Source organism: Crinia signifera, chromosome 19 (genome assembly GCF_055691185.1).
Source record: "Crinia signifera chromosome 19, ASM5569118v1, whole genome shotgun sequence".
Classification (NCBI taxonomy): domain Eukaryota; kingdom Metazoa; phylum Chordata; class Amphibia; order Anura; family Myobatrachidae; genus Crinia; species Crinia signifera.
Genome location: NC_139226.1, coordinates 4,559,837 through 4,688,781, shown reverse-complemented (window position 1 = coordinate 4,688,781; position 128,945 = coordinate 4,559,837). Strand labels below are relative to the sequence as shown.

Sequence of the window (128,945 nt, the reverse complement as noted above, 5' to 3'; positions counted from 1 at the left end):
CAGTTCTAAGCGAAGACTTCTCGTAGCTTCCCTCTCTCCGTGTGGGGTTCGTCCCTCTTTGTTTCTGTCCAGATCTATTTTGTTCCCTATACATTTCTGTAGGAACAATCTCTCAGGGCCGGTTATTTCATTTAACACAGTCACTCGATGAATGATTATATAATAGGCTTGTCAGCTGGCTATCGCCGCCGCAGTGGTCTCTCTCGCCGTATGCTGCACTCAGGTCTCATCGTGGCATTACCGCCATTCAGTGCGGATTACGGCGTGTTTGGCATTGTGGGCCCAGCTGGTTCCCCACGTTTGTACAGCGCTGTGGAACATGAATAAAGGGGGGGTACCGATGTGGCACACCTCTGACGGCTCCTGTGCGCACCTATGTTTCAGATAGTTTATTATTTTACGTAAAATGCACTTACAATATGTGGCCAAACAAAATGGTGTCCACAGCACTGAGAAGGTCCATGGACCTAGTAGTTCCATACTACAGACTATGGGCCAGATATACTAAGCTTTGAAAAGTGATAAAACGGAGAGTGATAAACCACCGACCAACCAGTTAGGAGCTGGTTGTTTATCGTTTTTCAGGCTCAGTACATCTGTTTCTATCATTTTCAACACAAAAATGGTTGACGGGTTTTTTCTTGTCCGTTTCTACATCTGAGCACATAGACCCCCAGGTAGTGTACAAATTCACTCTCCATGCCTCACGCCCGGTGCTACGCTGCACTCTGCAGACTTTACGGTTCCCAAACCTAATCCACGTGGGTGCGAAAGTATGAAAAAGTTGGATACATTTGGAAAACTCATGTCAAACCTTTTCATTACCATGTTGTCCGTACCAACCTAGTGTACGTCGGCTCCTAGTAGCAGTTCCTCTGTTTACTATATATATTTTTGTCCTCGTGGTTGATTGGTTTACTTTATGTTAAGAAATGTTTGTATCAGCGCTGAGGAACCCTCTCACCCCTCAGGTGATAACAAGCGCACTGGCAGCCAGGTCTCTGCGTCACCTCGCCCCGGGGCCTGAAGCTCATGGAGAGGATCCTCGCAGTGGATGAGGTAACTCAGGTATGTAAGAGTAATGAGCGAGGGGGACTTTTCCCGCCACCTGGTCGCCATAAGCTGAGGTAACACCTGCTCCCGACAGCACCACAGAAAGTCTGCGTGTTCCGCAGTGACATCACCCCCCACAGTCGCATCTGCAATCTTATTATATACCACGTACTACAGAGGGAAGAAATGCATTCTGGGTTATTTTTGGGTTGCTTTTTTATCTCTTGCGGCTTTGCATAACGTTTTTTTCTTTAGAGCGTTTGCATTGGAGTTTAGTTTATTCCGGGAGACCGTCCTGTAACCGCCGACATGCTGATAGATTAGAGGTCACTTGGATCCCATCCGTACATTACACATGTTGGCATTACCGCCATTCAGTGCGGATTGCGGCGTGTTTGGCAGTGTGGGCCCTGCTGGTTCCCCACGTTTGTACAGCGCTGTGGAACATGAATAAAGGGTATTCTGAATGAAGTGTTTGCCTAGATTTGGCGGCTCCCCCAGCTGGAGCTCTGAGCTGTCTCATTACTGTACCTGGTTCTGCGTTACCTGTGTGTGCTCTAGAGGGGGCGGAGCCTGTCAGACCACCTGCACCTACCTGCAGGACCTGACTTGTCTCCTCACATTCCCGGCAGGCGCGTGTTACCGGGGAGCATTCCCTTCACCTTTCCTCAAGTTCATTGTAGTAAAGCGTGCTCATGTTGTGCCTGGGTACTAATGAGGCTGCTCTCACTTCTGAGACATGTGCTTCATGATGACCTGGCCACTGGATGGCGCTGTGTAGTGGAGTCTGTGGCTGAACAATGGCTGCGCTGCCATCGGCAATCAATGTTTTGAATAATCTGATAGAAACCATCGATAATTGAGCCAGCACTGGAATTTTAGGGTTTAGCATTTCAGTATGTGCCCCCCCCCCCCCCCCCCCGGGGGTAAGTGCCCTCCGGAGAGCGTCCGGGTCAGTATATGGGGCCCCCCAGGAGTAAGTGCCCTCCGGAGAGCGTCCGGGTCAGTATATAGGGGCCCCCCAGGGGTATAGTGTCTCACCCTGCAGAGGGTGGTCAGTGGGTAATGAGGTGCCAGGATAGTGTGTGTCACCCTGCAGAGGGCGGTCAGTGGGTAATAAGGTGCCAGGATAGTGTGCGTCACCCTGCAGAGGGCGGTCAGTGGGTGATGAGGTGCCAGGATAGTGTGCGTCACCCTGCAGAGGGCGGTCAGTGGGTAATGAGGTGCCAGGATAGTGTGCGTCACCCTGCAGAGGGCGGTCAGTGGGTAATGAGGTGCCAGGATAGTGTGCGTCACCCTGCAGAGGGCGGTCAGTGGGTGATGAGGTGCCAGGATAGTGTGCGTCACCCTGCAGAGGGCGGTCAGTGGGTAATGAGGTGCCAGGATAGTGTGGCTCACCCTGCAGAGGGCGGTCAGTGGTAATGAGGTGCCAGGATAGTGCGCGTCACCCTGCATAGGGCGGTCAGTGAGGTGCCAGGATAGTGTGCGTCACCCTGCAGAGGGCGGTCAGTGGGTAATGAGGTGCCAGGATAGTGTGCGTCACCCTGCAGAGGGCGGTCAGTGGGTAATGAGGTGCCAGGATAGAGTGCGTCACCCTGCAGAGGGCGGTCAGTGGGTAATGAGGTGCCAGGATAGTGTGCGTCACCCTGCAGAGGGCGGTCAGTGGATAATGAGGTGCCAGGATAGTGTGCGTCACCCTGCAGAGGGCGGTCAGTGGGTAATGAGGTGCCAGGATAGTGTGCGTCACCCTGCAGAGGGCGGTCAGTGGGTAATGAGGTGCCAGGATAGTGTGCGTCACCCTGCAGGGGGCGGTCAGTGGGTAATGAGGTGCCAGGATAGTGTGCGTCACCCTGCAGAGGGCGGTCAGTGGGTAATGAGGTGCCAGGATAGTGTGCGTCACCCTGCAGAGGGCGGTCAGTGGGTAATGAGGTGCCAGGATAGTGTGCGTCACCCTGCAGAGGGCGGTCAGTGGGTAATGAGGTGCCAGGATAGTGTGCGTCACCTTGCAGAGGGCGGTCAGTGGGTATTGAGGTGCCAGGATAGTGTGCGTCACCCTGCAGAGGGCGGTCAGTGGGTAATGAGGTGCCAGGATAGTGTGCGTCACCCTGCAGAGGGCGGTCAGTGGGTAATGAGGTGCCAGGATAGTGTGCGTCACCCTGCAGAGGGCGGTCAGTGGGTAATGAGGTGCCAGGATAGTGTGCCTCACCCTGCAGAGGGCGGTCAGTGGGTAATGAGGTGCCAGGATAGTGTGCGTCACCCTGCAGAGGGCGGTCAATGGGTAATGAGGTGCCAGGATAGTGTGCGTCACCCTGCAGGGGGCGGTCAGTGGGTAATGAGGTGCCAGGATAGTGTGCGTCACCCTGCAGAGGGCGGTCAGTGGGTGATGAGGTGCCAGGATAGTGTGCGTCACCCTGCAGAGGGCGGTCAGTGGGTGATGAGGTGCCAGGATAGTGTGCGTCACCCTGCAGAGGGCGGTCAGTGGGTAATGAGGTGCCAGGATAGTGTGCCTCACCCTGCAGAGGGCGGTCAGTGGGTAATGAGGTGCCAGGATAGTGTGCGTCACCCTGCAGAGGGCGGTCAGTGGGTAATGAGGTGCCAGGATAGTGTGCGTCACCCTGCAGGGGGCGGTCAGTGGGTAATGAGGTGCCAGTATAGTGTGCGTCACCCTGCAGAGGGCGGTCAGTGGGTGATGAGGTGCCAGGATAGTGTGCGTCACCCTGCAGAGGGCGGTCAGTGGGTGATGAGGTGCCAGGATAGTGTGCGTCACCCTGCAGAGGGCGGTCAGTGGGTGATGAGGTGCCAGGATAGTGTGCGTCACCCTGCAGAGGGCGGTCAGTGGGTGATGAGGTGCCAGGATAGTGTGCGTCACCCTGCAGAGGGCGGTCAGTGGGTAATGAGGTGCCAGGATAGTGTGCGTCACCCTGCAGAGGGCGGTCAGTGGGTGATGAGGTGCCAGGATAGTGTGCGTCACCCTGCAGAGGGCGGTCAGTGGGTGATGAGGTGCCAGGATAGTGTGCGTCACCCTGCAGAGGGCGGTCAGTGGGTGATGAGGTGCCAGGATAGTGTGCGTCACCCTGCAGAGGGCGGTCAGTGGTAATGAGGTGCCAGGATAGTGTGCGTCACCCTGCAGAGGGCGGTCAGTGGGTAATGAGGTGCCAGGATAGTGTGCGTCACCCTGCAGAGGGCGGTCAGTGGGTAATGAGGTGCCAGGATAGTGTGCGTCACCTTGCAGAGGGCGGTCAGTGGGTATTGAGGTGCCAGGATAGTGTGCGTCACCCTGCAGAGGGCGGTCAGTGGGTAATGAGGTGCCAGGATAGTGTGCGTCACCCTGCAGAGGGCGGTCAGTGGGTAATGAGGTGCCAGGATAGTGTGCGTCACCCTGCAGAGGGCGGTCAGTGGGTAATGAGGTGCCAGGATAGTGTGCCTCACCCTGCAGAGGGCGGTCAGTGGGTAATGAGGTGCCAGGATAGTGTGCGTCACCCTGCAGAGGGCGGTCAGTGGGTAATGAGGTGCCAGGATAGTGTGCGTCACCCTGCAGGGGGCGGTCAGTGGGTAATGAGGTGCCAGTATAGTGTGCGTCACCCTGCAGAGGGCGGTCAGTGGGTGATGAGGTGCCAGGATAGTGTGCGTCACCCTGCAGAGGGCGGTCAGTGGGTGATGAGGTGCCAGGATAGTGTGCGTCACCCTGCAGAGGGCGGTCAGTGGGTGATGAGGTGCCAGGATAGTGTGCGTCACCCTGCAGAGGGCGGTCAGTGGGTGATGAGGTGCCAGGATAGTGTGCGTCACCCTGCAGAGGGCGGTCAGTGGGTAATGAGGTGCCAGGATAGTGTGCGTCACCCTGCAGAGGGCGGTCAGTGGGTAATGAGGTGCCAGGATAGTGTGCGTCACCCTGCAGAGGGCGGTCAGTGGGTAATGAGGTGCCAGGATAGTGTGCGTCACCCTGTAGAGCCATTCCCATAGTAGAGAAATGAGAACCTTGTGGTGAGAGGAGATGGATTATAGACATGTGACATGGAGACTATTACATACTATAGCTCCACGCACTGCGTTCTCCTTCTAGCTGCCAAACATGGTCGGTGACTTCCCATCTAATGCGTCAGTAAGTACAGGGACTTCCCATCTAATGCGTCAGTAAGTACAGGGACTTCCCATCTAATGCGTCAGTAAGTACAGGGACTTCCCATCTAATGCATCAGTAAGTACAGTGACTTCCCATCTAATGCGTCAGTAAGTGCAGGGACTTCCCATCTAATGCGTCAGTAAGTGCAGGGACTTCCCATCTAATGCGTCAGTAAGTACACTCCCTTCCAAGGTAAGGCGTCAGTAAGTACAGTGGAGGACTTCCCATGGAAGGTGTAAGTACAGTGGAGGACTTCCCATGTAAGGTGTCAGTAAGTACAGTGGAGGACTTCCCAGTTAAGGTGTCAGTAAGTACAGTGGAAGACTTCCCATGTAAGGCGTCAGTAAGTACAGTGGAGGACTTCCCATGTAAGGCGTCAGTAAGTACAGTGGAGGACTTCTCATGTAAGGTGTAAGTACAGTGGAGGACTTCCCAGTTAAGGTGTCAGTAAGTACAGTGGAAGACTTCCCATGAAAGGCGTCAGTAAGTACAGTGGAGGACTTCCCATGTAAGTCGTCAGTAAGTACAGTGGAGGACTTCCCATGAAAGGCGTCAGTAAGTACAGTGGAGGACTTCCCATGAAAGGCGTCAGTAAGTACAGTGGAGGACTTCCCATGGAAGGCGTCAGTAAGTACAGTGGAGGACTTCCCATGGAAGGCGTCAGTAAGTACAGTGGAGGACTTCCCATGAAAGGCGTCAGTAAGTACAGTGGAGGACTTCCCATGAAAGGCGTCAGTAAGTACAGTGGAGGACTTCCCATGGAAGGCGTCAGTAAGTACAGTGGAGGACTTCCCATGAAAGGCGCCAGTAAGTACAGTGGAGGACTTCCCATGAAAGGCGTCAGTAAGTACAGTGGAGGACTTCCCATGAAAGGCGTCAGTAAGTACAGTGGAGGACTTCCCATGAAAGACGTCAGTAAGTACAGTGGAGGACTTCTCATGTAAGGTGTCAGTAAGTACAGTGGAGGACTTCCCATGTAAGGCGTCAGTAAGTACAGTGGAGGACTTCCCATGAAAGGCGTCAGTAAGTACAGTGGAGGACTTCCCATGTAAGGCGTCAGTAAGTACAGTGGAGGACTTCCCATGTAAGTCGTCAGTAAGTACAGTGGAGGACTTCCCATGTAAGGCGTCAGTAAGTACAGTGGAGGATTTCCCATGAAAGGCGTCAGTAAGTACAGTGGAGGATTTCCCATGAAAGGCGTCAGTAAGTACAGTGGAGGACTTCTCATGTAAGGCGTCAGTAAGTACAGTGGAGGACTTCTCATGTAAGGTGTCAGTAAGTACAGTGGAGGACTTCCCATGTAAGGCGTCAGTAAGTACAGTGGAGGACTTCTCATGTAAGGCGTCAGCAAGTACAGTGGAGGACTTCCCATGGAAGGCGTCAGTAAGTATAGTGGAGGACTTCCTATGTAAGGCGTCAGTAAGTACAGTGGAGGACTTCCCATGTAAGGCGTCAGTAAGTACAGTGGAGGACTTCTCATGTAAGGTGTAAGTACAGTGGAGGACTTCCCAGTTAAGGTGTCAGTAAGTACAGTGGAAGACTTCCCATGAAAGGCGTCAGTAAGTACAGTGGAGGACTTCCCATGTAAGTCGTCAGTAAGTACAGTGGAGGACTTCCCATGAAAGGCGTCAGTAAGTACAGTGGAGGACTTCCCATGAAAGGCGTCAGTAAGTACAGTGGAGGACTTCCCATGGAAGGCGTCAGTAAGTACAGTGGAGGACTTCCCATGGAAGGCGTCAGTAAGTACAGTGGAGGACTTCCCATGAAAGGCGTCAGTAAGTACAGTGGAGGACTTCCCATGAAAGGCGTCAGTAAGTACAGTGGAGGACTTCCCATGGAAGGCGTCAGTAAGTACAGTGGAGGACTTCCCATGAAAGGCGCCAGTAAGTACAGTGGAGGACTTCCCATGAAAGGCGTCAGTAAGTACAGTGGAGGACTTCCCATGAAAGGCGTCAGTAAGTACAGTGGAGGACTTCCCATGAAAGACGTCAGTAAGTACAGTGGAGGACTTCTCATGTAAGGTGTCAGTAAGTACAGTGGAGGACTTCCCATGTAAGGCGTCAGTAAGTACAGTGGAGGACTTCCCATGAAAGGCGTCAGTAAGTACAGTGGAGGACTTCCCATGTAAGGCGTCAGTAAGTACAGTGGAGGACTTCCCATGTAAGTCGTCAGTAAGTACAGTGGAGGACTTCCCATGAAAGGCGTCAGTAAGTACAGTGGAGGACTTCCCATGTAAGGCGTCAGTAAGTACAGTGGAGGATTTCCCATGAAAGGCGTCAGTAAGTACAGTGGAGGATTTCCCATGAAAGGCGTCAGTAAGTACAGTGGAGGACTTCTCATGTAAGGCGTCAGTAAGTACAGTGGAGGACTTCTCATGTAAGGTGTCAGTAAGTACAGTGGAGGACTTCCCATGTAAGGCGTCAGTAAGTACAGTGGAGGACTTCTCATGTAAGGCGTCAGCAAGTACAGTGGAGGACTTCCCATGGAAGGCGTCAGTAAGTATAGTGGAGGACTTCCTATGTAAGGCGTCAGTAAGTACAGTGGAGGACTTCTCATGTAAGGTGTCAGTAAGTACAGTGGAGGATTTCCCATGTAAGGCGTCAGTAAGTACAGTGGCATCTTATGTTAGGCGTCAGTACAATGTGACGCTTCATTATTTATAATGTAGTGTGTAAGTATAATGTAACACGTCAGTAAGTATAATGTGACACGTCAGTAATACAATGTAATGCGTCAGTACAATGTGACGTGTCAGTAAGTATAATGTAACACATCAGTAAGTCGAATGTAGTGTGTCAGTAAGTATATTGTAACGTGTCAGTAAGTATAACGTAGCATGTCAGTAAGTAGAATGTAACGTGTCAGTAAGTGTAACATGTTAGTAAGTAGAATGTAACATGTCAGTAAGTAGAATGTAGCCTGTTAACAAGTGTAATGTGGTGTGTCAGTAAGTAGAATGTAACGTGTTAGTAAGTAGAATGTAACGTGTCAGTAAGTAGAATGTAGCATGTTAGTAAGTGTAATGTGGTGTTTCAGTAAGTAGAATATAGCGTGTCAGTAAGTATAATGTAGCGTGTCAGTAAGTATAATGTACTGTGTCAGTAAGTATAATGTAGCATGTCAGTAAGTAGAAAGTATATCACACTGTATAACACATGGCATATAACTGGCTTATCCCCAGGGACAGTACATTGGGGGCAGAGGGGGGAGATCCAGGTCCCTCTGGGGGGTAATAGTGAGTGTGTATTCTCAGTCCTGTCGCATAGAATGAAGGGTTAAGTCCTCAGAGTGCAGCTGTGAGTGTAAGCGAAGACGGCTTCTCTAGGACCCAGCGGAGCTGCTTAGACTGGATGTAGGGATCTGTCCCCCTGTGAGAGCCTCAGACACAGGACAGCGAAAGACTGCAAGACACATCCAGAGAGACAGCCAGGAGCCCGCATATCACCCCTGTGTACTGCATACTGGTGAGTGAGCACTCAGCTTATACCCCACACACACAGAGTGCACTCAGCCACCCCGCATCACACACACACTGTACTGACTCAGCCCCCCCCACAGCGGGAACTCCGCTTATCCCCCTAACACTGCACTCAGGTTATCCCCCCCCCCCCATCCTGGCTGCACTCAGCACTGTGAACTCTGTCCCCCCCTCAGCTTCTCCCACACACACTGCACTCAGCCCCCCCAAAGACTTCATTCAGCCCCTCATCCCTCACAGAGTGCATTCAGCCCCCCTCCCCACAAACACTGCACTCAGCTCCCCACACGCTGCACTCAGCTCCCTACATGCTGCATTCAGCCCCCCTCCCCACACACACTGCACTCAGCTTCTTCCACACACGCTGCACTCAGCCCCCAAACGCTGCACTCAGCTCCCCAAAGACTTTGTTCAGCCCCCCTCCCCACACACACTGCACTCAGCTCCCCACACGCTGCACTCAGCCCCCCAAACGCTGCACTCAGCTCCCGAAAGACTTCGTTCAGCCCCCCTCCCCACACACACTGCACTCAGCTCCCCACACGCTGCACTCAGCTCCCTACATGCTGCATTCAGCCCCCCTCCCCACACACACTGCACTCAGCTCCCCACACGCTGCACTCAGCTCCCTACATGCTGCATTCAGCCCCCCTCCCCACACACACTGCACTCAGCTTCTTCCACACACGCTACACTCAGCCCCCCAAACGCTGCACTCAGCTCCCCAAAGACTTCGTTCAGCCCCCCTCCCCACACACACTGCACTCGGCCCCACAAAAAACATTCAGCACCTCTCCACAGTGCACTCAGCTTAATACCCCCCCCCCCTCCACACACACACACCCCATATAGAATGCACTCAGTCCCCCAAAGACTACACTCATTCCCCATACATCCCCGCCATATAGTGCAGGGTGTCCTGAGATGGGGGCAGTGTGAGCTCTCTCCTAGTACAGCATGAGCTGAGGTGAGTACAGAGAGGGGAGGTAGGTGCACAGTCAGCTAACGTTACATAGACCCCAGACACTGACCCCATACACAGCATCTCCCCGATCACTCATCCTCACCCGGGACAGTGTTCTCAACACAAAATACTATTGTGTGTGTATGCGTGTGTGTGTGTGTGTGTGTATGTATGTATGTATGTATGTATGTGTATATATATATATATGTGTATATATATATATATATATATATATAGTGTATGTATATATATATATATATATATATATATATATATATATATATATTGCAAATGGTGCGGCACTCATAGCCAAAATCAAACGTCAGTAGTCAAATGCTGGTATCAACGTTTCATTCTTTATAGAATTCCGTCAGGATATCCAGCCTTTGACTACTGAGGTGAGGGCACCGGGTGACGCTATTCCAGCAGTTTGGATGCCAGACCACAGAGTCAAGTCTATCCATCTAGAGAGAGAGAGAGAGTCAGATATATACTGTGCACACATAATTATATATACACAGAGATATATAGTGTAGGCACAATGACTATATACTGGATGATGGGGGTGATTCTATAGTGATTGGATGGGTCTGAATTGGGCCCCGTTCATGTGTGTATTTGCGCATGTGCCTGTGTGAGGCGGGCCGATGCCTGCTGGGGGCGGGTGGGACATCAGTGCCCGCCCCGTCGTTGGCGGACAGTTTATACTGACTTTTATTTCCGAAGGAGAGCGACATAATTTGATGTTCGGCGACCACCGAATGATTTCTGTCCGCGAGGGGATGTGTTCTCGTGGGGAGGAGGAGGGGGGGGGGGGTGGAAGAGGCCCTAGGTGCGTATATTGGGGAGAACTCGGTTGCTGCAGAATCTGCACAGGAGCCATCTCACGTTACAGCAGCGCGAACACACACAAATGATCACTGTAACAGGCGTCAGGGGGCTGTTACGCCCTTCACCCGGAACTGAAATCCCCCATAGATATAGCTGGGGTACCAGTCACCCCCATTGGGCATCTTGTTGCATTTGCACTCTCTGTAATTAGCACCTCGGGGGCGGGGTTGTGTGTGTGTGTGGGGGGGGGGCAGTGTGACAGGCGGCAGACATGGGGGCCCTGTGCTCTGGTGGCAGATAGCGGGTATTAGGATATTGTACATTATATGATGTAAAGTTTCTTCTGCACTCTTGGTGCACCACGTTTCCGTTGTGGCCCCTAAGCTGTGAGTATTACGGTCCCCAGCTGTAGTGCCAGGCTTTGTGTCTGTACAGCCGACCACAGGCTGGGAAAGCCGACCTGGCGGAGGTAGGCACAGACAGGGGAGAGGTGGGATGGGGGGGGGGGGTAATATCGCCCCCCACCCTAGAGCTCCTTAGTACCAAGTACATTGTAATTAGAGTGTTTGATTTTTGGCTGCTGACCAGGACAAGTCTCACAGATGGAATTGTATAAAAGGGGATTCAGGGGGAGGACGGGAGTGGTCCCTTGGGGGGGCTGTCCTGTTTTTGGATGGTTGTGGAGGAATGGGTTAGAGGGGGGATGCTGATGAATCCCAGATGTTTCCATACTGTATGCACATTGCAGACTGAGCAGAACAAAGGCATTCCTTATTTCACGAGAGTGCGGCTGGGGCTGATTGCTGTCACAGCTGTGCATCACCTTCATCCTGGGAAACCGGGTGACAAACGGCCCAAGCAGCTGAGTGGAGTCCCAGCACCTTCTTATTTACCCCCCATGCAGCTCTCCCCTAATGCCATGCCCAGCTGTCAGTCACTGCAGTGGCATTGTACACTCCGGGGGGGCTTCCTGGTGTTTGGTCCATGCTGGTAATACCTATAAGCCATGTAATGGAGTAATCACACAATGAGGGCATCTGGGGATGGTGAAGATACCCAGTCACCCTGCAGTGCCTGGGCACCGTCATCTTGTTGCATGTTGTTACTTTTGTGTTACGTTACATTTACAGACTTACTACAAAATCCCGTAACATCTCCGTACCTGCCGTACAGGGGTCTGTTCCTCAATTCCGTGGAGCGGTTGTACAGCCTTAGTCATGTTCCTATCACCCCTTACACAGTGAGGGCCCTGCGACGTGTCTATAATGGCTGCTGTTTGTGCTGGAAGCCAATCTGTTACAAATAGTGGGGAGCGTGCAGATTGCGGGGGTGCGACGGTTGTATCCCCAGGAATGAGGCTGGGGTCTTCCCCACCTGGGCGCCAACGTTTACATGAGGCAGACCCTGCATTACTGCGTCACGCCTGCGGCGGTGATGTAATATGGATATACACTGGGTATACGGATGGATATACACTGGGAATACGAATAGGCCCCTGAGGCAGGAACATTTGTGTCCGCAGTAACTGATCCCAGGTGTAACGCTTGTCCCTCAGTCCTGGGGCTGCGTCTGGTATAGCACAGTATGTACTAAGCTGGTCTAAGGGCCTCTGAGGCTGATGTAACGGGATCTCGCTGTATCCACGCCGTGTGTGGGGGGGCTCTCTTTGGCCAACTTCTGGGGGCTGCAGACCAGGATTGGCCGCTCTCCAACTCCCTCCTAGTAACCCAAACTGCTGCATTCCTGTCTCATGATTATGTTATGTCTACTGACGGCAGACATGTGACTGGTACCCTATCGTCAGACTGCTAGATTGTAAGCTCTGCTGCAGCACAGTCACTGTGTATCAGTACAGGTCAGTATATGGCAGCACGGTCACTGTGTATCAGTACAGGTCAGTGTATGGGAGCACAGTCACTGTGTATCAGTACAGGTCAGTATATGGCAGCACGGTCACTGTGTATCAGTACAGGTCAGTATATGGCAGCACGGTCACTGTGTATCAGTACAGGTCAGTGTATGGGAGCACAGTCACTGTGTATCAGTACAGGTCAGTATATGGCAGCACGGTCACTGTATCAGTACAGGTCAGTATATGGCAGCACGGTCACTGTGTATCAGTACAGGTCAGTATATGGGAGCACAGTCACTGTGTATCAGTACAGGTCAGTATATGGCAGCACGGTCACTGTGTATCAGTACAGGTCAGTGTATGGGAGCACAGTCACTGTGTATCAGTACAGGTCAGTATATGGCAGCACGGTCACTGTATCAGTACAGGTCAGTATATGGCAGCACGGTCACTGTGTATCAGTACAGGTCAGTGTATGGGAGCACAGTCACTGTGTATCAGTACAGGTCAGTATATGGCAGCACGGTCACTGTGTATCAGTACAGGTCAGTATATGGCAGCACGGTCACTGTGTATCAGTACAGGTCAGTGTATGGGAGCACAGTCACTGTATCAGTACAGGTCAGTATAGGGCAGCACAGTCACTGTGTATCAGTACAGGTCAGTATATGGCAGCACAGTCACTGTGTATCAGTATAGGTCAGTATATGGCTGCACACTATATATACCGGTATGGGTCAGTATACAGCAGCACAGACACTATATAAACCAGTATGGGTAAATATATGGCAGCACAGACACTATATAAACCAGTATGGGTCAGTAAATGGCAGCACAGACACTATATAAACCAGTATGGGTCAGTATATGGCAGCACAGACACTTTATATACCAGTATGGGTAAGTATATGGCAGCACAGACACTATATATACCAGTATGGGTAAGTATATGGCAGCACAGACACTATATAAACCAGTATGGGTCAGTATATGGCAGCACAGTCACTATATACAGTACCAGTATGGGTCAGTATATGGCAGCTCAGACACTATATACAGTACCAGTATGGGTCAGTATATGGCAGCTCAGACACTATATATACCAGAATGGGTCAATATATGGTAGCCAGTATATGTCAGTATACAACAGCACATCTGTCCCACAGCGCTCTGTCTGTCCGTGTGGTGGTCGCTGCGGGCGACCGGGGAGGCAGCCATGCGCACTGACTTGCCCCCACTGCCCTTGGGCAACTTTCCAGGTTCTCCACACTTCAAAGAGAATTTCCCTTGAAATTAGGGAACATTTTAAGGACAAACGAGGGGGATTACAGTGTGTAAGACGATGGGGGGCATTTGTGTAGCAGGAGGAACAGAAGCCGCACCGTCATAGACGTGATGTGTGACTGTGGCCTACCTAGGGCCAACTCATGTTACACCTGATCAGCACCGGGTATGTTACACCGGATCAGCACCGGGTATGTTACACCAGGTATAGAGGGCTCTGTGTAACCAGACGTGCCACGGGGCTCTGTGTAACCGGACGTGCCGCGGGGCTCTGTGTAACCGGACGTGCCGCGGGGCTCTGTGTAACTATACATACTATAGTGCTTGGTGAAATGAGATGTACTATAGGGAATAGGTGACGTCCATAGAATTATACAAAGGATATGTGAGGATAAGGCTGCTGGTGATGGTCGGTAATTATTGTGATGTTTGTGTATTGCAGGAACGGCCGGGACGGCACTAGCCATGCACTCTGTGTGTTTCCTCATCTTCTGTGCCCATGGTAAGTCCAGTATCACAGATCCCATTCCACCACACTGTCCTCACTGCATTATACACAAGGTTCGCTGAGTCATTCCCCTCACTGCATCATACACAAGGTCCTCCCTCACATCACTGCATTATACACAAGGTTCTCCCTCCCCTCACTGCATTATACACAAGGTTCTCCTTCCCCTTACTGCATTATACACAAGGTTCTCCTTACCCTCACTGCATTATACAAAAGGTTCTCCCTCCCCTCACTGCATTATACACAAGGTTCTCCTTACCCTCACTGCATTATACAAAAGGTTCTCCCTCCCCTCACTGCATTATACACAAGGTTCTCCTTCCCCTCACTGCATTATACACAAGGTTCTCCCTCCCCTCACTGCATTATACACAAGGTTCTCCTTACCCTCACTGCATTATACAAAAGGTTCTCCCTGCCCTCACTGCATTATACACAAGGTTCTCCTTACCCAGACTGCATTATGCACAAGGTTCTCCTTCCCCTCACTGCAGTATACACAAGGTTCTCCTTCCCCTCACTGCAGTATACACAAGGTTCTCCTTACCCTCACTGCATTATACACAAGGTTTTCCTTCCCCTCACTGCATTATACACAAGGTTCTCCTTACCCTCACTGTATTATACACAAGGTTCTCCTTACCCTCACTGCATTATACACAAGGTTCTCCTTCCCCTCACTGCATCATACACAAGGTTCTCCTTCCCCTCACTGCAGTATACACAAGGTTCTCCTTACCCTCACTGCATTATACACAAGGTTCTCCTTCCCCTCACTGCATCATACACAAGGTTCTCCGTCACCTCACTGCAGTATAGACAAGGTTCTCCTTCCCCTCACTGCATTATGCACAAGGTTCTCCTTCCCCTCACTGCATTATACACAAGGTTCTCCTTACACTCACTGCATTACACACAAGGTTCTCCTTACACTCACTGCATTATACACAAGGTTCTCCTTCCCCTCACTGCATCATACACAAGGTTCTCCTTCCCCTCACTGCAGTATACACAAGGTTCTCCTTACCCTCACTGCATTATACACAAGGTTCTCCTTCCCCTCACTGCATCATACACAAGGTTCTCCGTCACCTCACTGCAGTATAGACAAGGTTCTCCTTCCCCTCACTGCATTATGCACAAGGTTCTCCTTCCCCTCACTGCATTATACACAAGGTTCTCCTTCCCCTCACTGCATCATACACAAGGTTCTCCGTCACCTCACTGCAGTATAGACAAGGTTCTCCTTCCCCTCACTGCATCATACACAATGTTCTCCTTACCCTCACTGCATTATACACAAGGTTCGCTGAGTCCTTCCCCTCAATGCAGTATACACAAGGTTCTCCTTACCCTCACTGCATTATACACAAGATTCTCCCTCCCCTCACTGCATTATACACAAGGTTCTCCTTACCCTCACTGCATTATACAAAAGGTTCTCCCTCCCCTCACTGCATTATACACAAGGTTCTCCTTACCCACACTGCATTATACACAAGGTTCTCCTTACCCACACTGCATTATGCACAAGGTTCTCTTTCCCCTCACTGCAGTATACACAAGGTTCTCCTTCCACTCACTGCAGTATACACAAGGTTCTCCTTCCCCTCACTGCAGTATACACAAGGTTCTCCTTACCCTCACTGCATTATACACAAGGTTCTCCTTCCCCTCACTGCATTATACACAAGGTTCTCCTTCCCCTCACTGCAGTATACACAAGGTTCTCCTTACCCTCACTGCATTATACACAAGGTTCTCCTTCCCCTCACTGCATCATACACAAGGTTCTCCGTCACCTCACTGCAGTATACACAAGGTTCTCCTTCCCCTCACTGCATCATACACAAGGTTCTCCATCACCTCACTGCAGTATACACAAGGTTCTCCTTACCCTCACTGCATTATACACAAGGTTCTTCTTCCCCTTACTGCATTATACACAAGGTTCTCCTTCCCCTCACTGCATTATACACATGGTTCTCCTTACCCTCACTGCATTATACATATGGTTCTCCTTCCCCTCACTGCAGTATACACAAGGTTCTCCGTCACCTCACTGCAGTATACACAAGGTTCTCCTTCCCACCAATGGCATCTTATGAACTCCACCCTCTCCCTGACCGCTCCTTCTTCCAGGGACCCCAACCTCTCTCTGACTGCTCCTCCCTCCTGGAACCCCATCCTCTATGTCCGCTCCTCCCTCCTGGAACCCCATCCTCTCTGACCGCTCCTCCCATATGGAGCCCCATCTTCTCTCTGACCGCTCCTCCCTTCTGGAGCCTCATCCTCTCCCTGACCTCTCCTCCTTCCTGGGACCCCATCCTCTAGTATCTGTTATTGTTGCCCCATGACGTTGCATACTGGAGAAAGTTTTGTCTTTGTATTGTAGGGCTCTTGGCCCAGCAGCAGCCGTACGACCCAGCGTATGACGCCCCCACAGGTGAGATTACAGTGTGTCACAGACCTCTGACAATGAAGGAACCTCTATGTCCGCATAAGAGAACATGATCCTCTGCAGATATGAGGGTTCCTATTCTTACACTGTGGTTTCCCTTTGTCTTACAGATGCTCCATATTACTACGACTATGACGGTAAGGACAGGTGCCCACCGGACTCTGCCAGCTTACACCCTGTGCCCTGTGATTTGTACTAAGTGGTAGGATTGTCACAGGCCTTAGAGATAGTAGCAAAGTGGAGTATAGGTATAGATGTAAGACCTTACTTGGAGACACACGTCTGGTAGGGTACTGGGTTGGTGGTGCACCCAAAAGAGTTCAGCAATATAACTGAATATTGGGGTGTGTCTAAGAAAGACAAAGGGAGAACACAAGGGTTTTTGGGGCACACTTTGTATAAATTAATAAGAAATTAACTTTTATTACACACTTTAAAATACGTCAAAATGTATTCATAAATAAGTGAATTTCATACACAATAAACAATCAATACAGAAAAACATTCTCTGTGTCACCGTGTCCTATACACGAAAATGATTATGGGAAATTTTAACAGAGACAAGTTTAGATACACATTTTTGATTTTTTTTTTTAAATCAATCAAGGTATTTAACAGTATATCATACTTTGTTGAGTTATTTTGTGCATCCCTTGTGCATGGACCACATTAAGATCAAAGTGCGTCTGAGGTGATTTAGGATTGAAAAGAATGGAAACAAATGTCCCACAATAGTATAGATGATAGTAGAGCACCTGGTGCTTCTGCTGTCTGGATGTAAATACAGCACCGGATATTCCCTTGCGGTCACCCAAAAAGGTACTGATCTGGCCAATCACTGCTTAGCTGCTGAGTTCGACGGGATCAGGCGGCACAGTGATGTATGGCAGTATAAATTGGCAGATGAGAGGGCCCCAGAGTGATACGAGGAGCCAGGCACCACTTCTGCTGTTCCTCGGGTGCTCTACGAGAAGTATTCTACTATCATCTATAGTATAGATTCTATACTAACTATATACTATTAATATACTATTCTATACTAACATTTGTTTCCATCCTTTTCAATCCTAAATCACCTCAGGCGAACTTTGAACTTAATGTGGTCCGTGCACAAGGGATGCACAAAATAACTCAACAAAGTATGATATACTGTTAAATACCTTGATTGATTTAAAAAAAATTCAAAAAAATGTTCATTTCTTGTGTGTATCTAAACTTCTCTGTTAAAATTCCCCGTAATCGGTTTGGCCCTATACACAGTGACACAGAGAATGTTTTTCTGTATTTATTGTTTGTGTATGAAATTCACTTATTTATGAATAAATTGACGTATTTTAAACTGTGTAATAAAAGTTAGATCTTAATCTCACTCACTCTTTCATCGTTTTTTTTATTTCTTATTAATTTATCCAAAGTGTGCCCCAAAAACCCTTGTGTTCTCCCTTTGTCTTTCCTAGACACAGCCCAATACCCTGTGCCCTGTGCCAATAACAGACACTCCCAGTAGGACCCTATAGTGCATTATTTCGTGTCCTCATTTCCCCAATAACCTGTAAGTGTCCACAGATATCCCAGTAGGTGCATGGGCTTCTTCTGGGATGTGCGTGAGGGAAAATAGAGCGTAAGCTCTGCTGTCCTTGGATTAATAGATATCCTGCCTTGCACTGTAGACTGGGTTGGACTATACAGATAAAAGGCAATAACCAATTATTCTATTCAGGGTAATTGTAACCTAGATCTTCAGCCATGCTGGTTTGTGTGACACGCATGTGTCATGCATGTGTGCCCACTGGTCATGTGCTGTACAAGGGGCCACAAGCGTGTGCTGTGAAAACCCTTTTGTGAATGCTGACAGTCTAGATGCCGACACCGTTCTATTTTAGCTTAACCCTAAATAGCACAAACGTTTCTATATTTTTGGTGTCAACAGTATCAATATTCTGACCATGTCCACATTCTGACAGGATACTGTTAGGGCTGTTTCACACAGTACGGTTCCTGCCGCACGGTGAAATCCCGTACGGCCAGGGAGCCGTGCCGCACTCAGCAGTTGTGAATGGACACTATTGTGTCCATTCACACGGGACGGCCACGGCCCGGCCGCACGGCTGCAGCCGGATCCCCCCACTGGAAGGGACGGCTGCCGGGCTGTGGCCATCCCTGCCATTATAAAATTCTGAGTGCGGCGCGGCTCCCTGACCGTACGGGATTTCACCGTGCGGCAGGAACCGTACTGTGTGAAATAGCCCTTAGTGAGCCTTATATCTGTGTCCCTGGGCCTCCCGAATACGTCTGTATGTGACTGTAGTGTGCTGTATCTAACATACTTGTATGTACTGGGATGTACTAGGACTGGGGTAGCCAACCGTGGTCCTCGAGAGCTACCAACAGTGCATGTTTTGCAGGTCTCCTCACAGAATCACAAGTGAGCTAATTAGCTCCATCTGTGGATCTTTTAAAATGTGTCAGTGATTAATGAGTGCAGCTGTGCAGCAGCTAGGTTGTCTGGAAAATGTGAACTGTTGGTAGCTCTCGAGGGCTAGGGTTGGCTACCACTGTACTAGGATGTATACTGGGATGTAGACTGAATACTCGGATGTAGACAGACTACTGGGATGTACTAGGATCTATACTGGGATGTAGACAGAATACTGGGATGTACTAGGATGTATACTGGGATGTAGACAGAATACTGGGATGTACTAAAATGTATACTGGGATGTACTAGGATGTATACTGGGATGTAGACAGAATACTGGGATGTACTAGGATTTTATACTGGGATGTACTAAGATTATATACTGGGATGTATATAGAATACTGGGATGTACTAGGATGTATACAGAACACTGGGATGTCCTAGGATGTATACTGGGATGCAGACAATACTGGGATGTACTAGGATGTATACAGACTACTGGGATGTACTGAAATTATATACTGGGATGTAGACAGAATACCCATTGGTATACAGACTACTGGGATGTACTAGGATTTATACTGGGATGTAGACAGAATACGGGGATGTAGACAGAATACTGGGATGTACTAGGATGTATACTGGGATGTAGACAGAATACTGGGATGTACTAGGATGTATACTGGGATGTAGACAGAATACTGGGATGTACTAGAATGTATACTGGGATGTAGACAGAATACTGGGATGTACTAGGATGTAGACAGAATACTGGGATGTACTAGGATTATATACTGGGATGTATACAGAATACTGGGATGTACTAGGATTATATACTGGGATGTATACAGAATACTGGGCTGTACTAGGATGTATACAGAATACTGGGATGTACTAGAATGTATACTGGGATGTAGACAATACTGGGATGTACTAGGATGTATACAGACTACTGGGATGTACTAAAATTATATACTGGGATGTAGACAAAATACTGGGATGTACTAGGATTATATACTGGGATGTATACAGAATACTGGGCTGTACTAGGATGTATACAGAATACTGGGATGTACTAGGATGTATACTGGGATGTAGACAATACTGGGATGTACTAGGATGTATACAGACTACTGGGATGTACTAAAATTATATACTGGGATGTAGACAAAATACTGGGATGTACTAGGACATATACAGAATACTGGGATGTAGACAGAATACTGGGATGTACTAGGATGTATACTGGGATGTAGACAATACTGGGATGTACTATGATGTATACAGACTAATGGGATGTAGACCCAATACTGGGATGTACTAGGATGTATTCAGAATACTGGGATGTAATAGGATGTAGAGAGAATACTGGGAAATACTGGGATGCAGACAGAATACTGGGATGTACTAGGATATAATACAGAATACTGGGATGTACTAGGATTATATACTGGGATGTAAACAGAATACTGGGATGTACTAGGATGTATACTGGGATGTAGACAATACTGGGATGTACTATGATGTATACAGACTAAATGGGATGTAGACCCAATACTGGGATGTACTAGGATGTATTCAGAATACTGGGATGTAATAGGATGTAGAGAGAATACTGGGAAATACTGGGATGCAGACAGAATACTGGGATGTACTAGGATATAATACAGAATACTGGGATGTACTAGGATTATATACTGGGATGTAAACAGAATACTGGGATGTACTAGGATGTATACTGGGATGCAGACAATACTGTTGTGTACTAGGATGTATACAGACTACTGGGATGTACTAAAATGATATACTGGGATGTAGACAGAATACTCGGATGTATACAGACTACTGGGATGTACTAGGATTTATACTGGGATGTAGACAGAATACTGGGATGTACTAGGATGTATACTGGGATGTAGACAGAATACTGGGATGTACTAGGATGTAGACAGAATACTGGGATGTACTAAAATGTATACTGGGATGTACTCGGATGTATACTGGGATGTAGACAGAATACTGGGATGTACTAGGATTATATAGTGGGATTTAGACAGAATACTGGGATGTACTAGGATGTATACTGGGATGTACTAGCACGTATACAGAATACTGGGATGTACTAGGATGTATACTGGGATGTAGACAGAATACTGGGATGTACTAGGATGTAGACAATACTGGGATGTACTATGATGTATAGAGACTAACGGAATGTTCTGGGATGTAGACCCAATACTGGGATGTACTAGGATGTATTCAGAATACTGGGATGTAATAGGATGTAGAGAGAATACTGGGATGCAGACAGAATACTGGGATGTACTAGAATATAATACAGAATACTAGGATGTATACAGAATACTGGGATGTACTAGGATGTATATACAGAATACTGGGATGTACTAGGATGTAGACAATACAGGGATGTAATAGGATGTAGAGAGAATACTGGGATATACTGGGATGCAGACAGAATACTGGGATGTATACTGAATGCTGGGATGTACTAGGATGTACTAGGATATATTCAGAATACTGGGATGTACTAGGACTGGGGTAGCCAACCCTAGTCCTCGAGAGCTACCAACAGTGCATGTTTTGCAGGTCTCCTCACAGAATCATATCTTTTAAAATGTGTCAGTGATTAATGAGTGCAGCTGTGCAGCAGCTAGGTTGTCTGGAAAATGTGAACTGTTGGTAGCTCTCGGGGGCTAGGGTTGGCTACCACTGTACTAGGATGTATACAGAATGCTGGTATGTACTAGGATGTATACTGAATGCTGGGATGTAATAGGATGTATACTGGGATGTACTGGAATGTATACTGAATACTGGGAAGTACTAGGATGTATACCGGGAAGTACTAGGATGTATACAGAATACTGGTATGTACTAGGATGTATACAGAATACTGGGATGTAATAGGATGTATACTGAATGCTGGGATGTACTAGGATGTATACTGGGATGTAGACAGAATACTGGGATGTACTAGGATGTATACTGGGATGTATACAGAATACTGGGATGTACTAAAATGTATACTGGGATGTACTAGGATGTATACTGGGATGTAGACAGAATACTGGGATGTACTAGGATTATATACTGGGATGTAGACAATACTGGGATGTACTAGGATGTATACAGACTACTGGGATCTACTAAAATTATATACTGGGATGAAGACAGAAGACTCGGATATACTAGGACGTATACAGAATACTGGGATGTACTAGGATGTATACTGGGATGTAGACAGAATTACTGGGATGTACTAGGATGTATACTGGGATGTAGACAATACTGGGATGTAATATGATGTATACAGACTAATGGGATGTACTAGGATTATATACTGGGATGTATTCAGAATACTGGGATGAACTAGGATGTATTCAGAATACTGGGATGTAATAGGATGTAGAGAGAATACTGGGAAATACTGGGATGCAGACAGAATACTGGGATGTACTAGGATATAATACAGAATACTAGGATGTAAACAGAATACTAGGATGTATACAGAATACTGGGATGTACTAGGATGTAGACAATACTGGGATGTAATAGGATATATTCAGAATGCTAGTATGTACTAGGATGTATACTGGGATGTACTGGAATGTATACTGAATACTGGGAAGTACTAGGATGTATACCGGGAAGTATTAGGATGTATCCAGAATACTGGTATGTACTAGGATGTATACAGAATACTGGGATGTACTAGGATGTATACTGAATGCTGGGATGTACTCTGATATATTCACAATACTGAGATGTATACAGACTACTGGGATGTATTAGGATGTATACAGAATACTGGGATGGGTACTTGTGAGTTATCCGGACGGCCGATTTCAAAATCGGGTCGGATCGGGCACATCGCATCGCATCGCATGCGACCATCGGATGCGATGCGATGCGATGCCCCGATTTTTCCATAGGAATCAATGTTAAAATGGACTGAGTCCATTTTAACATGGAATTCAATGGGAAAAAGGGGTCCTTTTCATACCCCTACTATCCAAGTGGGCATGGAGTTGGATATAAACCTGTGGCGAGCGTAGCGAGCCACCGAGCCCGAAGCGTGGCGAGCGTAGCGAGCCCCGCGAGGGGACACGGAATACCGTCCCCTCGCGGGGCTCGCTTCGCTCGCCACGCTTCGGGCTCGGTGGCTCGCTACGCTCGCCACAGGTTTATATCCAACTCCATGCCCACTTGGATAGTAGGGGTATGAAAAGGACCCCTTTTTCCATAGGAATCATTTTAACATTGATTCCTATGGAAAAATCGGGTCATCGCATCCGATGGTCGCATGCGATGCGATGCGATGCGATATCGCATTGCATCGTATCTGATTGTATGCCTTAACTTAAGGCATACAATCAAAAAATCGGGCGTCCAGATAACTCACAAGTACCCTGGGATGTACTAAAATTATATACTGGGATGTATACAGAATACTGGGATGTACTAGGATGTATACTGGGATGTAGACAATACTGGGATGTACTATGATGTATACAGACTAATGGGATGTACTAGGATTATATACTGGGATGTAGTAGGATGTATTCAGAATACCGGGATGTAATAGGATGTAGAGAGAATACTGGGAAATACTGTGATGCAGACAGAATACTGGGATGTACTAGGATGTAATACAGAATACTGGGATGCAGACAGAATACTGGTATCTACTAGGATGTATACTGAATGCTGGGATGTAGACAATACTGGGAATGTAATTAGATGTAGACAAAATACTGGATATACTGGGATGCAGACAGAATACTGGGATGTACTAGGATGTATACTGAATGCTGGGATGTACTAGGATGTATACTGAATGCTGGGATGTACTAGGATATATTCACAATACTGGGATGTACTAGGATGTATACTGAATGCTGGAATGTATACAGAATGCTGGGATGTACTAAGATGTATACTGGTATGTACTGGAATGTATACTGAATGCTGGAATGTATACAGAATGCTGGGATGTACTAGGATGTATAATGAATGCTGGGATGTACTAAGATGTATACTGGTATGTACTGGAATGTATACTGAATGCTGGGATGTACTAAGATGTATACTGGGAAGTACTGGAATGTATACTGAATACTGGGGTGCTTTGCAGAGCAATCTCTGCTGCCTGGGCAGCCGAATCAGCAGATCCAGACGGGGTTCCATGTCCTGACCCAGCCGGACGTCCACCAGTCATTGGATCAGTTCCCGTACGTCCCCCAGCAGCAGCAGCAGAACCAGCAGGAGATTATCCCAGTCCCGACCTTTGGTGAGACTCCTGTTAACTTCTATTACTGACGCTTTTCATGTCCTGTAGCTGAATGTGAGCTTGTCCATACGAGAATATCACCAGTAATATGATGTTCTGTGTCTGTAGTGTGCTTGTAGTCACTAGGCCCATAATATACAGCGTATTATCTATATGCTTGTAACCGCTCCGGAACATTCCACAGTATACAGCTGTAACCGATCTGGAACATTCCACAGTATATGACTGTAACCGCTCCGGAACATTCAGCAATATATAGCTGTAACCGCTCTGGAACATTCCACAATATACAGCTGTAACCGCTTTGGAACATTCCGCAGTATATGACTGTAACCGCTCCGGAACATTCAGCAATATATAGCTGTAACCGCTCTGGAACATTCCACAATATACAGCTGCAACCGCTTTGGAACGTTCCGCAGTATACAGCTGTAACCGCTCTGGAACGTTCCGCAGTATACAGCTGCAACCGCTCTGGAACGTTCCGCAGTATACAGCTGCAACCGCTCTGGAACGTTCCGCAGTATACAGCTGCAACCGCTCTGGAACGTTCCGCAGTATACAGCTGCAACCGCTCTGGAACGTTCCGCAGTATACAACTGCAACCGCTCTGGAACGTTCCGCAGTATACAGCTGCAACCGCTCTGGAACGTTCCGCAGTATACAGCTGCAACCGCTCTGGAACGTTCCGCAGTATACAGCTGTAACCGCTCTGGAACGTTCCACAGTATACAGCTGTAACCGCTCTGGAACGTTCCGCAGTATACAGCTGTAACCGCTCTGGAACGTTCCGCAGTATACAGCTGTAACCGCTCTGGAACGTTCCGCAGTATACAGCTGTAACCGCTCTGGAACGTTCCGCAGTATACAGCTGTAACCTCTCTGGAACATTCCGCAGTATACAGCTGTAACCGCTCTGGAACATTCCGCAGTATACAGCTGTAACCGCTCTGGAACATTCCGCAGTATATAGCTGTAACCGCTCTGGAACATTCCGCAGTATATAGCTGTAACCGCTCTGGAACATTCCGCAGTATACAGCTGTAACCGCTCTGGAACGTTCTAATAACCCTGTGTTTTCCTTTTTCAGATACTTATCAAACTGAGCCCACAGAGCCGGGGCCCCTGGGTAAGAACAGCTGCCAGTAACTATCTATAGGGTGGATATAGTATATATTATCTGTACAGGGCTGAGCATACCTGTGTTCCCATACAGATTGCCGTGAGGAGCAGTACCCCTGCACCCGCCTATACTCCGTACACAAACCCTGCAAGCAGTGCCTGCAGGGGATCTGCCTGTACAGGTAGGTGGCGCTCTTCCCCTTTACCAACTGATTCTGCTATGTCTGGTGTCACCTCAAACTCTGAGCCATGTCCTTGTCTTCCAGCCTGCGACGCATGTATGTGATCAACAAAGAGATCTGTATGCGTATTGTATGTGCACACGAGGAGCTCCTGAGAGGTAAGAACCTGTAATACGTTCTCTATTACCTGTGATACACGTGTCCTATTATCCACGTAACATGCTCTGAAACGTGTCTCGTTATCCGTGTAACATACTTGCTGTAATTTGTGCAATACCCTCTAGAACACGTGTCCTGTTGTCCACGTGACATTTGCACTATGATCTTGTTGTTACGCTCATTCTATAATCTATGTCACCCGTGTCCTTTAATCTGTATGATACTGAAAAATGCTGCGTGTATCCTACACCTGTTCTGTGTCCTGGACAACACGTATGTGTTTAGCCACACGTCACTCGTATATGTCCTCTGATCTGTAGAACACCCACACGTTACATATGTCATTGTATGTTTACTAGCATGCTCTACACAAACATGACTTGGCCTGCACTCAGAACACGTGTGACACACGGGCAGAGAACCCGCAGAGCCCTGGTGCTGTTATCCCACCGTTCATGTAATCTGCTCCTTCTCTCCCCAGCGGACCTCTGCAGGGACAAGTACCCACGCTGCGGGGTGGTGGCATCCACTGGCATGTGCCATTCAGTGGGTGCTCAGTGCAGCAAGAGCTGCGGAGGCTGCTAGACGATCCCTGTGCCACCAGCGAGGAGACCCCGCCACCTGCAGCGCCCTCACTCGCAGTCAGTGTGATTACTGATTAGTATAACTTTCCCTGTATCTTACTGTTTGTACTGTATGCGCCACACTGATGGTAGCCAGCCCAGCACACTGCACTGCTCCGCCATATCCTCCTCCAAACTCTGCCTGGGACTGGTTTCCCTGGCGGCTGAGGGTTCTGGGGCTCCGGTTATGTCGCGGCCAGTCGCCCGCCGTGGCAATCCGCAGGAGGTCATTGTGTATGAATTTTGGTGATAAAGACCCCGTGCGATCGCGGCTGCTTTCAGGAACCTAGCCTGGGGGCCCATTCATCATGTACTGTATCCCTGCCCGGCCTCCCACCTACTCCTCCTTTCTGTCTGCTCTGCCTCCACCGTCGCCACCTGTCTGCTCTGCCTCCACCTTTCCTCTGTCTCACCGCCCTCCACCGCTCATGACGTCTTCTGACCTCACGTTAAAGCTTTCCTGAACCATCACCCACCTCACATTAAGGGGTGGTGTTGTGTTGTTTTTTTTTATTTGACTGTTACCTTTTTGTAATTTGTTTTGTATAAAAGATGAATAAAGTGCAGAATTTTACCTTGTGCTGTAGAGGGCGCCAGAGTGTCATTCTCAGCTGCCTGGCCTGAAAGTGGGGTACAGAGCAGGGGGTGAGGAAGTTTGCTGGGTTCTCATTTGTACCGTTACTGACTAGACGAGTATTTTATAAGGAATCAGACATATAGCAGATAGAAGTAGCTTGTTCTTCATGTGACATGAAATACATGAAGCTTTGCCATGAGAAGGCTGATGACATCATCCACCACCGCGTGACATCACATATCCAGTGGAAGAGGCTAAGGAAAGAGGTATGCGGTTACTATTATTCAGTTCTATGTATGTTCCTTTATATTAAACATTTAGGGGTTTATTCACTAAGATGGGAGTTCTACTGAAGATGAGCTGTTGGCCATAGCAACCAATCAGTTACTTATCTTCTAAAAAGATATAAAAAGAAGTATCTGATTGGTTGCCCATAGCAACATCGCATCTTCAAATAAACCCCTAAATGTAAAAAAAAATCTTAAGCATTTTCTATGTTTTTTGGTCCTAAAAATTTGAAAAACATTTTTTTTTTAATGGGAAAATATAACTATTAGATCTCCAAATATCTCTATAGCATCTGATTATTACACACAAACCCCATGCCTTTAGGGTATAAGGCAGTGGTTCCCAAACACCGTGAGATGGCACCCTGGGCTACCGTGGAGCTCTTACAGGGGTGCCCTGGGCTGGTGGTCCATGGTCAATGTAATCAGTAAGAGCAGTGTTTGTGGCCGCCAGTCATATGTGTAACAGAGGTGAATCCTGTCCCTCACCACAGGACTCAGCCTATAGGTGACATATTACCAAGATTTATTTCATGTGAGAACTCCATAGGAAGCTTCTGGGCTATGGGTGCTACAGAAACAATTCTGATACTCTAGGGCGCTGGTGTGAGGGATTCATCATTCCCTCTAATCTCAGCCGCATTATCACACATTCACCTCTAATCTCTGCCGGGCTCTTTACTTGGCATAGTCGGCAGGGTGGCATGAGCATGAGAAGATGATGGGCAGGGGCTGGTACATAAGTGAAGTAGGAGGGCAGGGGGCATACAAAATGAGAAGCTGAACATGTGTGGGAGGAGCTGGTGGGAATCAGGCATGTGTAGGAAGTGCTTGTGGGAAGAGCTGGAGGGCATGTGTGAGAAGGGTGTGTGTGGGAGGAGCTGGAAGAAGGGTGTGTGTGTGTGGGAGGAGCTGGGGGAAGGGTGTGTGGGGGCGGAGCTGGGGAAGGGTGTGTGGGGAAGGAGCTGGGGGGGGGAAGGGTGTGTGGGAGGAGCTGGGGGAAGGGTGTGTGGGAGGGGCTGGGGAAAGGGTGTGTGTGGGAGGAACTGGGGTGGATGGGTGTGTGTGGGATGAACTGGGGGGAATGGGTGTGTGTGGGATAAACTGGGGGGGGGGATGGGTGTGTGTGGGATAAACTGGGGGGGGGGGGATGGGTGTGTGTGGGATAAACTGGGGGGGGGGGGGGGGGATGGGTGTGTGTGGGATGAACTGGGGGGGATGGGTGTGTGTGGGATGAGCTGGGGGGGGGCGGGGCGTGTGTGGGATCGGATGAACTGGGGGGGATGGGGTAGGACGTAGGATGAGCTGGGGGTGACCAGTCGTGTGTAGGAAGAGCTGGGGGGGAGGGGCGCGTGTGTAGGTTGAGCTAGTGGGAAATCATTGTGGCTATACTGTATGTTATAACATCCGGTAACAGGTCATTGTTGAGCAATGAGACACAACTCCAGCTTTTGCCATTGTATTTTATTAGTGGCACCTTCTAGTCACAGTAAGCGTGGCACATTGCAGAGAGCGGCGGCCATGACACTCTCTCTCCCTGTACGAAGGACACAGGTCGGTTATCATGTAATGATATCAGAGTATAATGTACAGGAGCGGGGGTTGGTGTATACGAGGCTCAGCGTAAGTTGTTACATCATCTTCTCCATTAGTCAGTAATAGCATCTCCCAAACCGCAATGGGGGTCTCGCACAGGTAATCCGCCCCTAGTACCACTAGTGGGCAGCGGACGTCCAGCAAACAGCTTTAGGTCACATACAGTGATGGGCAATAGGTGGCCACAGGCTTTTTCCTTGATAATGGTCCCTGGCTGTGAGCCAGGCCGGGCGCCCCCCGTGGTGCCCGGGGTACAGAGCCGGTCATTTTCCGCACACGATGTGATCCTGCAGAGCGCAGGGAAGTCCTGGGAAGGATTACGGCAGGGTGATATTTAGTAATGAGGGGTGCTTTGGGGCACAAGGGAGGATAAGGCATTTTGGGAAAGGGATTCCAGAGAGAATATTAGGGGTGTTGTATAGTCTTGCTGAATGAAATGGCCAGGCGGGGTTCTATATATGTGACCCTTTTATTGATCACCATAGCGCAGAAGATTTTATTATCTCATAGTAGTAGTTGTGCTTCTGTTCGCTGCCCTCCATTGTTTGAGTACGACCAGGCCAGGATGCGAGTAGTGCGACAGAGAATTGCTTCCTCCAGGCTGCCGAAAATCCGCCCATAAAGGCTGCAGCAGTGACTGATCCTTTGCGGATGAGTGGCTGTTAGATCCATTATACCTGTATCCATCATCATCGTGCGTCACTCCCCGCTGATCAGCAGGGTGACACTGACCAGCAATGAGAGCTTGTACGTGGCTGTGGCTGCATTGTTTCTGAATGGCCTTAGATTCACCCTCCCGCACCAGCTTACTGGGACCAATCACAGTTGTGTTTCTAGGGCCCTCCCAATGCATTGCTCAGGATTCGTTACATTCAGTGCAAACACACGGACGCGGACAGTGCACAAGTGTTCTAAAATAAAAAAGTGTAATATAAAAATACTGTAAATATAAAAGGTCACAGAGCTTCGCGCCCTCGTGTGTCAGTAGCGGTGACTCCACCCTTCGCTCACAGCGGTCAGGGGGAGGTACAATAAAAACAGTGGTATAAAAAGATCAGTCAGAGGTGGCAGAGCACCAGGAATGTGTGACCCGAGGGCATATGCCTCGTACTATTTCCCTGAGAGGAGTGACGTCTGGGTGTAATGGGGCTGGCCCCGGCGCACTTCCTGCTGCAGCTGCTCCTTCAGCGTAGAGATCTGCATAAGACAAAGACACCATGGTCATGTACCAATAGGCAAAGGAGACCATGAGCGTGTTGTACACAGATGGGTGCCCGGCTGAGACGCTGCCAGGACACAGTGCCAACTTCAATCATTCATTATTTGCGGTCACTTCATGGGATATGTTGTACGTCTTTAGGGCACTGGTACCTGGCGTCTGTCCACACTGAGCACTAATGCCCGGTCTCCCATTACTGCCTGTGGGGCCGAAAAGCTCTTGGGGAACCTGAACATAGAAACATCGGCAGTAACCTATATTGTGGCCTGTAAGAGGCGCAAGGTGCAATTTATCAACTGGGAGACACTGGGACAGTGGTGTATAGGGTGACCGGAGATTGGACACTAACCGCTGAGTATCAGTAGCCATATAAACACATTGTATCACAGCTGGGTCAAGATATAAACAAGTGTAATGGACAGGCAGAGACTGGGCCTACCTGCTCCTCCAGCCCTTTAATCCGCTGGCGGTGAGCCCGCTCTCTGGCATCTAGAGTCCGCTCTGCCTGGATCTGAGCATTGCGCAGTCTCTCTATCTCCATCTGAAGCTCCTGTCGGTGGCGAGTCGCTGTCTCCATCAGGCTCTGAGAGTGTGTCTGCTCCATGTCCGCTATCTGCCCCTGGGACAGGGATAGAAAGGAGGACAACACAACTGTAGTGTTATACTAATCTACATGAGCAGTCGGCGGCGGAGACATACAGGGTAACAGCAGGTGCTGGGGAGAGACCTGGGGAGTATGCAACAGACAAGCAGACTGCATTAGGGCAGGAGGAGGCATCTCACACTGCACGGTGTACTGAGGCTGGATGTATGAGGTATATCACGCTGCACGGTGTACTGAGGCTGGATGTATGAGGTATATCACACTGCACGGTGTACTGAGGCTGGATGTATGAGGTATATCACGCTGCACGGTGTACTGAGGCTGGATGTACTGTATGAGGTATATCACGCTGCACGGTGTACTGAGGCTGGATGTATGAGGTATATCACGCTGCACGGTGTACTGAGGCTGGATGTATGAGGTATATCACGCTGCACGGCGTACTGAGGCTGGATGTATGAGGTATATCACGCTGCACGGCGTACTGAGGCTGGATGTATGAGGTATATCACGCTGCACGGCGTACTGAGGCTGGATGTATGAGGTATATCACGCTGCACGGCGTACTGAGGCTGGATGTATGAGGCATCTCACACTGCACGGTGTACTGAGGCTGGATGTATGAGGCATCTCACACTGCACGGTGTACTGAGGCTGGATGTATGAGGTATATCACGCTGCACAGTGTACTGAGGCTGGATGTATGAGGTATATCGCACTGCATGCCGTACTGAGGCTGGATGTATGAGGTATATCGCCCTGCACGGCGTACTGAGGCTGGATGTATGAGGTATATCGCGCTGCACGGCGTACTGAGGCTGGATGTATGAGGTATATCGCGCTGCACGGCGTACTGAGGCTGGATGTATGAGGTATATCACGCTGCATGCCGTACTGAGGCTGGATGTATGAGGTATATCGCACTGCATGCCGTACTGAGGCTGGATGTATGAGGTATATCGCCCTGCACGGCGTACTGAGGCTGGATGTATGAGGTATATCGCGCTGCACGGCGTACTGAGGCTGGATGTATGAGGTATATCGCACTGCATGCCGTACTGAGGCTGGATGTATGAGGTATATCGCCCTGCAAGGCGTACTGAGGCTGGATGTATGAGGTATATCGCGCTGCACGGCGTACTGTGGCTGGATGTATGAGGTAAATCATGCTGCACGGTGTACTGAGGCTGGATGTATGAGGTATATCACGCTGCACGGTGTACTGAGGCTGGATGTATGAGGTATATCACACTGCATGGTGTACTGAGGCTGGATGTATGAGGTATATCACGATGCACGGCGTACTGAGGCTGGATGTATGAGGTATATCAGGCAGCAAGGTGTACTGAGGCTGGATGTATGAGGTATATCACACTGCACGGTGTACTGAAGGTGAATGTATGAGGTATCTCACGCTGCACGGTGTACTGAGGCTGGATGTATGAGGTATATCACGCTGCACGGTGTACTGAGGCTGAATGTATGAGGTATCTCACGCTGCACGGTGTACTGAGGCTGGATGTATGAGGTATATCACGCTGCACGGCGTACTGAGACTGGATGTATGAGGTATATCACGCTGCACGGTGTACTGAGGCTGGGTGTATGAGGTATATCGCACTGCACGCCGTACTGAGGCATGAGGTATATCGCGCTGCACGGCATACTGAGGCTGGATGTATGAGGTATATCGCGCTGAACGGCGTACTGAGGCTGGATGTATGAGGTATATCGCGCTGCACGGCGTACTGTGGCTGGATGTATGAGGTATATCACGCTGCACGGTGTACTGAGGCTGGATGTATGAGGTATATCACGCTGCACGGTGTACTGAGGCTGGATGTATGAGGTATATCACGCTGCATTGTGTACTGAGGCTGGATGTATGAGGTATATCACGCTGCACGGTGTACTGAGGCTGGATGTATGAGGTATATCACGCTGCATGGTGTACTGAGGCTGGATGTATGAGGTATATCACGATGCACGGCGTACTGAGGCTGGATGTATGAGGTATATCAGGCAGCAAGGTGTACTGAGGCTGGATGTATGAGGTATATCACGCTGCACGGTGTACTGAAGCTGAATGTATGAAGTATCTCACGCTGCACGGTGTACTGAGGCTGGATGTATGAGGTATATCACGCTGCACGGTGTACTGAGGCTGAATGTATGAGGTATCTCACGCTGCACGGTGTACTGAGGCTGGATGTATGAGGTATATCACGCTGCACGGCGTACTGAGACTGGATGTATGAGGTATATCACGCTGCACGGCGTACTGAGGCCGGATGTATGAGGTATATCACGCTGCACGGTGTACTGAGGCTGGGTGTATGAGGTATATCACGCTGCACAGCGTACTGAGGCTGGATGTATGAGGTATATCACACTGCACAGCGTACTGAGGCTGGATGTATGAGGTATATCACACTGCACGGTGTACTTAGGCTGGATGTATGAGGTATATCACGCTGCACGGTGCACTGAGGCTGGATGTATGAGATATATCACGCTGCACGGTGCACTGAGGCTGGATGTATGAGGTATATCACGCTGCACGGTGTACTGAGGATGAATGTATGAGGTATATCACGCTGCACGGTGTACTGAGGATGAATGTATGAGGTATATCACGCTGCACGGTGTACTGAGGCTGGATGTATGAGGTATATCAGGCAGCAAGGTGCACTGAGGCTGGATGTATGAGGTATATCACGCTGCATGGTGTACTGAGGCCGGATGTATGAGGTATATCACGCTGCACGGTGTACTGAGGATGAATGTATGAGGTATATCACGCTGCACGGTGTACTGAGGCTGGATGTATGAGGTATATCAGGCAGCAAGGTGCACTGAGGCTGGATGTATGAGGTATCTCACGCTGCACGGTGTACTGAGGCTGGATGTATGAGAATGCATCTATTCAACAGAAAGAGCTCTGGGGTGAGAAGCAGGGAAGGTCATGTCCCTATGTGGAGGTAGGGCAGTATCGGGCACAGCGATATGCAGGTGTGGACAGTAGAGGCCCTGTTGCTATGCGGGATAGGGGAAGTATAGGGCATGTAGCTATGCAGTTGGGGAGTAGAAGATGGCTTGTTGCTATGGTGGAGGGTGGGCATTAGAGGGTGCACCAATGCAGGTGTGGGTAGTAGAGGGCATGTTGCTATGTGGGGGGTTAGTAGAGGGTGCATCGCTATGCAGATGGGGAGCAGAAGATGGCATGTTGCTATGTAGGGGGGGCAGTAGAGGGCATGTTGCTACGTGGGGGGTAGTAGAGGGTGCGTCGTTATGTGGCGGGGGAGCAGAAGATGGCATGTTGCTATGTGGGGGGGGGCAGTATAGGGCATGTTGCTATGTGGGAGGGGGCAGTAGAGGGTGTGCCACTATGCAAGTGGAGAGCAGCAGATGTCATGTTGCTATGTGGGGGGGAGCATAAGATGGCATGTTGCTATGTGGGGGAGCAGTAGAGGGCATGTTGCCATGTCGGGGGGGGGGGGGCAGTAGAGGGCATGTTGCTATGTCGGGGGGCAGTAGAGGGCATGTTGCCATGTCGGGGGGCAGTAGAGGGCATGTTGCTATGTGGGGGAGCAGTAGAGGGCATGTTGCTATGTGGGGGCAGTAGAGGGCATGTTGCCATGTTGGGGGGGCGGGGGGGGCAGTAGAGGGCATGTTGCTATGTCGGGGGCAGTAGAGGGCATGTTGCCATGTCGGGGGGGGGGGGGGGTTAGTAGAGGGTGAGTTGCTATACAGGTGGAGAGAAGAAGATGGCTTGTTGCTATGTAGGGGGGGGAGGTTTAGTAGAGGGTGCGTCGCTATGCAGGCAGGGAGCAGCAGGCGGCATGTTGCTATGGAGACACAGATGAGACGGGAATAATGGACTGTGCCAATAAGCAGGTTTGGGAGACACAGAAGGTCAGGGGGCAGCTGCAGAACACTCCTTATCTCCAGGACGGCAGAGGGGACATACAGAGCCTCACTCACCAGGCTGAACGTGATCTTGCGCCTAACCCTGTATAACTGCACCTTCACAGGACAGCGGGGGTGGGGGAGAAAGAAGGCCATGAACCAATCACAAGGAAGACCGACCCATCCAGCACCCAACCACACAAGCCCATCCCTCTGTCGCCGTGACTGGGACTCTGACCGACTGCTGAGGTCACTATATGGAGGCCTGACGCTACCTCCAGCAGCTGCAATTGTCTATGAGCGTCTGTCAGCTCCTGCTCCACTGTAGTCAGTGAGCGGTCCAGCCTCCCCTTCTCCGCAGACAGACGTAAGGTGTCCTCCGCGGTCTTCAGCTTCTCTCTCTCTACCTGCAGGGGGAGACAGCGGGAACAGTTCATGCTGGTAACCTATATAAACCTATACACACTAGTCACCCCCATTCCCCAATGGGCTCAGTGGGTAGGGGAGAGCTGGTGCTCTTACCTTATCAAGTGTTTTCTTTAGAGCATTTTTGTCCTTCTCCAGACGGAGGGACGATCGCTCGGTCTCTCGCTTCTCCGCCTCTAACTGAACCACGGCGCGCTGCATCCCGGCGAGGCGGTCCTGTAAGAGTTCTCTCTCTTCCTGCAGTTTCTGGTGGTTACGGAGTGAGACGCCCTCACTTTCCTGACGCAGACGCAGGAGCTGATGGGTGAGGGACATTATAAACAGGGTCATTACACAAAGTTCCATAACGGGGTCAAAACACAGGAGAGAGGGTGCGCCCGGGGTCAGCACAGGATTGGGGTCAGCACAGGGCTGGGGGTAGCGGAAGTGGAGGGTGCCCCTGGGGTCAGCAAAGGGCTGGGGGTAGCTGAAGTGGAGGGTGCCCCTGGGGTCAGCATAGGGCTGGGGGTTGCAGAAAGGGAGGGTGTCCCTGGGGTCAGCACAGGGCTGGGGGTAGCTGAAGTGGAGGGTGCCCCTGGGGTCAGCATAGGGCTGGGGGTTGCAGAAAGGGAGGGTGCCCCTGGGGTCAGCACAGGGCTGGGGGTATCGGGAGGTGCGCCTGGGGTCAGCACAGGGCTGGGGGTAGTGGATGGGGAGAGTGCCCCTGGGGTCAGCACAGGGCTGGGGGTATCGGAAGTGGAGGGTGCCCCTGGGGTCAGCACAGGGCTGGGGGTAGCGGAAGTGGAGGGTGCCCCTGGGGTCAGCACAGGGCTGGGGGTAGCGGAAGTGGAGGGTGCCCCTGGGGTCAGCACAGGGCTGGGGGTATCGGAAGGTGCACCTGGGTTCAGCACAGGGCTGGGGGTAGCGGAAGTGGAGGGTGCCCCTGGGGTCAGCACAGGGCTGGGGGTAGCGGAAGTGGAGGGTGCCCCTGGGGTCAGCACAGGGCTGGGGGTATCGGGAGGTGCGCCTGGGGTCAGCACAGGGCTGGGGGTAGTGGATGGGGAGAGTGCCCCTGGGGTCAGCACAGGGCTGGGGGTATCGGAAGTGGAGGGTGCCCCTGGGGTCAGCAAAGGGCTGGGGGTAGCGGAAGTGGAGGGTGCCCCTGGGGTCAGCACAGGGCTGGGGGTATCGGAAGTGGAGGGTGCCCCTGGGGTCAGCACAGGGCTGGGGCAATCGGAAGGTGCGCCTGGGTTCAGCACAGGGCTGGGGGTAGTGGATGGGGAGAGTGCCCCTGGGGTCAGCACAGGACTAATGGTAGTGGGAAGGGAGGAGATCAGCAATAGATGATAACAGACCTCCTGTAGCTGCCGGTTCTGGTCTTCGAGCTCCATGCGCCGTAGCTCTCCCTCTGCCACCACATCCCGTAGCTCCTGATTCTGCTCAATCAGCCCCGAACTCTGCTTCTTGCTCTCCGACACTGCCAGTCGCGCAGCTTCCAGGCGCTCCTGTGTATGGAACAACCGCTGTGACCTCACCTTTCATCACATACAGGGTACAATGCCATTTGGTGCCAGGCTCTGCTGCAGGACTGACCTGGAGGATGCGCCTCTCGTGCTCGCTGCTGGTCAGCATCTTCTGCAGTTGTCCGATCTTCTCGTGGGAGGTGCTGGAACTAGAGGTCGTCTCGGAGAGGGCGCCGGACAGGTTCTGTACTTTCTCCTTCAGGGAAGTCTCATTCTCCTGCACCTTCCCGAGGGTCACATTCAGCCGATCTACGCAGATCTGGAGGGTGCTCACCTTCCCCTCGCTGTCCGACAGCTGGTGGAAAGAAGGACACGATTTATCCGACAATTACTGTAGGCCGCAGTGAGAGATCTGACAGCGCTGAGCTGGTAATGCAGCATCCACTGGGTAACTAAAGGCTGGGAGCAGCGGTACATACCTGTCTCTGCAGTCCTTCTATGCGCTGCTGCATCGCCTGCATCTCGCTCTCCCGGTCATCCAGCACCAGCCGGACCCTCTGCAGCTCCCCCTCCAGCCCTCGGCGAGACAGCTCCAGCTTAGTGTTCCGGTTCTCAGCGGCATCCAGCACTTCCTTCAGACGCCGCTTGTCGCTGTCCAGCTTTGCTTCGTTGGCTTTCATCTTATTGACCTTGTCCTGAGACAACATTGATCAATGGTGATCACAAATGTAGCTACCATGCTGAGGGGTAGATGTATGAAGCAGTAATAAGGGAGAAGTGATAAAGAGCAAGGTACTTTATCACCGGCCAATCAACTGTTAAGTTACAGGCTGGGTTAAAAAGAGACAGTTAGGAGCTGATTGGCCGGTGATAAAGTACCTTGCACTTTATCACTTCTCCTCCCTTATCACTGCTTCATACATCTACCCCTGAGTCACTGGGGACACACTGAGGGTAGCCCAATTGCGATGGCAGACATTGCGTTGTGTCCGCATCAGGTGGCTAGTGCCAGTTGGTGGCCAATGAATCACTTAATAGGTGGTTCTCAGACCCCTCGGACACAGTCAGACAAGCAGCTCTGACCAGGCAACAAGACACACTACAGATGATACATCTATCCTCCTTTCCTGTATGACAGTGTCATGCTATGTCCCGACTCCGTAGCGATGGGAATCTTTTTTTTTGCAAAATGTCTAATTTTCCTAGGGTTATAACCATTACTTGTCGGATAGTGGACTCGGAGAGAAATAGGACGGCCATCTGGATTGCAGGAGACCCAGTTTATGTTGAACTTGATGGACTGGGGCCTACGTTACGTATAAAGTGACTTGTATCGTATGGAGGGTGTATGTGGTCACATCTGTATTCCCATCATATTATAGTGATTGTAATGCAGAATTGTGTCCAGCATCTCCTACAATGGCCGCCTGTATCATCACCTGACGCCATGGATACCTTATACGTGCTGCAAATGTGCTCGGCGGATCTACAGAACACTGCTGTACCAGCTGAATGTATCAGCGACTCCCGAACCTGCGCTGCTGGGGGGAGAACCGGAGCCCCACTACATCGCATTCACATAAAGTGTCAGACTTGCGGTTACCTGGGCCGCTCTGTGCTCATTCTCCGCTGCTTGAAGGCTGCGCTCCAGGCTGGAAGCTTTCTCTAATGCCATCTTGCGCTCCCTCTCGTAGCGACGCAAGGTTTCCTCCTGCAGGATGAGTGTAGTCTGCACATTGCTGAGCTTCCCGTCCGCACTGCGCTTCCCTGAGTGTGAAGAGGACTGCGTGAGGATGATGGCACCTAATGAAGAATGTCACCCTGACTATCGCAGTACCCCCCTCCCCCCCTCCATTACCCACCACCCGGTATATCACCTGCACAAATGTATGTCTAGTCCACATCACCCCCCACTATGCTGCCAGCTGTAGAAGGATACACTGCACGCTCTAGGTCACGGACTGACCCCATACACACCTCACCCATATACATGTGCCTCCTCTCACCCCCTATATTCAGTGCTGTGCCTCCTCTCACCCCCTATATTCAGTGCTGTGCCTCCTCTCACCCCTGTACTCAGTGCTGTGCCTCCTCTCACCCCCTATATTCAGTGCTGTGCCTCCTCTCACCCCCTATATTCAGTGCTGTGCCTCCTCTCACCCCTGTACTCAGTGCTGTGGCTCCTCTCACCCCCTATATTCAGTGCTGTGCCTCCTCTCACCCCCTATATTCAGTGCTGTGCCTCCTCTCACCCCTGTACTCAGTGCTGTGCCTCCTCTCACCCCCTATATTCAGTGCTGTGCCTCCTCTCACCCCCTATATTCAATGCTGTGCCTCCTCTCACCCCCTATATTCAGTGCTGTGCCTCCTCTCACCCCCTATATTCAGTGCTGTGCCTCCTCTCACCCCCTATATTCAGTGCTGTGCCTCCTCTCACCCCTGTACTCAGTGCTGTGCCTCCTCTCACCCCTGTACTCAGTGCTGTGCCTCCTCTCACCTCCTATATTCAGTGCTGTGCCTCCTCTCACCCCCTGTACTCAGTGCTGTGCCTCCTCTCACCCCCTATATTCAGTGCTGTGCCTCCTCTCACCCCCTGTACTCAGTGCTGTGCCTCCTCTCACACTCTGTACTCAGTGCTGTGCCTCCTCACCCCCTGTACTCAGTGCTGTGCCTCCTTTCACCCCCTGTACTCAGTGCTGTGCCTCCTCTCACACTCTGTACTCAGTGCTGTGCCTCCTTTCACCCCCTGTACTCAGTGCTGTGCCTCCTCTCACACTCTGTACTCAGTGCTGTGCCTCCTCTCACCCCCTGTACTCAGTGCTGTGCCTCCTCTCACGCCCTGTACTCAGTGCTGTGCCTCCTCTCCCGCCCTGTACTCAGTGCTGTGCCTCCTCTCACGCCCTGTACTCAGTGCTGTGCCTCTTCTCACGCCCTGTACTCAGTGCTGTGCCTCCTCTCACCCCCTGTACTCAGTGCTGTGCCTCCTCTCACCCCCTGTACTCAGTGCTGTGTCTCCTCTCACCCCCTGTACTCAGTGCTGTGGATCCTCTCACCCCTGTACTCAGTGCTGTGTCTCCTCTCACCCCCTGTACTCAGTGCTGTGTCCCCTCTCACCCCCTGTACTCAGTGCTGTCTCCTCTCACGCCCTGTACTCAGTGCTGTGCCTCCTCTCACGCCCTGTACTCAGTGCTGTGCCTCCTCTCACGCCCTGTACTCAGTGCTGTGCCTCTTCTCACTCCTATACTCAGTGGTGTGCCTCCTCTCACCCCCTGTACTCAGTGCTGTGCCTCCTCTCACCCCCTGTACTCAGTGCTGTGCCTCCTCTCACCCCCTGTACTCAGTGCTGTGCCTCCTCTCACGCCCTGTACTCAGTGCTGTGCCTCCTCTCACGCCCTGTACTCAGTGCTGTGCCTCCTCTCACGCCCTGTACTCAGTGCTGTGCCTCTTCTCACGCTCTGTACTCAGTGCTGTGCCTCCTCTCACCCCCTGTACTCAGTGCTGTGCCTCCTCTCACCCCCTGTACTCAGTGCTGTGCCTCCTCTCACCCCCTGTACTCAGTGCTGTGCCTCCTCTCACCCCCTGTACTCAGTGCTGTGGATCCTCTCACCCCTGTACTCAGTGCTGTGCCTCCTCTCACCCCCTGTACTCAGTGCTGTGCCTCCTCTCACCCCCTGTACTCAGTGCTGTGCCTCCTCTCACCCCTGTACTCAGTGCTGTGCCTCCTCTCACCCCTGTACTCAGTGCTGTGCCTCCTCTCACCCCTGTACTCAGTGCTGTGCCTCCTCTCACCCCTGTACTCAGTGCTGTGCCTCCTCTCACCCCTGTACTCAGTGCTGTGCCTCCTCTCACCCCTGTACTCAGTGCTTTGTCTCCTCTCACCACCTGTACTCAGTGCTGTGTCTCCTCTCACCCCCTGTACTCAGTGCTGTGTCTCCTCTCACCCCCTGTACTCAGTGCTGTCTCCTCTCACCCCCTGTACTCAGTGCTGTGGATCCTCTCACCCCTGTACTCAGTGCTGTGTCTCCTCTCACCCCCTGTACTCAGTGCTGTGTCTCCTCTCACCCCCTGTACTCAGTGCTGTGTCTCCTCTCACCCCCTGTACTCAGTGCTGTGTCTCCTCTCACCCCCTGTACTCAGTGCTGTGCCTCCTCTAACACCCTGTACTCAGTTATGTGCCTCCTCTTACCCCCTATACTCAGTGGTGTGCCTCCTCTCACCCCTATTCTCAGTGCTGTGCCTCCTCTCCCCCCTACCTTCAGCCTGTGTCCCACATCCTCCATACTGCCAATGCCGCTCCCCCTCACCCTCCATATTGCCAATGCCGCTCCCCCTCACCCTCCATATTGCCAATGCCGATCCCCCTTACCCTCCATATTACCAATGCCGCTCCCCCTCACCCTCCATACTGCCAATGCCGCTCCCCTCACCCTCCATATTACTAATGCCGCTCCCCCTCACCCTCCATACTGCCGTTGTCGCTCCCCCTCACCCTCCATACTGCCAATGCCGCTCCCCTCACTCTCCATACTGCCAATGCAGCTCCCCTCACTCTCCATATTACCAATGCCGCTCCCCCTCACCCTCCATACTGCCAATGCCGCTCCCCTCACTCTCCATACTGCCAATGCAGCTCCCCTCACCCTCCATATTACCAATGCCGCTCCCCCTCACGATGTCTATACTGCCAATGCCGCTCCCCTCACCCTCCATACTGCCGATGTCGCTCCCCCTCACCCTCCATACTGCCAATGCCGCTCCCCCTCACTCTCCATACTGCCAATGCCGCTCCCCCTCACTCTCCAGACTGCCAATGCCGCTCCCCCTCACCCTCAATATTGCCAGTGCCGCTCCCCCTCACCCTCCATATTGCCAATGCCGCTCACCCTCTCACACTCCATATTGCCAATGCCGCTCACCCTCTCACACTCCATATTGCCAATGCCGCTCACCCTCACGCTCTATACTGCCAATGCCACTCTCCCTTACCCTCCATATTGCCAATGCCACTCCCCCTCACCATTGCCAATGCCTCCTCCCCTCACCCTCCATATTGCCAATGCCGCTCACCCTCACCCTCAATATTGCCAATGCCACTCCCCCTCAATATTGCCAATGCCCCTCACCCTCCATATTGCCAATGCCACTCCCCCCTTACCCTCCACATTGCCAATGCCACTCCCCCTCAATATTGCCAATGCCTCTCACCCTCCATATTGCCAATGCCGCTCACCCTCTCATATTGCCAATGCCGTTCCCCCTCACCCTCCATATTTCCAATGCCGCTCCCCCTCACCCTATCATATTGCCAATGCCGCTCCCCCTCACCCTCTCACTCTCACCCTCCTCAACCTCTGTGAGCACTTTCTGCAGCTGCTGAATCCTTGTGGCTGCTCCGTCTCGCTCAGCCGCCACCTCCACCAGCTGCCGGGATGCGGTTCCTAACTGGGTGCTCAGATTGTCCTGGTGAAGGAAGGAAGAGCCAGTTATATGGAATAATATGTGCACAGTCAGGACACATCAGCGGGAATGTACGCCAGTCACTGAGGGCCCAGTCACACAGACAGCAGACTCTCTCACAGCTCACCGTACCCGCTCTCAGTCACTGAGGGCCCAGCCATACAGACAGCAGACTCTCTCACAGCTACATGTACCCGCTCTCAGTCACTGAGGGCCCAGTCACCCAGACAGCAGACTCTCTCACAGCTCACCGTACTCGCTCTCAGTCACTGAGGGCCCAGTCACACAGACAGCACTCTCTCACAGCTCCCCGTACCTGCTCTCAGTCACTGAGGGCCCAGCCATACAGACAGCAGACACTCTCACAGCTCCCAGTACCTGCTCTCAGTCACTGAGGGCCCAGCCATACAGACAGCAGACTCTCTTACAGCTACATGTACCCGCTCTCAGTCACTGAGGGCCCAGCCATGCAGACAGCACTCTCTCACAGCTCTCCATACCCGCTCTCAGTCACTGAGGGCCCAGCCATACAGACAGCAGACTCTCTTACAGCTACATGTACCCGCTCTCAGTCACTGAGGGCCCAGCCATGCAGACAGCACTCTCTCACAGCTCTCCATACCCGCTCTCAGTCACTGAGGGCCCAGCCATACAGACAGCAGACTCTCTCACAGCTCTCCGTACCCGCTCTCGCTGGGTGTCTCGCAGTTCCTGGAGGAAGTCACGTAAGGCTGTGCGAATCACCTCAGGGTCTATATCAGCGGATACCTGCTCCCCACGAGTGGGGGAAGCTGTGCGCTCAGGAGTCTTACTGCGCTCCGGACTGCCTGTACGTGGGATGGGGCTGCCGCGGCCATCGGTGGTCGTGGTATAAGTGTTATCAAAGCCTAAGTAAGGTAAAACAACAATCAACCCAAAACAGTAATAAGAAATCCCTGTAAGTCTCTGTGCGCTCTATACTCACCCTTCAGTGGGGAGAAAGACCTCCTGGGTGAGCTGCTGCGCCCTCGCACGGCAGGACTTGGCGTGCGACCAGCCCGACCAATCCCAAGAGTCCTCCGCAGCGCAGAGTACAAGCTGTTGAGTTTAAATTCCATCTCCCTTTTGAGCCCCTCGAGGCGCGCCAGCTCCGCTTCCAGGCCATGCACGCGGCCCTCGCTGGCGCTCAGTCTGAGGCCTAGCTGGGCCGCCTCCTCTTGTGATGCCAGGAGTTTCAGCTCGAGGTTGCGGGCATTGTCCAGCAGCTTCTTCTCATTGCCGCGGGTTTCCTCCAGGTTACCCTGCAGTTCCTTCTCCCGCAGGCTGAAGTCGCTCTCCAGCTCAGACAGTTTCCTCTGTAGCGTGCTCAGCTGTGGGAGACCAGGGGAAGGGACGTCAGTGACCGAATCTCGGGGACAGACACTTATCTGTGCCCACAGGAACTCACCTCTTTCCTGGCAGCCTCTCGCCCGCTCTCACACTCCATTAACTTCTGTTTTAGGGCGAAGCTGTCTCGGCGGGTCTCTTCCTCTCGCTGCTCACTCATGGAGAGACGAGTCTGCACCTCTGACATCTCCCGGCCGTGCTTTACACCCTCATCGTCCAGAGCCTTCAGCTGTGATGGGTCAGAGAAATAAGGAAGTCAGATAAACCCTCCAACTGCATCGGATGGATCACGTAATGTATAACCCTCAGTAACACACATTACCCAGGTACTAAGGGCAATCTCATGCACCATCCAGGGCCCGCAGTATGTGTCTGGTCTCCTACCCAGCAGCTCCAGCTCACCTGTCGGCGCAGATCCTGCAATTCTCTCCGTGCTTCCAGCCGTGACCTTTCCACCTCTCGTAGATTGCTGCGCAGATCAGCTGCCTCCTTCTCTGTGACAGCTCGAGCCTCCTCCATAACAGACAGCCTCTGCTCCTTCTCCTCATTGCTGCGCTTCAGACTACAAGCAGGAGGTAGATGTGGCCGGCGCAGCACAGACACAAGATATATTATAATGTTTAACAAATAACTCGAAAACATTGTTCTCAAAAATGTTATGTGCAGAAAGAAATTTCAACTACAGTAGGGTTGTACACTTATAACATGACATCAATTATACATGAGAATCCCTTCAAATACATATCGCTTTTTCCTTATGGGAAAGGAAAGGGAAGATAATGGATCACAGAGGAAAGGGAAGTGAACATATCACAAAGAGGGAAGGGAATAGATCATAGGAAAGGAAATGGATGGCAGTGGAAAGGGAAGGAAATGGATCATAGTGTAACGGAAATTAATTACAGAGCGGGAAGGAAAAGGATTAGAGAGAGGAAAGGAAAGGGAATAAATCACAGAGAGGGAAGGTAATAGATTGCAGAGTAAAGGGAAGGGAATGGTTCACAGAGGAAAGGGAAGATAATGGATCACAAAGGGAAGGGAATGGATCACAGAGGAAAGGGAAGTGTACATATCAGAGTAAAGAGAAGGAAATGGATCACAGAGAAAAGGTAAGGGAATAAGGGGCAGATTTATTAAGCTTGGAGAAGATATAAACTGGAGATAAAGCAGAGAAAAGGTAAAAGGAGATAAAGCAGCAGCCAATCAACTCCCAACTGTCTTTTTCAAACACAGCTGATTGGCTGGTGCTTTATCTCCTTTTACCTTTTCTCCGCTTTATCTCCAGTTTATCTCTTCTCCAAGCTTAATAAATCTGCCCCCAAATCACATAGAGGGAAGGGAATAGATTGCAGAGGAAAGGGAAGGGAACAGATCAGAGTAAAGGGAAAGGAATGGATCACAGAGAAAAGGGAATAAATCACAGAGGGATGGGAATAGATTGCAGAGTAAAGAGAAGGTAATGGATCACAAAGGGAAGGGAATGGATCACAGAGGAAAGGGAAGTGTACATATCAGAGTAAAGAGAAGGAAATGGATCACAGAGAAAAGGTAAGGGAATAAATCACATAGAGGGAAGGGAATAGATTGCAGAGTAAAGGGAAGGGAATAGATTGCAGAGTAAAGGGAAGGCAACGGATCACAGAGGAAAGGGAAGGGAATTGATCACAGAGTTAAGGGAAGAGAATGGATCACAGAGGATAGGGAAGTGAACATATCACAAAGAGGGAAGGGAATAGATCAGAGTAAAGGAAATGAATGGCAGTGGAAAAGGGAATGAATTACAGAGAGGGAAGGAAAGAGAATCGATAGCCGAGGGAAGGTAAGGGAAAAAATCACAGAAAGGGAAGGGAATAGATTGCAGATTAAAGAGAAGTGAATGGATCACAGAGGAAAGGAATGGATACAGAGAGGAAAGACGAGGGGATCATTAGAAGTGTAAGGGATCTCGAAGAGGAAAGGACAAGAGAGAGAGAGAGAGAGAGAGAGGAATAGTATTAGGAAAATCCAGCTAAATATGACAATTATTCCATCTTTTCTCACTTTGTCAAATGTACAGGGAAATGATGATGGAGTACCTAATGCGCTCACTCTCCGCCCGGCGCACAGCACCGCGCAGCTCCTCATTAGATTTCTGGAATGCTTCCTTTGCTTTAGATTCATCTCCAAGGGATCGGCGTACGTCCAGGATCTCCTTCTTGTGGACCTCCACCGACTCGTTACCATCACGTACGCGCCTGTGCGCCTCTATCAGCTCCCGCCGCAGCGCGTCCCTGGCGTCCTCCACCACACACACCTGCGTCTTCAGTTCCTCCACCTGGGAGGGGACACAAAGGGCTCCGTACATTTACCTCTCCCCTTATACACCATCTCCAAGCAATGTACCAGTAACCGATTATACGTAATAAAGCTCCCACCTCCCGAAGAGCCGCCTCACGCTGCTTCCCGAGGTCTCGGATCTGTTCATGGAGACTCTTCAGCTCTCTCTCATGAGACTCCAGTGATTCCTCAAACTGCGTCCGGAGAATCTTCATCTCTGAGTTCAGAGTGAGGATTGTGCTCTGCGGAGATAGTGAAACACAGTTATTCTGGAATAAGACGGTTCCTGATCACGATGAAAGGGTCGCAGATTTATATGTGCTTCCATAGAGGTGAGCTCAAATATCAGCGTTTCGGTGATGCCGGGGTACCATATATGGCAAATAACAGAGGTCACCCCTTACAGACATTTCTTCTGTCTGTCCAAGTGCTAAACCTATCCATCACCTAAGGGCTGGCAGGTCTGTGGTCACGAGACATCATTGGAAGCTGCTCTGATGTCAGGTTGTTCAGGAAAATGTAGGATAGAGAGATAACCAGTATTCAGACCCAGGTGCTCACCCTGTCCTGCTCCTGTCTGGCCTGGTTCTCCCTCTTGTTACGCTCCATCTCCAGGCTCTGCGCGGACAGCGTGTGCTGCAGGTTGTTCAGTTTCTCGCTGAGAGACGCTTTCTCTGATTCCTTCAGGGACAGGGCCTGCGATATCAGTGTATAAACAGTATCAAGCCCAATTCCTGCTCAGAACAAACATAATGCATATACTCATATTTGGATTAACTAAGTCTAACCTGCTCCTAACAGTGTCGGATGGTGATGGCCAGGAAGTCATATAAGTCTTGGAAAGAAAGTTTCCCCCCTGCAATGTTTTACTGACAGGAAGTCAGGTGTGCCTGGGACAGACCATTTCCACTGTATAGGGTTAATTACAGAAAGTGTCCCCCTAGTGTTACGGAGACCCTGGGACATAAAGTTTCCGGTGTGGCATACTTGCCTACTTTAGAAAACTAGTTTCAGGGAGATTATAGTTGGTAATAGAATTTTGCACAGCGTCCCATTGAGGGGTGTGTCTAGATCCATATATGGAGAGACTGTGAACATGGCGCTTAGAAGCGTGGGTGTGTACTGCTGCATCTGAGAGGGATCTTGTATAATGACATGTAATAATAATAATACATATTTATTGTCATCCAATGCCCACATACAATATGAACAGTTAATGAAATTCAGACGTGAGGATCTGACAGGACGTGTAATAAGTTTGGGACTTCCTCATGAATAACGCTCTAGGTGCGGCTGGTCTAACAGCTAGGGCTGATGGTTGGATCCATGTTAATCCCTGCAGCATTTTGCTGGCTGCTCTCACCTGCTGCTTCTCGCTTGCCGCCTGTAAGAGATTGTCATCTCGCTCCTGCTGCAGAGACGCAATTTCCTCGCTCATCTCTTCACGCTCCATCTCGTACCGTGCCAGCAGTTCCTCACGCTCCTGGGTCAGCTGGTGGACCAGGTCTTCCTTCTCCGACTCCAACTCCAGACGCAAAGCATCCTGCAACGTGTCACATGTCAGTCACAGGTCCTGCCCACACAGGTGTTGTAGGGTGGCAGGAAGGAGGCACATGGGTAGTTACGTACCTTCTCACTGAGCAGACGTTCAACGTCCTCCTCGTGTGCTTCCTGCTCATTCTTTAGGGCAACCTGGGCTTCCTTCTCTGTGTGCATCAGCTGGTGGTTTGCAGCTTCTTTGTCCCGCTCTAGTTTAGCGACCTCAGTCTCCATCTGTCTGCGCACAGAGCTGATCTCCGCTGCAGGGACAGGAGACACTTTGGGTTGTACAGACCAGCCCTGCAGTGCAGTCCCTATCACAGAAGAGCGCCAGGTACTTACCTTGCAGAGACTCCTTTGCCAGCCGCAGCCCCTGGTGCTCTGCCTCCAGCTGCTCCTTGCGGGACGTTGTGTGTGTGAGCTGCTGCTGAACATCAAACAGGGCCGACTCCAGCGCCTCTTTCTCTGACCTGTGGAGAGGGAGAGTGACTGGGATCCATATCCCACAACCTGTGGCCCCTGCACCGGCCCTCCTCTCCCACAGAGCTCCCTTACAGCCTCTGCCATTCCCCGGCCTGACTGCTGTGGCTATACAGAATCAGCGACCTGTGTATTGTCTCCCTGCTGCTTAGTTACATGTGCACCCAGCCCATAGTCAGCAAAGCAGGAGAGGTCTGTGACACTGCCCCCTGCTGGCCAGGAATGTCAGCCCTACCCCAAGACATCACAGGAATAATTTTGTTTCTAAGCAAGAATCCCCTAGGCCAATATAATAATTCCCTACCTGAGTGCTGCGATCTCCTCTGACTGCGCTCGGTTCTCTCGCTCGCTGGCGGTCAGCTGTACCACCAAGCTGCCCTTATCTTTCATCAGGGCCTCCTTCTCCCTGGATGCCCGTAGCAGGCTCTCACTCTGCTGCTCCACCTCCTTGCGGCACTGCACTAGGTCTTCACTCAGGGAGTTTCTCTGTCGCGTTACCTGCCAGACGAGAAATGAGAATGAGCCCCAGCTTCTACACACGGTATTGCTGTATCCCGTCTACCCTGCTCCTGAGCCTCCTCTCCCCTGTATCCTGTCTCCCTGCTCCTGAGCCTCCTCTCCCCTGTGTCCTGTCTCCCCTGCTCCTGAGCCTCCTCTCCCTGTATCCCGTCTCCCCTGCTCCTGAGCCTTCTCTCCCCTGTATCCTGTCTCCTCTGCTCCTGAGCCTCCTCTCCCTGTCTTCCCTGCTCCTGAGCCTCCTCTCTCCTGTATCCCGTCTCCCCTGCTTCTGAGCCTCCTCTCTCCAGTATCCTGTTTCCTCTGCTCCTGAGCCTCCTCTCCCTGTATCCTGTCTCCTCTGCTCCTGAGCCTCCTCTCCCCTGTATACCGTCTCCCCTGCTCCTGAGCCTCCTCTCCCTGTATCCCGTCTCCCCTGCTCCTGAGCCTCCTCTCCCCTGTATACAGTCTCCCCTGCTCCTGAGCCTCCTCTCCCCTGTATACCGTCTTCCCTGCTCCTGAGCCTCCTCTCCCTGTATCCCGTCTCCTCTGCTCCTGAGCCTCCTCTCCCTGTATCCTGTCTCCTCTGCTCCTGAGCCTCCTCTCCCCTGTACCCTGTCTCTCCTGCTCCTCCTCTCCCCTGTATCCTGTCTCCCCTGCTCCTGAGCCTCCTCTCCCTGTATCCTGTCTCCTCTGCTCCTGAGCCTCCTCTCCCCTGTACCCCATCTCTCCTGCTCCTCCTCTCCCCTGTATCCTGTCTCCTCTGCTCCTGAGCCTCCTCTCCCCTGTACCCCGTCTCCCCTGCTCCTGAGCCTCCTCTCCCTGTATCCTGTCTCCTCTGCTCCTGAGCCTCCTCTCCCTGTATCCTGTCTCCTCTGCTCCTGAGCCTCCTCTCCCCTGTACCCCGTCTCTCCTGCTCCTCCTCTCCCCTGTATCCTGTCTCCCCTGCTCCTGAGCCTCCTCTCTCTGTAACCTGTCTCCTCTGCTCCTGAGCCTCCTCTCCCCTGTACCCTGTCTCTCCTGCTCCTCCTCTCCCCTGTATACAGTCTCCCCTGCTCCTGAGCCTCCTCTCCCTGTATCCCGTCTCCCCTGCACCTGAGCCTCCTCTCTCCTGTATCCTGTCTCCCCTGCTCCTGAGCCTCCTCTCCCCTATACCCCGTCTCTCCTGCTCTTCCTCTCCCCTGTATCCCGTCTCTCCTGCTCTTCCTCTCCCCTGTATCCTGTCTCCTCTGCTCCTGAGCCTCCTCTCCCCTGCTCCTGAGCCTCCTCTCCCCTGTATACAGTCTCCCCTGCTCCTGAGCCTCCTCTCCCCTGTATACCGTCTTCCCTGCTCCTGAGCCTCCTCTCCCTGTATCCCGTCTCCTCTGCTCCTGAGCCTCCTCTCCCTGTATCCTGTCTCCTCTGCTCCTGAGCCTCCTCTCCCCTGTACCCTGTCTCTCCTGCTCCTCCTCTCCCCTGTATCCTGTCTCCCCTGCTCCTGAGCCTCCTCTCCCTGTATCCTGTCTCCTCTGCTCCTGAGCCTCCTCTCCCCTGTACCCCGTCTCTCCTGCTCCTCCTCTCCCCTGTATCCTGTCTCCTCTGCTCCTGAGCCTCCTCTCCCCTGTACCCCGTGTCTCCCCTGCTCCTGAGCCTCCTCTCCCTGTATCCTGTCTCCTCTGATCCTGAGCCTCCTCTCCCTGTATCCTGTCTCCTCTGCTCCTGAGTCTCCTCTCCCCTGTACCCCGTCTCTCCTGCTCCTCCTCTCCCCTGTATCCTGTCTCCCCTGCTCCTGAGCCTCCTCTCTCTGTAACCTGTCTCCTCTGCTCCTGAGCCTCCTCTCCCCTGTACCCTGTCTCTCCTGCTCCTCCTCTCCCCTGTATCCCTTCTCACCTGCTCCTGAGCCTCCTCTCCCTGTATACTGTCTCCCCTGCACCCCGTCTCCCCTACTCCTGAGCCTCCTCTCCCCTGTATACCGTCTCCCCTGCTCCTGAGCCTCCTCTCCCTGTATCCCGTCTCCCCTGCTCCTGAGCCTCCTCTCCCTGTATCCCGTCTCCCCTGCTCCTGAGCCTCCTCTCCCTGTATCCTGTCTCCTCTGCTCCTGAGCCTCCTCTCCCCTGTACCCCGTCTCTCCTGCTCCTCCTCTCCCCTGTATCCCTTCTCACCTGCTCCTGAGCCTCCTCTCCCTGTATCCTGTCTCCCCTGCACCTGAGCCTCCTCTCCCCTGTACCCCGTCTCCCCTGCTCCTGAGCCTCCTCTCCCCTGTATACCGTCTCCCCTGCTCCTGTGCCTCCTCTCCCTGTATCCTGTCTCCTCTGCTCCTGAGCCTCCTCTCCCTGTATCCTGTCTCCTCTGCTCCTGAGCCTCCTCTCCCCTGTACCCTGTCTCTCCTGCTCCTCCTCTCCCCTGTATCCTGTCTCCCCTGCTCCTGAGCCTCCTCTCCCTGTATCCTGTCTCCTCTGCTCCTGAGCCTCCTCTCCCCTGTACCCCGTCTCTCCTGCTCCTCCTCTCCCCTGTATCCTGTCTCCTCTGCTCCTGAGCCTCCTCTCCCCTGTACCCCGTGTCTCCCCTGCTCCTGAGCCTCCTCTCCCTGTATCCTGTCTCCTCTGATCCTGAGCCTCCTCTCCCTGTATCCTGTCTCCTCTGCTCCTGAGTCTCCTCTCCCCTGTACCCCGTCTCTCCTGCTCCTCCTCTCCCCTGTATCCTGTCTCCCCTGCTCCTGAGCCTCCTCTCTCTGTAACCTGTCTCCTCTGCTCCTGAGCCTCCTCTCCCCTGTACCCTGTCTCTCCTGCTCCTCCTCTCCCCTGTATCCCTTCTCACCTGCTCCTGAGCCTCCTCTCCCTGTATACTGTCTCCCCTGCACCCCGTCTCCCCTACTCCTGAGCCTCCTCTCCCCTGTATACCGTCTCCCCTGCTCCTGAGCCTCCTCTCCCTGTATCCCGTCTCCCCTGCTCCTGAGCCTCCTCTCCCTGTATCCCGTCTCCCCTGCTCCTGAGCCTCCTCTCCCTGTATCCTGTCTCCTCTGCTCCTGAGCCTCCTCTCCCCTGTACCCCGTCTCTCCTGCTCCTCCTCTCCCCTGTATCCCTTCTCACCTGCTCCTGAGCCTCCTCTCCCTGTATCCTGTCTCCCCTGCACCTGAGCCTCCTCTCCCCTGTACCCCGTCTCCCCTGCTCCTGAGCCTCCTCTCCCCTGTATACCGTCTCCCCTGCTCCTGTGCCTCCTCTCCCTGTATCCTGTCTCCTCTGCTCCTGAGCCTCCTCTCCCTGTATCCTGTCTCCTCTGCTCCTGAGCCTCCTCTCCCCTGTACCCCGTCTCTCCTGCTCCTCCTCTCCCCTGTACCATGTCTCCCCTGCTCCTGAGCCTCCTCTCCCTGTATCCTGTCTCCTCTGCGCCTGAGCTTCCTCTCCCCTGTACCCCGTCTCTCCTGCTCCTCCTCTCCCCTGTATCCTGTATCCCCTGCTCCTGAGCCTCCTCTCCCTGTATCCTGTCTCCTCTGCTCCTGAGCCTCCTCTCCCCTGTACCCCGTCTCTCCTGCTCCTCCTCTCCCCTGTATACCGTCTCCCCTGCTCCTGAGCCTCTTCTCCCTGTATCCTGTCTCCTCTGCTCCTGAGCCTCCTCTCCCTGTATCCTGTCTCCTCTGCTCCTGAGCCTCCTCTCCCCTGTACCCCGTCTCTCCTGCTCCTCCTCTCCCTGTATCCCGTCTCCCCTGCTCCTGAGCCTCCTCTCCCCTGTATCCCTTCTCACCTGCTCCTGAGCCTCCTCTCCCTGTATCCTGTCTCCCCTGCACCTGAGCCTCCTCTCCCCTGTACCCCGTCTCCCCTGCTCCTGAGCCTCCTCTCCCCTGTATACCGTCTCCACTGCTCTTGAGCCTCCTCTCCCTGTATCCTGTCTCCTCTGCTCCTGAGCCGCCTCTCCCTGTATCCTGTCTCCTCTGCTCCTGAGCCTCCTCTCCTCTGTACCCCGTCTCTCCTGCACCCTGTCTCCCCTGCTCCTGAGCCTCCTCTCCCTGTATCCTGTCTCCTCTGCGCCTGAGCCTCCTCTACCCTGTACCCCGTCTCTCCAGCTCCTCCTCTCCCCTGTATCCTGTCTCCCCTGCTCCTGAGCCTCCTCTCCCTGTATCCTGTCTCCTCTGCTCCTGAGCCTCCTCTCCCCTGTACCCTGTCTCTCCTGCTCCTCCTCTCCCCTGTATACCATCTCCCCTGCTCCTGAGCCTCTTCTCCCTGTATCCTGTCTCCTCTGCTCCTGAGCCTCCTCTCCCTGTATCCTGTCTCCTCTGCTCCTGAGCCTCCTCTCCCTGTATCCTGTCTCCTCTGCTCCTGAGCCTCCTCTCCCCTGTACCCCATCTCTCCTGCTCCTCCTCTCCCCTGTATCCTGTCTCCCCTGCTCCTGAGCCTCCTCTCCCTGTAACCTGTCTCCTCTGCTTCTGAGCCTCCTCTCCCCTGTAACCTGTCTCCTCTGCTCCTCCTCTCCCCTGTATCCCTTCTCACCTGCTCCTGAGCCTCCTCTCCCTGTATCCTGTCTCCCCTGCACCTGAGCCTCCTCTCCCCTGTACCCCGTCTCCCCTGCTCCTGAGCCTCCTCTCCCCTGTATACTGTCTCCCCTGCTCCTGAGCCTCCTCTCCCTGTATCCCGTCTCCCCTGCTCCTGAGCCTCCTCTCCCTGTATCCTGTCTCCTCTGCTCCTGAGCCTCCTATCCCCTGTACCCCGTCTCTCCTGCTCCTCCTCTCCCCTGTATCCCTTCTCACCTGCTCCTGAGCCTCCTCTCCCCTGTATCCTGTCTCCCCTGCACCTGAGCCTCCTCTCCCCTGTACCCCGTCTCCCCTGCTCCTGAGCCTCCTCTCCCCTGTATACTGTCTCCCCTGCTCCTGAGCCTCCTCTCCCTGTATCCCGTCTCCCCTGCTCCTGAGCCTCCTCTCCCTGTATCCAGTCTCCTCTGCTCCTGAGCCTCCTATCCCCTGTACCCCGTCTCTGCTGCTCCTCCTCTCCCCTGTATCCCTTCTCACCTGCTCCTGAGCCTCCTCTCCCCTGTATCCTGTCTCCCCTGCACCTGAGCCTCCTCTCCCCTGTACCCCGTCTCCCCTGCTCCTGAGCCTCCTCTCCCCTGTATACTGTCTCCCCTGCTCCTGAGCCTCCTCTCCCTGTACCCCGTCTCCCCTGCTCCTGAGCCTCCTCTCCCTGTATCCAGTCTCCTCTGCTCCTGAGCCTCCTATCCCCTGTACCCCGTCTCCCTGCTCCTCCTCTCCCCTGTATCCCTTCTCACCTGCTCCTGAGCCTCCTCTCCCTGTATCCTGTTTCCCCTGCACCTGAGCCTCCTCTCCCCTGTACCCCATCTCCCCTGCTCCTGAGCCTCCTCTCTCCTGTATACCGTTTCCCCTGCTCCTGAGCCTCCTCTCCCTGTATCCTCTGCTCCTGCTCCTCCTCTCCCCTGTAACCCGTCTCTCCTGCTCCTCCTCTCCCCTGTATCCTCTGCTCCTCCTCTCCCCTGTACCCCGTCTCGCCTGCTCCTCCTCTCCCCTGTATCCCGTCTCCCCTGCACCTGAGCCTCCACTCCCTGTATCCTCTGCTCCTGCTCCTCCTCTCCCCTGTATCCCGTCTCTCCTGCTCCTCCTCTCCCCTGTATCCTGTCTCCTCTGCTCCTCCTCTCCCCTGTACCCCGTCTCTCCTGCTCCTCCTCTTCCCTGTATCCCTTCTCACCTGCTCCTGAGCCTCCTCTCCCCTGTACCCAGTCTATCCTGCTCCTCCTCTCCCCTGTATTCCGTCTCACCTGCTCCTGAGCCTCCTCTCCCCTGTACCCCGTCTCCCCTGCTCCTGAGCCTCCTCTCCCCTGTACCCTGTCTCCCCTGCTCCTGAGCCTCCTCTCCCCTGTATCCTGTCTCCTCTGCTCCTGAGCCTCCTCTCCCCTGTACCCCGTCTCTCCTGCTCCTCCTCTCCCCTGTATCCCTTCTCACCTGCTCCTGAGCCTCCTCTACCTGTATCCTGTCTCCCCTGCTCCTGAGCCTCCTCTCCCCTGTATCCTGTCTCCTCTGCTCCTGAGCCTCCTCTCCCCTGTACCCCGTCTCTCCTGCTCCTCCTCTCCCCTGTATCCCTTCTCACCTGCTCCTGAGCCTCCTCTACCTGTATCCTGTCTCCTCTGCTCCTCCTCTCCCCTGTACCCCGTCTCTCCTGCTCCTCCTCTCCTGCTCCTGAGCCTCCTCTCCCTGTATCCTGTCTCCTCTGCTCCTGAGCCTCCTCTCCCCTGTATACCGTCTCCCCTGCTCCTGAGCCTCCTCTCCCTGTATCCCGTCTCCCCTGCTCCTGAGCCTCCTCTCCCCTGTATACAGTCTCCCCTGCTCCTGAGCCTCCTCTCCCCTGTATACCGTCTTCCCTGCTCCTGAGCCTCCTCTCCCTGTATCCCGTCTCCTCTGCTCCTGAGCCTCCTCTCCCTGTATCCTGTCTCCTCTGCTCCTGAGCCTCCTCTCCCCTGTACCCTGTCTCTCCTGCTCCTCCTCTCCCCTGTATCCTGTCTCCCCTGCTCCTGAGCCTCCTCTCCCTGTATCCTGTCTCCTCTGCTCCTGAGCCTCCTCTCCCCTGTACCCCATCTCTCCTGCTCCTCCTCTCCCCTGTATCCTGTCTCCTCTGCTCCTGAGCCTCCTCTCCCCTGTACCCCGTCTCCCCTGCTCCTGAGCCTCCTCTCCCTGTATCCTGTCTCCTCTGCTCCTGAGCCTCCTCTCCCTGTATCCTGTCTCCTCTGCTCCTGAGCCTCCTCTCCCCTGTACCCCGTCTCTCCTGCTCCTCCTCTCCCCTGTATCCTGTCTCCCCTGCTCCTGAGCCTCCTCTCTCTGTAACCTGTCTCCTCTGCTCCTGAGCCTCCTCTCCCCTGTACCCTGTCTCTCCTGCTCCTCCTCTCCCCTGTATACAGTCTCCCCTGCTCCTGAGCCTCCTCTCCCTGTATCCCGTCTCCCCTGCACCTGAGCCTTCTCTCTCCTGTATCCTGTCTCCCCTGCTCCTGAGCCTCCTCTCCCCTATACCCCGTCTCTCCTGCTCTTCCTCTCCCCTGTATCCCGTCTCTCCTGCTCTTCCTCTCCCCTGTATCCTGTCTCCTCTGCTCCTGAGCCTCCTCTCCCCTGCTCCTGAGCCTCCTCTCCCCTGTATACAGTCTCCCCTGCTCCTGAGCCTCCTCTCCCCTGTATACCGTCTTCCCTGCTCCTGAGCCTCCTCTCCCTGTATCCCGTCTCCTCTGCTCCTGAGCCTCCTCTCCCTGTATCCTGTCTCCTCTGCTCCTGAGCCTCCTCTCCCCTGTACCCTGTCTCTCCTGCTCCTCCTCTCCCCTGTATCCTGTCTCCCCTGCTCCTGAGCCTCCTCTCCCTGTATCCTGTCTCCTCTGCTCCTGAGCCTCCTCTCCCCTGTACCCCGTCTCTCTTGCTCCTCCTCTCCCCTGTATCCTGTCTCCTCTGCTCCTGAGCCTCCTCTCCCCTGTACCCCGTGTCTCCCCTGCTCCTGAGCCTCCTCTCCCTGTATCCTGTCTCCTCTGATCCTGAGCCTCCTCTCCCTGTATCCTGTCTCCTCTGCTCCTGAGTCTCCTCTCCCCTGTACCCCGTCTCTCCTGCTCCTCCTCTCCCCTGTATCCTGTCTCCCCTGCTCCTGAGCCTCCTCTCTCTGTAACCTGTCTCCCCTGCTCCTGAGCCTCCTCTCTCTGTAACCTGTCTCCTCTGCTCCTGAGCCTCCTCTCCCCTGTACCCTGTCTCTCCTGCTCCTCCTCTCCCCTGTATCCCTTCTCACCTGCTCCTGAGCCTCCTCTCCCTGTATACTGTCTCCCCTGCACCTGAGCCTCCTCTCCCCTGTACCCCGTCTCCCCTACTCCTGAGCCTCCTCTCCCCTGTATACCGTCTCCCCTGCTCCTGAGCCTCCTCTCCCTGTATCCCGTCTCCCCTGCTCCTGAGCCTCCTTTCCCTGTATCCCGTCTCCCCTGCTCCTGAGCCTCCTCTCCCTGTATCCTGTCTCCTCTGCTCCTGAGCCTCCTCTCCCCTGTACCCCGTCTCTCCTGCTCCTCCTCTCCCCTGTATCCCTTCTCACCTGCTCCTGAGCCTCCTCTCCCTGTATCCTGTCTCCCCTGCACCTGAGCCTCCTCTCCCCTGTACCCCGTCTCCCCTGCTCCTGAGCCTCCTCTCCTCTGTATACCGTCTCCCCTGCTCCTGTGCCTCCTCTCCCTGTATCCTGTCTCCTCTGCTCCTGAGCCTCCTCTCCCTGTATCCTGTCTCCTCTGCTCCTGAGCCTCCTCTCCCCTGTACCCCGTCTCTCCTGCTCCTCCTCTCCCCTGTACCATGTCTCCCCTGCTCCTGAGCCTCCTCTCCCTGTATCCTGTCTCCTCTGCGCCTGAGCTTCCTCTCCCCTGTACCCCGTCTCTCCTGCTCCTCCTCTCCCCTGTATCCTGTATCCCCTGCTCCTGAGCCTCCTCTCCCTGTATCCTGTCTCCTCTGCTCCTGAGCCTCCTCTCACCTGTACCCCGTCTCTCCTGCTCCTCCTCTCCCCTGTATACCGTCTCCCCTGCTCCTGAGCCTCTTCTCCCTGTATCCTGTCTCCTCTGCTCCTGAGCCTCCTCTCCCTGTATCCTGTCTCCTCTGCTCCTGAGCCTCCTCTCCCCTGTACCCCGTCTCTCCTGCTCCTCCTCTCCCTGTATCCCGTCTCCCCTGCTCCTGAGCCTCCTCTCCCCTGTATCCCTTCTCACCTGCTCCTGAGCCTCCTCTCCCTGTATCCTGTCTCCCCTGCACCTGAGCCTCCTCTCCCCTGTACCCCGTGTCTCCCCTGCTCCTGAGCCTCCTCTCCCCTGTATACCGTCTCCACTGCTCTTGAGCCTCCTCTCCCTGTATCCTGTCTCCTCTGCTCCTGAGCCGCCTCTCCCTGTATCCTGTCTCCTCTGCTCCTGAGCCTCCTCTCCTCTGTACCCCGTCTCTCCTGCACCCTGTCTCCCCTGCTCCTGAGCCTCCTCTCCCTGTATCCTGTCTCCTCTGCGCCTGAGCCTCCTCTACCCTGTACCCCGTCTCTCCAGCTCCTCCTCTCCCCTGTATCCTGTCTCCCCTGCTCCTGAGCCTCCTCTCCCTGTATCCTGTCTCCTCTGCTCCTGAGCCTCCTCTCCCCTGTACCCTGTCTCTCCTGCTCCTCCTCTCCCCTGTATACCATCTCCCCTGCTCCTGAGCCTCTTCTCCCTGTATCCTGTCTCCTCTGCTCCTGAGCCTCCTCTCCCTGTATCCTGTCTCCTCTGCTCCTGAGCCTCCTCTCCCTGTATCCTGTCTCCTCTGCTCCTGAGCCTCCTCTCCCCTGTACCCCATCTCTCCTGCTCCTCCTCTCCCCTGTATCCTGTCTCCCCTGCTCCTGAGCCTCCTCTCCCTGTAACCTGTCTCCTCTGCTTCTGAGCCTCCTCTCCCCTGTAACCTGTCTCCTCTGCTCCTCCTCTCCCCTGTATCCCTTCTCACCTGCTCCTGAGCCTCCTCTCCCTGTATCCTGTCTCCCCTGCACCTGAGCCTCCTCTCCCCTGTACCCCGTCTCCCCTGCTCCTGAGCCTCCTCTCCCCTGTATACTGTCTCCCCTGCTCCTGAGCCTCCTCTCCCTGTATCCCGTCTCCCCTGCTCCTGAGCCTCCTCTCCCTGTATCCTGTCTCCTCTGCTCCTGAGCCTCCTATCCCCTGTACCCCGTCTCTCCTGCTCCTCCTCTCCCCTGTATCCCTTCTCACCTGCTCCTGAGCCTCCTCTCCCCTGTATCCTGTCTCCCCTGCACCTGAGCCTCCTCTCCCCTGTACCCCGTCTCCCCTGCTCCTGAGCCTCCTCTCCCCTGTATACTGTCTCCCCTGCTCCTGAGCCTCCTCTCCCTGTATCCCGTCTCCCCTGCTCCTGAGCCTCCTCTCCCTGTATCCAGTCTCCTCTGCTCCTGAGCCTCCTATCCCCTGTACCCCGTCTCTGCTGCTCCTCCTCTCCCCTGTATCCCTTCTCACCTGCTCCTGAGCCTCCTCTCCCCTGTATCCTGTCTCCCCTGCACCTGAGCCTCCTCTCCCCTGTACCCCGTCTCCCCTGCTCCTGAGCCTCCTCTCCCCTGTATACTGTCTCCCCTGCTCCTGAGCCTCCTCTCCCTGTACCCCGTCTCCCCTGCTCCTGAGCCTCCTCTCCCTGTATCCAGTCTCCTCTGCTCCTGAGCCTCCTATCCCCTGTACCCCGTCTCCCTGCTCCTCCTCTCCCCTGTATCCCTTCTCACCTGCTCCTGAGCCTCCTCTCCCTGTATCCTGTTTCCCCTGCACCTGAGCCTCCTCTCCCCTGTACCCCATCTCCCCTGCTCCTGAGCCTCCTCTCTCCTGTATACCGTTTCCCCTGCTCCTGAGCCTCCTCTCCCTGTATCCTCTGCTCCTGCTCCTCCTCTCCCCTGTAACCCGTCTCTCCTGCTCCTCCTCTCCCCTGTATCCTGTCTCCTCTGCTCCTCCTCTCCCCTGTACCCCGTCTCGCCTGCTCCTCCTCTCCCCTGTATCCCGTCTCCCCTGCACCTGAGCCTCCACTCCCTGTATCCTCTGCTCCTGCTCCTCCTCTCCCCTGTATCCCGTCTCTCCTGCTCCTCCTCTCCCCTGTATCCTGTCTCCTCTGCTCCTCCTCTCCCCTGTACCCCGTCTCTCCTGCTCCTCCTCTTCCCTGTATCCCTTCTCACCTGCTCCTGAGCCTCCTCTCCCCTGTACCCCGTCTATCCTGCTCCTCCTCTCCCCTGTATTCCGTCTCACCTGCTCCTGAGCCTCCTCTCCCCTGTACCCCGTCTCCCCTGCTCCTGAGCCTCCTCTCCCCTGTACCCTGTCTCCCCTGCTCCTGAGCCTCCTCTCCCCTGTATCCTGTCTCCTCTGCTCCTGAGCCTCCTCTCCCCTGTACCCCGTCTCTCCTGCTCCTCCTCTCCCCTGTATCCCTTCTCACCTGCTCCTGAGCCTCCTCTACCTGTATCCTGTCTCCCCTGCTCCTGAGCCTCCTCTCCCCTGTATCCTGTCTCCTCTGCTCCTGAGCCTCCTTTCCCCTGTACCCCGTCTCTCCTGCTCCTCCTCTCCCCTGTATCCCTTCTCACCTGCTCCTGAGCCTCCTCTACCTGTATCCTGTCTCCTCTGCTCCTCCTCTCCCCTGTACCCCGTCTCTCCTGCTCCTCCTCTCCTGCTCCTGAGCCTCCTCTCCCCTGTATCCCATCTCCCGTGCTCCTGACATCACTTCTGGCCAGTTATCTCCCTCACCTGTCCCAGCTGTTCCTGTAGATGTGCCTTTTCCTTGCGCAGAGATTGCAGCTCCTGCAGCAGCTTTTCCCGGCTCTGTTCCATGGCCTGCAGGGAGTTGTCCAGCCCAAAGCGCTCTGTGTCCAGCTCTAGCTTCTCCTGTTCCAGACGAACCAGCTCATCGCGAATTGAGGTCTTCTCTTGTTCCACCTCATGCTTCTGTCCCTGCAAGGCGGCTCTCTCCTCCTCCAACTGCAAGATCACAGGAGTATTACATATAATTGTAGCCTGTGTATCCCCGCAACATCACTGCAGTGCCCTCACTCTTCCCTCTCCTCCTATTACCCCCTGCTTCCTATGGGGAGCTCTCTCCTCCTCCCTACGGGGCCCTCTCTCCTCCTCCCTGCTTCCTACGGGGAGCTCTCTCCTCCTCCCTGCTTCCTACGGGGCCCTCTCTCCTCCTCCCTGCTTCCTACGGGGAGCTCTCTCCTCCTCCCTGCTTCCTACGGGGAGCTCTCTCCTCCTCCCTGCTTCCTATGGGGCCCTCTCTCCTCCTCCCTGCTTCCTACGGGGAGCGCTCTCCTCCTCCCTGCTTCCTACGGGGCCCCTCTCCTCCTCCCTGCTTCCTACGGGGAGCTCTCTCCTCCTCCCTGCTTCCGACGGGGAGCTCTTTCCTCCTCCCTGCTTCCGACGGGGAGCTCTCTCCTCCCTCCTTCCTACGGGGCCCTCTCTCCTCCTCCCTGCTTCCTACGGGGAGCTCTCTCCTCCTCCCTGCTTCCTACGGGGAGCTCTCTCCTCCTTCCTGCTTCCTACGGGGAGCTCTCTCCTCCTCCCTGCTTCCTACGGGGCGCTCTCTCCTCCTCCCTGCTTCCTACGGGGCCCTCTCTCCTCCTCCCTGCTTCCTACGGGGCCCTCTCTCCTCCTCCCTGCTTCCTACAGGGGCTCTATCCTCTCCGTCCTCAGCTCTGCTTCCTAAAGGGAGCTCTCCTTCCTCCTCCTCCCTGCTGGCTCTCTCCTCTCCTTCCTCCTCCTCCCTGCTTCATGGGGGCTCTCTCCTCTCCTTCCACCCTGCTTTCCATGGGGCTTTCTCCTCTCCTTCCTCTGGCCTGCTTCCTGAAGGGCTCTCTCCTCTCCCCCCCCCCCCCCCCACGCTTCCCGCAGGAGTCCAAGGTGCCCTCTTCTTCTCCTCCTCCCTGCTTTCCACAGGGCTCTCTCCTTCATGATTCCCGCAGAACTCTCTTCCTGCTTCCCCCCAGGGCTCTTTCCTCTCCCTCCTCCACCCTGCGGTGCTCTCTACACCCCTCCTCCTCCCTGCAGGGCTCTCTCCTCTCCATCCTCCTCCCTGAGGGGCACTCTCCTCCTCCTCCCTGCTTCCCCCGGGGCTCTCTCCTCCTCCTCCTCCCTGCTTACCGCAGGACTCCCTGCACTCCCACCTCCTCCCTGCTTCCCACAGGGCTCTCTCCATTCCCTCCTCCCTGTGTGGCTCTCTCTAGTCCCACCTCCTCCCTGCTTCCCACAGGGCTCTCTCCACTCCCTCCTCCCTACGGGGCTCTCTCCATTTCCTGCTCCTCCCTGTGGGGCTCTCTCCATTCCCTTCTCCTCCATGCGGGGCTCTCTCCATTTCCTGCTCCTCCCTGTGGGGCTCTCTCCATTCCCTTCTCCTCCCTGCAGGGCTCTCTCCACCCTGCTTCCCACAAATTCACAATTAATACTCTCAATCCTCTGCAACAAGTCCCCTGGGGCTCGCTAATTGCCCTCCATGGTGATAAAGACTCCATAGGGATTTCTCTCTAATCCCAAGTCCCCATAGGGCTCTCTCTGCTCCTCATGGTGTTCTCTATTCACTGCCAGCTCCCAGAGGCCCCGCCTCCACACTGCTGACCTTTCTCTCCTCCACAGCTTCCTACTGGGCTGTCTCCTCTCACCACTGGTCCTAGTGCCAGGTACTGGAGGAACCCCTACACCTGGTACAGGTCACACAGGTACCTGGGCAATGACTCTATGGAGCTCAGTCTTGTCCTGGGCCAGACTCTCGTTCAGTGCACTCATCTTAGATAAAGTGTCTCGCAGCGACGCCTCTTCCGTCCTCTGCCTGTTCTGCACCAGCTCCAGCTCTGCCCGAATGGTTTCCGCCTGGTAGGAGAGATCAGTTTACACTGACCGACCAATGTAACATAACATAGGAGGATACTATATGGCCGCACATAAACCACAGCAATACAGTCATTCCATTACTGCAGGCAAGAGATCTAACCTTGGATAGAGCCTGGGAGACATCCACCTTCTCTGCCTCCAACACCTCCTTATCCAGGGTGCACTGGTGCAGAGACTCCTTTACCATGACCAGCTCCTTCCTGAGGACAGAGAGCTTCCCTTCCAGCTGCTCCTGGGCTTTGTGCCTGAGGATCGGTAGGGTCACAGCATTACAAACCAGCCCAGGAGCCTGCTCTGTGCAATGGCCTTCTCATGCATAGGACAGACCTTCCCCTGACCCACTCCTCGTGCTGAGCAGTCTCTCCCCCTCGGTCTCAGTGTGCTATACCGAGCAGTCTCTCCCCCTCGGTCTCAGTGTGCTATACCGAGCAGTCTCTCCCCCTCGGTCTCAGTGTGCTATACCGAGCAGTCTCTCCCCCTCGGTCTCAGTGTGCTATACCGAGCAGTCTCTCCCCCTCGGTCTCAGTGTGCTATACCGAGCAGTCTCTCCCCCTCGGTCTCAGTGTGCTATACCGAGCAACCCCGCCCCACTGTCTCAGTGTGCTATACTGAGCAACCCCCCACTGTCTCAGTGTGCTATACCGAGCAGCCCCCCCCCCCCCCCCCCCGTCTCAGTGTGCTATACCGAGCAGTCTCTCCCCCTCTGTCTCAGTGTGCTATACCGAGCAGTCTCCCCCCCCCTCTGTCTCAGTGTGCTATACCGAGCAGTCTCCCCCCCTCTGTCTCAGTGTGCTATACCGAGCAGCCCCCCGTCTCAGTGTGCTATACCGAGCAGCCCACCCCCCCTTTGTCTCAGTGTGCTATACCGAGCAGCGCCCCCCCCCCCGTCTCAGTGTGCTATACCGAGCAGCCTCTCCCCCTCTGTTGTCTCAGTGTGCCATTACTAACAGTCTCTCTACCCTCTGTCTCAGTGTGCTATCCTGACCCCTTTGTCTCAGTGTGCTATGCCTAGCAGTCTCTCATCCCCTCTGTATCTGTGTGCTATACTGTGCAGTCTCTTTCCCCTCTGTCTCAGCCTCTCTCTCCCTTCTGTCTCAGTGTGCTATGCTGGGCAGTCTCTTTCCCCCTCTGTCTCAGTGTGCTATACCTAGCAGTCTCTCACCCTCTCTCCACCTCTCGCAAGGCCCGGTCCCGATCCTGACACGTGTCCTCCTTCTCCTCCTGTAGGATGTCTCTCTGACGCTGCAAGTCGCTGTTCGCTACTTGTAGTTTTTCTGCCTCCTGGCGCTGCGTCTCCAGCTGTTCCTGTAGATTCTGCAGGTTCCGCTCCAGAACATCCCGCTCACTGCAACACGAGGACCCCAAATGCTTAGAGCGCTTGGAAATGAGGACACTGGGATAACGGGCCTGTTGTAATCGGGTGGCTGCTGACCTCAGTGGTAATTATTACAGAATTTTATACATATCTCAGATTTAGAGGGAATTTTTAGTGTGTAAAAACACAATAGCTGCAATACCTTATTCCAGCACTAGGTGGTGCCATAGCATACAGGCTACTGCAAGGCTCAAGCACATTGAGCATTCTATGTATAGGATGCAGATGACATTTCCCAGTGACCACGATGATGATACATAAAAGGTTTATATGTAACTTAGAGGATCTGTGCTGTGCAGCGTCTTCACCTGCTTGGACTTGGACGATCCCCCCTTCCCACCACCCAGCCTGTCTTCTGGTCTTTACCTGCTGAAGTGTTCTAGGCTGCTGCGCAATCTGGAGATACTGTGTTCTGCGTCGTCTCTGGAGACGGTGGCGGTGTCCAAATCTTGCTGTAGCTTCACAATCTTTTGCTCTAACACCCTGCGATCATTCTCCCCATCGCTGAGCTGCTTGCGCAGAGCGCTGACTGTCTCCTGGCCGGACTCCAACCGCCCTCGCAGTTCCTGCAATCATTCAATGCAGCGCCTGTTACACGACCGGGAAATTACCAGGTGCGGCCGCTGTACAGGTCAGCTGATGTAAACCCTCCAATACGGAAACAGAAGTCTAAAGGTGCCCACACACTAGAATGAGTTTTTTGCCGATTAACAGACTTCTGACCGATAAATCAGCCGATTTTTACCGATAATCACCCGGATGTACGCTCCTGCGGATCTTTTGCTAAATCTTCTCACCCTACATGCTGCATGAGAGATCAGATTTAGTTAAAGATCCATAGGAACGCACATGGGATCTTAAGAAAAATCTTTGGTGAAGATGTGAGGTGGCCTGAAATCCTCTGTGCAGGACAGGCAAAAGATTTCACACCTTAAAGATTGCAGATATGTCCAGTGTGTGGTCACCTTAACTGCTGGGACACAGATTAATGCCAGTATTCACGTCGTTACCTGCACCTGTAGTTGTCTCCTCTGCAGAGCAGAGTGCACCGCAGAGAGGGTGGAGTCCCGGAATGCTGGGGACAGGCTACGGCGAGGAGAGCTGCTGCGGTGTGGAGAGGAGCGGCGGATGGGAGAGGAAGTGCGCAGGCTGCTGGACAGACCTCTGATGCTGAGCACCGGCCCCTCACTCTCTGTAAGCTCTAGTGTCCGGTCACTGGTGGACATCTGCAGACCGCTGTCTGTGTCACTGAGCACAGCCTAGGGAACGGGAGCAGAGAGGAAGTTACTTATGTGATGGGAAGGGAGACAGGTACAGCATCACTTGTTACAGGTCCTGCATGAGGAAAGGTGATTCCCAGACTGCACCTGGAGCCAAATCACCTGTATATCATCTATACTAATAGAAGTACAAAATACTACTGAACAGATTTCCATGACATCATTTTATACCGCGCCGGGGGGCCTCTACATCCGCGGCGCGCGGGGGGCCTCTACATCCGCGGCACGCCCTCTACATCCGCGGCGCGCGGGGGGCCCTCTACATCCGCGGCGCGCGGGGGGCCCTCTACATCCGCGGCGCGCGGGGGGCCCTCTACATCCACGGCGCGCGGGGGGCCCTCTACATCCACGGCGCACGGGGGGTCTCTACATCCGCGGCGCGCGGGGGGGGGCCTCTACATCCGCGGCGCGCGGGGGCCTCTACATCCGCGGCGCGCGGGGGGGGCGCCTCTACATCCGCGGCGCGCGCGGGGGGCCTCTACATCCGCGGCGCGCGGGGGGCCTCTACATCCGCGGCGCGCGGGGGGCCTCTACATCCGCGGCGCGCGGGGGGCCTCTACATCCGCGGCGCGCGGGGGGCCTCTACATCCGCTGCGCGCGGGGGGCCTCTACATCCGCTGCGCGCGGGGGGCCTCTACATCCGCTGCGCGCGGGGGGCCTCTACATCCGCTGCGCGCGGGGGGCCTCTACATCCGCTGCGCGCGGGGGGCCTCTACATCCGCGGCGCGCGGGAGGCCTCTACATCCGCGGCGCGCGGGGGGCCTCTACATCCGCGGCACGCCGGGGGCCTCTACATCCGCGGCACGCGGGGGGGCCTCTACATCCGTAGCACGCGAGGGCCTCTACATCCACCCTCACAGCAACAAAGCCAGCAGTACAAATTTGGATTGGGAGAGACTCTATGCATTACATCTGAAGAACCCACGAGTAGTAGAGGATGAGGTTACTAAACTGCATGAGGAGATTTTCCCCCTATGACCCATCCCCAGTAGAAAATAAAAGAATGGCCACTAGGGGGTGTCTGTTTGCAGGATGGGGCAGGTTACCATCAGCCCATACAGCACAGTGACTAATAGCCGTTATCAATGTAGTAACAGTGTCTTATATAAAGATAAAGGAGCATGCAATGACCCCCTGGTGGCTTTGGAGACACAGATGGGAACATGACCATTAGGAAAAATCTGTCTGCAAATAGATTAATCTACACCTACAGTAGTTCACTGAATTCTTCTTTATAAAAATCTGATCTGAAGCCATAGAAATTACATTGTTGTGTCCTCAGGATACAGACCTGTGTGACTTCTCGGAGGGTCTCCTGTAGGACCTCTTTCTCTGACTTCAGAACTTCCACCTCCTCTTCCACCAAAGCCACCTGTTCTTCCATCAGATTCTTCTCCTGTAAGAACAGAACATCTCACAACTAGTATCTCAGGACCTACAGTAACCTGACACCAGACAGCCCCATGTGACCTCATATCCCACTCACACATCGCAGGACCCTACAGTAACCTGACACCAGACAGCTCCATGTGACCTCATATCCCACTCACACATCTCAGGACCCTACAGTAACCTGACACCAGACAGCCCCATGTGACCTCATATCCCACTCACACATCGCAGGACCCTACAGTAACCTGACACCAGACAGCTCCATGTGAACTCATATCCCACTCACACATCTCAGGACCCTACAGTAACCTGACACCAGACAGCCCCATGTGACCTGATATCCCACTCACACATCTCAGGACCCTACAGTAACCTGACACCAGACAGCCCCATGTGACCTCATATCCCACTCACACATCTCAGGGCCCTACAGTAACCTGACACCAGGACAGCTCCATGTGACCTCATATCCCACTCACACATCTCAGGACCCTACAGTAACCTGACACCAGACAGCCCCGTGTGACCTCATAACCCACTCACACATCTCAGGACCCTACAGTAACCTGACACCAGACAGCCCCATGTGACCTCATATCCCACTCACACATCGCAGAACCTACAGTAACCTGACACCAGACAGCCCCATGTGACCTCATATCCCACTCACACATCGCAGAACCTACAGTAACCTGACACCAGACAGCCCCATGTGACCTGATATCCCACTCACACACCTCAGCACCCTACAGTAACCTGACACCAGACAGCCCCATGTGACCTGATATCCCACTCACACATCTCAGGACCCTACAGTAACCTGACACCAGACAGCCCCATGTGACCTCATATCCCACTCACACATCTCAGGGCCCTACAGTAACCTGACACCAGGACAGCTCCATGTGACCTCATATCCCACTCACACATCGCAGGACCCTACAGTAACCTGACACCAGACAGCCCCATGTGACCTCATATCCCACTCACACATCTCAGGACCCTACAGTAACCTGACACCAGGACAGCACCATGTGACCTGATATCCCACTCACACATCGCAGGACCCTACAGTAACCTGACACCAGACAGCCCCATGTGACCTCATAACCCACTCACACATCTCAGCACCCTACAGTAACCTGACACCAGACAGCCCCGTGTGACCTCATATCCCACTCACACATTGCAGGACCCTACAGTAACCTGACACCAGACAGCCCCATGTGACCTCATAACCCACTCACACATCTCAGCACCCTACAGTAACCTGACACCAGACAGCCCCGTGTGACCTCATATCCCACTCACACATCGCAGGACCCTACAGTAACCTGACACCAGACAGCCCCATGTAACCTCATAACCCACTCACACATCTCAGCACCCTACAGTAACCTGACACCAGACAGCCCCGTGTGACCTCATAACCCACTCACACATCTCAGGACCCTACAGTAACCTGACACCAGGACAGCCCCATGTGACCTGATATCCCACTCACACATCTCAGGAGCCTACAGTAACCTGACACCAGACAGCCCCATGTGACCTGATATCCCACTCACACATCTCAGGACCCTACAGTAACCTGACACCAGACAGCCCCATGTGACCTCATATCCCACTCACACATCTCAGGACCCTACAGTATCCTGACACCAGACAGCCCCGTGTGACCTCATATCCCACTCACACATCTCAGGACCCTACAGTAACCCGACACCAGACAGCCCCGTGTGACCTGATATCCCACTCACATCTCAGCACCCTACAGTAACCTGACACCAGACAGCCCGTGTGACCTCATAACCCACTCACACATCTCAGGACCCTACAGTAACCTGACACCAGACAGCCCCGTGTGACCTGATATCCCACTCACACATCGCAGGACCCTACAGTAACCTGACACCAAACAGCTCCATGTGACCTGATATCCCACTCACACATCTCAGGACCCTACAGTAACCTGACACCAGGACAGCCCCGTGTGACCTCATATCCCACTCACACATCTCAGCACCCTACAGTAACCTGACACCAGACAGCCCCATGTGACCTCATATGCCACTCACACATCTCAGGACCCTACAGTAACCTGACACCAGACAGACAGCCCCATGTGACCTCATATCCCACTCACACATCTCAGCACCCTAGTAACCTGACACCAGACAGCCCCATGTGACCTCCTATCCCACTCACACCTCTCAGGACCCTACAGTAACCTGATACCAGACAGCCCCGTGTGACCTGATATCCCACTCACACATCGCAGGATCCTACAGTAACCGGACACCAGACAGCCCCGTGTGACCTGATATCCTACTCACACATCTCAGGACCCTACAGTAACCTGACACCAGACAGCCCCATGTGACCTGATATCCCACTCACACATCGCAGGACCCTACAGTAACCTGACACCAGACAGCTCCATGTGAACTCATATCCCACTCACACATCTCAGGACCCTACAGTAACCTGACACCAGACAGCCCCATGTGACCTCATATCCCACTCACACATCGCAGGACCCTACAGTAACCTGACACCAGACAGCTCCATGTGAACTCATATCCCACTCACACATCTCAGGACCCTACAGTAACCTGACACCAGACAGCCCCATGTGACCTGATATCCCACTCACACATCTCAGGACCCTACAGTAACCTGACACCAGACAGCCCCATGTGACCTGATATCCCACTCACACACCTCAGCACCCTACAGTAACCTGACACCAGACAGCCCGTGTGACCTGATATCCCACTCACACATCTCAGGACCCTACAATAACCTGACACCAGACAGCCCCGTGTGACCTGATATCCCACTCACACATCTCAGGACCCTACAGTAACCTGACACCAGACAGCCCCATGTGACCTGATATCCCACTCACACATCGCAGGACCCTACAGTAACCTGACACCAGACAGCCCCATGTGACCTCCTATCCCACTCACACATCTCAGGACCCTACAGTAACCTGACACCAGACAGCCCTGTGTGACCTGATATCCCACTCACACATCTCAGGACCCTACAGTAACCTGACACCAGACAGCCCCGTGTGACCTCATATCCCACTTACATCTCAGGACCCTACAGTAACCTGACACCAGACAGCCCCGTGTGACCTCATATCCCACTCACACATCTCAGGACCCTACAGTAACCTGACACCAGACAGCCTCATGTGACCTGATATCCCACTCACACATCGCAGGACCCTACAGTAACCTGACACCAGACAGCCCCATGTGACCTCATATCCCACTCACACATCTCAGCACCCTACAGTAACCTGACACCAGACAGCCCCGTGTGACCTCATAACCCACTCACACATCTCAGGACCCTACAGTAACCTGACACCAGACAGCCCCGTGTGACCTGATATCCCACTCACACATCGCAGGACCCTACAGTAACCTGACACCAGACAGCCCCGTGTGACCTCATAACCCACTCACACATCTCAGGACCCTACAGTAACCTGACACCAGACAGCCCCGTGTGACCTGATATCCCACTCACACATCTCAGGACCCTACAGTAACCTGACACCAGACAGCCCCATGTGACCTCATATCCCACTCACACATCTCAGCACCCTACAGTAACCTGACACCAGACAGCCCCGTGTGACCTCATAACCCACTCACACATCTCAGGACCCTACAGTAACCTGACACCAGACAGCCCCGTGTGACCTCATAACCCACTCACACATCTCAGGACCCTACCGTAACCTGACACCAGACAGCCCCGTGTGACCTGATATCCCACTCACACACCTCAGCACCCTACAGTAACCTGACACCAGACAGCCCGTGTGACCTCATATCCCACTCACACATCTCAGGACCCTACAGTAACCTGACACCAGACAGCCCCATGTGACCTGATATCCCACTCACACACCTCAGCACCCTACAGTAACCTGACACCAGACAGCCCGTGTGACCTGATATCCCACTCACACATCGCAGGACCCTACAGTAACCTGACACCAGACAGCCTCATGTGACCTGATATCCCACTCACACATCTCAGGACCCTACAATAACCTGACACCAGACAGCCCCGTGTGACCTGATATCCCACTCACACATCTCAGGACCCTACAGTAACCTGACACCAGACAGCCCCATGTGACCTGATATCCCACTCACACATCGCAGGACCCTACAGTAACCTGACACCAGACAGCCCCATGTGACCTCCTATCCCACTCACACATCTCAGGACCCTACAGTAACCTGACACCAGACAGCCCTGTGTGACCTGATATCCCACTCACACATCTCAGGACCCTACAGTAACCTGACACCAGACAGCCCCGTGTGACCTCATATCCCACTTACATCTCAGGACCCTACAGTAACCTGACACCAGACAGCCCCGTGTGACCTCATATCCCACTCACACATCTCAGGACCCTACAGTAACCTGACACCAGACAGCCTCATGTGACCTGATATCCCACTCACACATCGCAGGACCCTACAGTAACCTGACACCAGACAGCCCCATGTGACCTCATATCCCACTCACACATCTCAGGACCCTACAGTAACCTGACACCAGACAGCCCCGTGTGACCTGATATCCCACTCACACATCGCAGGACCCTACAGTAACCTGACACCAGACAGCCCCGTGTGACCTCATAACCCACTCACACATCTCAGGACCCTACAGTAACCTGACACCAGACAGCCCCGTGTGACCTGATATCCCACTCACACATCTCAGGACCCTACAGTAACCTGACACCAGACAGCCCCATGTGACCTCATATCCCACTCACACATCTCAGCACCCTACAGTAACCTGACACCAGACAGCCCCGTGTGACCTCATAACCCACTCACACATCTCAGGACCCTACAGTAACCTGACACCAGACAGCCCCGTGTGACCTCATAACCCACTCACACATCTCAGGACCCTACCGTAACCTGACACCAGACAGCCCCGTGTGACCTCATAACCCACTCACACATCGCAGGACCCTACAGTAACCTGACACCAGACAGCCCCGTGTGACCTGATATACCACTCACACATCTCAGGACCCTACAGTAACCTGACACCAGACAGCCCCGTGTGACCTCATATCCCACTCACACATATCAGGACCCTACAGTAACCTGACACCAGACAGCCCCATGTGACCTCATATCCCACTCACACATCTCAGGACCCTACAGTAACCTGAGACACTATCAGGGATCGGAGAACCCCATGCTAACACTCAGATATTTCAAACAGGCCTTGATCCAGTTCAGAGAACTCCAACCTTGAAGAACTTGCATGCCAGTCATAGAACCCCCGACATATAGCTCCTACAACAATCTGAGGAGTCTTACACTTCTCTTAGGGGGTGGTGAACAAAGCCTTGAGGAATGATAAACTGGTGAGAGATGAACGACCAACCAATAAGCTCCCAAACTGTAACATGGCAGTTAGGAGCTGATTGGCTAGACGTTAATCACTGTCCACCATCACTGATACAGGGTCTGCTCACAATATTGGAGGGCCCTTAGTTCTAGCCTGTCCCGGTGTACCTGCTTCTGCAGCCGCTTCATCTGCTGGTCTTTCTCCTTGTTCTCACACTGCAGATGCTCTACAGTCCTATTCAGTTCTGCTGACCTTGAAGAGAAATAATAGGGAGTATAGGTTAGTATAAAGTCAGATCAGTAGTACAGTCTCATGGCAACAGGTAGAACCAAGCCCACCGTCCCAGGTCAGCAGGCGGCACTGGTCCCACAGTTTAGGATCATTGCTGTTCACTTACCTGGCACTGAGCTCCGCTTTATCAGCATCATACGCAGCCTGTAACTGGATCATTTCACGCACTTTATCCTTTAGCTGCTCATCCAATTGGGCCAGCTGTAGAGCCTGCCTCTCCAATACAACCCCCCCACTGTTCTCCGCCAGCCGCTGGGAACCGCTGACACTCAGGCATGAGGCAAGGAGGGTCCGGCAGAAGTGGGACAGCTCCTTCTGCATCATTGACAGGTCCCTGTACATAAAAGCAGGAGGGGAAAGATGGAGCTTCAGGTATTACACATTATAGTACTTCTGTATAACATATAGTGCTGGTGCCAGTCACATGACACTCAACTGATGTCACCGAGCAGCATCTCACTGGCGGGGACAGTACTACAAGCACACGGACCCAGGAGCACACTACAGCAGGGGACAGTACTACAGGCGTACAGACCCAGGAGCACACTACAGGCATACAGACCCAGGAGCACACTACAGCCGGGGACAGTACTACAGGCATACAGACCCAGGAGCACACTACAGCCAGGGAGAGTACTACAGGTGTACAGACCCAGGAGCACACTACAGCCAGGGACAGTACTACAGGGGCACAAACCCAAGAGCACACTACAGCCAGGGACAGTACTACAGGGGCACAGACCCAGGAGCACACTACAGCCGGGGGCAGTACTACAGGCACACAGACCCAGGAGCACACTACAGCCGGGACATTATCACAGGCACACAGACCCAGGAGCACACTACAGCCAGGGACAGTACTACAGGCACACAGACCAAGGAGCACACTACAGTTGGGGACAGTACCACAGGCACACAGACCCAGGAGTGCACTACAGCCGGGGACAGTACTACAGGCATACACAGATCCAGGAGCACACTACAGCCAGGGACAGTACTACAGGCGTACAGACCCAGGAGCACACCACAGCTGGGGACAGTACCACAGGCGCACAAACCCAGGAGCACACTACAGCTGGGGACAGTACCACAGGCGCACAAACCCAGGAGCACACTACAGCCGGGGACAATACTACAGGCACACTGACCAGGAGCACGCTATAGGCGGGGACAGTACCACAGGCATACAGACCCAGGAGCGCACTACAGCTGGGGACAGTACTACAGCCATACAGACCCAGGAGCATACTACAGCCGGGGACAATACTACAGGCACACAGACCCAAGGACAGTACTACAGGCATACCGACCCAGGAGCACACTACAGCCAGGGGCAGTACTACAGGCGCACTGACCCAGGAGCGCACTACAGCCGGGGACAGTACTACAGGCACACAGACCCAGGAGCACACTGCAGCCAGGGACATTACTACAGGCACACAGACCCAGGAGCACACTACAGCCAGGGACAGTACTACAGGCGCACTGACCCAGGAGCGCACTACAGCCGGGGACAGTACTACAGGCATACAGACCAAGGAGCACACTACAGCCAGGGGCAGTACTAGTACAGGCACACAGACACAGGAGCACACTGCAGCTGGGGACAGTACCACAGGCACACTGACCAGGAGCCCGCTACAGGCGGGGACAGTACCACAGGCATACAGACCCAGGAGCACACTACAGCCAGGGACAATACTACAGGCACACAGACCCAGGAGCACATTACAGCCAGGGGTAGTACTACAGGCACACAGACCCAGGAGCGCACTACAGCCGGGGACAGTACTACAGGCACACAGACCCAGGAGCACACTACAGCCGGGGACAGTACCACAGGCGCACAGACTCAGGAGCACACTACAGCCGGGGACAGTACCACAGGCATACACAGACTCAGGAGCACACTACAGCCGACGACAGCACCACAGGCGCACACGACAGCTGGGGACAGTACTACAGGCATACAGACCCAGGAGCACACTACAGCCGGGGACAGCACCACAGGCATACACAGACCCAGGAGCACACTACAGCCGGGGACAGTACTAAAGGCATACACAGACCCAGGAGCACACTACAGCTGGGGACAGTACCACATGCGCACAGACCCAGGAGCACACTACAGCCAGAGACAGTACTACAGGCACACAGACCCAGGGACAATACTACAGGCATACCGACCCAGGAGCACACTACAGCCAGGGGCAGTACTACAGGCATACAGACCCAGGAGCACACTACAGCCAGGGGCAGTACTACAGGCGCACTGACCCAGGAGCACACTACAGCCAGGGGCAGTACTACAGGCGCACTGACCCAGGAGCGCACTACAGCCGGGGACAGTACTGAGGGGTGTCCAACAATATTCTTCCTAGGGGTGGCATAACCCCATAGCTGACATCATGTCCCAAAACCCAGATTTACAGTGTGACAACCCATATGTATAAGGGGGTGTATGGCTTGAGGAATCACACCCACCTCTCCGTCCGGGTCTTCATCTCGCTGAATTGTCTGTGGAATCCAACCACTTGTCTCCAGAGAGAGAGCAGCCGGCTGTGTTCATTGCTGAAGTATGTGTTGAAGGACTGTAGGGGGCGATAAAGGCACGGATCAGACTGGCAGCATACAGGGCAGTCAGACACACATGTATTAATGAGGGATTTCTATATCATGGCTGCATTATGTCCCATCTGCCCATAGACGTCATTAGTCGCTGAGAATTCTAGGAAGCAGAATAATAGTAAAATAATAATCCTTTACACAACCCCAGCACCCCCCCCCCTCCCCTCTCACCTCCTCCTCCCGCCTCCACTCGCTCTCCCTCTGTTCCAGCTCATCTCGCGCTTTGGTCCAATCAGCTGTCAGCTTGCGGAGATCCTCGCTCAGGGCCTGGTTGGCAGAGTTGGCTTGGTCCAGCTGCTCCCTCAGCATGGCATTGACCTGGGTCAGACTGGCACTTCTGTGTGCGGAGGATGGGTGGGGGGACACACACAAGGAACATGACCTCTCTGGCAAATACTGACAGTCCCGGGATAATGCCACTTTGGGTGACTTGCCAGGGCAGCTGATAACTAGGGGCGCTGAAGAGACATGAGCACCCCCCTATGTGTACAACAACCATATGACACAGGTTTACATATTCCCAAATATCATCTGCTGCCCATGCTCCAATCAGCTGGTTCTCACCAATATCTTCTGCCCCTTCATGTCACTAGCAGGTACCTAATCTGGGGCCGTCCTTACCTCTGCTGTTCCTCCTCCAGGCGGATCAGCGTGTTCTCCAGCTCATTGCTGTTCTCTTCCTCCTGTCGCAGCCGCGAGTCCGTCAGCTCCAGGCGGCTCTGTCCAGGGACAGTCATTACTCAGCACAGACTGCTACACAGCTACATAGGAGTCCATCAGGGGCAGTCATTACTCAGCACAGACTGCTAGACAGCTACATATGAGTCCATCAGGGGCAGTCATTACTCAGCACAGACTGCTACACAGCTACATAGGAGTCCATCAGGGGCAGTCATTACTCAGCACAGACTGCTACACAGCTACATAGGAGTCCATCAGGGGCAGTCATTACTCAGCACAGACTGCTACACAGCTACATAGGAGTCCATCAGGGACAGTCATTACTCAGCACAGACTGCTACACAGGGTGTAAATCTGGGTCATAAACCTGTGACACTCATTACTCAGCACAGAATGATACACAGGGTGTAAATCTGGGTCAATCAGGGACCGTCATTACTCAGCACAGACTGCTACACAGGGTGTAAATCTGGGTCATAAACCTGGGACACTCATTACTCAGCACAGAATGCTACACAGGGTGTAAATCTGGGTCAATCAGGGACACTCATTACTCAGCACAGACTGCTACACAGGGTGTAAATCTGGGTCATAAACCTGGGACACTCATTACTCAGCACAGACTGCTACACAGGGTGTAAATCCAGGTAATCAATCATTACTGCAATAAGTGAGGTCTCTGAATACCGCTTGCGCTATAGCGGCCTCTGTCCGGCGCTGGCCACCAGGGGACCATCCCTGTGATGTAACGTGCCTGCGGGTCAGAGATCACTGGGGAAATGACTTACATTGAGGCGTTCGTGTTCCAGCTCTGTGGAGCGCTCCAGAAGCTGCTGCTCCACATCTCCGCATCTCTTCTTATATTGCAGGACCTAGAAGAGGACAAGGTCAGAGAGCAGCTGCCCTACTGGTCACCTGTACAGTCAGCACCTCCCACACTCCTGTACAAGTGCGAGTGAGGAAGGGCCATTTCCATTAGATTACCCCTAAATCAGAGATTAAGGACTGACTGTGTGTATTGTATAGTCATCTAGTGTCAGCTTCTGTTGGCCTAGATAGTGACCGATCTTCTACATAATGGTCACAGTAACACTATGATTAGGAGCCACTCCAATGGTGGAGTTGTTAGTAATAAAGCTGAGGTGGCATCAGCTCTCTGCCCTCGTTAGGCAGCACAGGACAAGATACCCGAATCCCGGAGCCAGCCGGACCACACACCGAAGACAAGTACATAATGGAGTAAAAGCATTTACAGGAAAAGCTGCGTAGGAAACTCGTGCACGGAAGTGTTCCCCTTCCATGTGCCTGGCAAATGCCCATCTCACCCACATACACACCTTGGCTTGCAGTTTCAGCACAAGCTGGGTTTGTCGCTGCTGTCCCTCCTGGTAGACCTGAAGCTTTCGCTTGTACGCGGCCTGCTCTTCTTCCAGCCGGCGCCTGAGCTCCACATTCTGCTGCCCCAGGCTCCGCGTCTCCAGGGAATCTCTTTCTCGCTCTCCAGTCTCCAGGCGCAGGGTCTGCTCAAGCTGCAAGGAGCAAGAGGCGGTCACTTAGCTAGGGGGAACTGTCCTACCAGGCACGAACAATGGGTGATCGCTGTAACAGGACAGGCCGACAGTCCTAACACCCATCACTGTAACAGGACAGGCTGACAGTCATATCACTCATCACTAACAGGACAGGCCGACAGTCCTAACACCCATCACTGTAACAGGACAGGCCGACAGTCATATCACTCATCACTAACAGGACAGGATGACAGTCATATCACTCATCACTGTAACAGGACAGGCCGACAGTCATATCACTCATCACTACCAGGACAGGCCTACATATCACCCATCACTGTAACAGGACAGGCTGACAGCCATATCACTCATCACTAACAGGACAGGTCGACATATCACCCATCACTGTAACAGGACAGGCCGACAGTCATATCACTCATCACTGTAACAGGACAGGCTGACAGTCATATCACTCATCACTAACAGGACAGGTCGACATATCCCCCATCACTGTAACAGGACAGGCTGACAGTCATAGCACTCATCACTGTAACAGGACAGGCTGACAGTCATATCACTAACAGGATAGGCCGTCAGTCATATCACTCATCACTAACAGGACAGGCTGACAGTCATATCACTCATCACTGTAACAGGACAGGCTGACAGTCATATCACTCATCACTGTAACAGGACAGGCTGACAGTCATATCACTCATCACTGTTACAGGACAGGCTGACAGTCATATCACTCATCACTAACAGGACAGGCTGACAGTCATTTCACTCATAACTAACAGGACAGGATGACAGTCATATCACTCATCACTGTAACAGGACAGGCCGACAGTCATATCACTCATCACTGTAACAGGTCAGGCTGACAGTCATATCACTCATCACTAACAGGACAGGCTGACAGTCATATCACTCATCACTAACAGGACAGGCTGACAGTCATATCACTCATCACTAACAGGACAGGCTGACAGTCATATCACTCATCACTAACAGGACAGGCTGAAAGTCATATCACCCATCACTGTAACAGGACAGGCCGACAGTCATATCACCCATCACTGTAACAGGACAGGCCGACATATCACCGATCACTGTAACAGGACAGGCTGACAGTCATATTATTCATCACTGTAACAGGACAGGCCGACAGTCATATCACCCATCACTGTAACAGGTCAGGCCGACAGTCATATTATTCATCACTGTAACAGGACAGGCTGACAGTCAGATCACCCATCACTGTAACAGGTCAGGCCGACAGTCATATCACCCATCACTGTAACAGGTCAGGCCGACAGTCATATCACCCATCACTGTAACAGGTCAGGCTGACAGTCATATCACCCATCACTGTAACAGGACAGGCCGACTGTCATATCATTCATCACTGTAACAGGACAGGCCGACAGTCATATCATTCATCACTGTAACAGGACAGGCAGACAGCCCTAACACTCATCACTGTAAGAGGTCAGGACGACAGTCATATCACTCATCACTAACAGGACAGGCTGATAGTCATATCACTCATCACTAACAGGACAAGCCGACATATCACCCATCACTGTAACAGGACAGGCCAACATATCACCCATCACTGTAACAGGACAGGCTGACAGTCATATCACCCATCACTGTAACAGGACAGGCCGAAAGTCCTAACATTCATCACTGTAACGGGTCAGGCCGACAGTTATATCACCCATCACTGTAACAGGTCAGGCTGACAGTCATATCACCCATCACTGTAACAGGACAGGCCGACAGTCATATCATTCATCACTGTAACAGGACAGGCAGACAGCCCTAACACTCATCACTGTAAGAGGTCAGGCCGACAGTCATATCACCCATCACTGTAACAGGTCAGGACGACAGTCATATCACTCATCACTAACAGGACAGGCTGATAGTCATATCACTCATCACTAACAGGACAAGCCGACATATCACCCATCACTGTAACAGGACAGGCCAACATATCACCCATCACTGTAACAGGACAGGCTGACAGTCATATCACCCATCACTGTAACAGGACAGGCTGACAGTCATATCACCCATCACTGTAACAGGACAGGCCGACAGTCCTAACATTCATCACTGTAACGGGACAGGCCGACAGTCATATCACCCATCACTGTAACAGGACAGGCCGACAGTCCAAACACTCATCACTGTAACAGGACAGGCCCACAGTCATATCATTCATCACTGTAACAGGACAGGCCGACATATCACCCATCACTGTAACAGGACAGACCGACAGTCATATCACCCATCACTGTAACAGGACAGGCCGACAGTCCTAACATTCATCACTGTAACGGGACAGGCCGACAGTCATATCACCCATCACTGTAACAGGACAGGCCGACAGTCCTAACACTCATCACAGGACAGGCCCACAGTCATATCATTCATCACTGTAACAGGACAGGCCGACATATCACCCATCACTGTAACAGGACAGGCCGACAGTCATATCACCCATCACTGTAACAGGACAGGCCGACAGTCCTATCACTCATCACTGTAACAGGACAGGCTGACAGTCATATCATTCATCACTGTAACAAGACAGGCCGACAGTCCTAACACTCATCACTATAACAGGACAGGCCCACAGTAATATCATTCATCACTGTAACAGGACAGGCCGACATATCACCCATCACTGTAACAGGACAGGCCGACAGTCATATCACCCATCACTGTAACAGGACAGGCTGACAGTCATATCACTCATCACTAACAGGACAGGCCGACAGTCATATCATTCATCACTGTAACAGGACAGGCTGACAGTCATATCACTCATCACTGTAACAGGACAGGCCGACAGTCCTAACACATCACTGTAACAGGACAGGCCGACAGTCCTAACACTCATCACTGGGTACTTGTGAGTTATCCGGGCGTCCGATGTGGTCATCGCATGCCATTATAATAAGGCATACGATGCGATGCGATGCGACGCGTTTTGCCATCGCGTCGCATCGTATGCCTTATTATAATGGCATGCGATGCGACGCGACGCGATGTTAACACTTCCCGCCCATTTTTAAACCCGCCCTCTGGCACATCTGGCAGAAAAACAGTGTGAGGTAGTTTCCAGAGGAGAGAGCAAGTGATTTACAGAGAGATAGTGTTTTACAGCGTTGGTGTATATTTGTGAGGTGAATTTTTGGACATTTGCCCCAATATTGCCCCATTTGGCCCCTTACACCTGCCCCATTTTGGCCCTTACACCATTATTCCCAAAATGGCTTTGGTTGATGGCATCTTCAGCCTCCCAAAAACTGAGGAAGAGACAGTCGTATTCCTGCAGGAGAAAGGGCTGCTCCCATTGACTGCCACATGCCCAAATGGCCACCCTATGCGCCTGTCCCTGAAAGAGCGCAAATGGCGCTGCTACATTAAAAGTTGCAGCAAAAAACAGAGTCTGCGGGCCTCCCTATTCTATCCTGGGTGCAGGCTCCCATTCATGACTATCCTGCGCTTCATCTATTGCTGGTGCGATGAACTGACGTCAATAGAGTTCTGTGCTAAGAATTTAAAGCTATGCAACAAAAGCACCATTTTTTATAACGCCTTGATGCGGGAGGCATGCCAATGTGACTTGCTGGCACAGCCTCAACGGCAGATTGGAGGCCCAGGGCAAATGGTGGAGGTTGACGAAACACTGTTTGTGAAGCGCAAAGCCAATGTTGGCAGAGTACTCCCACAGCAGTGGGTGTTCGGAGGAGTGTGCCGGGAGACAGGGGACTGTTTCATGGTCGCAGTTGCCAAGCGAGATGCACCCACTCTCCTCGGTGCAATTGTGGAGCACGTGGCACCTGGCAGCACCATCGTCAGTGATTGCTGGCGCGCCTACCAAACTACTGAACTGGAGCGGGCTGGTTACAGCCACTTGCGGGTCAATCATCGGTTTAATTTTGTAGACCCAGAGACTGGTGCACACACCCAGAACATTGAGAGACTGTGGGGTTGTGCAAAATGGCGCAACAAACGCCAGCGGGGCACAGCCCGCCATCATCTTGATTCCTACATGCAGGAGTTCGTGTGGCGAAAGTGCCTGGCGGGAGACAGCGCATTTGAGCGCATTCTGCATGCGCTCACGTTACTTGATAAATAATGATGTTGATTGATTATTGTGTGCTTTGTGATTGTTTGTTATTCTAATTTATTTCATTAATATGTTAATTACACAGTTATTCCCTTTAATTCAGTTGTCCTTAATGTGTCAGATATGCATGATATTGATGAATGATATTGGATGCTCACAGCCACTCCACTATCAACATGAACCCGAAGCGTGGCGAGCGCAGCGAGCCCGCGAGGGGCGGCGGTACGCGTCCTCCGACCTTTTCATGCCCTACTATCCACTAGGGCGTGGAGTGAGAATATAATAGTGTGGCGAGCGCAGCGAGCCACCGAGCCCGAAGCGTGGCGAGCGCAGCGAGCCCCGCGAGGGGACACGGATACCTTCACAGGTAAGCGCGTCCCTTCGCGGGCTTCCCAGGTGTCCATGGCGACGTGGACACCTGGGAAGCCCGCGAAGGGACGCGCTTACCTGTGAAGGTATCCGTGTCCGCTCGCCACGCTTCGGGCTCGGTGGCTCGCTGCGCTCGCCACACTATTGTATTCTCACTCCACGCCCTAGTGGATAGTAGGGCATGAAAAGGTCGGAGGACGCGTACCGCCGCCCCTCGCGGGCTCGCTGCACTCGCCACGCTTCGGGTTCACGTTGATAGTGGAGTGGCGTTAACAATGGGGATGGGACTGACATTGTGTCACTTTTTGGGACACTTTCTTGGGGGTTTTACACTGCTAAAATCGGGTGGTATCGCATCGCATGCCATGTGGTTAACATGCGATGCGACGTGATCACTTTACATGGTACCCGATGTAAAATCGGGTTCGGGTGGTCATCTCGTCGCGTCGCATCGCATGCCATTTGGTTAACATACGATGCGACGCGATGCGAAATCGGGTTCGGGTGGTCATCTCGTCGCGTCGCATCGCATGCCATTTGGTTAACATACGATGCCATGCGATGCGTATACGACCAAAAATCGGGCGCCCGGATAACTCACAAGTACCCATCACTGTAACAGGACAGGCCCACAGTCATATCATTCATCACTGTAACAGGACAGGCCGACATATCACCCATCACTGTAACAGGACAGGCCGACAGTCATATCACCCATCACTGTAACAGGACAGGCCGACAGTCCTATCACTCATCACTGTAACAGGACAGGCCGACAGTCATATCATTCATCACTGTAACAGGACAGGCTGACAGTCATATCACTCATCACTGTAACAGGACAGGCCGACAGTCCTAACACATCACTGTAACAGGACAGGCCGAAAGTCCTAACACTCATCACTGAAACGGGACAGGCCAACAGTTATATCACTCATCACTGTAACAGGACAGGCCGACAGTCATATCACCCATCACTGTAACAGATCAGGCCAACAGTCATATCATTCATCACTAACAGGACAGGCCGACAGTCATATCACCCATCACTGTAACAGGACAGGCCGACAGTCCTATCACTCATCACTGTAACAGGACAGGCCGACAGTCATATCATTCATCACTGTAACAGGACAGGCTGACAGTCATATCACTCATTACTGTAACAGGACAGGCCGACAGTCCTAACACATCACTGTAACAGGACAGGCCGAAAGTCCTAACACTCATCACTGAAACGGGACAGGCCGACAGTCATATCACTCATCACTGTAACAGGACAGGCCGACAGTCATATCACCCATCACTGTAACAGATCAGGCCGACAGTCATATCATTCATCACTAACAGGACAGGCCGACAGTCATATCATTCATCACTGTAACAGGACAGGCCGACAGTCCTAACACTCATCACTAACAGGTCAGGTCGACAGTCATATCACTCATCACTAACAAGACAGGCCCACAGTCATATAATTCATCACTGTAACAAGACAGGCTGACAGTCCTAACACTCATCACTAACAGGACAGGCTGACAGTCATATCACCCATCACGGTAACAGGACAGGCTGACAGTCATATCACTCATAGGACAGGCTGACAGTCATATCACTCATCACTAACAGGACAGGCCGACATATCTCCCATCACTGTAACAGGACAGGCCAGCAGTCATATCATTCATCACTGTAACAGGACAGGCTGACATATCACCCATCACTGTAACAGGCCAGCAGTCATATCACTCCTCACTGTAACAGGACAGGCTGACAGTCATAACACTTATCACTGTAACAGGACATGCAGACATATCATTCATCACTGTAACAGGACAGGCCGAAGTCATATCACCCATCACTGTAACAGGACAGGCTGACATCACCCATCACTGATGCCCTGAATGCTGGGAAATGGAGATAAGATATTTGAGACATTTGCAGGAGGTGCAGATATGAATGCAGGATACTCACCTCCCTCTGCTCACTCCAACCTATAGAATTTGGTGCAGGCCTTTCAGGCTCCTCCCACAGCCAGCAAAGGGGCTGCTCCAACTTTCACAATAATAAAGAGGAGTGGAGTCAGCTGACGCATGAAACCCAGCACAGCACCAGTGTGCCAGACTCAGCAAGAGACAGACAATACCCAGCACAGCACAAGTCTGCCAGTCACAGCAACAAACAACACACAGCACAGCACCAGTGTGCCAGGCCCAGTAACAAGCAGAAACTATATAGCAAGCTGAGCATGCTGTGCGTCACATTACACACGTGTACGCACATCCGCATTGGTGACAGAATCCAGCCCCCTCTGGCGCAGACAGTCCTCCAGCTGCAGGGGACAGACACATTGTAAATCTAACAGTCCATGAAGAGATAACCAATAGATGGACAACTGCTGCCTGGTAACAGGCGAACCCGGTAACAGACGAACCCCGTTCCTACTTATTGTGCCCCAGTAACCTACTGTCCCCACCTCCTGCACCCAGTGATGTACTGTCCCCACCTCCTGCACCCAGCTACCTACTTTGCCCACCTCCTGCACCCAGTGATGTACTGTCCCCACCTCCTGCACCCAGTGATGTACTGTCCCCACCTCCTGCGCCCAGCGACCTGCTGTCCCCACCTCCTGCACCCAGTGACCTGCTGTCCCCACCTCCTGCACCCAGTGACCTGCTGTCCCCACCTCCTGCACCCAGCGACGTACTGTCCCCACCTCCTGCACCCAGTGACGTACTGTCCCCACCTCCTGCGCCCAGTGACCTGCTGTCCCCACCTCCTGCGCCCACCGACCTGCTGTCCCCACCTCCTGCACCCAGCAACCTACTGTCCCCACCTCCTGCACCCAACAACCTACTGTCCCCACCTCCTGCACCCAGCAACCTACTGTCCCCACCTCCAGCACCCAGCGACGTACTGTCCCCACCTCCTGCACCCAGTGACGTACTGTCCCCACCTCCTGCACCCAGTGACGTACTGTCCCAACCTCCTGCACCCAGCGATGTACTGTCCCCACCTCCTGCACCCAGTGACCTGCTGTCCCCACCTCCTGCACCCAGTGACCTGCTGTCCCCACCTCCTGCACCCAGCAACCTACTGTCCCCACCTCCTGCACCCAGCAACCTACTGTCCCCACCTCCTGCACCCAGTGATGTACTGTCCCCACCTCCTGCACCCAGTGACGTACTGTCCCCACCTCCTGCACCCAGCGACCTGCTGTCCCCACCTCCTGCACCCAGTGATGTACTGTCCCCACCTCCTGCACCCAGTGACGTACTGTCCCCACCTCCTGCACCCAGTGATGTACTGTCCCCACCTCCTGCACCCACCGACCTGCTGTCCCCACCTCCTGCACCCAGTGACGTACTGTCCCCACCTCCTGCGCCCAGCGACCTACTGTCCCCACCTCCTGCACCCAGCAACCTACTGTCCCCACCTCCTGCACCCAGCGACCTGCTGTCCCCACCTCCTGCGCCCAGCGACCTGCTGTCCCCACCTCCTGCACCCAGCGATGTACTGTCCCCACCTCCTGCACCCAGCAACCTACTGTCCCCACCTCCTGCACCCAGCGACCTGCTGTCCCCACCTCCTGCGCCCAGCGACCTGCTGTCCCCACCTCCTGCACCCAGCGACCTACTGTCCCCACCTCCTGCGCCCAGCGATCTACTGTCCCCACCTCCTGCACCCAGTGACCTGCTGTCCCCACCTCCTGCACCCAGCGATGTGCTGTCCCCACCTCCTGCGCCCAGCGACCTGCTGTCCCCACCTCCTGCACCCAGCGACCTGCTGTCCCCACCTCCTGCACCCAGCGATGTACTGTCCCCACCTCCTGCACCCAGCGATGTGCTGTCCCCACCTCCTGCACCCAGCGACCTGCTGTCCCCACCTCCTGCGCCCACCGACCTGCTGTCCCCACCTCCTGCGCCCACCGACCTGCTGTCCCCACCTCCTGCACCCAGCGACCTGCTGTCCCCACCTCCTGCACCCAGCGATGTACTGTCCCCACCTCCTGCACCCAGCGACCTGCTGTCCCCACCTCCTGCACCCAGCAACCTACTGTCCCCACCTCCTGCACCCAGTGACCTGCCGTCCCCACCTCCTGCACCCAGCGATGTGCTGTCCCCACCTCCTGCGCCCAGCGACCTGCTGTCCCCACCTCCTGCACCCAGCGACCTGCTGTCCCCACCTCCTGCACCAAGCGACCTGCTGTCCCCACCTCCTGCACCCAGCGATGTACTGTCCCCACCTCCTGCACCCAGCGATGTGCTGTCCCCACCTCCTGCGCCCAGCGACCTGCTGTCCCCACCTCCTGCACCCAGTGACCTGCTGTCCCCACCTCCTGCACCCAGCGACCTGCTGTCCCCACCTCCTGCACCCAGCAACCTACTGTCCCCACCTCCTGCACCCAGCGACCTGCCGTCCCCACCTCCTGCACCCAGTGACGTACTGTCCCCACCTCCTGCACCCAGCGACCTGCTGTCCCCACCTCCTGCACCCAGCGACCTGCTGTCCCCACCTCCTGCACCCAGCGATGTACTGTCCCCACCTCCTGCACCCAGCGATGTGCTGTCCCCACCTCCTGCACCCAGCGACCTGCTGTCCCCACCTCCTGCGCCCACCGACCTGCTGTCCCCACCTCCTGCGCCCACCGACCTGCTGTCCCCACCTCCTGCGCCCAGCGATGTACTGTCCCCACCTCCTGCGCCCAGCAACCTACTGTCCCCACCTCCTGCACCCAGCGACCTGCTGTCCCCACCTCCTGCACCCAGCGACCTGCTGTCCCCACCTCCTGCACCCAGCAACCTACTGTCCCCACCTCCTGCACCCAGTGACCTGCCGTCCCCACCTCCTGCACCCAGCGATGTGCCGTCCCCACCTCCTGCACCCAGCGACCTGCTGTCCCCACCTCCTGCACCCAGCAACCTACTGTCCCCACCTCCTGCACCCAGTGACCTGCCGTCCCCACCTCCTGCACCCAGCGATGTGCTGTCCCCACCTCCTGCGCCCAGCGACCTGCTGTCCCCACCTCCTGCACCCAGCGACCTGCTGTCCCCACCTCCTGCACCCAGCGACCTGCTGTCCCCACCTCCTGCACCCAGCGATGTACTGTCCCCACCTCCTGCACCCAGCGATGTGCTGTCCCCACCTCCTGCGCCCAGCGACCTGCTGTCCCCACCTCCTGCACCCAGTGACCTGCTGTCCCCACCTCCTGCACCCAGCGACCTGCTGTCCCCACCTCCTGCACCCAGCAACCTACTGTCCCCACCTCCTGCACCCAGCGACCTGCCGTCCCCACCTCCTGCACCCAGTGACGTACTGTCCCCACCTCCTGCACCCAGCGACCTGCTGTCCCCACCTCCTGCACCCAGCGACCTGCTGTCCCCACCTCCTGCACCCAGCGATGTACTGTCCCCACCTCCTGCACCCAGCGATGTGCTGTCCCCACCTCCTGCACCCAGCGACCTGCTGTCCCCACCTCCTGCGCCCACCGACCTGCTGTCCCCACCTCCTGCGCCCACCGACCTGCTGTCCCCACCTCCTGCGCCCAGCGATGTACTGTCCCCACCTCCTGCGCCCAGCAACCTACTGTCCCCACCTCCTGCACCCAGCGACCTGCTGTCCCCACCTCCTGCACCCAGCGACCTGCTGTCCCCACCTCCTGCACCCAGCGACCTGCTGTCCCCACCTCCTGCACCCAGCAACCTGCTGTCCCCACCTCCTGCACCCAGTGACCTGCCGTCCCCACCTCCTGCACCCAGCGATGTGCCGTCCCCACCTCCTGCACCCAGCGACCTGCTGTCCCCACCTCCTGCGCCCACCGACCTGCTGTCCCCACCTCCTGCGCCCAGTGATGTACTGTCCCCACCTCCTGCACCCAGTGATGTACTGTCCCCACCTCCTGCGCCCACCGACCTGCTGTCCCCACCTCCTGCGCACAGCGATGTACTGTCCCACCTCCTGCACCCAGCAACCTACTGTCCCCACCTCCTGCACCCAGTAACCTACTGTCCCCACTTCCTGCACCCAGCAATGTACTGTCCCCACCTCCTGTGCCTGGCACTGCCCAGATCACAAAATGATCTGTCCACCCTGCCCCCGGCACTGTCCCCGGCATTGTCCAGCATGCCCCCGGCACTGCCCAGCCTGCCCCCGGCACTGCTCAGTCTGCCCCTGGCATTGTCCAGCCTGCCCCCTGGCACTGCCCAGCCTGCCCCTGGCACTGCCCAGCCTGCCCCTGCCCAGCCTGCCCCCGGCACTGCTCAGTCTGCCCCTGGCATTGTCCAGCCTGCCCCCTGGCACTTCCCAGCCTGCCCCCGGCACTGATAAGCCTGCCCCCGGCACTGCCCAGTCTGCCTGTGAAGTGGCTCATGATACAATACCCAGGCACCTATTGAGCACAGACAGGAGATTACAGGCTGTTTCCATGGCAGCCTCTTGTCTCCTGCCTGTATTACACCGCCAGCATGCAGCTCTACATGGCATGTGTCTACTTGCCCGAAGGACCCTGCTCCTGACATAGGCCCCGGCTTCCTCCGCAGGGACAGCCGGGGGCTCGGCCTTGTCCTCCATCCCTAAGCCTGAGAACAGACCACTGCGGTGTGCCTCCTATACACAGCCCCTTCTCTGGGTGTAGCAGCAGGATCCCCGCACAGCTCCAGCCCCTCCTCCTCATCATGGTGGCAGGACAGAAGCAGCTTCCCCTGTGCATGCTCCGTGCTCACTCTAGTACTTCTGTAGGGCAGGGTGCTGACCACCGGGCGGGGCACATTCTCCCCCCAAGTCACACCCAGGGGACACGCTACACTTATATGGTGTCCATGCCGACTTTCTAGACACCAAAAAAAACGACCTATTGCTTGTGTCGACCTTTGGACCACATTGACATTTTTTAGGTGTCAACATTTTGCCTGCCGACCCTATGACCCATACCCTCCATGAGCCAGTGATAGAGGATGGTGTGGACACAACAGGATGGAGCGGGAAAAATGCCTTTGTAACTCCCCATAATCACACAATGTGCCGCATACAGCAAGTTTACGGTCTCCTAGGTAACAGTCTCCGCAGCGACCACCAATTCAAGTCATCCTGCGGGTCACTAGCACAGAATGGTTCAATACACTGGGAAGGGGCAGGGACACTCTACTGCAGGAAGCGTAAGCTCTGTGTACTAGGGATACATGGGAACAGCGCTCTGTGAAGAGGTGCCCAGCTCTGTGCCCATGTCTGCCAGGGTCCGGGGATGGGGGCTACAACTATAAAGTAACGGGGGGTCAGGGTCATTACCGCATGATATGATGCATTACAGGGTCCCCCATGGCCCTATCGCTGTGGAACAAGATCAGGACACAGGTGGAACTGCAGCCATATGGTCACATCCGGCCATATAGAGACCACAATGATAACCTGCTGGAGCAGGAGCCCCTGACTCCAACATCCCCATCCCTGGCCAACAACGCAGCATTAGTCCTGCAAGTAAAATATGGCGTTTGTTCACTGCGCTGGAGTGAAGGGAAAAAGCAGCTCAATAAGTTTTTGCAAGTACATAAAAAGGGGGGTGATGAGCGCTAATTATAAAGAAAGAGGTTGTAAGGAAAGGAAAAAAAAGTAAGGGTTTGTTGGATAAAAAATGGACAAATGTCCTAAAAAAGATACAAGGGGCCAAATGTAATAGGGTGAGAGTTTCAGAAAGTGAGAGATTTTGGGAGAGTTTTCCCATGTTTTTTAAAGCAGCAATCAATTACATGGCAACATCAACCTGGTTTTGCAGTGTAATTGATTACTGCTTTAAAAAACATGGGAAAACTCTCCCAAAATCTCTCACTTTCTGAAACTCTCACCTTATTACATTTGGCCCAAGGTGTTTTTTACAAAAATAGTAAAAGAGAAAGAAAAAGAAAAAGAGAAGAAATATTGTATGTAATAATGGTTGGATAAAGAATGGATATTGGAGTTGTCTTTTAGTTTGTCCGATATATTGTAAGCCACATGGGCAGCAGAGAAGATAGATATATATATATATATATATATCGGACAAACTAAAAGACAACTGAAAATCAGACTCTCCGAGCACATATATAACATCAAGAGAGGTCTCATAACCCACAGTGTGTCAAACCACTTTCTACAGACTCATAACAAAGATCCATCAGGTTTACAGTTCATAGCAATAAAAAAAGTCAACCAGCACTGGAGAGGAGGGGACTTCATTAAAACACTCAAACAAACAGAAACCAAATGGATTTATGAGTTAAATAGCTTATTACCCAAAGGTATGAACATTGATTTCGAGTTAAATGCATTTTTATACAATATCCATTCTTTATCCAACCATTATTACATACAATACTTCTTCTCTCTTTCCTTCTCTTTTACTATTTTTGTAAAAAACACCTTGTATCTTTTTTAGGAAATTTGTCCATTTTTTATCCAACAAACCCTTTCGTCAAAGAACAACATGAGGTTCCCACCATTTTTTATGTCCACATCCGTTTTAATCAATAAAGTTTTTGAAAAATTTTCCAAATAAAAAACGAAATGGAACCCAGCAATGACATTCTTGAAAAAGTGCTTGAACGCACGAAACGCGTAGAAGAGGCTGCTCCGTGATCCCCCAAGTGTGCTCCCCACCCCTGGAAGCAAGCTCCATACCATCGGAGCCCAAGCGGCACCCGCCGCATCAGACGCACCGTTCGTGCTGACGGGAGAAGAGAGAAGACGTGCGGCATCTCAACCGGCCACAGCACGCTGATCTCCCAACCCGCAACTAGAGGTAGGCAAAGGTAGCAAGGCACACTCCACGGATTTATTCCCCCAACCTCTTGTGTCATATTACAGTATATTGTATTAACCATTCCTGGATCTTTAACCCAAAGCTGACAACACCTTTTGTATTATATGCTGAAAGGAGACTTAAGGCGCTCATACACGGTGCGATGCGATGGACTCTCCCGCGCACATCACATCTAGCGCAAAACGCACAGTGCACATCGCACCGTGTATCGGCGGCACCAAGAGGCGTTCACACAGTGCGCTCTGATCCCGATTGGGATGGAATCGAATAGCAAGGGCATTTGATGTGGACTATATAGTGAAGACTGCGCTGTCAGCTAAATGGGAGTGTGTAGCAGCATCGAATCGGGATAGAAAGCTTAAAACTATGTTCAATCTCCATTCGATGTCTATGCGATACTGATATAGTCAATATCGAATGGTAAATCTCACCGTGTGCACACACCATTAATAAAAAGTGATTGGGAGTACGCTGAGGCCACTTCTCATTTTGTAGAACAAAATGTAAAAAAAAAATATTATGTTTCATTGAAATACCTACTGCGACTTAATATGGGGTGTGTAAACTAAAAACAAAACATTGCTTTTGGTATACTTACAGGACAAAACGTCATATGTAATTATTGGCCCAAGTAACCAAATAAAAAGCTTCCAAAACCTGAATCCTCCCAACCGTTCACCTTGATAATTACTCCTCTGCATAAATGTCTTATTCAGAAATCGTGCGTCCCTGATCCTATCTCAAAGTTTCCAAAAATTAATTTCTCTGGTAACATCGCAACCGGGAATCTCAGAGCAATACGCCGCTGGGGGTCTGGGCTATGTTGTGGGAACATTAGGGACAATGAGGATCAAATCAATGCGTCATTCACAGTAGCCCACCCCGCAAGCAAATACCGGGCAAGTCCCATCCTGCCCGTTGCCAATCACCGCTCACCGCCTGCCCAGGCATGACCAACTACAGACCCAAAGTGCCACGACCCCCCCCCACACCCCCCTGTGAAGCATGAGAGATAGGCAGCTCTTGAGATGGAAATGAAAAAGCTGAATCAATTGCAGAGAGCACAGGATTACAGCTATCTCTGCCATCAGTTACAGGAGGCCCAGAGAGGGCTCCCAACATGGCCGCCAAAAATGTCTGCCACCAGATGCCTTCAGTAGTGTAAGGAGTAAACTCGGCTGGAGGCTGCACCTGGCCAGGTCACAATGCAAGGGAATCCTGTCTGGGGAGCAAGTAACGTTCCCTAACCCCATAGATCTGCCAATCTAGATCTACTCCAAACGGCCAATCAGGAGCCAAGGATCTATCCCCGGAATCACGTGATTATACATAACACGTGTAGGGCCGTCACAGGAATATGGAGTGTGAAGTGTATGTACACCAATACTAAGTCACATTACCATCAAGCCGTATTACAGGATAACCAGAAGGCAGATAAGTATAGGGAATGCATATACCATGGAGCAGTACAACAGATTCATCATGTACAGTGGGCATCTGTATATACCCATGGGACAGGAATGCGGATGGTGTCCTGATCTTACCCTCTCGCTGATCGCGTTGTATTTGATGGCCAGCTCATCTCGCTCTGCGCGACTCTGCGCCAGCAGATCCTCCACCCGGGACAGCTCCTGCTGGAGGATGCGGTTCTCCTCTTGCAGGGACAGGAGAGATGACATGTCTGCGGGGGGGCCTGCAGGAAACAAATCAGCCATTACTTCTGTGGGCACAGCCGGGATGCCTGGGGCTTCTGAGCACTCACGTGCCGAGTGAGGTGGGCATCCACCGTCACATATGTCACCCATCAGGCAAGGCTGCTAGGAATAATGCGGGGTGCTCCAGTCACACATGGGGACATCACCCTAAATCTCCCGGGGTCCCATACTGCTCTCCTGTATCCAGGCCACAGGCGTCAGCACTGACCCCACCACTACCCGCTATATATATAACTGGGACGTATGGAGAATGGGGCATCAGGACTATAGACGCGTTCCTCCCTGCATCAGTACAGGACGGATAAAGGATTCTGTATTCCCCAATAGACCTGTAAGACACCTGAGCTGCGTTATGTGGATTAGCCACAGACCACGGCCCAGTATACTCACCAGATACAGGCGGCCGGAGGTTCCTGGTAACGATCTCTCGGATGCAAGCTGGCAGCCGGGCAGGGAGAGGGTTTGTGGGGTCTCCACGTAGCGTCAGACACTTCTCTTCTGCGCAGCCTAGAACCCGGAGAGACAGTTCCTGCAGGAGAAGAGGATCAGCCCATTAGCACAGAAACCGCTGCATAAACCCGAACATGGGACGAAGGCAGAGAAACAGGCAGGTCCAACATCAAACAATGCATTATTACCAGTTATTATATAGCGCACACATATACCGCAGCACTGTACAGATAATATTATTACCAGTTATTTTATAGCGCACATATATTCCGCAGCGCTGTACAGAGAATATTATTACCAGTTATTTTATAGCGCACATATATTCCGCAGCGCTGTACAGAGACTATTATTGCCAGTTATTATATAGCGCACACATATTCCGCAGCGCTGTACAGAGAATATTATTACCAGTTATTATATAGCGCACACATATTCCGCAGCGCTGTACAGAGACAATTATTGCCAGTTATTATATAGCGCACACATATTCCACAGCGCTGTACAGAGACTATTATTACCAGTTATTATATAGCGCACACATATTCCGCAGCGCTGTACAGAGGATATTATTACCAGTTAGTTATATAGCGCACACATATTCCGCAGCGCTGTACAGAGACTATTATTACCAGTTATTATATAGCGCACACATATTCCACAGCACTGTACAGAGAATATTATTACCAGTTATTATACAGCGCACACGTATACCGCAGCGCTGTACAGAGACTATTATTACCGGTTATTATATAGCGCACACATATTCCGCAGCGCTGTACAGAGCATATTATTACCAGTTATTTATATAGCGCACACATATTCCACAGCGCTGTACAGAGAATATTATTACCAGTTATTATATAGCGCACACACATTCCGCAGCGCTGTACAGAGAATATTATTAACAGTTATTATATAGCGCACACATATCCCACAGCGCTGTACAGAGACTATTATTACCAGTTATTATATAGCGCACACATATTCCGCAGCGCTGTACAGAGACTATTATTACCAGTTATTTATATAGCGTACACATATACCGCAGCGCTGTACAGAGACTATTACCAGTTATTATATAGCGCACACATATTCCACAGCGCTGTACAGAGAATATCATTACCAGTTATTATATAGCGCACACATATTCCGCAGCGCTGTACAGAGAATATTATTACCAGTTATTATAGAACACACACATATTCCGCAGCGCTGTACAGAGACTATTATTACCAGTTATTATATAGCGCACACATATTCCGCAGCGCTGTACAGAGAATATTATTACCAGTTATTATACAACGCACACATATTCCGCAGCGCTGTACAGAGAATATTATTACCAGTTATTATACAACGCACACATATTCCGCAGCGCTGTACAGAGATTATTATTACCAGTTATTATATAGCGCACACATATTCCACAGTGCTGTACAGAGATTATAATTACCAGTTATTATATAGCGCTCACATATTCTGCAGCGCTGTACAGAAAATATTATTACCAGTTATTTATGACAGGTCAGACACCAGGACTCAGTATATAGGGACCGGGGTCACAGCGCTGTATATCAGACAGATCCTATAATGTACACACTGACAGGTCAGACACCAGGACTCAGTATATAGGGAGGGTCCCAGCGCTGTATATCAGACAGATCCTATAATGTACACACTGACAGGTCAGACACCAGGACTCAGTATATAGGGACCGGGGTCCCAGCGCTGTATATCAGACAGATCCTATAATGTACACACTGACAGGTCAGACACCAGGACTCAATATATAGGGACCGGGGTCACAGCGCTGTATATCAGACAGATCCTATAATGTACACACTGACAGGTCAGACACCAAGACTCAGTATATAGGGACCGGGGTCCCAGCACTGTATATCAGACAGATCCTATAATGTGCACACTGACAGGTCAGACACCAGGACTCAGTATATAGGGACCAGGGTCACAGCGCTGTATATCAGACAGAACCTATAATCTACACACTGACAGGTCAGACACCAGGACTCAGTATATAGGGACCGGGGTCACAGCGCTGTATATCAGACAGATCCTATAATGTACACACTGACAGGTCAGACACCAGGACTCAGTATATAGGGACCGGGGTCCCAGCGCTGTATATCAGACAGATCCTATAATGTACACACTGACAGATCAGACACCAGGACTCAGTATATAGGGACCGGGGTCCCAGCGCTGTATATCAGACAGATCCTATAATGTACACACTGACAGGTCAGACACCAGAACTCAGTATATAGGGACCGGGGTCCCAGCACTGTATATCAGGCAGATCCTATAATGTACACACCGACAGGTCAGACACCAGGACTCAGTATATAGGGACCGGGGTCACAGCGCTGTATATCAGACAGAACCTATAATGTACACACTGACAGGTCAGACACCAGGACTCAATATATAGGGACCGGGGTCACAGCGCTGTATATCAGACAGAACCTATAATCTACACACTGACAGGTTAGACACCAGGACTCACTATATAGGGACCGGGGTCACAGCGCTGTATATCAGGCAGATCCTATAATGTACACACTGACAGGTCAGACACCAGGACTCATTATATAGGGACCGGGGTCCCAGCGCTGTATATCAGACAGAACCTATAATCTACACACTGACAGGTCAGACACCAGGACTCAGTACATAGGGACCGGGGTCACAGCGCTGTATATCACACAGATCCTATAATGTACACACTGACAGGTCAGACACCAGGACTCAGTATATAGGGACCGGGGTCCCAGCGCTGTTTATCAGACAGAACCTATAATGTACACACTGACAGGTCAGACACCAGGACTCAGTATATAGGGACCGGGGTCCCAGCGCTGTATATCAGACAGAACCTATAATGTACACACTGACAGGTCAGACACCAGGACTCAGTATATAGGGACCGGGGTCCCAGCGCTGTTTATCAGACAGAATCTATAATCTACACACTGACAGGTCAGACACCAGGACTCACTATATAGGGACCGGGGTCCCAGCGCTGTATATCAGACAGATCCTATAATGTACACACTGACAGGTCAGACACCAGGACTCAGTACAAAGGGACCGGGGTCCCAGCGCTGTATATCAGACAGAACATATAATCTACACACTGACAGGTCAGACACCAGGACTCACTATATAGGGACCGGGGTCACAGCGCTGTATATCAGACAGAACCTATAATGTTCACACTGACAGGTCAGACACCAGGACTCAGTATATAGGGACCGGGGTCCCAGCACTGTATATCAGACAGATCCTATAATGTACACACTGACAGGTCAGACACCAGGACTCAGTACATAGGGACCGGGGTCCCAGCGCTGTATATCAGACAGATCCTATAATGTACACACTGACAGGTCAGACACCAGGACTCAGTATATAGGGACCGGGGTCACAGCGCTGTATATCAGACAGATCCTATAATGTACACACTGACAGGTCAGACACCAAGACTCAGTATATAGGGACCGGGGTCCCAGCACTGTATATCAGACAGATCCTATAATGTGCACACTGACAGGTCAGACACCAGGACTCAGTATATAGGGACCGGGGTCCCAGCGCTGTATATCAGACAGATCCTATAATGTACACACCGACAGGTCAGACACCAGGACTCAGTATATAGGGACCGGGGTCACAGCGCTGTATATCAGACAGATCCTATAATGTACACACTGACAGGTCAAACACCAAGACTCAGTATATAGGGACCGGGGTCACAGCGCTGTATATCAGACAGATCCTATAATGTACACACCGACAGGTCAAACACCAGGACTCAGTACATAGGGACCGGGGTCCCAGCGCTGTATATCAGACAGAACCTATAATCTACACACTGACAGGTCAGACACCAGGACTCAGTATATAGGGACCAGGGTCACAGCGCTGTATATCAGACAGATCCTATAATGTACACACTGACAGGTCAGACACCAGGACTCAGTATATAGGGACCGGGGTCCCAGCGCTGTATATCAGACAGATCCTATAATGTACACACTGACAGGTCAGACACCAGGACTCAGTATATAGGGACCGGGGTCCCAGCGCTGTATATCAGACAGAACATATAATCTACACACTGACAGGTCAGACACCAGGACTCACTATATAGGGACCGGGGTCCCAGCGCTGTATATCAGACAGATCCTATAATGTACACACTGACAGGTCAGACGCCAGGACTCAGTACATAGGGACCGGGGTCCCAGCGCTGTATATCAGACAGAACATATAATCTACACACTGACAGGTCAGACACCAGGACTCAGTATATAGGGACCGGGGTCCCAGCGCTGTATATCAGACAGAACCTATAATGTTCACACTGACAGGTCAGACACCAGGACTCAGTATATAGGGACCGGGGTCCCAGCACTGTATATCAGACAGATCCTATAATGTACACACTGACAGGTCAGACACCAGGACTCAGTATATAGGGACCGGGGTCACAGTGCTGTATATCAGACAGATCCTATAATGTACACACTGACAGGTCAGACACCAAGACTCAGTATATAGGGACCGGGGTCCCAGCACTGTATATCAGACAGATCCTATAATGTGCACACTGACAGGTCAGACACCAGGACTCAGTATATAGGGACCGGGGTCACAGCGCTGTATATCAGACAGAACCTATAATGTACACACTGACAGGTCAGACACCAGGACTCAGTATATAGGGACCGGGGTCCCAGCGCTGTATATCAGACAGATCCTATAATGTACACACCGACAGGTCAGACACCAGGACTCAGTATATAGGGACCGGGGTCACAGCGCTGTATATCAGACAGATCCTATAATGTACACACTGACAGGTCAAACACCAAGACTCAGTATATAGGGACCGGGGTCACAGCGCTGTATATCAGACAGATCCTATAATGTACACACCGACAGGTCAAACACCAGGACTCAGTACATAGGGACCGGGGTCCCAGCGCTGTATATCAGACAGATCCTATAATGTACACACTGACAGGTCAGACACCAGGACTCAGTATATAGGGACCGGGGTCCCAGCGCTGTATATCAGACAGATCCTATAATGTACACACCGACAGGTCAGACACCAGGACTCAGTATATAGGGACCGGGGTCCCAGCGCTGTATATCAGACAGATCCTATAATGTACACACCGACAGGTCAGACACCAGGACTCAGTATATAGGGACCGGGGTCCCAGCGCTGTATATCAGACAGATCCTATAATGTACACACCGACAGGTCAGACACCAGGACTCAGTATATAGGGACCGGGGTCACAGCGCTGTATATCAGGCAGATCCTATAATGTACACACCGACAGGTCAGACACCAGGACTCAGTATATAGGGACCGGGGTCACAGCGCTGTATATCAGACAGAATCTATAATCTACACACTGACAGGTCAGACACCAGGACTCAGTACATAGGGACCGGGGTCCCAGCGCTGTATATCAGACAGATCCTATAATGTACACACTGACAGGTCAGACACCAGGACTCAGTATATAGGGACCGGGGTCCCAGCGCTGTATATCAGACAGATCCTATAATGTACACACCGACAGGTCAGACACCAGGACTCAGTATATAGGGACCGGGGTCCCAGCGCTGTATATCAGACAGATCCTATAATGTACACACCGACAGGTCAGACACCAGGACTCAGTATATAGGGACCGGGGTCCCAGCGCTGTATATCAGACAGATCCTATAATGTACACACCGACAGGTCAGACACCAGGACTCAGTATATAGGGACCGGGGTCACAGCGCTGTATATCAGGCAGATCCTATAATGTACACACCGACAGGTCAGACACCAGGACTCAGTATATAGGGACCGGGGTCACAGCGCTGTATATCAGACAGAATCTATAATCTACACACTGACAGGTCAGACACCAGGACTCAGTACATAGGGACCGGGGTCACAGCGCTGTATATCACACAGATCCTATAATGTACACACTGACAGGTCAGACACCAGGACTCAGTATATAGGGACCGGGGTCCCAGCACTGTATATCAGACAGATCCTATAATGTGCACACTGACAGGTCAGACACCAGGACTCAGTATATAGGGACCGGGGTCACAGCGCTGTATAGCGGACAGAACCTATAATGTACACACTGACAGGTCAGACACCAGGACTCAGTATATAGGGACCGGGGTCACAGCGCTGTATATCAGACAGATCCTATAATGTACACACCGACAGGTCAGACACCAGGACTCAGTATATAGGGATCGGGGTCACAGCGCTGTATAGCAGACAGATCCTATAATGTACACACCGACAGGTCAGACACCAGGACTCAGTATATAGGGACCGGGGTCACAGCGCTGTATATCAGACAGATCCTATAATGTACACACCGACAGGTCAGACACCAGGACTCACTATATAGGGACCGGGGTCACAGCGCTGTATATCAGACAGATCCTATAATGTACACACTGACAGGTCAGACACCAGGACTCAGTATATAGGGACCGGGGTCCCAGCACTGTATATCAGACAGATCCTATAATGTACACACTGACAGGTCAGACACCAGGACTCAGTATATAGGGACCGGGGTCACAGCGCTGTATATCAGACAGAACCTATAATGTACACACTGACAGGTCAGACACCAGGACTCAGTATATAGGGACCGGGGTCCCAGCACTGTATATCAGACAGAACCTATAATGTACACACTGACAGGTCAGACACCAGGACTCACTATAGGGACCGGTGTGTTAGCTATCATTGCCTAAGGCAAGAAGTAACACAAAGAAGTGTAAGCTCAGATGACAAGCCGCACTTGTATGTAGATCAGGGGAGACACTGTGAGATGATATGGTATCACCTTCTCTGACCCACCTCGATCACAGCCTCCAGCTTCCGCTCAGCGTGGTCCTGGGTCTCCTCCACAGCAGTCATCAGTGCCACAGCCCCTAATGAGCCTCAGAAGACGCCGGCAGAGAACCATGGAGCCCTCACATGGTCCCAGGAGCTGTGTCTGCCAGACCCCATGGGGGTAATGCACCTCCCCCTCTAATTGCACACTACTGAGCTTAGAATTAAATCTGCTTAGCTCCCCCCTCTGACCAGGCTACAAGTGTCCCTGTGATTGTCAGGAGAGACCCTCCCACTCCTGACACTTTTCAGACCTAAGATCCTGACCGGTCCTAGAGCCCGCCACCCATCATTCATGCATCATCTGCTCCCAGTGCTGCTGCTGCACAGTGAATGGAGAGCAGTGGGCACTAGGACCCTGTGGATGAAGACTCTCCCAGAAGTTACTGTATCCATAGAAACCACAAACTTCCAAGATCACATGCATTCCTATATGGAACTGTGACATAATGGGTAATAAAGTGCTGGGAACCCAACATACCAATACCAGGGTGGCCGACTGTGTGTGTGTGTGTGTGTGTGTATATATATATTACACACACACGCAACACAGTGAGACACTAAGTAATAGAAAGTATATAGCACAGAACAATGAAAGTCCCAATAAAAATGCTTAGGACAGTCCCAATAAAAATGCTTAGGACAGATGGTGGTACATTGCTGGGTGTACCAGGGCGTAAGCGGCATCACTTGGACCCTGTCGACCTTGTGACTGTCGACCTAGACACTGTAGATGTTTTATACCATAACCATTATATATCCACACACAGGTGATACTGTATACTGAGCACCTGCTCTGCAGGACACTGAGGTAGATGTATGAAGCAGTGATAAGGTGCCTGGTACTTTATCACCGGCCAATCAGCTCCTAACTGTCCCTTTTTAAACCCAGCCTGTAATGCAGGGTGCACACCAGAACGATCATGATTGTGAGACGATCATACGATGGTCGCACGATCTGCATACGATCCGATCATGATCTGTATCCAGGTGAAGGGATCGTTTCAAATCCTGCAAAACGACCAAACAGCCAGCGGGGACGCGCATCGGATCGGAAGCGGATCTAAAACATACCTAATTTCCGTACAATCGGTCGAGAAGGACTGCTATGTGATTTATGTGAGGGAGCTGGCAGAAGAGCGCCATCTGCTGGGGGACCATAAGAATCGCTCACCCCTGAATCACCTGTGCAGCACATATATATATATATATATATATATATATATATATATATATATATATATATATATATATATATATATATATATATATAGTTACATAGTAGTTAAGGTCGAATAAAGACGTGCGTCCATCGAGTTCAACCTTGGTTAGTGTGTATGATCCATTTGCTACATCCCTTATTATGTGCTTTGTGTTCTGATGTATTTAAATACAGATAATGATTGTTATTTGTACCCCAATAGAGGTTTGTCCAACCGTATTATAAACGTATTAAGTAATCCGCGGCCGCTCGCCACGCTTCGGGCTTGGTGGCTCGCCACGCTTTATAAAATCAACTCTATGCCCACTTGGATAGTGGGGAAATGAACAGGACTATTATAACATTGAATCCTATGGAAAATCGCATCGGAACGCATGCGATATCGGATGCGATTTTTCCGACCCGATCCTAAAATCGGGCACCCAGATACTACATAAGTACCCAAACTTCAATAAAAGAGAACTGTAATTGAGCTTCTGGCATGACTGCTTATTTTTTCTTGGATTAGAGGAATTGTCTCGTCACTTATTAATGTTTACATTTTGTTATTAGTGTCAAATAAGTGTAAAAACAGATTGACAGGAAAGTTTAGGGCGGGAGGAAAAGAAAAAAAAGAGAGGGGGGGGGGGGGGGGAGGAGAAGCCACGCGTGTCCAAGCCATCCATCCCTTTTTGTGATTAGACTATTGGTGGGTCTTGTAAAAGTATTCTGGTCTCATATCAGAGAGTTGTGCAAAAACATTTATGAATTTGTTGTTTGGTATCTATATAACTCTCCCAAACCTCAAAAAAAAAAAAAAATCTTGAGTTTCTTTATGTAGAGTTGTTTCAGTCCATTCAAGCTTAAATATGTGAAATAATATTTCTTGGAACATACGGAATGAGGGAGGTGTGGCGGATATCCAATGCTGTAGAAGGCATTTTCTCGCTACCGCAGAAAGGTACAACAACAATTTTTTGAAACCAACTGAAATTTTTGGGGTAGTTGGCAAGTATCCCAAGATAGCCCATTCTGGTGTTATTAGTAGGTAATTTACCAAATGGTCTACCGCAAATTTCCTAATTGTCATCCAACATTTTTGAATGGCTGAGCATTCCCATAGACAATGGTACAGATCTGCATGAGGACCTTTGCATTTGGGACACACTGAAGAATTTGTTAGACCCATTAAAGTGAAGCGATGGGGAGAAAAGTAGCCTCTTTCAAATATTTTGAAGAACAAGTCCTTGTAGGGCGTGGCTGATATAGTTTTAGTGGAGTATAATAGAGTTTTTAAGATAGTCTTTCCGTTTATTTTGGGGAAGCGTGACTGCCATTTAGTAATACCTGTATGATAAGGTTCTCTTAATATTTGGTAAAAGTAAGTTCTAGCTATTCTGGAGTAACTTACGTTTATGAGGGCCCTATCTAGATCAGAGATCAGGATGTTGTCTATGTAGGTGTGCGTTATACGTGTGAAAAGAGATTTTTCCAGCAGGAAGTAATCAATTCTTGTAAAAGTATCATGTTCATTCTCACACCCGCTATCTTTGAAAACCCATGCAGTTCCTCTTCCCTGCCTGGGGTGTCGCTGTCTGCTGTAGTGCTTCTAGCACAGTGTGGTCTGTATATCAGCACTGATATGCAAACCAGACTTGTGCTAGTAACACCACAGCAGACAGCGACACCCCAGGCAGGGAAGAGGAACTACATGGATTTTCAAAGATAGCGGGTGCTAGAATGAACACTAATGTACTGGTGAATGGTAGGTGTATTCCCTACTGGAACCATTTTGCAATCTCCATGCATCCAATAGATTGTGTTGGGAGCATAAAAAGGATATTCCTTCTCTATGATTAGGAGGAGGATTTTCTGAAGTTTTAGAATGATCTAAATTAGTATCATGCAGTGAATTCATGTCTCCCCCCCACGATTAGATTGGACATGGTATGTTGCATTAGTAAGTTGGAGATGGATTGATAAAATGCAAAATTTGGGGTGTTGGGTGCGTATAGGTTTAGCAATGTGTAGGATTCACCATATATGGTTAGTTTAAGCAGTAGGAATCTGCCTTCTGGATCAGTTATTATGTTGGTAATCGTGTAATCTAGGTTTCTCTTAAATATTATGGCCACTCCACGTTTTTTCTTAAGTGTAAGAGGCAGTCACACATTCCCCAAGCCATGGACTTTTCAAATGGGAATCTGAGTTTTTGAGCCAGTGAGTTTGTTGTAGAAACATAATATCTGAGTTGGAGCGTTTCAGATACGTTAGAACTTTACGTCTCTTAATTGTGGAGTTTAGGCCTGCCACATTCCATGATAAGAATCTAAGTGAATTTGAAGTGATTTGCGGAATTTATAAAGTTGGTGATTGTGTTGTCATCCTATTCCACACTTAAGAGAGACCACATATGAGTGAGAATAAACGTGTAGCTCACCTGCCCTGTCCCAGCCAGCAGAGCATGCAATAGGGAGTCGATCGGCAGAAATCCAGTACCCAGACACGCGTGGCTTAGAATAGAAAGGAGATAGGAAGGGGTGGAAAAAAAAGGGAAAGGGAGAAAAAATATAGCCAGATTGTAGGCTCTCTTAATGACAAATATAACAATTTAAGTATCTTATTCTTTAAGTATCAATAAAACAAGTAAGAATACACATTTTTCTTAACCAAAACTACATGGTATGGTGTCACTAACCATATTTATCACATCAATATAAGCTTTCAACCGTTTGGAGGTGGGTTGATCTATTTTTAAATGATGGTACTTGTGTATTATCTGGGCGCCCGTTTTTTTTCATCGCACGTTAAAAAATCGCATTGCATACAATCATATCGCATGCGATGCAACGCGATTGGACCCGATTTTTAATTGTACAGGCACCCAGATGCCTGATTCCTAAGTTAAATGCCCGCCCAGACCTGATTTTTGATTGTACACCCACCCTGATGGGTGATTACTATGTTAAATGGCCCCCCCATTGTTAATGCCACCCCACCATCAACGCCAACCCGAAGCGTGGCGAGCGCGTCCTCCGACCTTTTCATACCCCCACTATCCACATCGGCGTGGAGTTGATTTTAGATAGTGTGGCGAGCGTAGGAAGCCACCGAGCCCGAAGCGTGGCGAGCCCCACAAGGGGACAGGGAATACATGTGAAGTAATACGCGTGCGCTCGCCACGCTTCGGGCTCGGTGGCTCGCCACACTATATAAAATCAACTCCACGCCGACGTGGATAGTGGGGGTATGAAAATGTCAGAGGACGCGTACCGCCGCCCCTCGCGGGCTCACTGCGCTTGCCATGCTTCGGGTTGGCGTTGATACTGGGGTGGCGTTAGCAATGGGGGGGCATTTCACATAGTAATCACCCATCAGGGTAGGTGTACAATTAAAAATCGGGGATGTGGGTGCATTTAACATTGTAATCAGGCATCAGGGTGCATGTACAATGTAATATCGGGTATAATCGCATCGCATTGCATGCCACTAGTTAAGACATGCGATGCGACGCGATATTAAAATTGTACACTCCTCCCGGGAAAGGCTCAAAATCGTGTCCAATCGCATTGCATCGCATGCCTTAACTAGTGCGATGTGATATATCGGGCACCCAGATAATACACAAGTACCGATACGATTTCTGGCCTGAATAGGGTCTTCGAATATGTGGGTTTTACCATCAGTAGTTACAGATGTTTACAGATAGGAGAGAATTCTCTTCTTTTCTGAGTGACATGAGTGGAGAAATATTGGAATATCAAGATTTGGAAGTCACGCACTTTAAGAGTACGTTGCTTGCGATATGCCATAAGGATATTCTCTTTGTCTCTGTAATTTAGCAATTACTGGGCGAGGTCTTTTATCTTGATTATCTCTATCAGGCCCTAAGTGCAGGGCCGTCTATTCGTATGGGCTTAATGGGCACTTGCCCAGGGGCCCCAGGTGTATAATAAGGGCCCTTTGCTGATAGCTGAGGATCCCCTTATTCCAGGGATACCAGAATTTTGAAAATCGGCCCTGGGGAACTGGAGATATCCAACTTCAAAGCAGCAGTCCACATCCAACCTGTTAATTGCAATTCCCAGTCATATTTCTCAGGTTCTCTGAGAGTATATTCCAAAAGCTGGGACTCTCCCCTTTCTGTCCACACTAGCGACTTGTCTCTATCATACCCAGAACCAGAGATATCAGCCTTCCAGCAGCCGGTCCCTGCTCCAGTTCCAAACGTCTGGTGTACAGTGTTATATTTTTGTCAATGGATTGCTCTGGCTCCTGATCTCTGATCCCCAAGTCCCCAGCACCTCCTGAAAGTTGGGACTCTAGGTTTTTATACTATTGAAGGCTAAGAAATCTATTTCCAGATAATGGAGATATCTACAGTCAAACAAGCTGCCCTTCCACCGGAAAATGACGAATATTAAACCTACTCCATTATCCAACCCTCCCCTGCGTATAAAACACCCCCTACCTCCCTGGAAGTCATTTACAAGGATATATAATGGAAGTGTGGTATATTGACTGTGGGGGTATATCATGGGGGTGAAGTATACTGTATGTGTGAAGGTATATAATGGGGGTGGGGTACAGTATCTGTGGGGGGTATATAGTGGGGGTACACGGTGTGTGGGGTGTATATAATTGGGGTGGGGTACATTGTGTGTGGGGTTTATAATGGCGTTGTGGTACAGTGTCGACATTCGGATCAAAAAACAGTGAAAAACCCATGTCGACCTTATGACCAGTCGACCTTCCACATGTCGACCTTTATGCAAATTCGACCTTAAGTCATGTCGACCTTGGCCCATGTCGACCTTAAATCAGGTCGACCTTCCAGCCTGTCGACCTAATGGGGTCGACCTAATGACTGTAGACCTAAGTTCATTCTGACAGATGTACCGTATGGGGAAGCGGTCATCTATTAGAATGAACTTAGGTCTACAGTCATTAGGTCGACCCCACTAGGTCGACTGGCAGGAAGGTCGACCTGACTTAAGGTCGACATGGGCCAAGGTCGACATGACTTAAGGTCGAATTTGCATAAAGGTCGACATGAGTAAGGTCGACTGGTCATAAGGTCGACATGGGGTTTTTCACTGTTTTTTGAGCCGACATGTGCCGACAGGCGGTATTTCATGCCCTACCATCCACTAGGGCGTGGAGGAGGTTATTAAAGCTGTGGCGAGCGAAGCGAGCCACCGTGCCCGATGCATTGCGAGCGAAGCGAGCGATGCGAGGGTCCGATTCTCATTGCCAACTGTGTCCATGTCGACATTCGGATCAAAAAACAGTGAAAAACCCATGTCGACCTTATGACCAGTCGACCTTCCACATGGCGACCTTTATGCAAATTCGACCTTAAGTCATGTCGACCTTGGCCCATGTCGACCTTAAATCAGGTCGACCTTCCAGCCAGTCGACCTAATGACTGTAGACCTAAGTTCATTCTGACAGATGTACCGATTCCACTGTATGTTAGGGGGGGCTAAGAGTAATGGGGTGGGTACACTGTATGTGTGTAGGTGGTATATAATAGGGGATGAGGTACACTGTATGCATACCTCCCTGCATGCCCCTCTCCAGGGGGGACACAACACATTGCTCTGCTCCTGCACTGATGTATGATTGCCAGCAGCTGTGTTTAAAATGCCTTTTCTTTTCAATGAACCTGTTCAACACAGGTGACAGCAATCCTAAGAGGAACGTCCAGGAGCAGAGCATTGTGTCCTCCTGGAGAGGGTCATGTTGGGAGGTATGTGAGGGCGGTATATAATGGGGTACAGTGTGTGTGTGTGTGTGTGGGGGGGGGGGGTATATAATGGGGTACACTGTATGTGTGTGGGGGGTATATAATGGGGTACACTGTATGTGTGTGGGGGTATATAATGGGGTACACTGTATGTGTGTGTGTGTGGGGTATATAATGGGGTACACTGTATGTGTGTGTGGGGTATATAATGGGGTACACTGCATGTGTGTGGGGGTATATAATGGGGTACACTGTGTGTGGGGGGTTGGTACACTGTATGTGGCGAGGGGGATATATATATTAAATATATGATAGGGTTGCGGTATGTATAACGGATCCGGAGTACATATAACGGGTCCGGGGTGTCCCCTCACCTTCCCTGGCCGCCTCGACTCTCTCCATCCCGGTGCCCGGAGCTCTCCCTCCCCCGCCGCGGAGGCCTCAGGCAGGTGGCGCCGGAGCTGTCATTACGTCAGTCCGGGGACCAGCATGAGGCCTACACCGCCGCCCAGCCTCCAGTCACAGGATGCGGCCAGGGGAGAGCGGGAAACACGGAGGCGAGGGGGCGGCCGCCTAGGCTGGGACTCTGGGACCCGGAGGAGGGGAGTCAGCTGGGGGGAGCAGGCATGGGACTGCCCCCACCAGGGGTATCTACAGCCGGGGGGAGCAGGCATGGGACTGCCCCCACCGGGGGGGTAGCTACAGCCGGGGGCACAGGGACCGGACTGCCCCCACCAGGGGTATCTAATGCCGGGGGCACAGGGACCAGACTGCCCCCCAACCAGGGGTATCTACAGCTGGGGGCACAGGGACTGTCTGTCCCCCCACCCCCTCCAGGGGTATCTACAGCCGGGGGCACAGGGACCGGACTGCCCCCACCAGGGGTATCTAATGCCGGGGGCACAGGGACCAGACTGCCCCCCCACCAGGGGTATCTACAGCTGGGGGCACAGGGACTGGACTGCCCGCACCAGGGTTACCTAATCCTGAGGGCACAGGGATCGGACTGCCCCCACCAGGGGTATCCACAGCTGGGGGCACAGGTACCGGACTGCCCCCACCAGGGGTATCTACAGCCGTGCGTCAGGCGCTCCATACATTCCTGCCTACTCCTCCAGTACCTCATAATGGTGGTTATACTGCCGCTAGTGCAACATGCCAGGGATTGTATTACCTCCAGTGCCTCATAATGGTGGTTAAACTGCCTCCAGTGCCGCATGCCTGGTGTTATGCTACCGCTAGTGCCGCATGCCGGGGGTTAAACTACCTCTAGTGCCACCTCCTGCCGGGGGTTAAACTACTTCCAGTGCCTCATGCCAGGGGTTACTCTACCTCCAGTGCCTCATACAGGAGGTTATACTATCTCTAGTGCCTCTTGCCAGGGGTTACGGTGCCTCATGCCAGGGGGTTATATTACCAGTAATGACTCATGCAGGAGTTTATACTACCACTAGTGCCATATGCTGGGGGTTATACTACCTCTAGTGACATATGCTGGGGGTTATACTACCACTAGTGACATATGCTGGGGGTTATACTACCTCTGGTGACATATGCTGGGGGTTATACTACCACTAGTGCCATATGCTGGGGGTTATACTACCACTAGTGACATATGCTGGGGGTTATACTACCTCTGGTGACATATGCTGGGGGTTATACTACCTCTAGTGACATATGCTGGGTGTTATACTACCTCTAGTGACATATGCTGGGTGTTATACTACCTCTAGTGACATATGCTGGGGGTTATACTACCTCTAGTGACATATGCTGGGGGTTATACTACCTCCAGTGGATCAGGCCAGCGGTTACGTTACCTCCAGTGCCTCATGTATTACTGGTAGTACCTCATGCAGGAGGTTATACTGCAGCTAGTGCCGCATGCTGGGGGTTATACTACCACTAGTGCTGCATGCTGGGGGTTACACTACAGCTAGTGCCGCATGCTGGGGGTTATACTACCACTAGTGCTGCATGCTGGGGGTTACACTACAGCTAGTGCCGCATGCTGGGGGTTACACTACCTCCAGTGCCTCATGTCAGGGGACTATATTACCGGTAGTGCCTCATGCAGAAGGTTACACTACCGCTAATGCCGCATACTGGGGGTACACTATTTCCAGTGCCTCATGAAGGAGATTACACTACCTCTAGTGCCTCGTGCCAGCGGTCACGTTACCTCCAGTGCCTTATGCAGGAGGTTATACTACAGCTAGTGCCTCCTACAGGAGGTTATACTACCTCTAGTGCCTCATGCCAGAGGTTACGTTACCTCCAGTGCCTCATGTATTACCGGTAATGCCTTATGCAGGAGGTTATACTACAGCTAGTGCCTCATACAGGAGGTTATACTATCTCTAGTGGATCAGGCCAGCGGTTACGTTACCTCCAGTGCCTCATGTAGGAGGTTATACTGCAGCTAGTGCCGCATGCTGGGGGTTATACTACCACTAGTGCTGCATGCTGGGGGTTACACTACCTCCAGTGCCTCATGTCAGGGGGTTAATATTACCGGTAGTGCCTCATGCAGAAAGTTACACTACCGCTAATGCCGCATGCTAGGGGTACACTATTTCCAGTGCCTCATGAAGGAAGTTATACTACAGCTAGTGCCTCATGTCAGGGGGTTATACTACTGCTAATGCCGCATTTTAGTGCCCCAATCTCCGCTGAGCATTGTGCCCATAAACCACTAGGCATTTCCTCATCTTTGCGGCCACCGCTACGCCAGTTATGTTAGCCGCTATTTAACAGCTACGTAAAAGGATTTTTGGCGGCATCTGTCTACGACGCCTAAATGTACTTCCACGCCACCCTCCTTTGTCCATGCCACCATCTATTACCTTTAGTACAGTTGTGGCCAGCGGCAGCCGAAGCGTGGCATGCCCGTGAGGGGACGATGATACTTACACCTTACAGAACGTAAGTTCCGTAGCGTAAGCTGTGGCCACAAAGATGAAATACCAACGTTAGAATGTGACAGCAGATAAGAACCACTCGGCCCATCTGCTCTGACCCTTTTTGTTAACCACTTTGCTATGAGTGCATTTCAGCACTTATCGGTCCCGAGCATATTTTCTCCAGGGGCCAATGGTTTGGATCTGTGCATGCATATGTGTGACAATGGGTGAACATTTGGCATATGCAGATCCAAAGTGTGAACATCTTAGGCGACTATCACAGTCACAAGGGATTCGCACACATTGGTGCAGGCAGGGGTCTGGCGCATGGGGACGCCTAGCATTTTCTGGGCGTGCCCAGAAAAATAGTATACGCCCCCACGCAAACACAGTCAGGGCGGCTGACGGCACGGGCGCCCACCCCATTCTCGGCCATAACTGGAGACAATAAAACATCAGTCCAGGCGCCCTGCATTTTTCTGGTGATGCCTAGAAACCGCCATGTGTTCCCTGCTGCCGCCCCCGTCCCTTCCTTCCTGGAGCAAACATTGGCTTCTGATGTTTGTGTATGCACAGACCCTGAACATAGGGGAAGGGGCCGGGTACAGATGACCTTCGCGCTGCCACACACTAATTAAGGAGCCTTAGGTCACCCCAGCTCCTCAGAAGGGGACAAATATTCAGCAATGGGCGCAGTTTCGGGTCTGGCACGGCACACTGATACCATTACTGTTTGTGTCTCGCACCCATGGAGGTGAGGAGGAAAATCAACACAGTCTGGCCACAGTAATGCGCGAGCCGACAGTGGGCAGAGAGGACACAATGCAAAAACATGGATGGAGTCCAGGTAATGGGAATAGCAGAGGAAATGTGCCGTCCACATGGGCTGTGTCCTCGCAGGAGGGGGTGAGATCCCCTTATCTGCCCAGGTTACCTGTACACAGGCAGCGCTCACATAACCACGGGCGACCCCAGGTTACCTGTAATCAGGCAGCGCTCACATAACCACGTGACCTCAACACCACGGACGACCCCAGGTTACCTGTAATCAGGCAGCGCTCACATAACCACGGTGACCCCAACACCACGGACGACCCCAGGTTACCTGTAATCAGGCAGCACTCACATAACCACGGTGACCTCAACACCACGGGCGACCCCAGGTTACCTGTAATCAGGCAGCGCTCACATAACCACGGTGACCCCAACACCACGGGCGACCCCAGGTTACCTGTACACAGGCAGCGCGCTCATATAACCACGGTGACCCCAACACCACGGGCGACCCCAGGTTACCTGTACACAGGCAGCGCGCTCACATAACCACGGTGACCCCAACACCACGGACGACCCCAGGTTACCTGTAATCAGGCAGCACTCACATAACCACGGTGACCCCAACACCACGGGCAACCCCAGGTTACCTGTAATCAGGCAGCGCTCACATAACCACGGTGACCTCAACACCACGGGCGACCCCAGGTTACGTGTACACAGGCAGCGCGCTCACATAACCACGGTGACCTCAACACCACGGACGACCCCAGGTTACCTGTAATCAGGCAGCACTCACATAACCACGGTGACCCCAACACCACGGACGACCCCAGGTTACCTGTAATCAGGCAACACTCACATAACCACGGTGACCCCAACACCACGGACGACCCCAGGTTACCTGTAATCAGGCAGCGCTCACATAACCACGGTGACCCCAACACCACGGACGACCCCAGGTTACCTGTAATCAGGCAGCACTCACATAAACACGGTGAACCCAACACCATGGGCGACCCCAGGTTACCTGTAATCAGGCAGCGCTCACATAACCACGGTGACCCCAACACCACGGACGACCCCAGGTTACCTGTAATCAGGCAGCGCTCACATAACCACGGTGACCCCAACACCACGGACGACAACAGGTTACCTGTAATCAGGCAGCGCTCACATAACCACGGTGAACCCAACACCACGGGCGACCCCAGGTTACCTGTACACAGGCAGCGCTCACATAACCATGGTGACCTCAACACCACGGGCGACCCCAGGTTACCTGTAATCAGGCAGCGCTCACATAACCACGGTGACCCCAACACCACGGACGACCCCAGGTTACCTGTAATCAGGCAGCACTCACATAACCACGGTGACCCCAACACCACGGACGACGACAGGTTACCTGTAATCAGGCAGCACTCACATAAACACGGTAAACCCAACACCACGGGCGACCCCAGGTTACCTGTAATCAGGCAGCGCTCACATAACCACGGTGAACCCAACACCACGGGCGACCCCAGGTTACCTGTACACAGGCAGCGCTCACATAACCATGGTGACCTCAACACCACGGGCGACCCCAGGTTACCTGTAATCAGGCAGCGCTCACATAACCACGGTGACCCCAACACCACGGGTGACCCCAGGTTACCTGTAATCAGGCAGCGCTCACATAACCACGGTGAACCCAACACCACGGGCGACCCCAGGTTACCTGTACACAGGCAGCGCTCACATAACCATGGTGACCTCAACACCACGGGCGACCCCAGGTTACCTGTAATCAGGCAGCGCTCACATAACCACGGTGACCCCAACACCACGGGCGACCCCAGGTTACCTGTAATCAGGCAGCGCTCACATAACCATGGTGACCCCAACACCACGGACGACCCCAGGTTACCTGTAATCAGGCAGCGCTCACATAACCACGGTGACCCCAGGTTACCTGTAATCAGGCAGCACTCACATAACCAGGGTGACCCCAACACCACGGATGACCCCAGGTTACCTGTAATCAGGCAGCGCTCACATAACCACGGTGACCCCAACACCACGGGTGACCCCAGGTTACCTGTAATCAGGCAGCGCTCACATAACCACGGTGAACCCAACACCACGGGCGACCCCAGGTTACCTGTACACAGGCAGCGCTCACATAACCATGGTGACCTCAACACCACGGACGACCCCAGGTTACCTGTAATCAGGCAGCGCTCACATAACCACGGTGACCCCAACACCACGGGTGACCCCAGGTTACCTGTAATCAGGCAGCGCTCACATAACCACGGTGAACCCAACACCACGGGCGACCCCAGGTTACCTGTACACAGGCAGCGCTCACATAACCATGGTGACCTCAACACCACGGGCGACCCCAGGTTACCTGTAATCAGGCAGCGCTCACATAACCACGGTGACCCCAACACCACGGGCGACCCCAGGTTACCTGTAATCAGGCAGCGCTCACATAACCACGGTGACCCCAACACCACGGATGACCCCAGGTTACCTGTAATCAGGCAGCGCTCACATAACCACGGTGACCCAACACCACGGGCGACCCCAGGTTACCTGTAATCAGGCAGCACTCACATAACCACGGTGACCCCAACACCACGGGCGACCCCAGGTTACCTGTAATCAGGCAGCCCTCACATAACCACGGTGACCCCAACACCACGGGCGACCCCAGGTTACCTGTAATCAGGCAGCGCTCACATAACCACGGTCACCACATCACCACGGACGGCCCAATTTGCAGTATGTTCAGCACTGAGCACCTGCACGTCAGTGTAATAAGGTGTATAATTTGCAGTGTGTACAGCGCTGAGCGCCTGCAGGTGCTGCATCAGTGATAAGGTGTATAATCTGCAGTGTGTACAGCGCTGAGCGCCTGCAGGTGCTGCGTCAGTGATAAGGTGTATAATCTGCAGTGTGTACAGCGATGAGCGCCTGCAGGTGCTGCGTCAGTATAATAATGTGCAGGTAATTAGTGGATTGCGCAGTCAGTGGTCACAGATACCAATATTATCAGTTACAGACTAAATGCCTTGTGCCTCAGTGCCAGCTATTTATCACAACAGGTGCTGCTAATGCCAGCGGGAGAAGTTACCTCTGGGGAGAGCGGATACCTGCACATTAGGGAATGAGCCCTCTCCGCACAGAAGGCAGATGACACACAGTGTTACGTAACATGAAGCATCATCACCAGACTAACGGTCTCCAGACGGCCTCTTGTAGTGTTAGTCAACAGACTGCTTTATCCCCATTATCCTCTCCCGCGTACCGTGTCACTGCTGTTTGCCCTGGCACAGCATGAAAAGACCTTCCAACCTGGTGCCCCAGACTGACCCAGCTACAAACACAAGGCTTCCGCAGCCTGGCACTGGCCGCATACATGGCATGCTGGTGCTTTTAGTTCCACAAACTGGAGAGCCAACGATTCCACTGACCTCATCTAAATTACATAGAGCAGGGGGTATTCTACAAACTGTTCTCCAGCTGTTGTGGAACTACACATCCCAGCATGCCCTGACAACATTTCTGCATTCCCTAATAGCAAAACTTTGGCAGGGCATGCTGGAATGTGTAGGACCACACGTCGGAACACTCCTGGCACAGATAATTATTACGCTGCAGGAGGAGCGATGTTTAGTGTAACAGTGGCGGGAGAAGTGTAGGGACTGCTCACCTGTGTGCAGGCATTCACCTCTCAGCGTAACAGAAGCTCCCGGGCACACGACTGCTCGCTCCACCGCAGCTCCTGTAAATCTGGCCGGGTCACTTGTCATAGAACAAAGTGATCCGGATCCCCGCCCCTTAAACACAATCAATTAAAGATCTATTGTTCTCTCCCCTGGTTACCAGGTATAGAAGCCCAGTGAGGGAACGCTGGAAGCAGGCGGGGAGGAGGGTGAAGTAATCCCCGTGGTTCCTATCGCTAAGCTTATTAACATGGAGCTACGTGTGGCTGGTAAACACAACCTGAGCACACAAAAGTGTGTGTTTCGTTGGGCTGGGGGCTGTTGCTATGGAATAATCTAATGAATGAAAAGGACTTTCTAATTCCTTCTGAGTAGGTCTCCATTACAGTACAGATACATCCGAGTGTGGCTGTATACACAATGCGGGGTCTGGAGCCTGCACACTCTGGGTACAGCCATAATGCACCCGAGCACCTTTCCAGTACTCATCCCCCTTCTATATGTGAGTCTTGCAGGTGAAAACGTAATCTACTCTTCCAAGCATTGATGGTGAAAATAAATGTCTGTTTCAGTCAAAATTCCTTATGTGACCGTAACATGGCTTATTAATGGCTATTTTACTTTGTACTACCATCAGCTTGTACGGACCGGTTATAGCTAATACCTATTCCATACAGCTATGAATTCACCACAGCCCCCCTATCCCAGCACACAGGAACCAAACACAAATGTAAAAGGGGAATAAAGATCAAACCACTCCAGATGACTGAAATAAACTTTATTTCACTATTCTAAATCTCTGTAAAATCTCGCAAATGTTAGAGAAATAAAAAAAACAGCACAAATCAGCCATTCCCAGAGGTACATGCACGCGACCAGTAATGCCCGCCAATGATGGATGGTGTCACAACAGATAAAAGGATATAAAACTTTCCTCATTAGTCTATTAAAAAGGTATCTCAGTGGGGTATGGTCCATTTTCAATACAGGAATGTTAAACTAGGCCAGTGAGGGCCTAACCTCGACACTCCAGCTGTTGTTGAACTACACATCCCAGCATGCCCCACATCATTTTTAGCATGGCCAAATAGCAAAACTGTAGCAGGGCATGCTGGGATGTGTAGTTCAACAACAGCTGGAGTGTCAAGGTTAGCCATCGCTGAACTAGGCCAAGGGGGTGAGGACTCTGTAGACTACAACTTTGACTAGGAACAACAGAATCCAGTCTGCTCCCCCGAACTGCGCCCACAATATTCCCGCCTGAGATGAGATCATAGAATCTGATCATATCGGAGGACACGTCACAGACAGAAGGACAACCAATTCTGCTGCTGCTGTGTACCTCACAATCATACACGGACACCATAGTCATATTGGAATACACCATACAGATGGAAAGTGCGCCAGACTCTCATTTCTTGGTTACACAGGTGGCTATAGATTAACAGTACTGACCACCAGAAGATGGGCACCAAGGAGTCTTCTGGTGAGTACGCCACACGATTACCCACGGTGAAGCCTGCAGATAGTGCTCCGACGTGGACGCTGGCGTTATACTTCTCTGTATTACAGTTATATTTTCTTCACACTCCACATATTTGATATATATAATAAAATCACCTAAAATCTTTGGAAATAATGATTCATTGCACGAATACCTCAAGAAAAAAAATGGGGGGGGGAGAGGCGTACTCTAATATAAAAAGCCAAAGGCACTTGGGCGAGTACAGGCAAAGAGAGGTCACCTATATACAATACATAAGTAGTAAGGACAGGCACTTGGGTTAGGGGGACAGGTGCGGTACAGGACACAGACATTACACTCCTGCACCCAGTTAGGAACGTGTTGTGTAAAAACAGAACTGAACTTTATAAAGGAAAAAGCAATAGTAGTAGTTGTGCTACCACACTTCTTTATATATGGATGGCATTTATACATGTGCCGGTGGCACCGTTACATCTGTTCTACAGCTGTTCGGGAAGAGATTTAGTCGGTGACTAAATGTTCTTCACAGGAAGCAGCCTCCGCATTAATTGTAGCACAACTACGAATAAACAAAGCACATTGTTCAGTTACGTTTATTTTTACACAACACTTTAAAATAATGCAAATCTGTTAGGATGCCAACTGTGGGGTCGTGGTGCCGGTTGTAGGGGGTCCTGGTACCAGCTGTAGGGCTCCTGGACTGTGCGGCTCTTAGTAAATAAAATCTTGTGGAATGATGTAGTAACTCTTTCCAGTGCGGCTAGAACTGGAGGATTGCATATAATATTATACAGGGCCCCCAGGAGTGTCACATGCTGCTCTGTGGGTAGGAGAACGATGGGATGACGCCAGTCTCTGGGATAAGACACCAGCGGGTTATCATTGAGTAAGGGAGCAGGATAGCTCTGTGGGTAGGAGAACGATGGGATGACGTCAGTCTCTATGATAGGACACCAGCGGGTTATCATTGAGTAAGGGAGCAGGATAGCTCTGTGGGTAGGAGAACGATGGGATGACGTCAGTCTCTGTGATAGGACACCAGCGGGTTATCATTGAGTAAGGGAGCAGGATAGCTCTGTGGGTAGGAGAGCGATGGGATGACGTCAGTCTCTGGGATAAGTCACCAGCGGGTTATCATTGAGTAAGGGAGCAGGATAGCTCTGTGGGCAGGAGAACGATGGGATGACGTCAGTCTCTGTGATAGGACACCAGCGGGTTATCATTGAGTAAGGGAGCAGGATAGCTCTGTGGGTAGGAGAGCGATGGGATGACATCAGTCTCTGGGATAAGACACCAGCGGGTTATCATTGAGTAAGGGAGCAGTATAGCTCTGTGGGCAGGAGAACGATGGGATGACGTCAGTCTCTGTGATAGGACACCAGCGGGTTATCATTGAGTAAGGGAGCAGGAGAACGATGGGATGACGTCAGTCTCTGGGATAAGTCACCAGCGGGTTATCATTGAGTAAGGGAGCAGGATAGCTCTGTGAGCAGGAGAACGATGGGATGATGTCAGTCTCTGTGATAAGACGCCAGTAGATCAGCTAGTCAGCCCTGTGTCCATTGGTCCATGTATGAAGGGCCATCACAGCGACAGAAGACACAGATACACAGATAGCTCCCCATCATCACGGATTAGGACACCAGACAGTAGAGGAAATAGTAATTACTCCTCTTCAGCAGCAGCTCAGGAGCCACAATACACGGAGTAAACCCTTCACTATAACAGAGGCTTGGGAAGATAAAAGGAGGCTCCACATTGGGCATCTTCCAATAATCAGTTTATTCTCAGGGATTGGGCTATTTTCCACCTCTCAATGACCGGCTCATGAGCTGGGTTATTACACAGAGGTCCCATCAGAACTGGACCCACCCGGAGCTGGGCTGGCTGGAGGCGGAGCTGCTGGAAGAGAATAGAGGTTAGTATTACAAGGTACGTTCTGGTACCTACAGTCACTCTGGGGGCACTATAGTACCTGCACCATATCCCTCAGGACCTAGGGGGTTATTCAGACCTGATCGCTGAACTGCAAATTCGCAAGCCGGCTGATTGCTGGATGGCCAATCAGATAATCAAATCCAGCGTCTTTTTATTGCAAGCCATTTGCAAGTTAATTGACAGGAAGCCGGCATTTGTGGGTAGTAACCGGATGTTTTCTGGGAGTGTCAGGGATAATGCAGGCGTGGCCAGGTGTGTGAGGGAAAGTCATGTGACGTCAGCTCCGCCCCCGATCAGCCTGATTCTATCACAGCCGCTGAGTAAGTCCTGGGCTACGCACACACTGCACACACTGGGGAATCATTACATGGTGAACGGCTGTTATCTGGGAGTGTCAGGTAATACGCAGGCGTGGCCAGGTGTGTGAGGGGAAGTCATGTGACATCAGCTCCGCCCTGATCAGCCCGATTCTATCACAGCCGCTGAGTAAGTCCTGGGCTACGCACACACTGCACACACTGAGGAATCATTACATGGTGAGCGGCTGTTATCTGGGAGTGTCAGGGAATACGCAGGCGTGGCCAGGTGTATGAGGAGAAGTCATGTGACATCAGCTCCGCCCCCGATCAGCCTGATTCTAACACAGCTGCTGAGTAAGTCCTGGGCTACGCACACACTGGGGAATCATTACATAGTGAGCGGCTGTTATCTGGGAGTGTCAGGAAATACGCAGGCGTGGCCAGGTGTATGAGGAGAAGTCATGTGACATCAGCTCCGCCCCCGATCAGCCTGATTCTAACACAGCTGCTGAGTAAGTCCTGGGCTACGCACACACTGCACACACTGGGGAATCATTACATGGGGAGCGGCTGTTATCTGGGAGTGTCAGGTAATACGCAGGCGTGGCCAGGTGTATGAGGAGAAGTCATGTGACATCAGCTCCGCCCCCGATCAGCCTGATTCTAACACAGCTGCTGAGTAAGTCCTGGGCTACGCACACACTGCACACACTGGGGAATCATTACATGGGGAGCGGCTGTTATCTGGGAGTGTCAGGTAATACGCAGGCGTGGCCAGTGTATGAGGAGAAGTCATGTGACATCAGCTCCGCCCCCAATCAGCCTGATTCTATCACAGCCGCTGAGTAAGTCCTGGGCTACACACAGACTGCACACACTGGGGAATCATTACATGGTGAGCGGCTGTTATCTGGGAGTGTCAGGTAATACACAGGCGTGGCCAGGTGTGTGAGGGGAAGTCATGTGATGTCAGCTCCGCCCCCGATCAGTCTGATTCTATCGCAGCCGCAGAGTTAGTCCTGGGCTACGCACACACTGCACACACTGGGGAATCATTACATGGTGAGCGGCTGTTATCTGGGAGTGTCAGGAAATACGCAGGCGTGGCCAGGTGTATGAGGAGAAGTCATGTGACATCAGCTCCGCCCCCGATCAGCCTGATTCTAACACAGCTGCTGAGTAAGTTCTGGGCTACGCACAGACTGCACACACTGGGTAATCATTACATGGGGAGCGGCTGTTATCTGGGAGTGTCAGGTAATACGCAGGCGTGGCCAGGTGTATGAGGAGAAGTCATGTGACATCAGCTCCGCCCCCGATCAGCCTGATTCTAACACAGCTGCTGAGTAAGTCCTGGGCTACGCACACACTGCACACACTTGGGAATCATTACATGGTGAGCGGCTGTTATCTGGGAGTGTCAGGTAATACGCAGGCGTGGCCAGTGTATGAGGAGAAGTCATGTGACATCAGCTCCGCCCCCAATCAGCCTGATTCTATCACAGCCGCTGAGTAAGTCCTGGGCTACACACAGTCTATGATATTTTCGTAGGTAAGCCAATTCCGCCTTGCACAGGGCAGGATTTCCTTCCAGCTGGGCGGTAGGATACCTGATTGTAGGGCTCTGCTAATCAGGTCAGAATAACTGCTCTAATCAGGGGGACCCCGGAGTAACGTATACATGGGGGATAAAGGAAGTTCCTGAGACGCACAATGACACATTACATGTTATTAAACATTATCATTCATTGATCATTCTTGCCCCAACTCACCCAGATGCCGTAGTGAAGTCGCCCCAGGAGTCTGTAGAACTTGCAGGCTCCGCCCATGAGAGTCCACCAACATCCAGGGGAAACTCTGATCCAGAGGGAATGAGAGATTAGCGCTGGCTGTACAGACAGACGCGGCCAATAACCAGTACTTAGCTAGCGGCACCCGAGTTACCTGAGGTAGCAGCCGGCGGCTGAGTGCTCGGCTGAGGTGGAGCTTTTGCCCCCGGTGGTGGTGGTGGCAGTAGACTGGGTCCTGCACTCAATGGTCGCGGTTTAGCAGCTGGCCCTTCTTTCTTCTTTATGTTCTGAGGGTAAGAAAGCATACAGGAAGGTCAGGCTGTGTGCGGGGAGGATTAACAATGTAACAGTATAATACAGGGAGATCAGAGCAGTGAAGGGGTTAACAGTAAATGTAGCACAATAAGCATAGAATACACACGTTACATTAAGAAAATAATAAAAGGGAGCACTGCACAGTACGGTATCCGGACTATTTGTCTACAGCAAAAAGATAGACAACCATTAGGTCGACACCATTAGTTGGTCGACAAGCCAAAAGGTCGGTCCCCCCCCCCAGATATATAAATCCGCCACTATTAGCTGAATTTAGTAGGAACAGAACCCTGGGATGGGCACAGGGTTGAACCCCCTTTCATAGCTTCTCTGTATAGTTCTTTTGATGACCACGTACAGCTATGTTGATCTTAATGGTCTGTCCCTCCTTGAAGCCGAGGTCCAGCTTGGGGCCCGTATCTGGGTTCTGGGCCTGTTTTGCAAACTCTGTTTGTTGCTTCACCCACCTGATGAGAGAAGACAGAGAGAGAATCAGACAGACCAGGACAGGAACATACAGAGAGGTTACAGTCAGTCATGTTGCCAGAACGTAAACTGAAGCAACATCCAAAACATCTGCTGGGACGGATCGCTGAATCCATCATTACGTATTGGCCGTACTGACCCCCGACCCGTCCCCCCTTCCAAGCTATGCCCCGACCCCCTTCCCTGCTATGCCCCGACCCGTCCCCCTTCCTTACTATCCGCTATAACCCCCACATGGATGCCCCAGTATCCAGAATACAGTTCCCTGGGCGAGACGCACTCACAGCTCTGGGCGCAGCTGCACATATTAGACTGTAAGCTCTCAGGAGCAGCCCCCTCTCCTCCCCGTTTCCCCCCGTCCTACATATAGCACTGCCTCACAAATCAGAGTCAGTAGTAACTTCCATACTCAGACAGTAACAAGGTCTAGTTGTGGACAACAGCACAGATTTAGAAGAGACATTTCCCCCTCATGCGCCAGGATGCAGGTTCTGCAGAAACTTACTTGAAGTGATCTTGTAATGCTACATTGAAGTCAAAGGCATCACCTCTGTCAGCGAATCCAACGCCGATAAATGCCCGTCGCCCTAATGGGGGGAGAAGCAATGGCCGTGTAAGTGTATGAGGGGTGATAACATAGCAATGTTCATCGCAGAGAGCCCCACTCACCGTTCCCATCCTCAATGCAGATGACAAAGTAACGGCTGGAGTCCGTGACGCTTTCTACGGCTATCCCAGGAAACTGCTCCACTGGGGCCTGAGCAAAGAGCTCACCTGGAAGGAAAGAGACGGAACATGAACATTGGGAGCATGATCATACAGCGCTGGGACAATACCACCATACAGGAGAAGTACAACACAGCATCAAGCGCCCGGGACAATACCACCATACAGGAGAAGTACAACACGGCATCAAGCCCCGGGACAATACCACCATACAGGAGAAGTACAACACGGCATCAAGCGCCCAGGACAATACCACCATACAGGAGAAGTAGAACACAGCATTAAGCCCCGGGACAATACCACCATACAGGAGAAGTACAACACGGCATCAAGCGCCCAGGACAATACCACCATACAGGAGAAGTACAACACGGCATCAAGCGCCCAGGACAATACCACCACACAGGAGAAGTAAAACACAGCATTAAGCCCCAGGACAATACCACCATACAGGAGAAGTAGAACACGGCATCAAGCGCCCGGGACAATACCACCATACAGGAGAAGTACAACACGGCATCAAGTGCCCGGGACAATACAATATAGAACCTTTTCCTATGTACAATAAACTAAAAACATGGTACTTGTTTCCTAGAACGGCCACAACGATTTAGATCGTTGTGGTCGTAAGATAAAAAATCGGATCGATCGCATCGCATGCGATTTGGTCGCATACGATGCGACCGATCCGATCGACCGATTTTTCACCCGATTTTTTTTTTTTTTTCACCAGATTTGTTTCAATTGCCCCCCCAAATGTTAATAAGTGTGCTAGACCCCACGATAGACGTGAACCCGAAGCGTGGCGAGCGCAGCGAGCCCGCGAGGGGCGGCGGTGCGCGTCCTCCGACCTTTTCATTCCCCTACTATCCACTAGGGCGTGGAGTGAGAATATAATAGTGTGGCGAGCGCAGCGAGCCACCGAGCCCGAAGCGTGGCGAGCGCAGCGAGCCCCGCGAGGGGACGCGTCTAACTTCACAGGTATACGCGTCCGCTCGCCACGCTTCGGGCTCGGTGGCTCGCTGCGCTCGCCACACTATTATATTCTCACTCCACGCCCTAGTGGATAGTAGGGGAATGAAAAGGTCTGAGGACGCGCACCGCCGCCCCTCGCGGGCTCGCTGCGCTCGCCACGCTTCGGGTTCACGTCTATCGTGGGGTCATGGCGGGCACATAAAAAATGTGAAATGGGTCATATTGGCCCATTTCACCTTTTTTATCATTTTTCCCTATGTGAGATGGACTTAATCAAGTCCATCTCATCTTGTGCCATTATAATGGCACAAGACCGACCGATTTCAATGTTAAAAGATTTTTTAACATTGAAGTCTATGGAAAAATCGGGTCAATCGGTCGGTCGCATCGCGGCCGATTTTAATTGGTCGCGACCGACCGATTGACCCGATTTCTGTCAATCAAAGTGAAAAAATTGTAAAAAATCGGCCACATCGTGAGGATCGTGTCCCTTAATTAAGAGCCACGATCACTCACGATTGTGGCCGTTCTAGGAAACAAGTACCAAAAACATAAAATACATTAGGTAAAACAAACATTTACACCTTCCTTCCTAAGATAACAATAAAAACGCTGCACTCATAGCGCAGCTGACACTGATGTTTAGTCTTCACCGCAACTGATAGTATAACAGACCACAAAATAGTCCAACAGTTTAACAGCGCTCAAATTTTGCAAGATTGGATACCAACGACAACTGCACTTTATAAGAAGACTATGATGTCATAGGACATTTATTTATACACACTGATTAGAGGTTATCATTTGTACCCAATCTTGCGAACCTTGAGCGCAGTTACAATATTTTGTGAGGTTCAGTACTAAGGACAAGCGGCACTAATCCTAAGCACTGCAGAAGTGGCAGGAGAGAGGACGTACCTAGACGTCCCACCCGCTGTAGTTCCCATTACTCAGACACTAGATGATGATGTAACTAGAGAGGGTATGATGATGTCACCGTGCCAGGGATATGATGACATATATAAACTTCTAATGTTTTGTCCCATATCTCCTACATACTGGCACTCAGCAATTGAGGGGTACCCTGGTCTGAATGTGGGGATTATCAGAGAACATCCCTGGACTGCAGAAATCATAACAGTTCATAGAGGGGGAATATTTCCCCACCCTGGCAATCATTAACCCATAGGAACACTTATCTGGAAGAGGAAAATCTACTCTATGAAATATCCAATGATGCGGACATAACAGAGGACGTTATCCCTGATCACTTTCCGGTGCCCTGAGGCGAGACAAGGTGGACAGTTCGGTATGTGATATCTTTGTGATGTTGGAGCCACAATTCGAAGACTCGCTACGCACAGGGCCATAACGAAAGCGCTGAGCACCGGATATAGGCAGCGATAGGTCCGTTCCGTTACCTAGACCGCTTAGATTTGTTGATTTACTTATTTTTGGAGTTTAAATAACTGCAGTTTTTCCCTTTTCTTTATTCTATATCTATTCATTTTATACGGTTACAGGTTGGGCATTCGGGGTCAGAGGTGAGGAGTCGTCTGAAGAGCAGCAGGAGACACATGAATAGCAGACAATAGTGTTTGCCGTTATGCTCAATAAATACTATTGTGTGTGATTTATGTGCAGAGGACTCAGTGACTGAGACAGCCTGTAATTGGAAGGATAATCTGAAGGGCTTTGTCAAATTAAAGGATTTGTTGTAGAAAGTACTGCAGTATTTGCATTCCTGATTTACGCGTCTCATCCAGGACTCGCTCTTGAAGATTTGGAGACTCCTGTGGTGCCAAACACACCGATATACTGAGGACTCCTATGTACTAAGCATATGCAGGATATTTATTACTTATGTATGGGTCTCGCTGGTTAGAATTAGTGCAGACACCCACAGATGAGAGTTCAGCAAATTCTGGACACAACAGTGATAAAACACAACTGGGTAACACAAGTGTGTTAAATATCACACTTAATATAGCACCAAACAATTTGCAGTGGTGCTAGAACGTGTCGCTATGGAGCCCGGGATTACAGTAACTGGGGCAGAGGATGAGGCAGCGGGTGCTGGGATATATGAAGGCTGACGCCACACACACACTACATGATATCATTCACAAACAATATTGTCAACCATTCCCTTCAACTCATAACCAAAAGGTATAGGACCTTATTCTGGTTGATTTGCAAGGCTGCGAATACGCACCCTTGTGAGTCCACCAGACGCCGCCCTGCAAATGCCGATACACACACATCCCCCCCATTCAGGCGCACAGGCTGCAAATGGGCGTTTAACAAACATTCAGAAGGAAGTGGGCGGGCAGCTGCCCGTCCTCGGCGCCCACATCACCTGGCGATTTCCATAGAAATGCCCATGAAACACTAGGCATTCCCATAGGCGCGACTATCTGCCGCTGCCCAGGCCCCCCCCCCCCGGCACAGCCTTGGGTGCGTGCACCCAGCGAACCGTCTGTTTGCCATGCCGCACGCACCCGGCTTATGAATCTTTGCCATCTTTGAAAACCCACGCAGTTCCCCTTCCCTGCCTGGGGTGTCGCTGTCTGCTGTGGTGTTTCTAGCACAGGTCTGGTTTGCATATCAGTCTTGATATACAGATCACACTGTGCTAGAAGCACTACAGCAAACAGCGACACCCAAGGCAGGGAAGAGGAACGTCGTGGGTTTTCAAAGATGGCGGGTGCTAGAATGAACACTACATACACAATGAATGACATCATTACGTAAGGTCATCCTGTCCTTGCCCCATACAAGCCATTGTTGACAATATACTCCAAATTAAGCTGCATGTACATCCGACGGAGGACATAGCTAACAACCCATGGGAGCACGCATCGTTAACAATATTGAGGATTCACACTGGACGATAGTACAAACGATATTGCTCAGAAGAGCCACAATGAGCGATATAGTCTGTACTATCGCTTTGTGTATAAGCTTGGGAATAAATGCTACATGTTAGATCTGCTCAAACACCCAACCTACTGAACTTACAGATCCCAACACCCTACACGTGTACATGAGCACAGGTTCCACAGGTCATCTTACTACTACTACTACTACTATAGAGTATCCCTTTTATTGATCAGGTTAAGGAACTACACAAAGGTGTAATAAATGGTGCGCGGTGTATTCCAGCGATAGTGTACAGATGGAATATAGTCATCACGGAGCAGCTGGCTCTCCAACCCCCTGCCTGCTTACATCCTGCTATCTAGCCACCACCCACTTGCTCCGACACCTTGCCTGCTTACTTCCTGCTATCTAGCCACCTCCCACCTGCTCCGACCCCCTGCTATCTAGCCACCACCCACTTGCTCCGACCCCCTGCCTGCTTACATCCTGCTATCTAGCCTCCACCCACTTGCTCCGACCCCCTGCCTGCTTACATCCTGCTATCTAGCCACCACCCACTTGCTCCGACCCCCTGCTATCTAGCCACCACCCACTTGCTCCGACTCCCTGCCTGCTTACATCCTGCTATCTAGCCACCACCCACTTGCTCCGACCCCCTGCCTGCTTACATCCTGCTATCTAGCCACCACCCACTTGCTCCGACCCCCTGCCTGCTTACATCCTGCTATCTAGCCACCACCCACTTGCTCCGACCCCTTGCCTGCTTACATCCTGCTATCTAGCCTCCACCCACTTGCTCCGACCCCTTGCCTGCTTACATCCTGCTATCTAGCCACCACCCACTTGCTCCGACCCCTTGCCTGCTTACATCCTGCTATCTAGCCACCACCCACTTGCTCCGACCCCTTGCCTGCTTACATCCTGCTATCTAGCCACCACCCACTTGCTCCGACCCCCTGCCTGCTTACATCCTGCTATCTAGCCACCACCCACTTGCTCCGACCCCTTGCCTGCTTACATCCTGCTATCTAGCCACCACCCACTTGCTTGCACCTTATGTAATCTGTCTGTCTCTCCTTCCTACTACATTGTATGCTCTTCAGAGCAGGGCCCTCTTCCCTCCTGTTGTCAAAGGGTGTCTGACGGCTCCCCGACAGTCGGGATTCCGACAGTCATTACTCCGACGTCAGATTCCCGACTGCTCCCTCGTGGGGGGTCCACGACCCCCATAGAGGAAGAATAAAATAGGTGGCGAGCGCAGCGAGACACCAGTGCCAGCAGCGTGGCGAGCGCAGTGAGCCCGCAAGGGGTATTATGGCGCTCCCCCCGCTGTGCAGTCGGGATTCCGACGTCTGAGTAATAACTGCCGGAATTCCGACAGTCGTAGAAATATACCACACCCTTGTCAAAGGCCGCTTTTCTTCACATGTCACTCACAGCTCTCCTATACTCCAACACTCAGTGACCATCTTCGTCTGCATACTCATCTCCATCATTGGCCACAAGCCTCTAGTAGTACGTTGATCAAGTCCTCCCTACTTATATTTAAGCTGTAATGTGTATTGAACTGTGGTGCTATGTTACCTGTACTCTATTTTTGTTATTTATTGAGGGGTACCCTGGTCTGAATGTGGGGATTATCATGTAATGCCAAGTTTTGTCTCCCTGTACTGTTCCTTTGTACGGCGCTGCAAAACACTTGTGGCGCCTTATAAATAAGATCATTATTATAATAATAATAATAATCACGGAGCAGCTGACAGGGCATTTATAGGAGAAAGAAAGCCAGCAGGTAACGGGACAATCCCCATTACATAAAAAGTGTTCTCCCTCCCCCTACCCCCCCGTGTGCCATTTCCTAAATAAATTTCCCGGGAAAGGCCTTACGCATCAGATCTGGGATATGAAGGAGTCAGCAGGAAGTCACAAGACCGCATCCTGAGCTCACAAATCAGAGGGAGACCCAGGAAGAGTTCTCAAATAATCAATATCTCATCTATAGCCAACATCCCTGCCATGGTACCTTATATAGAGAAGTGTCATTAGTATATATACCTTTACAGGTGTTGCGCACTATATACTATAGTTCAGAACACACTATATACACACACACACACACACACACACACACACACTGAAGAAAAACTTACAAGTTTGAAACGTTGATATAACAGGCAGACTGCTTGTCTTTCATTTATGCACAAGCCTTGGAGTGCCGCCCACCCGACTGCATTAGTCGGAGGGGTGTATAGTCAGTTACCAGATGTATCTAGTACAGTACATAGTATATACATCCCTATAGGACAGGCTTTCCCAACCACGGTCCTCAAGGCAGTGCAGGTTTTAGTGATATCCAGGCTTCAGCACAGATGGTTTACTCAGCATCACTCAGATACTAATTAAGTCACCTGTGCTCAAGTCTGGATATCTACAAAACCTGCACTGTTGGTGTGCCTTGAGGACCGTGGTTGGGAAAGCCTGCTCTAGGAGATATATAGTTGGTCACCATCTGTAATTAGCACAGTATAGGATATCAATGTCCCCATAGGCAGAATATATAGCAAATTACCAACTGTATATAGCACAGTATAGAGCAGGCAGGTCCAACGCTGGCCCTCCAGATGTTTTGAAACTACACATCCCAGCATGCTTTGCAATAGTTTTAGCATTCTCTAATAGCAAAACTGTGTCAAAGCATGCTGGGATGTGTAGTTTCACAACATCTGGAGGGCCAACATTGGACATGCCTGGTATAGAGTATATCGGAAGGGTATATAGCAGGTTGCTAGCTGTATATAGTACAGCAGGAATGGGGAACCTTCGGCCCTCCAGATGTTGTTGAACTACACCTTCCAGCATGCCCTGCAACGGGTTTTAGTATGGCCAAATAGCAAATCTGTTAAAATGGCATTCTTGGATGTGTAGTTCAACAACAGGTGGAGGGCCGAAGGTTCCCCATCCCTGTAGTACAGCATAGCGTATATATGTCCCAATAGGAAGAGTATATAGCAGGTTGCCAGATGTATATAGTACAGTATATAGGGTACTTCCTCATCTTTTGGGGCCACTGCTTACGCTACGGAACTTACGTAGCAACATCAACCCCTCGCAACCTTTCGGGCTCGGTGGCTTCGCTCACATCAACTTCAGTAAAGGTAATAGATAGTGGCGTGGATACAGGATTTGTAACTTTCCCTCGCTGAAAATCCTTACGTAACGGGGGACAATGGTGAATATAGCGGCTAACGTAACTGGCGTAGCGGTGGCGGCAAAGATAAGGAAGTACCGTATATAGGAGTATATATGTCCCTGCAAGAGGGGGTATAGAGCAGGTTTCCAGCTGTATATGGTGCAGTATATAGATTATACATATGTCCCTATAGGAGGGGTATACAGCAGGTTTCCAGCTGTATATTGTGCAGTATATAGATTATACATATGTCCCTATAGGAGGGGTATAGAGCAGGTTTCCAGCTGTATATGATGCAGTATATAGATTATACATATGTCCCTATAAAAGGGGAAACATCAGGTTGCCAGTTGTCTGCACCACAGTATAGCATATATATGCCCCAATAGGAGGTATAGAGTCGGTTACCGGTGTTGCGGTCCTCCAGCTTGATGATCGCCAGCTTTCCCCGGGAAGTGATCCGGAGGCGGCCAGTCCAGGACGGTTGGTCCAGCTGCCATTCTGCCGCCCTGCGGGGGGACAGAGCGGTTACTACGGTCCCAAACCCCACCGCCCCGGTGCTGGGGATTCACTACCAGGTACTCACCTGTATCCCCGGTTGGAGGCCCGTGGAGGGATCCGGTAAACATGGACTTCCGGCTTTACACAGATCACCGATTCGTAGTCGCTGTCCGCCATCTTGGTACACCCCGGACTTCCGCCTGCGACGGAGCAGCCGTTGCTTGTTGGTTCACATAAGGATAGAGCGCCCCGCCGAACGCCCAACAATGCGCTGCTGGTCGGCTGCCACCTGCGTTTACTCGCGGTACTGCACCCAGATTTATTAGGTCTCAGCAGCGGTGTCACACTGGCCGGAAAGCTATATGTTTGTTGTTATTGTTATTATATTATTATTATTATATATACTTTTTGTAACAGCGATTGTTTCACCCTCAGAGCTGTATTATTCGGTACTTGTGTAGTTTCACGGCGCCAGTATGGCGCCGTGCGTCTGAGTCCCCTTGCGGGTCTCGCTTCACTCGCCCACGCTGCGGGCTCGGTGGCTGGATAAATATAAGGAATTGGAAACCATTAACCCAGATACTCTAGAGTTCTTATTTAAAGAAGAATATTCGGTGCCAGTTATATATCTCTTGCCCAAAATACACAAGAGTACGACCAAACCGCCAGGCCGTCCGATAATAGCTGGTACCAATTCAATTACATCAAACCTCTCATTTTTTATTGATCATCATCTGCAACCGCTGGTTAATCTTAATCGGTCACACTTAAAAGATACAAAAGATGTATTGAACAAAATTAGGGATCTTAAATGGGAAGATTCCTTCTTTCTGGTTACAGCAGATGTAACCTCCTTATATACGATCATTCAACATCAGGATGGTCTGGCTGCAGTTGATGAGACACTTAAAGGAAGCAATATTGAGAACAATCTGCAGGCTCTGATTTTAGAGGGTATCGAATTTATTTTAATTAATAATTATTTTAACTTTGATGGCAATTTCTTTTTACAAGAAGTAGGTACCGCCATTGGGACCAGGTTCGCCCCCAGTTATGCTAATATTTTTATGGCAAGATGGGAAGATAAAATGGTCTGGCCAGGCCATGACTGGGGGTTGAACCTGGTCCACTGGTGGCGGTACATTGATGATATACTTTTTATATGGCGAGGTGATGAAGATTCACTTAACGATTTTTGCACATTTTTAAATACTAATCTTTTAAATATTAAACTCACCTTTTGTATCAGTAAGACATCAGTTAACTTTTTAGATCTGAATATATATGTTGAGGAAAATGCACTTGAAACAAAAGTGTTCACCAAGCCTTCTGACTCTAATACCTATATAGATGTAAAAAGCAACCACCTTAACAAATGGCTCACAAATGTCCCTAAAGGACAATTTGTGAGAATGAAGAGAAATTGTTCAAAAGAGGATACATATAATAGCAGTGTCCAACAGTTGAAATCCAAATTTTTAGATAAAGGCTACAAATCCAAAGCTCTGGATAAGGCCATTGAGGAAGTTAACACCACAAACCGAGAATCATTGCTAGTAAGTAATGAAAAAGAACCGAGAAATA

The 128,945-nt window shown here is 52.0% G+C and overlaps 3 protein-coding genes and 1 pseudogene across 14 annotated transcripts; 1 reads left to right on the top strand and 3 right to left on the bottom strand.

Moving 5' to 3' along the window:
* The first annotated feature begins 8,485 nt into the window (after nt 1-8,485).
* MFAP2 (microfibril associated protein 2) lies at nt 8,486-26,949 on the top strand. Of its 2 annotated transcripts, none has more exons than XM_083161858.1 (9): nt 8,486-8,637; nt 14,025-14,084; nt 16,489-16,539; nt 16,665-16,691; nt 24,129-24,284; nt 25,375-25,413; nt 25,501-25,588; nt 25,673-25,746; nt 26,229-26,949. In XM_083161858.1, the coding sequence occupies exons 2-9, from the start codon at nt 14,048-14,050 to the stop codon at nt 26,330-26,332; spliced, it is 576 nt and encodes a 191-aa protein (XP_083017984.1). In that variant the 5' UTR covers nt 8,486-8,637; nt 14,025-14,047; the 3' UTR covers nt 26,333-26,949. The 2 variants fall into 2 exon arrangements, with proteins under 2 accessions (XP_083017984.1, XP_083017985.1); XM_083161859.1 differs by lacking the exon at nt 8,486-8,637 and adding an exon at nt 12,214-12,301.
* Nucleotides 17,333-17,449, bottom strand: LOC146044368 (5S ribosomal RNA; annotated as a pseudogene).
* CROCC (ciliary rootlet coiled-coil, rootletin) lies at nt 26,950-107,222 on the bottom strand. Of its 10 annotated transcripts, XM_083161857.1 has the most exons (39): nt 105,751-105,820; nt 102,068-102,140; nt 91,403-91,541; nt 90,842-90,990; nt 75,814-76,005; nt 75,265-75,348; nt 74,417-74,514; nt 73,967-74,132; nt 73,652-73,758; nt 71,274-71,501; nt 71,044-71,128; nt 65,358-65,462; nt 63,797-64,045; nt 63,153-63,352; nt 62,574-62,756; nt 61,512-61,656; nt 61,244-61,390; nt 59,279-59,509; nt 47,892-48,085; nt 47,450-47,577; nt 47,198-47,367; nt 46,932-47,111; nt 46,130-46,264; nt 45,667-45,810; nt 45,328-45,566; nt 43,655-43,814; nt 43,314-43,481; nt 42,852-43,236; nt 42,572-42,774; nt 41,770-41,890; nt 38,034-38,197; nt 36,910-37,125; nt 36,561-36,785; nt 36,323-36,472; nt 35,085-35,285; nt 34,838-34,969; nt 34,638-34,679; nt 30,489-30,668; nt 28,671-30,027 (listed from the first exon to the last, which is right to left on the bottom strand). In XM_083161857.1, the coding sequence occupies exons 4-39, from the start codon at nt 90,974-90,976 to the stop codon at nt 29,941-29,943; spliced, it is 5,979 nt and encodes a 1,992-aa protein (XP_083017983.1). In that variant the 5' UTR covers nt 90,977-90,990; nt 91,403-91,541; nt 102,068-102,140; nt 105,751-105,820; the 3' UTR covers nt 28,671-29,940. The 10 variants fall into 10 exon arrangements, with proteins under 10 accessions (XP_083017979.1, XP_083017983.1, XP_083017982.1 ...); XM_083161853.1 differs by lacking the exons at nt 28,671-30,027; nt 102,068-102,140; nt 105,751-105,820 and adding exons at nt 26,950-27,201; nt 98,391-98,563; XM_083161856.1 differs by lacking the exons at nt 102,068-102,140; nt 105,751-105,820 and adding an exon at nt 107,197-107,222 and having other exon boundaries at nt 28,672-30,027.
* Nucleotides 107,223-113,535: 6,313 nt separating this feature from the next.
* On the bottom strand, nt 113,536-127,629 carry NECAP2 (NECAP endocytosis associated 2). Of its 2 annotated transcripts, none has more exons than XM_083161845.1 (8): nt 127,447-127,629; nt 127,269-127,369; nt 119,756-119,860; nt 119,592-119,673; nt 118,959-119,067; nt 118,440-118,572; nt 118,268-118,352; nt 113,536-116,160 (listed from the first exon to the last, which is right to left on the bottom strand). In XM_083161845.1, exons 1-8 carry the CDS (start codon nt 127,536-127,538, stop codon nt 116,115-116,117), a joined length of 753 nt encoding a protein of 250 aa, XP_083017971.1. In that variant the 5' UTR covers nt 127,539-127,629; the 3' UTR covers nt 113,536-116,114. The 2 variants fall into 2 exon arrangements, with proteins under 2 accessions (XP_083017971.1, XP_083017972.1); XM_083161846.1 differs by having other exon boundaries at nt 113,536-116,157; nt 127,447-127,627.
* Nucleotides 127,630-128,945: the final 1,316 nt, after the last annotated feature.

What these genes read in the sequence shown, in the direction of transcription:
- MFAP2 (XM_083161858.1), top strand. Translation starts at nt 14,048, where the DNA reads ATGCACTCTGTGTGTTTCCTCATCTTCTGTGCCCATG. An exon ending in AGCGTATGACGCCCCCACAG is followed by an intron (nt 16,540 to 16,664) that starts GTGAGATTACAG and finishes TTTGTCTTACAG; the next exon opens with ATGCTCCATATTACTACGAC. An exon ending in CAGGGGATCTGCCTGTACAG is followed by an intron (nt 25,589 to 25,672) that starts GTAGGTGGCGCT and finishes CTTGTCTTCCAG; the next exon opens with CCTGCGACGCATGTATGTGA.
- CROCC (XM_083161848.1), bottom strand. Translation starts at nt 98,450, where the DNA reads ATGACTGCTGTGGAGGAGACCCAGGACCACGCTGAGCGGAAGCTGGAG. An exon ending in GTCTTTCTCCCCACTGAAGG is followed by an intron (nt 42,775 to 42,851) that starts GTGAGTATAGAG and finishes TACCTTACTTAG; the next exon opens with GCTTTGATAACACTTATACC. An exon ending in TAAAGAAAACACTTGATAAG is followed by an intron (nt 34,970 to 35,084) that starts GTAAGAGCACCA and finishes CTCCCCCTGCAG; the next exon opens with GTAGAGAGAGAGAAGCTGAA.
- NECAP2 (XM_083161845.1), bottom strand. Translation starts at nt 127,538, where the DNA reads ATGGCGGACAGCGACTACGAATCGGTGATCTGTGTAAAGCCGGAAGTC. An exon ending in GCTGGAGGACCGCAACACCG is followed by an intron (nt 119,861 to 127,268) that starts GTAACCGACTCT and finishes CTTTCCTTCCAG; the next exon opens with GTGAGCTCTTTGCTCAGGCC. An exon ending in GCCGCCGGCTGCTACCTCAG is followed by an intron (nt 118,353 to 118,439) that starts GTAACTCGGGTG and finishes CCTCTGGATCAG; the next exon opens with AGTTTCCCCTGGATGTTGGT.